Source organism: Vipera berus (genome assembly GCF_964194415.1).
Source record: "Vipera berus genome assembly, chromosome: 5".
Lineage (NCBI taxonomy): Eukaryota > Metazoa > Chordata > Lepidosauria > Squamata > Viperidae > Vipera > Vipera berus.
In genome coordinates, this window is record NC_138207.1 from 71,464,195 (window position 1) to 71,608,373 (window position 144,179).

Below are 144,179 nucleotides of genomic sequence, written 5' to 3' on the forward strand. Positions count from 1 at the left end.
TGATAAGTTGCTAACAAGGTTGTTATGTGAATCTGGCTTCCTCATTGACTTTGCTTCTCAGAAGGTTGCAAAAAGTGATCACATGACACCGGGACACTGCTACCATCATAAATATGAGTTAGTTGCCAAGTGTTTTAATTTTGATCGCGTGACCTTGGGGATGCTGCAATGGTCATAAGTGTGAAAAATGGTCATAAGTCACTCTCTTCAATCCCACTGTAATTTTGAATGGTCACTAAATGAACTGTTGTAAGTCGAGGACTACATATATTTAAAACAGCTGAGAATACAAACTGTTTAAATATCTCAGAGATCTCATGTATTTCAGTTTTTTAAGGACCATTTAAATAAAGGCCATCCATCAAGGATACTATAAAACTGAATTTTCTGCACTGACTGGGGATTGACTTTGTGAGTGTTAAAGTACCTTCTAACTCTACAATTTTACGCCCTACAAAAAATTAGCATCCTCTTTTTCGTAAAGTCTGCACCCTTGACTGCTATTTCATTTGCCAACAATGTTTGATAGTGATATGTGTTTAGATCTACACAATCCTCAGAGATGGTAAATATGAGAAGCAGAGATGGCTGTTACACTATCCAGTAAAAATGTATTATAAACAAATCCCAATGCATCCATGTAGATTTTATAGTTTTATAGATAAATCAGAAACCCATACTTGATTATTTTGAATATTGTGTGAATAGTATACAGTACCACATAAAGTTACTCTGCACTTGAATACATCTGGTTTTCAAATAGATATTACAAAAATTATTCCACACTTTGGAGAGCAGGCAATTTTTTCCCATAAATGTGCCAAATTAACACTATTAATTGATAAACTATTGGAACAAGTGTTTACAAAATACAAACAAGACTAATAATTATGCATTTATGAAGGGTGGCTCATACAATTTATACGATTAATCATCTAATCATAATTTATATGATTATATGATTACATAATTGATATGATGTCTAAGAATACAGCTTAAAATTCCTGAAATCTACTGGGTATAGTGGGTTACTTTAGAGCTTTCTTGCTTCAATTGGGAATATTAAAAGCTTAACACTTTTTTTTTAAACCTATGCGAATAATAACTGTGTTACTGATTACAAATATTCTACACGGAGGGACCCATAACATAACCAAAACTGTTTAAACTCACTTTTGGTATTTAAATGGCATATACTTTACAGTTATAATTTCACTGAATAAATAAAATGATATAATGGAACCACTAAGTCATCTTTTCTTCTAATATATAATTATCTTACAGTATGAAAAGTTCTAAAAATCAGTCCCACTGTCATGGAGCTGGATAGAAAAATAACAGCAGCCAACAAAACCTGTTAAGTAGAATAGTAACATTTCAGCTACACATTTTTAAAGCATCAGTTAAAGTGGTTTTCTGCAAAGCTTCTTTTGTTCATAAATCTGAATAAAAAGAGACAATGTAAGTGTAGTTCTGACATAACTCAACTAAGTTATGAGGTCAGGGGACTTTGAGCTGGTGCAAAGTTCATTCCGGCGGTTATTAAAAGCCAAAGTTAAGCCTATCTTTCTTGAGCACACTAACGCGTGCCTGGACTCTCTCACAAGGAGGAAAATAACCATCTTCTTATCAAAATGAATGCAACCCAGAATTTAACAGGAAGAACTTGAAAATAATTTATCTGAGGACCGTTTACCAGGAAACCCTTTTCTTCAAAATCCAAGAGTTATTAATGCCAGTCAAAAGAATGATTAATCATTCTATAAAACTTTTCATTGTGCTCTCTGAAGTAGGAGTAAAGTTGCTCTAAGACAGTACTATTGACCATAGGATGCGGGCGCCCTTTTGATTCATGCAAACATCTCTCTCTTCCATCGCTCCTAATGCAATAGAAGCCCTTGGTCTGGTTAAAGTAAAAATTTGAAGACAAAATTTTGGAAGGCAGATTAAGGAAACTTTCCACTTTTTGCAGTTCAGGAAGAGGGTCCCTGATCAAGGTATTCCCATCAACTATGTGAATCTGATCCAAGTGGAAATATTTAAGCCATCTCCCCATATGGATGTCATACAAGCTTCTCTGGATAGCCTTGTATTTGGTATTAAGGGCTCCGTTTTTTATAACAATGTCTTCAAAGGGCTGAACAGACTTGTGGTTTTCCAGTCTATTGTAATAGACTTGGGTGTAATCAGAGATAACTCTCTCTGTGGGGTCTCTTAGAATAAGCAGCAGTTTAATAGAGCTATTCATATCATGAATCCTTTCGGGAGCCTGTGGTGAGGTAAAATAGCCTGGTGTTTTCTCAATAGTTATTTGATTTTCATATGAAAATGGCATCAAGCTTCTATACCAGTCTATTCCTTTCACGTAATTTTCATCCCAGTCAAAAAAATGGACTTCGGTAGCTGCTACCACAATGTTTGGGTGAACATCCAACATTTCAAGTAAGGCCCTGGTCCCTCCTTTCCGCACGCCAATGATAATTGTCTGAGGTATTTGTCTGCTTGTGCCAGGAGGTCTTACTTGTGCTAAATAGTATTCACTCTTATTGCTGAGTAGGACTTGTGGCGTCAGCATCTCCACGAGAGCCCCATTCTCAACTGGAGCAGCCTGAGCAGGAGTCAGCAGAAGGTATGCTGACACTAGTAGAAAGGCCATGTGGAGAGGAAGGAGCAATCAGTGCAAAATGCTGTTGTGCTTGGCTGATGAAACATGGAACTCGTCCCCCGTGGAGGAAGCAGATGTTGGAGCTGGGACCAAAGCAGCGGTGGAATTCTCAGGCATCTGCAGGGTTGGGAAAAGCAGAAGGACAATAAAGCTATTAGTAGTAGTATCCATTTGCACCTCTTCCTCTTAGCCAAAGACTCAGATACAAAACCTCCTATATCTCTGAACAAAGTTAACAGGGGAAAACCGTAGAACTAATTAAGTTATTCATCTGCAAGGTTTCAAAGTAAATGAGATTTTAATTTTAATTCCGTTTCTAAACTGAGTCACTTAATGGAAAACAAGCCAATGCCTTATATTGTATCAGTCTGCCTCCTCTTCCCCCCACCTCACACCCTCAAGAAATAAGCACAACCAAATGCCAACAGATATTATCAATTATTTATTGGGAATATATATCATATATGAATACCCCTCATGTTATTCCTTTTTGGAGTAAACAGTTCTGCAAAGCATAGAAAGGATACAAGAAACATAAGAAAAAGAAAAACAAAGAGGAAAAAAAATCTTGTTAAACTTATTTACTGCAACACCATCAGCTGTTGTGACTCAGGGCCAGCCTGTGGGTCCGACAGCCGGGTCCGATGTATCGGAGGACTCAGATGTGGGGGAGGAGGGAAACGAACCGGCTGATGATGATTTGGAGGCTTTGCAGAGTCCTCAGCCGGGGACCTCTTCTCAGCTGTGTGAGCCCGAGAGTGCGGAGGATGATGACCCACAGCTGGCCCTGTTCAAGGACGCCCGACGTAGGAGGCAGACGAGCAGGGACAAACAAAGAAAGACTATGGGACTCCTCGGGAGGAGGCACAGGGAGACCACGCCCTGAGCTCTCTATAAAAGAAGTGTTTGGGGAGGGGCTGGTTGCTGAAAGCAACTTTTCCGCTTGAGAAGACAAGCTCTTGTGTTTTTGTTAACTGCGTAATTAAATCTTGGCAGAAGCCTTTTAGCCTTGGACGCTTTCCAGACTCTTCTCCTAATTAGGGGTTGCGAGAAGAGGGCTGGTTCAGAACATCAGCAATCCTTTTCTATCCTTGCAAACCATCATCCTTTCCACTAAGTTCATACACAATCTGAGCTAGCTTTCATGTTGTCAAAAGTGAACAACCTATTGTACACCAGACCGGTACCAAAGCCAGAAACAGATATGTAAAATACATATCCCAATCAAAAGATAATTGTAAGTATGTATCCGAACTACCAGCCTAAATGTTGGAGGTGTGGTGGTGAAGATGCAACGTACTTTCATATATGGTGGACCTGTACAAAGGTTAAAGCATTTTGGATTAAAATTTGGTGGAATATGCAGAAGATATTTAAGAAAAGGATAAAGTTTTGTCCGCAATTGTTTTTACTGGGCATTATTACTGATACTACTGTTGTGGACACTAAGTTGATGTTGAATTTAATTACGGCAGTAAGACTTTTAGTAGGGCAATACTGGAAGAAGGAAGAACTGCCGACTATAGAAGAATGGACTCTAAAAGTTTCTAACCTGGCGGAAATGGCAAAGATCTCCGGGTATTTGAAAGACCATTCGCAACAGAGATATATTGTGGAGTGGAAAAAATGGATTGATTACATCCAGAATAAATATGGGACTAAAAAGTTTCATTTAGCATTTGAATAAGTATTGATGTGATATTTATATTGCTTGTAGTCATTTTATAAGAGTTAAAGTGCGATAGACTTAATAGCTTATTGTTGTTTGCATATGGTAGATTATGATTGTTTTTACATTTATACCTTGTATTTAGCTCTGGGAAGTCGGGGAGGGGGGAAGGGGAGGGAGGGAGGTGTTGGGGTGGGTTGGGAAGAGGGGAGGGGGTTGGGAGGGGTTTTGTTTTGTTAAAGATAAAATGTACTGAAAAACTTTTCAATAAAAAAAAGATAATTGTTTGTTGCTGTTCAAATAAAACCAGTAAGATAAACACGTACAAGAAATCTAAACACACAAAGCTTGTACTTCAGACCCAGCAGTCACTCAAATTCTTGTAAGAATTCTTTAAAAAGCTCCTTAGCGCTTCTATAATAAAACTACCTTATAAAAAGTTCTTGGATCTTCTGTGCCTATTTAATTAGCCTGTTGGGAGAAGTCTGGCATAATACTTTGTTCTTTTTCTTCAAGCTTCCTACCTCTTTCTTACTGTGGGTCTTATCAACTTTATCCAACCACAGTTTATCTAACTTCCCCTTCCTTTCCCATTCAACTCACTTCCTTTATTTTTGCTATATTTGTTTTGCACTTTGATCCCCATTCAGTTATCTGATTCAAATACCACAATAGAATTCTTTCACACTGGTCTTTTTAGGCAAAAGCATATTCTTATATGTAGATATTTTCACATATTTTGAAGGAAAAAAAACCATTACCACAGGTCCCATTGTCTTTCTAACAGCATGTGTATGTCTTAAAATGTCTCCATTTTTAATAAATGTTCAGCTACTTGTTCTTGGTATTTAGGCATACATAATAATAAAACAAATTCTCACTTATTGAAAGATAGCTTGGCCTTCAATATATTAATTTCCAGATTCTTGCTCCTCAATCCATCATACAATCTATTTAACAGTCTCTACAAATCATTTGGGTTCTCTGCTCAACAACACAGCCTCCTCTGCATTAAACATACATAAACGCTTATATTCCTGAATGATACATCTCTAGTACAATCCTTATGCATCCTATCCCTATCTATCTATCTATCTATCTATCTATCTATCTATCTATCTATCTATCTATCTATCTATCTATCTATCATCTATCTATTTTTTATCACAACTAAACAGACATATATAGTTTGTTTAATTGTCATATTTAGTCTATAGTTGTCATATTCCTAATACGTGGAACATTTTACCAAGCATTCAATTTATTTCTACATATGCTTTTCTTTCATTCTACTGCCCTTTTCACATTCTACAATCAATGTAGAATGTGAAACTCCATATTGGTACAAAATAGTCAATACTAAGGCTATATCTTGTGATTCTTCTAAGTAAACAGATGCCCATTAAACTTTCTTTCTAGCAGTTATATATTTTCTAACAAGTCTTGAAGACAAAAACTCTTGAGTGCACCTTCTGCTCAGCATAAAGCCACAATATTTGTGGGTGGGAAATACATTTACTAAACAAACAAACAAATAATACGTATTGCCCATTATTCCTTTTGCACTATTATAAATTTCAACAGACATAATAAACTTAATAAACTAATGTCCTTATTTTCTTTTGCATTTAGTTTTGTGGTACCTTTCCACTTTTATAGGGGAACAATAATAGAATTCTTCCAATTATCAGGCAGTGGTACAGTCTTCACATGGTAAACAATTGTAGAATTGTGCAAGTATACCACATCTCAAGTTGTATGTTACACTTGCGGCTTTGCCATTTTTTTTCAAGAGCATGAGAGAAGTTATGATTTCAACATTTTTTCTTGTTTATTAATGTTGTAATAATGTCAGTCTACTTTTGACATACCACTGCTACTCCCAAACATCTCACACTTCCCATTAATATATGTGCAACATATCTCTGTGATATTTTGTATCATAATCCCTCTGTTCTGAGCAGCTTCCATATTCTATGGTGGTGGCGCAGTGGTTAGAATGCAGTACTGCAGGCTAATTCAATGCTCACTCCAGAAGTTTGATTCTAAACGGCTCACTCTTGACTCATCCTTCCAAGATCGATAAAATGAGGACCCAGATTGTTGGGGGCAATATGTTGATTCTGTAAATCGCTTAGAGAGGGCTGTAAAGCGGTATATAAATCTACATGCTATTGTTATTTCCTTGCATTGCCTTTCCGTTCATTCTATTGGAAAAATAGTTTATCTCCTGATACATATGCATACTGTACAGGATTTATATATTTGTATATTCTCTTTCTATGGTTCTTCTACTTGTATGCTTGTTTCTTTTTCTTTTTTCTTCTATGTCTATTTTGCCCCAAGATCTTGATACTACAAATAACAATACGTTGGTGATCCAGAAAATCTCATCCCCTTTGAATTTTACACTTACTTTCTGAATTTTGATCATTAAAATCAAATCAGTTATGCTTCTCAGTTCATTCTGCCACAGATAACCAGGTAAACTATGTACTTAAGCTACAGGCTTTTCCTAAGCAGATACTAGTCACCAAGATTCCTGGCACACAAGACATGATCAAGAATTCTCAGCTTAACAATGTAATACTTTTTAGGCACATAAAGAACTTGTATAATCTTCCTTTCTAATTAAAGGGCTTTTCACTTTTCAGAATGAATGTTTATCATGGTAGTTTTGAAAGCATTTATTGTGTGGCACGAGGGGATGACTGTTCTTCAAATTAAATGTTCTGTTGCAAAGAAACAACTTATGTTGTTCTTTGCATCCCACCAAGAATTTGCAAATGCATTATGTAATTGATCATAATCTTGGGGCATATGAATCGTTCATAGACTCATTTGTTTTCTAATTGTATCATTATTTTATTGTGCTGTCAATTGTAGGTCTATTTGACTGTGTTTTATGCATTTGCAGGTCTTGCTCATTGACTTGTAAAGTTAGGAACACCTTGAATGTCAAGACAACAGTCTTTTAAGTTATTTAGCTCTGCCTCTCTGTTCATTTCTCCTATTATTTTCAACCTCTGTGATCATTAAAGTTAACACTACAAGTGAAGATCAACGGATCTAAGCCCCCTGGGAGAATATAATTATTACTGGTATTGCACGTAGGTAGTTTGTAGAAGTTTCTTCATGTGTTAGGTCACAGGCTCAGAGAATAAGCCCTGTTCAAGATGTCAACCCAGAGAATCCCATATCTATTATTTGGGGAAGGTTGCCTTTTCAATTTCAAGTAGGTCGCGTTGAAATTGAAGCTCTGTTGATGGTGTGAAGCAAACTACAAAATAGCAATAGGTAAAAGTTAACTTCTTTTCAACCACCTGAACAATACTGTATAGATAATGTCAACTTGTCAAAAAGAGAACCTTTTGTCAGTGCAGCTTGAAAATGTGATTATTTATGGAAAAATAAAGGGCATATTTGAAATGAAACAGAAGTTGTGTACCTGTATATGTCTGAGCATTTTAAATGACAATTTTCTAAAGAAGGATGAAAATGTTCTTGAAAAAAATGTTCAGGCATTGACTTTAACTATAAATAAGAGCTAATATCTGGATGATTCACAAGTTTTAATTAAGAAAATATAGTTACATATAAGGAAAGTTCCTTTTCAACATATGGCATTAGGAAAACAACCAGAGTTATTCAAATCATTATTTTTTACTACAATAAAATATTTTAATTTCAGTAAATAGGAGTTAACTTGCCTTTTAGCAATTGAAAGAATTACATTACTATGAATGTTAATACAAAATGTCCAGTTATCATAAGTACAGAGAGTTGACTTGCAAACACTATATAAATATTCTTTAAAATAAGACTTGATTTTTACTAAAATTTCTCTTTACACGAACCCAAAGCTTTGATGTGATGAAGTCACAAAACTGTTGTTGCATACAAAGTGAACATAAAAAGAAATCATGAGACTAAAAATAATTTAAACAATATAAATGAGCAAATCTCCAAATTAAATCTACAACTAGAAAGTTCCCAGATAACGACTACAAATTATGAACAAATAAACCAGAAATCAGAAGACAAAACAGAGGAAATGGATTTAGAGATCAAAGAGATAAAAGAAGAGAAATATAAATGACTATATTCAAAGAAATATATGCAAGACTTAGCTATAACAGTGAAAATGCAAAAGACCCTTTACCCCTTAGGTCTGCAAAATATATCTGATGGCAAGGAAGAAGGTTTTAAAAAATGGAATATAGAGCTGTTAGGGGAAATGTCACAACTTGGGAGACAGAGAATGAAAAAAGAAATAGAGGAAGAAAGGAACTGGGAGTTGTTTAATGAATATAAATGGGTGGATTTCCCCCCCCCCCAATACCCTACCTAAATTGTCTTCCTCATGCCAAGCAATTTTCACAAAAATAGAAAGAAAATTCCTGGGCGATCTAATTGCCCTGGCTTGGAAAGCTACTTGGCAAAAAAAGAAAGCGAGAGTCAGATTTAAAAAACAGAAGATATGACTTTTAGAAGGGACATTACTGTATATGTTTAAATACTTGTTTGAATAAGATTAAAAGAACAGATGACCCTTAGATATAATTAGACTTTTATAATGAAAGAACTAAAGAAGTAGCATTTTTTTCTTTTTATATGGGAAATAAGAAAATAAGAGGATTGATATGAATAAAACTTTTAGCTATATAAATGTAATTAATATTTAGAAAATCATAACTGACAAAGTTATTTCAAATACCGATGGGAAATCAAGCCTTAACAAGAGCACGAAAAACAGGATATTGACTTATTAATTGACATTATTGATTTATGAATTGATATTATTATTTGTATATTAGTAAAATATCATGAAGATGCTTATATTTAACTCTGTATACATCAATAGTACCAAAAATTGTAACTGTGTAATGAGGGGAAAATGGAAAAATATGGGGAAGAAAGGAGGATTAGAGAAAAAATACTGGATTGTGTAGTATTGAACAGATTTACATTGAAAAAGTTAATATTAAATATCTGAACCCAGACAACATGTTGTTTACTAAGATTGTAATTCTTAAAAATAAAACCTTTAGGGGAAAAAAAGACTTATTGGCTTCAACTCCCATAATTCCTCAGCCAACATAGCCTGGCTGGGGAATTCTGGGAGTTGAAGTCCACAGGTCTTAAAGTTGCCAAGATTACTGTTGTGGAGATCTCAGGGAGATCTTAATGTATGCACTTTTGACCTCCATAAGAAAAAGGCAGGCAATAAACAACATTATAAATAAATAATAAAACACATTTTTATCCCTAAAGCTCTGCATATTGCATCTATGAATTAGGTTGAATTGCATTTTCCGTAGCGTAAGTCTGCCTTTTGACTCTTGCACTCACGATAATAGACTTCACATCAGACATGGCAGTAAATTTCAACTCTTCACTTAGCTGCATGTCCAGAATTTTATGTCTCAGAAGAAGTCTCACAGATTAGTTTTTTTTTATTGCAATGTAGGATGCAACCATATTCACACAGAGGTCCTGTCTATTTGATTATTTATTCCTTCGAAAAATTTATGTAGCTGCCTATATAAACAACCCTAGGCAACTAGTAAACTCACAAGTGATAAAAACACAAGCTTAAAACTCTAAAAGCATCAGCACTATGACAGTACCCTCTCAACCCCCACCCCCCAAACAACAAAAAAAATGCCATCTTGATCCAATGTCTTTGAGAAGAGTCAGATTTTAATGGCTTTCTAGAAGGCACAGGGGTTAAGGCCTGTATGTTTCAAGGGGGACTTTAGACACTTCTAGCCAAATTGATCTTTATCATGTTTAACTTTGTGCTATACAGTGATCAAACTGCATCGATATGTCCTCAAATGTTTAAATTTTATACTTTTTCCTTCTATGTTTCTAAGTCCATGGATAAAGGTAGTCCTTAAGTGACTGTTTGCACTTAAGACAGTGATGAAAAAGTAATTTTGCAACCAATGCCTGCATTTACTATCTTTGCAGGCCTGAAAAGCAAAAGAAAGCTGAATTGAGAGAGTAAGCACAATTGCAGTTTCATTCAGGGACTGCTTTGCTTAACAGTTGAATTGCCAGTCCCAACTGTAGTTACTAAATGAGAAATACCTGTATTTTTTTTTCAAGGCTGTGGAAAGTATCTTATTTGTATGCATATAACTACCCTGACTGCTCTTTAGAAGGCCAGATCCTGAAGCTAAAACTCAAATACTTTGGCCACTTAATGAGAAGGAAGGACTCACTGGAGAAGAGCCTAATGCTGGGAAAGATTGAGGGCAATAGAAGAAGGGGACGACAGAGAATGAGGTGGCTGGATGGAGTCACTGAAGCAGTAGGCGTGAGCTTAAATGGACCCCAGAAGATGGTAGAGGACAGGAAGGCCTGGAGGAACGTTGTCCATAGGGTTGCGATGGGTCGGACACGACTTCGCAACTAACAACAACAAACTACTCTTGATTCTAGTTACTGCCAGTTCTTGTTCTCCAGCCTCATTCCTGATATATTGCTTTCATTTTTTGTGTGCCACCTTGAAAATAATCAGTTTTTTAACAATTATATCCTGCTGTAAGCAGATACCGTATAGCACCATAAATATCTATGCTGCTCACAGTGTAGCATCCCTTCTTCCTAATGGTGTATCCACCTTTTCTTCATTCCATGAAAGCTTCTTTTAACTCTGCTTTAGCACTTTAGCACTTAATTGACACAGTGTTCCTTGGTTGGCCACTTATTTTTACTGGTCCCCCAAATATTCTGCACAAGCCTCTTCAAAATGAATAGGAGAAACTATAAAGGCCATTTTACTCCTAGTGATCACTGATGGGAGAAATGAAAATCTGCAGTTTGAATATCAACTGTTCAGACTAAGAACAAATGTATTAAACAGTCAAGTACTACAGCTGATTGTGCAACTATCAACATCTAGCATCTATACCAGGGGTGTCAAACTCAATTTCATTGAGGGCCGCATTAGCATTGCGGTTGCCCTCAGGGGCCGGGTGGGTATGGCCAGGGTGGGCGTGGCCTACTGGATGGGCGTGGCTAGAGTGCGTATGGCCTACTGGGTGGGCGTGGCCAGCTCTACATCGTTCGCATCAAGGGTGCCTATGGGGGCCCGGGCAGGAGTGGGACAGATCTGAGGGTCTCTGGCAGAAGGAGGGTCTCTGGGCCAGGGCCAAGGCAGTGGGGGCCGTTCCCTCACTGTTTTCAGGATGGCTTCATGGGCCGCATGAAACCACTTCGCGGGCCGGATCTGGCCCCCGGGCCTTGTTTGACATGTCTGATCTATACTGATAGCAGCAAGTGGCATTTTTACAAAATAACATAATACAACTGTAGGCTAAAGGGTAGGAACCCCTAATCAAATTGTATATTTTGATGAATCCCTAAATGAACTGAAGGTGAAATAACTGCTACACGGTATGAAGTTAAACATGAGAAAGATCAGTTTGGCTAGGGCTGGCTAAACTTTGTATGTAGCAATACAAAATGTTATTTTCAAAACACTAGATTTCTCCTACTCCACAACTCCATTATACTAGACTGCAGCTGAATGAACACACTAATCTTCATCCATTTTCATGGTTACTTATGCTTCTTCACTCTCCAGCTCATTCTGATTACATTTCTCTTCAAAGTTTCTAGAATCAATTGAAGGGTACCCCCTGACCGCCAAAATGTTCTACTTAGTTCTCTTCCCCACTCTGCTTTTTTGGAATTCACATTTTCAATATCCCTACAGACTGTGTATCAGTATCTTTAGTTTAAATAAAAAAGGTTCCTAATTCCTGCTTCTATGTGTTGACTATGAAAGAAAATGTGTGTGTATGAATATATTTATGTCTATGTATCTCTGTCTCTATCTCTCTGTTATACTTGTTGCTTTAGACCACAGGTCTGCAACCCGCGGCTCCGGAGCCGCATGCGGCTCTTTCAGCCGTCTTCTGCGGCTCCCAGTGTTCTGCCATGTGCAGTCCAAAAAAAAAAAAAAAGTGGGACTAAAAAAGTTCAACCAATCAATTCAAATATGCAGGGTAGGTGCATATCTCGCCTTGGCTCCACTCTTCAGTCAAACCCTGTTCTGCGCATGCACGCATGTACGCGCATGTGCACACAGTTTTTGCGGCTCCCAGTTTTTCCTTTTGTGAGGGAACCGGTTCTGAGTGGCTCTTTCACTGTTTCAGGTTGCTGACCCCTGCTTTAGACAGATCCAGTGCTTTTGCAGAATTGTTCTATATGGCAGAAGTTTCTACCAAAATAAAATGTTGCCCAGAAATACATTACAAAGGATAATCAGATTCAAAAGGCATTGTGAAACTGAAACCTAAATGTATCAAAATTGCTTTAGGGAGCAATTCCATTGGAGGAACATTCCAAGTTCACTCTAAGAAATTGATTGATTTTGATGAAACTTGGAGTGTTAGCGCATATGGTTATGCTATAATTGGTCAATAAACCTAAAGAGGGTTTAAACGATGCACAGAGCAGATCATTGGGAAATATTATCTAAATAATAACTGCATTTTGCTATCTTTGTGGAATTAAACGCACACATTTAGGAACATCACAAACAACTTTGCATAATGAAAACTATGGATTTGAAACTGCAACACTTCATTTTTTTCCTATCATATAGCGCATTTGCAATAGCTTCATGGTGCATAATTTAAAAATTAGTTCTGTTCTTTCTTCCTCAACTCCCCTGTACGGCATCAAAATTATAGCACCCTATACAAGTTATGTGTTTTATATTTGCCCATGTTGGTTGCTGGGTAACAAAATGATATGGCATGCATTAAGCAAAAAAACAAAACCAATAATAAAACCCCAGCAGCTTGTTAGGAAATTGAGGCTTCTGAATGAAGATTCTGAAGTTATTTTAAATAGCCAAATCTGAATCAAAATATTTATAAGAATAATCTAAGAAGTGATGTTAACTCATTTAATATTATAGACTAGATTTGTGTTTAAACATATTCTGGAAGACAGTTTGGAATATATTATAATTTTTACTGCTTCAGGTCAAAATTTGTTGACCTCTAAGTTATTGGTACTTTTTTTTTTGCTGATCAGCTGGCTCTCTAAATAAGGCCAAGAAGCACTGGTTATAAATTAGATAAATATGCCAATTTTAACAATATTATCCTGAATTTTCCTTTGAATGCATCCCTGATTACTGGAGACATAATGTTATAGATATTGGTGTCTTGTCTGCATTCATAATTAGTAATAATAATAATAATAATTTAATTTCTATACTGCCCTTCTCCCGAAGGACTCAGGGCGGTGTACAGGGCAATACAATAAATATAACATATAAAAATTAAAAAAATATTAAATATTACAGCCCAATTCATTACATTAATACAAAACATTAAAATACCCCTAAACCCATCAGACCAGGCCGGTACTCGTACATGATTCACAACACTGGATTTAACCAACCCTCCTAACTTTCTTTTCCCTTTTAGATACAACCCCCCACCTTGCAAAATTATAGTTCATGTTTACTTGTTTGTCCCAATCACCATTTTCACAAAGGGACACAGAAAACCTCAATCTGTATCTGAATTATCCATCCAACCATCCATCCACCCACAATATCCTGTTGGGATATATACAAGTTAGAATACAACAATAACAACAAAAACACAGAAGGCATTAAAAAAATTGTATACTAGTGAGATCCTAAACAAAGATGTAATTTCCTGAGTAAAGCAGTAGCAGCTAAAAGAAATTTCTCAGTACATAAAATAAAAGAACAAGATCAGCAAAAGTCTTCAGAATCTTCACAACGTACACAACGTACTCATAGCCAAGCAGTGGGAGGAGCACGGCCTAAAGAAGATAGTCCTATCAAAGCAGTGCTTCAAGAGCTTTGGGAGGATATGCATGGCAACTAAATTTTTGACTTGGAACGTTAATGGACTAAATTCACCACAGAAGAGAAAGAAGGTTTTTCAATATTTAAAACAATTTAAGATAGATGTTATATGTTTGCAAGAAACGCATATTAGGGCTATGGACCAAAAGTTTTTATTGAACTTAAGACTGGGTACGCATTTTGTTGCCTCTGCAATGAATAAGAAAAATGGAGTGGTTGTTTATATTAAAAGTGCCATAACAGCGGATTTAATTGAAGCAGATAAGCATGGAAGATACGTACTGATAGACTTGTTGCTAGAAGGCAAAAAGACGCTTCTAGTTGGACTGTATGCCCCTAATCAACAACAACAACAGGCTGACTTTTTTAGTTTACTTTATACAAAGCTTACCCAGTTGGATTATAAATCTTTTATTTTTATGGGGGACTGGAATGGTGTTATGGATGTACAGATGGATAAGGCTGGAGCTTTTAAGCGCATTCCAAGTCATGCTAGACTGCCTAAATCTTTTTTTGAAATGAAGGATGACTTGGAATTGCGAGATATCTGGCGCGAGAGACACCTGCAGGAAAAGGATTATACTTTTTATTCTGATAGACATAAATCTTTTTCGAGGATTGATTTTATTTTGGTGACTAATGACTTTTTTTTGAGGACTAAAAAGGTGAAGATTTGTGCAAGAACTATTTCTGATCATAGTCCAGTGTGGTTAGAGATTGATAAGGAGAAAAGAGACAGGCGCTCGTGGCGCGTAAATGAGAATTTGTTTAGAAATCAGAGAAATGTGGAAGAATGCAAACAGCGGATGAAGGATTTTTTTGAAACTAATATGAACAAAGGTACTTCTATGGACATGGTGTGGGATGCTAGCAAGGCATACATGAGAGGGGTGTTGATATATATGAACAACAAACATAGACGTGCTGTGGAAGCTAGGAGGAAAGAACTGGAGAATGAAATAAAGGAAAAAGAAAAGGCTTTGATTTTGAATTCAGAGGATGTGAAGACTAAGGAGGCTATTAAATTGTTAAGAGGACAATTTGATAAATTAATGGCTGACCAAGTGGCAACCAATCTGCGGTTTGCCAGGCATAACACTTTTTGTAACGCCAACAAACCAGGCAGATGGTTAGCTTATAGATTGAGGAAAAAACAAAGGGCTTCTAATATAGACAAGATTGAGCATAAAGGAAGGGTTGTGTTTCAACAGGATCTTATCAAGGACGCTTTTGTGGATTTTTATTCTAAATTATATGCTAAGGAGAAAATTAATGAAAAGGACATTGATATATATTTGGAAAATGCTAGCATCCCGGTTCTTACGCAAGTACAAAAAGAAGGGATTAATCAACTGATCACAGAAGAAGAAATTTTTATAGCAATTAAGGAATTGAAGGTGGATAAAGCACCAGGTACGGATGGCTTGACTGCGGCCTATTATAAAAATTTACAATTAGAAATGATAAAACCGTTAAAGGAACTGTTCCAGACAATCCAGAGGGGGGGGAAAGGTGCCACCGTCTTGGAGAACAGCTTTTATCTCTTTGATTCCAAAGGAAGACCAAGATGCTACTCAAGTTAAAAATTATAGACCGATATCGCTTTTAAACACAGATTACAAGATATTTGCTAAGGTTTTGGCTAATAGACTGATGAGGGTTCTGCAACAGGTGATTCATGGGGATCAAACAGGGTTTATTAGTGGTAGGCAAATGAAAAATAATGTGAGGCATATAGTTGATGTGTTAGAGTTTTTGGAAAGGAACAACCAGATTGCTGCGGTGCTAATTTTTTTAGATGCTGAAAAAGCTTTTGATCAATTGAATTGGAAATTTTTGTTGAAAGTTTTAGATAAAATGGATTTTGGGGAAAATTTTTTACAACCGATTAGGGCATTATATCAAAAACAAACTGCCCGAATTATAGTTAATAATAGCTTGACAGAAGCATGTAATATTGAGAAGGGCACAAGGCAAGGGTGTCCGTTATCGCCCTTGTTATTTGTGTTAACATTAGAGATATTATTGGTTAAAATTCGGAATTCGGAAAAAATTAAGGGGATTCAAATTGGAGATCAGGACTACAGATTGAGAGCATTCGCAGACGATCTGGTTGTTACAGTGACCCAGCCAGAGAACTCTGTTGTGGACCTGATGGAGATAATAACACAATATGGGAAGGTTTCTGGATTTAAGGTTAATGTACAAAAAACAAAAATTTTGGCCAAAAATATGACAACATCGCAAAAGGCCCTTTTAGAAGGATTAACTGGATTTGAGATTGTTAAAAGGGTTAAATATTTGGGGGTGATTTTGTCGCCCTCTAATACAAAGCTATATAAAAATAATTATGAAAAATTATGGGGGAAAATTCAAAAAGAATTGGAGAGTTGGAAAAAATTGCAATTGTCTTTGTTGGGACGGATTGCAGCAGTAAAAATGAATGTCCTGCCTAAATTTTTATTTTTATTTCAAATGATACCGATTCTTAAGAAAGATTCTAATCTGGAGGAATGGCAGCGAGGTATCAATAAATTTGTGTGGGCAGGGAAAAAAACACGAGTTAAACTTAAGATTATGCAGGATACTCGTGAGAGAGGTGGCCTTAAATTGCCTAATTTTAAATTATATTATGAAGCTGCTGCATTAGTAGGAATAAGTGACTGGATTAATTTGACGCAAGGGAGGTTATTAAATCTTGAGGGCCACGATTTGTTGTTTGGCTGGCATGCATATTTGTTGTATGATAAGAAGGTAGACAACGTGTTTAGGGTGCATATTTTAAGACAGGCATTGCTGAGAGTTTGGAAGAAGTACAGACATAAGATAAGTTGCAAGATACCATTGTGGGCAATTCCAAAACACGCAATAGAAAATATACATGCTGGCTTTAAACATGATTTGACTACGTACAAGGAGATTCTTAGTTTGGAAAGAAATGTTTGGTGTTTGAAATCATATAGCCTCTTGCTAGAAGAGAAGGTTGTTCAAAATTGGTTTCAATATACTCAGTTACGGGCCAGGTGGAAAGAAGACCAGAAAAATGGATTTATAATGACTGATGAAAATTTGATAAAGCAAATTAGGAATCAGGGACCAGCACATATCAAACGGATATATCTTGCATTGATAGAGATTGATTCAGAAACAGAGCTTGTTAAGGATTGTATGATAAAATGGGCCCAAAATATCCAGGAAGTCATCACAATGGACACGTGGGAAAAGATTTGGGTGAGGAACGTAAAATTTACACAAGCTCAAAATTTAAGAGAGAATTTTTACAAAATGTTTTATAGATGGCATTTAGATCCTAAAAAGCTTGCAAGTATGTATCCGAATTATCAGCCTAAATGTTGGAGGTGCGGTGATGAAGATGCAACATATTTTCACATATGGTGGACTTGTAAAAAGGTTAAGGCTTTTTGGATAAAAGTCTGGTGGAACATGCAGAAGATTTTTAAACAGAGGTTAAAGTTTTGTCCGCAATTTTTTTTGTTGGGAATAATTACAGATGCCACAGTTGTGGACACCAAGTTGATGTTGAATTTAATTACGGCGGCAAGACTTTTGATAGGCCAATACTGGAAGAAAGAGGAACTGCCGACCATAGAGGAGTGGACTTTAAAGGTTTCCGACCTGGCAGAGATGGCGAAGATTTCGGCCTATTTGAAAGATCATTTGCAAGAACGCTATATTATGGAATGGAGAAAATGGATTGATTTTATCCAGAACAAGTATAGGGTTAAGAAGTTTTATGTAGCATTTGAATAAGTCTTCTTTCGTTTTTTTTTCTCTTTTATTATCTTAGTTTCATTTTATACATATTCAATATTATTATTATTTGTTTTATCTTATATAAGCTAGAGAGTGATGGATTTTAGAGTTTATAATTGTTAGTATATGATTGTTTATGATTGCTTTTTATATATATACCTTGTATTTAGCTCTGGGAAGTCGGGGGGGGAGAGGGGGGGAGGGGGGAGGTAGGGAGGGGGGAGGAGGGAGGGGGAAGGGGGGATTCTTAAAGGAAAACTGTATTTTAAAACTCTTCAATAAAAAAAAAAAGAAATTTCTCAGTACAACCACAAGAACCAAATGAAGTCATGCTTAGAATAAGACGAATCTTTATTAACCAGCAGAGTTTTAGGCAGGTGAAGCAAAAGCCGCGTGGAAAGCAAAACAGAAGCTTCGGTAAAATGGCTGCTTTTTAAAGATGAAGTTTGGAAAGATGAGTTTTGGGGTCCCAAAAATGGATTTTGGGGTCCTAGGCCTTCACTTCCCCCTTTTTTTTGCATTTTTAAGACATTTCAATAAATGTCAAACCTCAATAATGGGTCACTTGAAAAACGTCATCCTAGGACATTCTCTCATTAGAATAGAATAGAATAGAATCTGGAAGGGACCTTGGAGGTCTTCTAGTTCAGCTCCATGCTTGAGCAGGAGAACCTATACCAGGGGTGTCAAACTCAATTTCATTGAGGGCTGCATCAGCATTGCGGTTGCCCTCAGGGGGCCGGGTGGGTATCGCCAGGGTGGGCGTGGCCTACTTGGTGGGCATGGCTAGAGTGCGTATGGCCTACTGGGTGGGCGTGGCCAGCTCTACATCGTTCGCATCAAGGGTGCCTATGGGGGCCTGGGCAGGAGTGGAACAAATCTGAGGGTCTCTGGCAGAAGGAGGGTCTCTGGGCCAGGGCCAAGGCAGTGGGGGCCGTTCCCTCACTGTTTCCAGGATGGCTTCGCGGGCCGCATGAAACCACTTCGCGGGCCGGATCTGGCCCCCGGGCCTTGTGTTTGACATGTCTGACCTATACCATTTCAGACAAGTGACTGTCTAGTCTCTTCTTGAAAACCTCCAGTGTTGGAGTGCCCACGACTTCTGGTGGCAAGCTGTTCCATTGGTTAATTGTCCTCCCTGTTAGGAAGTTTCTCCTTAATTTCAGCTTGCTTCTCTCTTTGGTCAGTTTCCAACCATTGTTTCTTGTCCTGCCCTCTTCTTTGTGGCAGTTCTTTGTAACATACATTCTACGGGAGACAGATCCAAGACTGCCTTTTCTATTCTGACTTTTCACTCCAGATAATGTCTCCTCCTCTTCCGCTTTGTCTTGGCCCAGAATGAGGCACATTTCTGCAAAACTGTGGCACTGCAGGAGCTTATCACAGGTTGGCTTGGATACAACTGCAGAGTATCATGAAAAATACAATAGCTATAAGTAGGATTTTCAGCTATTAAAGACTGGATAACCAAGAGGTAAGACTTTCTCATAAACTATGAAAAAATATGGAAGAGAAAGACTTGGCCAGTTCAGAGTCTGAGACTTGATCATTTGCTGGACATTCCAATTAATCCTAGGTGTGTGGTTGGCCTTGAGTTGAGCTTTGGTTAATTGCTGCAGGAAAAAAAAAGATACCACATGGTGTTGAAGGAAAAATCTTCATCAGGGTCCAGTCCAAGCCGGGAATAAACAACATGGCGACTGCTTTAGAAAGAAGTTTGTAGTTTATTGAAGAGGAGAGCCAGACAGAAAGATGGCTTTGGAAAAAAAGGAAGCACATGTAGTAGGGAGTGGGTTTTTATACCTTCTTGGGCTTTTATTTGGAGTTGTTCCTGTGTCATGAACTTTCACCTGAGTCTAAGTGTGCCTTTCTGTTATTCTGATGGTGATGTCCTGTCTTTGGGTGGGGTATGTAGATTTTAAGACTCTTTGTCTTCCTGATCTCTTCAGCTTCTAGCTGGGGCTCCAACCTTCCTGAATGGATTATTACATCTGCGCTGGTGTCTGCTGAGTTGTCTGGCTGGGTGTGTTTTTGTGTGGAGAAGTTTCTTCCTTTTTAACATTCCCCAAAATATTTTTCTCTGGATTGTTCCCACAGTGGTTTGAGATGGATCTGAGTAGCCAGCTCCAGTTAACTGAGTCATTTGTGGAGGCCCATCGCTCAGATTACTTCTGGGAGAAAAGTCTCTGTTTAGCAAATAATTCTCTATGGCTGTGACTTTACATGCACTGGGCAACTGGAAGGAAGTTAAATAGGTTTCTTGAGCTATTTTAACTAAGTGCTGTTTTAAATGGGCTCTTTAGCTTTTTTCTACTTGACTACGAACAAAAGTAACAAAACAAAAAACTCACACAATTTCAGCTACAAAATGTGAGCTGTCATTGGATCTGATTTTAGTTTGCAAAATTCCATACTTAAGAATGATTTCCTTAAATAGCACTTTTACTACTCGTTTTGTTGCGTTTCTTAGGTGTGTTACTTTAACAAACAAAATTGCTTGTTTATTCATTCTCACTCTATCAACACCATGGTCATTCAGTTGCTTTTCTGTTCAACATGTATAAACTACACAGTTGCTGGGCTAGCTAGGAAGAGCCCTTAAAAGGGACTGGGCACCAGCAATTCAAATACTATTTAATTTGCAGGCAGCCTATCCTCTCACAGACTTGGTTCTGATAGGTAAGTTTTTACTTACCCTGAAGATATCAACTAGAACCAACAATATTTAAACTTTTGTTGTTGTTGTTGTCTGTTTCCTTGGCACTTTCATAAAGTCAGTTTGTCAAAATTGACAAGGTTTTTTTTTAGGGGGGGAGTTGCTTCCATTTGCTTAGGCATTGAGTGGAGACTTTTTATTGACTTTTGCGTTCTCTTTTTCTCGATCTCTTTTTTTATACACGTTTTTATAGCCAATACAGTTTTTCTCTCTTGTATTTCTCACTATGACTTGGTACCTTTCTGTTATTCAGTTCAGGTCTCTCTCCCTTTTTAGTTCTTTTTGCCGTCTTCTTGTTGCATGTTTTATAGTGTCTCACAGCAACTTCTTTAGGAAGGAGTATAACTTTAAAGGGGACGCGGTGGCTCAGTGGGTTAGGACGCTGAGCTTGTCGATCAGAAGGTCGGCAGTTTGGCGGGTCAAATCCCGAGTACCGCGTAACAGAGTGAGTGCACCTGTTACTCGTCCCAGCTTCTGCCAACCTAGCAGTTCGAAAGCACGTAAAAATGCAAGTAGAAAAATAGGGACCACCACGGTGGGAAGGTAACAGCGCTCCGTGCGCCTTTGGTGTCTAGTCATGCCGGCCACATGACCATGGAGACATCCTCGGACAAGCGCTGGCTCTTCGGCTTTGAAATGGAGATGAACACCGGCCCCTAGAATTGGAAACGACTAGCACACATGTGTGGGGGAACCTTTACCTTTATAACTTTTAAAAGACTAGAAATTTATCACAGGAATTCTATACCTGTGGTTTGAGCTGTGATCATTTTCTATTTGATGTCTCTGTGTAGATGTTAGTTTTGCTGTCAATTTAAGACCAATTCAGTCTTTTACAGAGTGTGCATAGATTTTCTCTTGGATTTCTTCATTCTGATTGTAAATGTTAATTTTATTTTCTTAACACGAAATCTAAAACCTCACCGTTCTTCCGCAATGCCCCCCCTCCCTCTATTCTATTTTGCATAGCTTACATTGGAAACACAATTTTTTCATCTTCATTTATACATCTTTCATAAACAATTCTTAATAGCTGTGAGATGGGCATCCTGGCTTCTTTTGCATTTTTTAAAATCTCAGCATGCACATGTTCACCGATTCCTCTGTATCTAGATCACAAAATATTCTTGTCTAACAAGATTTATGTATTCAGCCAAGTTGTATTATAGGCATGGAAAATAAATACAAACAACTTGAATATTTTTCTTTAGGATTTTTTTTTCTTCCTGTCTGAATATGGTTTTTAAATTAACAAAAAATGGAGAATGATATAAACAGAAACCATTTTTCTAGCTAACTTTATACTCTAGTTTACTTTAAAGATACCGTATATACTTGAATATAAGCCGACTCGAATATAAGCCGAGACCCCTAATTTTACCCCCCAAAAATGGTAAAAGTTGGTGACTCGAGTATAAGCCGAGGCTGGGAAATGCAGCAGCTCACCTTATGCTCCTCTCCAGAGATCTTCCCTCAGCAGCGGCCGGCAAAGTAGCTCGCACGCGAAACAAGCCCGGCAGAGGAGCCGGAGCGGCGAGCAGAGGCGCCCGGCCCAGATCCTGCAAGGCCCGGCCGAGACGCGCCCCCAGCAGCGGAGCTGCTCCGGCTCCTCTGCCGGGCTTGTTTTGCATGTGAGCTACTTTGCCTGATGCTGAGAAGACCCGCTTGGGCACTCGGGTTGGTGTCAGTCTCCGCAGGCCCTTCTCGTTTCCAGGAACGTCAAGCGCGCTTGGCTCCCCACCCCCACGGCAGGGCAGGGCAGGGCAGAGACTTGCTCGCCCTTCTGACGGCCCTGAAGAGAAACGAAGGGCTTGCAAACTCCCCGCGAGAAGCTGGGCGAAGCGCGCGGCTGGGCGAGTGTGTGCCTGCGCGCGTATTTACGAAAGAAACGCTCCGAGAGTTCTTCTTTCTCCGCCCCCTTGGGGGGAACTCTAGCGACTACTGTAGCCGCGCTTCTCTTCTCGGCTCCGAAAATAGGGATTTCTACTCTCTCTCTCTCTCTCTCTCCCCTCCCCACCCCGCATTCTCCTGCCTCTTCGATTGCGACAATAAAAGGGCGAAGGGTGCGCTGGTTTCTTCCTCCTTCCTCCCCCCCTCCCCTCCCCTCCCCGATTGTCAGGTGAGGCAGCTGGAGGTCTGGCCGGGAGATTGTAGCCGTTTTGAAACGCCGCGTCTTGAAACGCCCGATCAGCTGATTTTCGGGTGGAAGAGCCGCGGCTTGAATCTGTTTGCATCTGCCTGAATTAGACCGAAACGGCCTGAATTTGACCAGAGTTGCTTTGTAATGGCTGGAGGAACTGCAGAGGAGGTCTTGCCGGGAGATTGTGGCCGTGCCGCGGCTTGAAACGCCCGATCAGCTGATTTTCGGGGCGGAAAGAGCCACGGCTTGAATCTGCTTGTATTTGTTTGAACTTAACCAGAAACGGCTCGTAATGGCTGGAGGAACTGCGGAGGGAGTGAATGCTCCAGCCTGGAATATTTGGAAAGGCTGGGGGAACCGGATGAACTGCAGCTTAAGCGACTGTTGCCGGAGGAGCCATGGCTTGAAACGCCCCAGTTTTGGGGCAGCGTTTGCTTGTTCCCTCCCTCCCTCCCCTTTCCCTCCTCTCTAAATCCTTCCTTCCTTCCTTCCTTCCTTCCTCCCTCCCTCCCTCCCTCCCTCCCCTTTCCCTCCTCTCTAAATCCTTCCTTCCTTCCTTCCTTCCTTCCTTCCTTCCTTCCTTCCAGCCCTAATCCGGAAAGTGGAAGGAAAGAAGAGTAAAGGCTGGGCGGAGGAGGAGGGGAAGTGCAACCCTGCACTATTCAGCTCAGTGAAGTCACGCTTGAAACGGCTTGAAACGCCCGATCAGCTGATTTTCGGGGCGGAAAGAGCCACGGCTTGAATCTGCTTGTATTTGTTTGAACTTAACCAGAAACGGCTCGTAATGGCTGGAGGAACTGCGGAGGGAGTGAATGCTCCAGCCTGGAATATTTGGAAAGGCTGGGGGAACCGGATGAACTGCAGCTTAAGCGACTGTTCCCGGAGGAGCCATGGCTTGAAACGCCCCAGTTTTGGGGCAGCGTTTGCTTGTTCCCTCCCTCCCTCCCTCCCTCCCTCCCCTTTCCCTCCTCTCTAAATCCTTCCTTCCTTCCTTCCTTCCTTCCTTCCTTCCTTCCTCCTCTCCCTCCCTCCCCTTTCCCTCCTCTCTAAATCCTTCCTTCCTTCCTTCCTTCCTTCCTCCCTCCCTCCCCTTTCCCTCCTCTCTAAATCCTTCCTTCCTTCCTTCCTTCCTTCCTTCCTTCCTTCCTTCCTTCCTTCCTTCCCCAGCCCTAATCCGGAAAGTGGAAGGAAAGAAGAGTAAAGGCTGGGCGGAGGAGGAGGGGAAGTGCAACCCTGCACTATTCAGCTCAGTGAAGTCACGCTTGAAACGGCTTGAAACGCCCGATCAGCTGATTTTCGGGGCGGAAAGAGCCACGGCTTGAATCTGCTTGTATTTGTTTGAACTTAACCAGAAACGGCTCGTAATGGCTGGAGGAACTGCGGAGGGAGTGAATGCTCCAGCCTGGAATATTTGGAAAGGCTGGGGGAACCGGATGAACTGCAGCTTAAGCGACTGTTCCCGGAGGAGCCATGGCTTGAAACGCCCCAGTTTTGGGGCAGCGTTTGCTTGTTCCCTCCCTCCCTCCCTCCCTCCCTCCCTCCCTCCCTCCCCTTTCCCTCCTCTCTAAATCCTTCCTTCCTTCCTTCCTTCCTTCCTTCCTCCCTCCCTCCCTCCCCTTTCCCTCCTCTCTAAATCCTTCCTTCCTTCCTTCCTTCCTTCCTCCCTCCCTCCCCTTTCCCTCCTCTCTAAATCCTTCCTTCCTTCCTTCCTTCCTTCCTTCCTTCCTTCCTTCCTTCCTTCCTTCCTTCCCCAGCCCTAATCCGGAAAGTGGAAGGAAAGAAGAGTAAAGGCTGGGCGGAGGAGGAGGGGAAGTGCAACCCTGCACTATTCAGCTCAGTGAAGTCACGCTTGAAACGGCTTGAAACGCCCGATCAGCTGATTTTCGGGGCGGAAAGAGCCACGGCTTGAATCTGCTTGTATTTGTTTGAACTTAACCAGAAACGGCTCGTAATGGCTGGAGGAACTGCGGAGGGAGTGAATGCTCCAGCCTGGAATATTTGGAAAGGCTGGGGGAACCGGATGAACTGCAGCTTAAGCGACTGTTCCCGGAGGAGCCATGGCTTGAAACGCCCCAGTTTTGGGGCAGCGTTTGCTTGTTCCCTCCCTCCCTCCCTCCCTCCCTCCCTCCCTCCCCTTTCCCTCCTCTCTAAATCCTTCCTTCCTTCCTTTCTTTCTTCCTTCCTTCCTTCCTTCCTTCCTCCCTCCCTCCCTCCCCTTTCCCTCCTCTCTAAATCCTTCCTTCCTTCCTTCCTTCCTTCCTTCCTTCCCCAGCCCTAATCCGGAAAGTGGAAGGAAAGAAGAGTAAAGGCTGGGCGGAGGAGGAGGGGAAGTGCAACCCTGCACTATTCAGCTCAGTGAGGTCACGCTTGAAACGGCTTGAAACGCCCGATCAGCTGATTTTCGGGGCGGAAAGCGTGCGGTGTTGTTGTGTTTTTTTTCCTCCCCCCGAAAGTGAACGGCAGCTTTCCGTACTAGTGTATTGGCATGTCAAGACACCAGCACAAAGACCAAGGTACAAGCAGCCCTCCTTCAGTCATTATTGAAACATTTGATCAGCCCAACTTCTTCTTCTTATTATTATTATTAAATCTGTTTTTTAACCAAGCGTGACTTCACTGAGCTGAATAGTGCAGGGTTGCACTTCCCCTCCTCCTCCGCCCAGCCTTTACTCTTCTTTCCTTCCACTTTCCGGATTAGGGCTGGGGAAGGAAGGAAGGAAGGAAGGAAGGAAGGAAGGAAGGAAGGAAGGAAGGAAGGAAGGAAGGAAGGATTTAGAGAGGAGGGAAAGGGGAGGGAGGGAGGAAGGAAGGAAGGAAGGAAGGAAGGATTTAGAGAGGAGGGAAAGGGGAGGGAGGGAGGGAGGAAGGAAGGAAGGAAGGAAGGAAGGAAGGAAGGATTTAGAGAGGAGGGAAAGGGGAGGGAGGGAGGGAGGGAGGGAGGGAACAAGCAAACGCTGCCCCAAAACTGGGGCGTTTCAAGCCATGGCTCCTCCGGGAACAGTCGCTTAAGCTGCAGTTCATCCGGTTCCCCCAGCCTTTCCAAATATTCCAGGCTGGAGCATTCACTCCCTCCGCAGTTCCTCCAGCCATTACGAGCCGTTTCTGGTTAAGTTCAAACAAATACAAGCAGATTCAAGCCGTGGCTCTTTCCGCCCCGAAAATCAGCTGATCGGGCGTTTCAAGCCGTTTCAAGCGTGACTTCACTGAGCTGAATAGTGCAGGGTTGCACTTCCCCTCCTCCTCCGCCCAGCCTTTACTCTTCTTTCCTTCCACTTTCCGGATTAGGGCTGGGGAAGGAAGGAAGGAAGGAAGGAAGGAAGGAAGGAAGGAAGGAAGGAAGGAAGGAAGGATTTAGAGAGGAGGGAAAGGGGAGGGAGGGAGGGAGGGAGGGAGGAAGGAAGGAAGGAAGGAAGGAAGGAAGGAAGGAAGGAAGGATTTAGAGAGGAGGGAAAGGGGAGGGAGGGAGGGAACAAGCAAACGCTGCCCCAAAACTGGGGCGTTTCAAGCCATGGCTCCTCCGGCAACAGTCGCTTAAGCTGCAGTTCATCCGGTTCCCCCAGCCTTTCCAAATATTCCAGGCTGGAGCATTCACTCCCTCCGCAGTTCCTCCAGCCATTACGAGCCGTTTCTGGTTAAGTTCAAACAAATACAAGCAGATTCAAGCCGTGGCTCTTTCCGCCCCGAAAATCAGCTGATCGGGCGTTTCAAGCCGCGGCGTTTCAAAACGGCCACAATCTCCCGGCAAGACCTCCTCTGCAGTTCCTCCAGCCATTACAAAGCAACTCTGGTCAAATTCAGGCCGTTTCGGTCTAATTCAGGCAGATGCAAACAGATTCAAGCCGCGGCTCTTCCACCCGAAAATCAGCTGATCGGGCGTTTCAAGACGCGGCGTTTCAAAACGGCTACAATCTCCCGGCCAGACCTCCAGCTGCCTCACCTGACAATCGGGGAGGGGAGGGGAGGGGGGGAGGAAGGAGGAAGAAACCAGCGCACCCTTCGCCCTTTTATTGTCGCAATCGAAGAGGCAGGAGAATGCGGGGTGGGGAGGGGAGAGAGAGAGAGAGAGAGAGAGAGTAGAAATCCCTATTTTCGGAGCTGAGAAGAGAAGCGCGGCTACAGTAGTCGCTAGAGTTCCCCCCAAGGGGGCGGAGAAAGAAGAACTCTCGGAGCGTTTCTTTCGTAAATACGCGCGCAGGCACACACTCGCCCAGCCGCGCGCTTCGCCCAGCTTCTCGCGGGGAGTTTGCAAGCCCTTCGTTTCTCTTCAGGGCCGTCAGAAGGGCGAGCAAGTCTCTGCCCTGCCCTGCCCTGCCGTGGGGGTGGGGAGCCAAGCGCGCTTGACGTTCCTGGAAACGAGAAGGGCCTGCGGAGACTGACACCAACCCGAGTGCCCAAGCGGGTCTTCTCAGCGTCAGGCAAAGTAGCTCACATGCAAAACAAGCCCGGCAGAGGAGCCGGAGCAGCTCCGCTGCTGGGGGCGCGTCTCGGCCGGGCCTTGCAGGATCTGGGCCGGGCGCCTCTGCTCGCCGCTCCGGCTCCTCTGCCGGGCTTGTTTCGCATGTGATTCTGGGCCAGGTGCTGCTGAGGGCGAGCAGAGGCGCCCGGGCGACCCCAGCAGCGTCAGGCAAAGTAGCTCGGCCGCGCGCAAGTCCTCGGTAAGTTCTTTTTTTTTTTGTTGACTGGAGTATAAGCCGAAGTGGATTTTTTCAGCCCAAAAAGTGGGCTGAAAAATTCAGCTTATACTCAAGTATATACGGTAAGTGATTCACTTTTTCCTCTTTTTAAAATCTACCCATGGTTAAGATTTGATGATAATGATGTTATTCATTCAGTTGAGTCCAACTCTCGGCAATTCTATGGGTCAGGTCTCTCCACATCTTCCAATCTTGCACTATTTCTTTGAGATTTTCTACACTCTGGCTGGTGTCAGCTTTGATGGTATCCAGCTACTGTGTTCTTTGATGGCCTGGTTTTCTTTTACCACTAACTCTTCCAAACATAATTGGTTTGTGGGCTATGCTCTCTCTCTCTTACCTGACTGTTCCCTAGGCAGCATTTCTTTGCCAGGTCACCCAAGGTCATTTCCACATACCATTATGCCCCTTCCTTAAAAAGTGTGACAGTAATAGAACAATTCCAGTCTTTAGGCAATTGGATGTGTCATTAGTATCTGTGAACAAAAGGGCAAAGGGGGACCCCACCAAATGTTAATGATTTGGCAGGGATTAGACCACCGTTGGAGGTGTTCCCATTTTTTAAACTGATTATTTTGACAATTTGCAAATGAGAAACTGATGACCAGGGAGGAATACTGTTTAAAATGTAAGTTGAGGCAAAAGGTTGGTGGAAGAGAGCCTGTACATTGAGGGAAATGTTTAGTAGAAGAGAGCCATAGTGGTGCAGTGGTTAGAATGCAGTATTGCAGGCTAATTCTGCTGACTGTCGACTGCCAGCAGTTCGGCAGTTCGAGTCTCACCAGCTCAAGGTTGACTCAGCCTTACATCCTTCTGCAGTTGGTAAAATGAGGACCCAGATTTTGGGGGGCAATATGCTGACTCTGTAAACCACTCACAGAAGGCTGTAAAGCACTGTGAAACAGTATATAAGTCTAAGTGCTATTACTATTATACAGCTTACTATAAAACTCTTCTTATCTCTTGGAAGGAATATTAGTGTCTGCAAGTCCCACCTATTGCTTTGGAAAATGCTTTCAGTTAATTTCCTACAGAGAAAGACTCTTCTATCCTTTGTGGCTTAAAACAACAATTCCTAATTGGTTAACATTTTTAACATTAATTTTATAATATAAAATAGCTAATTCTTAATAATGGAATAATTGCTAGATTTATAGCATTTGAAAGCTATCACTAAAGATGACCTGGTTTGCATACAATCCTTGTTGAACTAGGGTTTCTATCTGAAATGGGAGTCTTTGCTCATAGGAGGCTGATGAGTTGGAAGTTGTTTACCAAAGTATTATATGTGGCTAAAACTTCTGGAGGGCTAGAGTACTCAGTCTGGAGTTCATGAACCTTCAGAGACTTCTCTGGGGCAAGAAATAATTGCTTTGTTCTAGTGGCCTTTTCAGACCATTTAATTGTAGAAATAGATAAACCTATATTATTGACCCTAACTTAGGTTGCACTGTCCAAAGAGGTCAGCTGGTGAGTGGCTGTTATCCAACTTTAAATTCAGCTACCAGATTAAAAAGGCCATAGAAGGTTGAGACATAATAGCTTTTCAATGACTGCTCTATAAGTGAGTTTACTGTTAAAGTCACTGATTGCTCTTCCAATTAATACACAGAGTCTACATTTTCCAGTGCTGTGCATTAAGGTCCTTATGTTAACACCCTGATCCTTGCAGTAATGTGGGTAACCTTGAGGATGGTTTTTAAGAAGGGTAATATGACTGTTGAAATCAGAAGAGAAGGCCTTATTGCTAGTATCAAGTCTGATATTACAATTTCCAGCTGGTATAAGACCAGCATTTGGGATAGACAATCCTCCAATTTATCCCATCCAACACTAATTAAAGAAAGCAACCTGCAAAGTGGAAGGTAGACATTTATAATTAAAACGTTAGTCCAGCTAAATTAGTGCTTGCAAACTAATGCTGTGTGCTGACATGGCTTCAGCTGTGTGATTAGGAGCAGCAGACTATTTGATATGAATGGGCAAATGCCTCCTTAGGTGCCATTCCTAGTACTGCAAAGACAGCATAATGGGAGTGACATTTTTTATCTAATCCAGTGTTTCTCAACCTTGGCAGCTTTCAGAAGTGTGGAATTCAAATCCATGGTCTTGCCATGCTTCACTCTTGCAAGAGTTGTCTCTTAGTTATAACATCTGTCATAGGCTCCGTCTTTCTGCATGTGCATTCAACAAACAATTAACACAAGCCTAATGCCCAGGCATCATTAAAGCAATCCTGAGGACTAGCACCCTGAAGCAAATATTTGCAGCTGCAGTAGCCGGAAAGATAAAGAAAAAAGGATCCCTTTGGCTCCCAGAGGAGTTGCTGGTCTGGCACAGCTCCCATGGCTTTGTACGATTTCTTAAGCATTTCTAAATAATTTCGAGAGATGTGCAAAATGTTCCATTCCAGAGAAAATGGATGTAATGCCATTGACCAGGGTTTCTCAAGCGTGGCCGGCTAGGGAATTTTGGGAGTTGAACTTTACACATCTGAAAGTTGTCAAGGTTGAGAAACATCGATCTAACATGTTTCAGTGATGTGATTTCATGTTAGAGCTAATACTTCTCATACCAACCCAAAATACAATTGCAAATTCTAGCATCTGATATCGTAAACCGAATTATGTTGTTTTGAAAATAAAATGAATTCAGAGTCCTGGATCTGTTTCACCTAACAATCTGAAAATTTCAAAACAGAATTCTCAGAATTGAGAATATCAGGCTGTGAAAATAATTTAAACTAGGCTTTTTTATTACTCAGTTAAAGTGCTGAGAATGATTGTGAAATGGAGAACAAATCTAAAGGAGAAAGTAATAAATGATTTCAATTGTTTACATATAGATTACCTACGTTTCATGATAATATAGTAAAATCTTTACTTTTATGATTTAGGACAGTCATTTAAGTCATGGAACTGACCCAAGGAGAGTGACTACCAATTTAATCTTAGGTAGCAACTAAGATGTGTGTGCAGTTAACTCAATTAGAAATAAAATATCCCAAAATTGATGATGTACAGGACTAATGAAATGGAAGATAAAAGGAAAAATGGCCATGACACCAAAAAGATTTATTCTCCTTTATGACTAATAAACAGTGAAAAGAAAACTACTGGAGAACTGAGAACAAAATGCAGTGCAGTGAAACAATTAAAGATTTTGGTAGAATAATTAATAATAGTAAGAACAACATAAATAATTCTTTTATAAATACGTTTTAAATAAGAAACCTACCAGGAATGACAGGGCAATGAAAAAAACTCTTCTGTAGGTAAAGAGATTACAGAGAGGTAAATGAATTATTTGAATCCTGTCCCTGAAGAGAATTTTAAAGAGCTAAGATAAATAGAAAATAAAATAACTGGATCTAGATAATTCTTACTCAGATTTAACATAATCTAAACTCAGCCTCTCACTTCCAAAGGCCAATACAATGGCAAGAGATCTGGGATATAACAGATTAATTAGCTTAATTTTGGTAGTAGAAAATTGAAGGAAAGTCTTCCTAAATAAGATTCAAAGATATAGAAAGGCAAGGTAGCTGTATTAAAATAAATCTAGTAGGCAAATAAGGTAAGATGTTATATTAGGGCTGAGAAGACTCAAGTTCAAATCCATCCATAGCTATAGAATTTTATGGAAATCTCAAGCCTAACTAATGTTATAGCATTGCCTTGAGCTCCTGGAGAAAGGCAAGATGTAATTTTAACAAATCTAATTTACATTTTGGAACATTACAGGGAAAGTTTTGAGAGAGAAAAACAAGATCTGTATCACCTTAGACCATTGGTGTGGAACCCTGGCAACTTGAGGAGGTATGGACTTTAACTCCCAGAAGTCTACATCTCTTCAAGTTGAAAGGTTGAGAAACCCTACCTTAGGCTAATTTTATTATAACATAAACTTTTTGGATCACAGTCCATTTCACTGAATATATGGAATGCATCTTGAAGGAAGGATATATTTGTGTAAATACAAAGTTGTTAGAGGAGAATGGAAAAGCAGAATGTTCAACATCTTCATCAATGATTTGGATGAAGGGATAGATGGGGAACTCATCAAATTTGCAGATGACATCAAGCTGGCAGGAATAGCCAACACTCCAGAAGACAGGCTTAAGATACAGAAGGATCTTGAGAGACTCGAACACTGGGCGCTATCTAACAAAATGAAATTCAGTAGTGAAAAAAGTAAGAATCTACATTTAGACAAGAAAAACCAAATGTACAGGTATAGTATAGGTGGTACCTTGCTCAACAGTAGTAACTGTGAAGGGGATCTCGGAGTCCTAGTGGACAATCACTTAGATATGAGCCAGCAGTGTGCTGCAGCTGCCAAAAAAGCCAACACAGTGGTAGGCTGCATCAACTGAGGGATAGAATCAAGATCACGTGAAGTATTAATACCACTTTACAATGCCTTGGTATGGCCATACTTGGAATACTGCATCCAGTTTTGGTCACCAGGATGTAAAAAAGATGTTGAGACTCTAGAAAAACTACAGAGAAAAGCAACAAAGATGATTAGAGGACTGGAGGCTAAAACATACAAGGAACGGTTGCTGGAATTGGGTATGTTTAGTTTAAGGAAGAGAAGGACGAGGGGTGACATGATAGCAGTGTTCCGATATCTTAGGGGTTGCCACAAAGAAGAGGGAGTCAAGCTATTCTCTAAAGCAGCTGAGGGCAAGACAAGAAGCAATGGATGGAAACTAACCAAAGAGAAAAACAACCTAGAACTAAGGAGAAATTTCCTGACAGTTAGAACAATTAGCCAGTGGAACAACCTGCCTCCAGAACCGGTGAATGCTCCAACACTGGAAGTTTTTAAGAAGATACTGGACAGCCATTTGTCTGAAATGGTATAGGGTTTCCTGCCTAAGCAGGGGGTTGAACTAGAAGACCTCCAAGGTCCCTTCCATCATCATCATCATCATCATTATAAAACTTTTATTCATTAAACACGAAACTCAGTCAACTGAACTCTCAAATTGACTGGCTTTAATGGTTGACACGAGTTGCTGCCAGCATCGTAGGTATCAACCAGGTATCTCCTTAAAATGTAAAATGTTCTGAGTAGAGCAGTTTTTTGTAGCTTTGCTGGAGTTATTGCAGGAAGCAATAATTATTAATATTATTAATAATTTATTATTATTATTGTTGTTGTTAAAGTCAAAAGACACAATAACTTTAAAGATGGGAAATCTACTTGAATAGTGACCACAGATGAACAATAATAAAAATCTTGTTTTCTGGGAAATAGCCATGTCAGCCTATTGCAGCAAAACCAAGAACCCTATGGCATTTCAGAGACCGATAAATCTATTTTTACTTAAGCATATCATTCGGAGAAACAAGTAAATTTTTGTTGTGGCAGGAAAAGGAAATACAAAGGAAGAATGGAAATGGTAAAACGAAAAGCATAAACATCTGATGTTATATAGATGGTCTTCAATAATCTACAGGTGTAGTTTTAATAAGGAGCCTTCTTCTATGTCAAATCCATGAGAAACAATTTTGAAGCTTTTAATGAATGTCTGCTTAATCATTAAGTGAATTAATTATCTTTGTAATTTCCCAAATAATTCCATCTTATTTAATTGTTAAATTTCTATCCTGTCTTTCCCCTATTCCCCTGATTTTGCAGATGATGTTGAACATTTATGGAGACCGTTTAAAAAGATACAATAAATACACAGGAGCATATTCATCATTCCAGACATTACTTCATGGAACTTCAAGATATACAGGACAGAATACATAATGCCACAGGGAGTGGTAAACCTCAGCCGAAAATGTCTCCTGTGAAGTTACTAGGCTAATGCTCGTGTTAATGAAGAAGCAGTTTCATTTACATTAAGGAACTTGGAGTCATGAACTTCAAGAAACAAAAAGAAATTGGGGAGGAAAGGCACATCAGCTACTCGAGGTCTACAAACATGAGTAATAAAGCAATTGCTGTGGGCCTCAGGCTGTCTTCTTACCTGGTGCACAGAAAAGGATAGATTAAAAAGCAATGCTATGGAAGGTTAACATAAACTGTAAGTATATTAAATCGCTGGCAGGTGATATATCTAGATAGGCATTTTAAAAAAGATTATTTCCCCATGGCTAGAATTATTTTTTTCTAATTCCTATTTCTGAAAACTTTAGTAGAAAGTTCCCTGATGAAAATATGGCTTTGAGGTGTATTTCCTCATTCTTTCTGCCACCTCTCTCAAAAGGTATGTGTGTACCTAAAGTTATGCAGCCAGCTCCTTAAAACATGCACATATACAGTATATCGGCTTATTTCGCAAACGAATTGTAAAAACCAAACTACTGTTGTAATTGTTTAAACATGGAATTTCCTTTATACTAATAATGTTCTAATAAAGCCAAACCAGGAGATTAAGTCCTGTAAACGATATCAGTCCTCAGAGTTTTGGCTGTTACAATGTTCCCACAGTTACATGATCATGATTTCTAACAGTCCCTGCTGGCTTTCCATAAGAAAAGTCAGTGGGGAAGCTGGCAGGAAGTCAAAAGCTAATATCACGTGAGGTCCTCACTTAATGATCTATGTGGTCTTCATGTTAGGATGGCAATTGGGACTGCTGTAATTGTTATCACTATGTGTTGTGGTCCTGTGACATTGCACTTTATGATGTTGTTTAGCGATTGAAATTCCAGTCTCAACTGTAGTCATAACCTGAGGATACTGGTATCCTTTCCTTTCAGTTTTCATTTAACCTCTCATATGTAGGCGACAGTATAATTACAGTAGTCCTTGACTTACAACAGTTCATTCAACATTGTTCAAAGTTACAACAGCACTGAAAACAGGGACTTATGACCATTTTTCACATGACTGTGGCAGCATCCTCATGGTCACGTGATCAAAATTCAGACACTTGACAGCTTATTCATCTTTATGATGATTACAGTGTCCAGGGATTAAGTGGTGCTTTTTTGTGACCTTCTGACAAGCAAAGTCAATGGGGAAGCCAGATAAACTTAACAACCATGTGAGTGACTTAACAAGTGCAGTGATTCACTTAACACTTGTGGCAAGCAAGCTTGTAAATTGGGGCAAAATTCACTTAACAAATATCTCACTTCGCAACAGAAATTTTGGGCTCAGCTGTGGTCGTATGTCGAGGACTACCAATTTGAGTTCATTGAGATGTCATTGCCTACAATTCCAGACAGTATACCGGTAATTAGTGGCCAGGGGTGGTACTTAGGTAATTTTTAGATCTCTCTAAACTGGGGAAAACAAAATTGGCATCCATTTTCCCAGGAAGAAATTGCCCAATTCAGCATATCCTCAAATGAAGTCCTTGAATTCTCAGAGGTATATAAATTTTTTACTTGGATGACCTGCTGACCATCTAGTTAAACATATTTGCTTTCACAATTATAACGTTTAGAAATGGCTTTTTGTCTAGCAAAGAGGGATAAAATGTCTAGACAAAATCAGGCTGAATATTAATTTGAAAATTAGTCATAGATATTTTGATCCATTTATTTTTGTACATATTTCCAGTCTAATAAGCCAAATGAACAGATGGATAAGAGGATGTATAAAACAAAATAAAATTTATATCTGGTGTAATTATGTGGGTGCATTTTTCTCTTTGACAGCAAGGTGCTTTACCCTGAAATAATATAAAGCTGCTCATTTTAGTTTACAGATTCCATTCAGCATCCAATTTTCTGCTTACTATCTATTGTCTACTACAATTAAAATGAACAGATGTGTACATATGATAGAAAGATTATTTTTATAACCACTGCGGTATCAAAATGTTGGCAGAGTTTATTTTAATCATTAATATGGCTGCAGGTTTTAGTAACATGATATACACCATTCAATTTGGAATACTTTAAGCACAGAAAGTACTTAAGATGCATTAAAAAATATTCCAGAACTCAGCATCTTGAAAGCAGTGAAAAGAAGCTTTTTCTTAATCATGTTTTCAAAAGAATAAAAAATGGAGGATCCATTGGAGACAAGTTCTAAATTATTAGCAATGATTGAAGAATTTGGAGAAGTAGCAAGACTGAAAATAAATAGAGAAAAGACTAAAGTTGTGACCTACAACTTGGATGGCACGTCTTTGTATGGCATGGGAAGAACAAAATTCATAAATACTTTCAAAACCACTATATAAGAAATGCATTGCTTTTGACATGGGGAAAGATAAAATTGAGAATTTCCATGAAAATACCAGGACGGATTTCGACAATGGAGGCGTTTGTACACCCACATTTAATTAATTATGGGAAACTTGTAACTTATAAAGATATTTTGAATACTGATGGGAAACTACAAAATAAACAACAATTGGAAGAACAGGGCATAGAGCTATCATGGTGACCACACTTGCAAATGCAAATAAAATATGAGAAAGATGCAAAAATATATGGTTTTTACGAAGATCTGACAGTGTTTAACCATATACTATTCTTATCAGATGACAAATTGATTAAGAAATTGTACAGTTTTCTGCTAAATCTAAAGATGGAAGATGAACAAGTTAAAGAAACAATGATAACTTGGGCAAAATATTCTGGGCACAATGTAAGAAAAATGGCAAAACTTATGGGAAACTATAAAATAACAAGGGCAGCTACTTATAAAGAAAATTTATATAAAATGTTCTATAGATGGCGCTTACCACCTGCAAGACTGGCAAAAGTGTTTAAAAATATGTCTAGCAATTGTTGGAAATGTAGACAAAATCCAGGCATGTATTACCATCTTTGGTGGACATGCCCTAAAGCAAAGAACTTTTGGTCAAAAATACATATGTGGCTAGAGAAGATGACAGGAACACATGTAGACTATAAAACCGGAACTATTTCTTTTAGGTATAATTTCAGAAAACTATGATAAAGAATGTGTATACTTAATATTACAGTATTAACAGCAGCGAGAATTACATTTGCTCAATATTGGAAAAACGAAGAAATACATTGAAAATGAAAAGGAAACAAGATTCACAATACTTTCAAACATGGCAAAACTTTTACAAATGGTTAGAAAAATGGAAAAAATGGTAGGAATGGAAGCTGTATTACTATTAATGTTAAATATGTAAACCCAGACAATACGTTGCTTACTAAATACTAAAGATTGTTATTGTAAAAAACTTATAATTATTATATTTAATTTTATTAAACTTCAGAAACATTTTAAAAAATTGTACGCACTATATCTTTATAATTATTTGCAGACTTGACTATAGGTCATCCTGGACTTATGACCAGAATTGAACTTGGCAATTCTGGTCATAAGTCATGCTGATAGTAAAATGGACCGCTCATGTGACCGACCTGATTTTATGACCTTTTTTATGGTGGTGGCTAAGTGAACCCACTGTTTGCTATGAGGCATTTTTGCTGGAAATCAGAAGTAAGCAGGCATATACATAGAATGAAGGCTACTGCTAAGCTTGTAAGCCGCCCTGAGTCTTCGGAGAAGGGCGGGATATAAATGGAATTAAAATAAATAAATAAAAATAATAAATGCAGGTTTGCAGCAAAAACAACCCTAATTTGTGGTCATGTGACTGCAGAATGCAGCAAATAGCTGTAAAAATGCGGGCCAGTTGCTGAACATCTGAAATGTAGCCATGTGGCTGCAGGGAAGAGTCCTGTTGTCACAACTTCAGGCCCAGGTTATACGTAGCTATGCTTGCAGATGTTCTGTTACTGTTACCACAGAAAATGGGTTTGTTATAACTTCAAATGGTTGCTAAGTGAATAGCTGTAAGTTGAGGACTATCTGTATAGTGGCCTGTTCTGGCAAATTGAGATGACAGATACCATAGTTCAGCAAAACTAATCATAATGATGATGATGATGTGACTTCAAAGATAGAGGGGAAAATAGTATTGGTTCTCAGTTACTTTAGTTTTCAACACGATTCCTACAATCCAGATTTCTTTAAGCCCAAAGATGAAGCCGCCATAATACTGTTGTCTTGACCCATCTTTATTACTTGGTGATTGATGGACACCTCACTCCTTTCTCTAATGAGATCCATGGACTATTGGCAAACCTTTACATTTATGCTCCATGAAATTGCTTGGAATAACATTTCTTCCTTAAACTAGACTTGATGTTTCCACAGAGATTTTGCCTATTAGATTTTTTTCTCTGAAGAGAACTCTTGTCTATCAGTCAACTGTCAGCTTTAACTGACTAAGATTAAGTAGTCGCTGGGCGGCTGATACATACCACTTAGAGTGCAACTGAATGGACAAGAGGGTACAGGGGGCTTTAAAAATAACATCCAAATATTTTTGATACAGTACCATTGCCCATAAATCTCTCTACTGGAGGAAAATAAGAAGGAAGGACTAGGAGTTTTGTGTTGAGTTGCTTTAAGTAGCATATGGCCCAATCCATCATTAGAATATTTAATTATTTTTTAAAGTGTGCAAACAGTGAAAACACTGTGAATCATATCTATAGCTTATATTGTACACGGTTATGAAAATGAGATGCATGATATTGAGGAAGTAGTTTTTAACACATTTTTATTGCCTTGGTTCATATATTGTGCAGCAACAGTGTAGTTCTTCGACTTAGATCTGTTTTAGTTTAATGTGTAAATTAGGCCAACATGATTTCTTGAACAGATCACAATTAAAACCTAGTAACAATAGAAGAGAATATACAGTATATAGGCCCTGAGTTGAATTGCAGAGTCTTTGGAGCTCTCTGAGCTTGGTTGTTTCTCTGCAGACATTTTATTACCAGACTAGGTGTCATCGCAGTGATGATGATGATTTATTTATTTATTTAATGTATGTCATATCATACATGGACTAGCAATATAAATTAACTTTAACTAGATTAGTAGAACCCAATAAAATATAGATGTCAAAAAGATCTATGTTCAAATGTTAATGTCTAGGTCATCTTACCACTGAAGTGCAGCATGTTTTATGTTAAAAAAATCAGATACTGGACCAGTATATGGTCCTAAGCTTATAGTTGGTCACAATGTGATCTACAGCAGGGGTCCCCAACCTGTGGGCCATGGCCCTCTAGTGGACTGTGAGGGGATTGCAACCAGCCCACTGAAACTGCCAGTGAGCGTGTGCATCCTCACTTGCATGAGCAGTGGGTGAGTGTGTGGACTCCATTTGTGTGAGTGGCAGGCATGCATGCAGGAAGGCCGCTCGCACAAATGGAGCTGCGTGTATGGCCGCGTGCTTGCCGGCTGCTCGCGCAGAACCATCCCCTTTCCCCCACACTGGTCCACAAAGTCAGAAACATTAGGGAACTCTGATCTACAATTTGATGTAGGATCCTGAAGTCACACTGAGGTCACACTGTCCCATTTATATAGAGCAGGGGTGTCAAACTCAATTTCATTGAGGGCCACATCAACATTGCGGTTGCCCTCAAGGGGCCGGGTGGGTATGGCCAGGGTGGGCATGGCCTACTGGGTGGGCGTGGCTAGAGAGCGTGTGGCCTACTGGGTGGGCGTGGCCAGCTCTACATCGTTCGCATCAAGGGTGCCTATGGGGCCCTGGGCAGGAGTGGGACAGATCTGAGGGTCTCTGGCAGAAGGAGGGTCTCTGGGCCAGGGCCAAGACAGTGGGGGCCGTTCCCTCACTGTTTCCAGGATGGTTTCGCGGGCCACATGAAACCACTTCGCGGGCCGGATCCGGCCCCCGGGCCTTGTGTTTGACATGTCTGATATAGAGAGTCCTGGCAGATGCTTTGTGAGCTGCGAATCCTATTCATGGTAATGGATGATAACAAATGTATACAAGCAAACAACTAAGTTCAGAGAGCACCAAGAATTCCGCAAAATGTGTTATGGGTTAGAATATTAATTTTAAATTTAAGCATTTTATAATTTTTGTTTTTGAATGCCATTAAAAACTATGGTCATATTTATATGCCCTTTAAATGTGAGACATCAAATGCTTAATTTCTCAGAATATTCATGTTAAATGCAAAACTGGTTCTGAGAGAAATGAAGTATGATGTCAAGCTTTCAAACTAATGCTAAAAAGCAGTTCCTCTAATGTGGCACATTCCACGTGTGTTGATCTACAAGTTCTATCTAAAACCTACATGATCAATGCCTGGGGATGATATGAATTGGAATCCAACATATTTGGAAGGTGCTACACTAGTAAAACATATGCTAAGGGAAAAAAAATCATCCTGTAATTATTTACATAAGAATTTATAGACATTGTAGGAAGAGAACAAATTCTATTAAAAGGCATAGGCTTTTATGAATTGCAACCCCCTTCATTAGTTGCTTAAAGAAAATGTAATCAGTCTAACTACTTTAGGCACTGCATGAAGCTTATGAAAGTGTAGGCCTTTTAATAAAATGTGTTAGTTGGAAAAGGTGTTACCAGATTCTGTATGATTTATACTAGAATAGTATGTCTTATACTTTCTTACATCTTAAATCTCATTTGTATACAGAGATGGCATAAGCCAAAAGAGCAGCTAGTTTTTTTTAAAAAAGCAGGCAATACTATAAATGAACAATAATTAATGCATCTAGGAAATGATGTGCAGTAACATAAGGTATTTTATATATTCTGCAATCTGCCAGGCACTGGGCCATCCTAGATCAACCTTTTCAATGAGGGAGAAATGTATACAATAATAATTTTAGAATGGTTGCATTGGGGCATCCCATGGAACTATTGAGCAAAAGCTCTTCTAGCCACAACTGTCATCTGATCTTCAAGCAGGTTCTCTGGGTCTAGGACCAGGATAGGCAACCTTGGCTCTTTTATGACTTGTGGACTTCAACTCCCAGCATTCCTGAGCCAGCCATCCTGGCTCAGGAATTCTGGGAGTTGAAGTCCACGTGTCATAAAAGAGCCAAGGTTGGCTACCCCTGGTCTAGAAGAACTCCCATCCCATCTCTGAGTGGGGGAATATAACCCCATTCCAAACCAAGGATGATATTTTCCTGGAATTGACAAGCCCACAAGCCCTTTTCACTCTGTCCTGGAGCAATTCTGTCAAGTCTGCTCATCCCCATCCAGATCCTGATAGCCTCTAAGCATGGAGTAAAAATTTTTCATTGCCTGGGCAGCCTGAGGCTGAGTTATACAGTTGAATATCGCTGATGATATCAGATTCTGTGCTGAAATATAGTGTCTCCTATTTAGATGGTAAAAAGAAATAGTGACAGGAGGGATCCCTGAGGCTCAATGCAAATCAGAGAACTGGGTAAATCTTCTACCAATGCCAAAAGATATCATCAGGGAGGAGGAGAACCATCATAAAACAGTCTAGGAAGATATCATGATGGATAGTATCAAAAAAGAATCAAGAGATTAGAAATGATGACAATGGTTGGACTTCCCTGAGCCCGGTCTTTCCAAAGATCATCAATAAGCATTAAAGTTTCCTGCATCAACCTTCTATAGAGCAGAGGTCCCCAACTTTTTGGGCACCAGGGACCGGTTCCATGGAGAGAAGTTTTTCCGCGAACTGGAGGGTGCATGGTTTTGTGTGCTGCCTGCATCCTATGGATGGGGCTTTGCTTGTTTGTGCGGCCCAGTTGCTGGTATGCCACGGCCCGGTACTGGTCCACAGACCGGGGGTTGGAGACCCCTGCTACAGAGAACTCTGGAAAAAGTCAGAGACCTGTGGTGGCGCTGTGGTTAGAATGCAGCATTGTAGGCTAATTCTGCTGACAGCCAGGAGTTTGATCCTGATCTGCTCAAGGTTGCTTCAGCCTTTCATCCTTCCAAGATGGGTAAAATGAGGACCCAGATTGTTGGGGGCCATATGCTGAATCTGTAAACCGCTTAGGGAGGGCTGTAAAGCACTGTGAAGAAGCTCATAAGTCTAAGTGCTATAGATATTGCTAGTTCCCCCAACTAGTGCACTGTATTGGAATTGGAAATGCTGAACAAGATTTATTTCTTGCACTTTTCAATTGAATGGGACATCAGATTTTTTTCTCTCCTCAAATTAAAACCAAGTGCTTGCATGAGATAATGAGATAGAGAGTCTGCTTTTGTCTACAGCAATCTTACAAATTATTCTACAGATGTCATCATCCATCAAAAACTGGTTATGAATTGATGCCCACCACCTGGAGATAGTTCATATTTGCTATGGAAGAACAATGCATGGCTGTTTATGACACACCACAGATATAGCACGTCCTTGTTTCTCAGGAAGTTATTTGTATCTATTTTAGGATAATAAACAGCTGAAGGATGAAAACTTGCTAGTTCCCCCTCTGCTGTTTTTATCCTCCCACCTTTAAATCTGTTGCGCATGAACAAACTAATACACAGACACTGCTCCTTCCTGCAGGGAATCATTTATCTCAAGTGACTTACCATGACATTTCCTCTTGTCACTGCCACCTCCATTTGGATTATATTATCCATTAAACCTTTTTAGGATGTAAGGGTCTTTACAAAGTTTCACATTCATATTCCCAAAATCCTGCCTTCTCAGTATTTTTTAAAAAAAAAACAATTGCAAGGGTTCATAACGTAAGAAAGGTTTTTAAGCACGTAAAAAGGATAGCTGTAGTTTTATTTGCCATACCTCCCTCTCCAAAGAAAGAATAATTCATGAGAAACAGGCCCTTCCTGTCTGAAATCCTTTAGTGACTTTTGTGTTAAAAAGACAGATTCAGGCATCTTTCTACTGTGAATACAAAAAAATGTCACAATGATCTTTATCCAGGTATATATTGAACGTTGCATTTGCATTTAAATGTTTGATTTCTTTAAAGATACATTAAGCTCTGACCTCTCTTGGGAGTTAAGGCAGATTAGCTTGGAATAATTTTGAATTAAAGCGCATCTCCCTTGAGAGATTTGTGTTTTCAAAATAATCTGGCGCAGGAGAACAATCATAAAAACATCTCTCTCTCTCTCTCTCTCTCTCTCTCTCTCTCTCTCTCTCTCACATATAGTAACACTGAACTGCCCCATATCCAGCTGTGCTGCCTTAAGTGTGTGCCAAGACTATATAATACCATTCTGGTTTCTGCTCAGTTAAAGAAAGCAGGTACCTATATTGGTCGGCAAGATATTGAACGACGACAATCAGCAGAAGCATCATTTCATTCTAGATGGTAAATCAGTCTTGTACTGATACGACTATATAATATGGTCAACAATATAATGCCAGGTCAAAAGTTGGATAACATTCAACATCCTTCTGAGAAAGAGCTGAGGCTCTTTTGGAGTGCTAGTGGTGTTTCTGATGTGTCTAGATTGAACTAGGTGTTTAGTTCAATCGGATGTTGCTGTGTAGGAAACACTAAAGCTTGCAGACAGAATTACAGTGGGAATAGAGAGTATAAAAAATATGGACTAGAAGACCTCCACGGTCCCTTCCAACTCTTATGATTCTATGAACATTTCATTGCAGATGAAATGAATAAAGTATACATTGACATTTTAGGCATCAGCGAATTGAAATGGATTAGAATTTGAAAACATGTGCAGGGTGGATTAAAAATGATACAATCCAGGCACCTGATGTACATTATATGGAATATTTTCTGAATTCTTGGAAACTCCATAAACTATACAGGTAGTTTTCAGCTTACAACAGAAATTGGGACCAGAATTGCCATTGCTAAGTGACATAGTCAAAAATAGTGCTATCAAATGACCACGCTACTTAGCAATGGCAATTCCAGCGAATGCTGTTGTTAAGCAAGGACTGCACGGATTGTTAAGCAGCACTTCATGTGATCACAACTTCTGACTTCCTGCTGGCTTCCCCATTGATTTTGCTTGTGGGAAGCTTACCATGAATGAGTGATTATTAGAGTAATTTTACTCTGCTCTTGATGAAGCGGGAAAACCAGTTACCTTACTCTGGGAAAGTCAAATTATGAGAGAGAGAGAATAGTTCCGCTTTGACCTTGTTGTCCTTAAAATGGCAATTGAAGAATTTGGGCAGGCTTTCAAAATTCTGTTCATGTACTCTAAATCAATAAAATAGCATTTTTGGAATACCTGGGATGTCTGTTTCTTGACTTGGCCTAGTATGAACCTTGGCTCAGGCAGAGCAGCATTTTACTATTAACTGCAACTGTGCAAGGGTATTTCTTGAGCTGCCACTATAGTAAATACAATGACAGCTGGATGTCAAGGAGCGCTCCCAAACTGCAAATATGCTTCTTCTTATTGAAACATAACCCCACCAAAACAGGCTTTACTGTTTATTTTTACGCTCTTGAATGTTGGATGAAATAGAAAGGAAGCGTATACATTCACTAATGAATAAAATGCACTCCACTCTCTGCTTTTCTCTATTTGCTTTTCTTTTTCACAATCTGCCTTATGCCCCATTTTATAGCTTTTGATTCCTGCCCCTTCCCTCAATCCTTCCTCTTTTTTCAATTTCTGGATAGTCATTTTGGTGACATGAGAAATAACTGATTTTTTATTTTTTATTTTTTTATTTTAATTCCATTTATATCCCGCCCTTCTCCGAAGACTCAGGGCGGCTTACAAGCTTAGCAGTAGCCTTCATTCTATGTATATGCCTGCTTATTAGGGCTTTCGCCCCCCCCCCAAGCGGCATTAATACAAAGTCAGCTTAATTGCCCCCAACAATCTGGCTCCTCATTTTACCTACCTCGGAAGGATGGAAGGCTGAGTCAACCTTGAGCCTGGTGGGATGCGAACCTGCACTAATTGCAGGCAGCTGGTGTTACTTAACAGATGCTCCGAAATATCTTTAGTAGGAACCCTCCATAGAGGAATCTTTTGGGCCAGTAGGAGACTAAGCTAGAGAAAAGACTACAGGACAAATTAAGATGTAATACAAGCCTCACCTGGCCTTTGGCTGGTACCTTTTATCATTATTTGGACACATCTATATGTAAAACATGCACTGTATCCTCTGGGCTATAACCTTTCCTCATTTTTCTCGTTTTTCCCTCTGCTATTCAAGTCATTCCAGCCATCTTACTTTCATTTTGCTAAAGGGGTTAAAATATTTTGATTCATTTACTGAAATGGATATAATGAACATTTTTTTTTCTAAAGTGCTCTTATTGGTAAAAGATTACTTGTTGGTTTCTAGTTTAGTTTTAACCCAGCAGCCTCCCACTCAATAACAGTGCCCAGATCAGTGCAAGCACACACAAGGCTAGTTTAGCATGTAGTAATATCACTTGATGCTTATTTCTTAAACATCATCAAATATGGGGAAAAAATAACCTGCAAAATGGGACAAAAATCAGGCATAAACAGGGAGGAAGGTAGAACAGGAAAAGACAAAAAGGGCGGAGGGCTTAAATAATCCATCAAAAGGCAGAGAACAGAATTGAATCACTGGAAAGGATACTGTGGATAATTAGCACAGATAGTCCCCAAGAGAGCAGCCTTTGGTTATTCCACCCCTAACCCCTTTTTATACATAATGATGGCAGCACAGAGGCAGAAATTAGGACACCAACTGATCCCGCCTCTATTCTGCACCACGAAGTAAACAAATTGGTATCCAACACTTATTTCATATTTTAGTCCACATACTAGACATCAAATCTTGATGTACCATAGGACGGCATTTAATTTCACTAGACAGGAAGAAAACCTCTTAAGGCAACCCATCTGATAGAATCTATATGTGCCCCTTTGGTAAAACAAAATAATGAATCGGTGGGTAGACTGTTTCATCTAGCTTTTTAGTGTAATCTTGATGTACAGACACCCCCCCCCCCTTAAAATCCAAACACCAAGAAGGACAACAATAAAACCAATGAAAACCAAACAATGCAACTTAATTCTTAATAAGACATCAAAACTAAAAATCTTCATCTTTGGATTCTATCTGCAACACCTCACGGTTTGGGTACATCCTGAATTAGAGGCTATATAAAATTAGCCAGGTCAGACAAAAAAAATGTGTTTTCATCGCTTCTCATCCAAGAAGCTTCTTCAGTTTAGAGCTGATGAGATGATGAGAAGAGAAACGTCTTTTTGGACGAGAAGAGAAACATCTTCAAGGGAAACCACAAAGAAAGTCCAGTTGCCTTTTGAAAAGTACCTTTGGGGCAACCATAACCTGGATGAGAATCTCCATAGACACTCTTGACCCATGCTACCCACCTGTGCACCCTATCTGATCTGCACAGCATCTCTTGTGTGCCCCTAGACCAGGGATCTTCCCCTATGCCACTCATCCACATAATCTTCTTGACCTGTGCAGCATCTCTGGTGCAAACCTGCACCCGTTTCCCAACTCAGTACCTCCACATACCATTCCTGACCTGCACCCCTGTGCATCCCCTTGCTTCTTCCCCCACCTGGCATCAACCTAACCTGCCTGCTGGCCTTGGTGTTTCAATAAACTTAGAGAGACCTTGGGAAGAATTCTATGGATGAGAATCCTAAAGGGGAAAACAACTCAAGAAGCTTGGGAAATTTTGAAAAGTGAGATAATAAAGGCCCAGTCTAGCACAAAACCAACAAAGAAGAAAAATAACAGCTTTCAAAAGAAACCAGCATGGCTGCATAAAGAACTCTCTGATAAATTGAAAGATAAAAAGGACAAGTATAAGAATTGGAAAGAGGGGCACATAACTAAGGCAGAATATCAGCAAACAGCCCGTTCCTGCAAAGATGAAGTGAGGGAAGCTAAGGCTCAAAATGAACTAAGGCTTGCGACCAAAGTCAAAAATAACAAAAAAAGCTTCTTTCAACATATAAGAAACAAGAAAAAAAGTTAAGGAAATGATTGGTCCATTAGTGGGGGAAAGTGGCAAGAAGGTGACAAGCAACAGGGAGAAAGCAGAACTATTTAACTCGTTTTTTGCATCTGTCTTTACACAAAGGGAAAAAAACAAAGATGATTATGGGACTGGAGGCTGAAATATATAAGGAACGGCTGCTGGAATTGGGTATGTGTAGTTTAATGAAGAGAAGGATGAGGGGGGACATGATAGCAGTTTTCCAATATCTCAGGGGCTGCCACAGAGAAGGGGGAGCCAAGCTATTCTCCAAAGCACCTGAAGGCAAGACAAGAAGCAATGGATGGAAACTAATCAAGGAGAGAAGCAACCTAGAACTAAGTAAAACTTCCTGACAGTTAGAACAATTAACCAGTGGAACAACCTGCCTCCAGAAGTGGTGAATGCTCCAACACTAGGAGTTTTTAAGAAGAGACTGGACAGCCATTTGTCTGAAATGTATAGGGTTTCCTGCCTGAGCAGGGGGTTGGACTAGATGACCTCCAAGGTCCCTTCCAACATTATTGTTGTTGTTGTTGTTATACCGTGAGATTTCGCGTTACTGATCTCACATGATCTTGTGGTACTTTAGGCCTCCATTCTTTGAATGCACGGAAGGCCTGAAGCACCAAAACAGGCCAAGAAACCAAAGGCACTCTAGATGTTCACAAGGTGAATATCTACAGGCCTAGTACCTATGGAGACCCAGCCCGAGGGGGGGGGATAGGCAGGGTGGATGTTGCAGTGCCTCTGCGGTCATTTGTAAAGGTGAACCACATCTGTAACTTCGGGACTGTTGTAAATACTTGGGGGGGTTATGTTGCAACTTCGAACATTTGCTAAGTGAACTGATATAACTCAGGGATTACGTTTAGAGGTATATTTTTAATACAGCCAATTTGGTGTAGTGGTTACTGGCCTGGAAATCAGGAAACTGTGACTTCTAATCTTCTCTTAAGCATGAAAGCCAGCTGGGTAACTTTGGACCAGTCTTTCAGCCCAATCTACCTCACAGGATTGTTGTGGGGAAAATAGGAGTAGGAAAGAGTATTAGGTATGTTTGCCACTTTAGTTACTTATAATGATTGGGTTTCATGCAGAAAGTTAATCTGGAAGGTATAGAAAAATCATACTTGTAATAAAGGCAGAACAGAAAATTTAATTAATAAGTAATATTAGCTGCTTTTAAAAGACCAAAGAGAAAGAAATACTGCTGAATAAAATTTGAAGCACTATAAGTAGTCCTTGACTTAACACCATAATTGGGACTGAAACATCCATTGCTAAACAACATGGTTATTAAATGAGTCCTGCCCGATTTTCCAACTTTTTTTCTGTAATCATTAAATGAACCACATGGTTCATAAGCAAATTTGGCTTTACCCATTGACTTTGTTTGTCAGACACAATCTGGGAAAGCTAGGAATAGCGATCATGTGACCTCAGAACACTGCAACCATCATAAACACATGCCAGTTGCAAGTACCCAAATTTTGATTATGTGATAATGGGGACACTGTGACGTAAGTATGAGGGCCAGCTGTAAGTCACCTTTTTCAGTGCCATTCTAATTTTGAATAATCACTAAATAAATGGTTATAAGTTGAGGGCTATCTGTGTTTAAGAATTTTATATTTATATTGAAGTCCACAAGTCTTAAAAGTTGCCAAGGTTGGAGACCCCTGGACTAGAAGACCTCCAAGGTCCCTTCCAACTCTGTTATTCTGTTAAGATTGGTGCTTACATGAAAGAAAACAAAACTTTATTCAGGAAATAAGGAAATGGCATGCTGGTGAGAGAATTATTTAAATCAACTTCTTGCTTGAGAAAGATTAAAAGAGGTTTTCGTTTTAGGATTGGATAATAAGATTTCTTATGATTATAGAAATATTGTGTATTATTACTAAATACATATATTGTATACAGTTAATGTTTAAGTTTAATCTTAGAATAAGTGGTCATCTGTTTATGTATTGAATTTATTTGCCACCCATGTCATAAAAAAATGACCCTGGGAGATTTACAGCATTGAAACATTAAAATCCTAAGAAATAAATATCTTTAAAAGGGTAAACATAGAAATCCCAAGATATAGTTAACAGATGAGAAGGGGGGAACAGGATGCACAAGGGGAGAGGGGGGTTGCCCCTTAATTCAACAAACACCTCCAATGTGATGTTCCCCCATTGGTGCCTCCAAGCCATGTGGCAGAACCAGGTCCTGGCAGCCAGTCTCACCTGGGATAAAATCTTCCATTTTGTTATATAGTTTTAGGATTTTTTTTTGGCATGTTTAGTTTGTATATTGTTTATGCAATCTTTTTATTTTTAATTTAGCACAATTTCATTACATTTTTGTATCTGCATTGAAGAAAGTCGGAAGTCCATTCTTTTTGTATTCTCTTTTCTTTTTCTCTCTTTTTTCTTGACACTTTTCCCCTTTTGATCCTCTCCCTGTTTAATCTTTTATGTTTTTGTTACTTTGTATTTTATCTTTCTTTCAAACTTAATAATGTTGATAAAAAAGAAGAAAAGAAAACTATTTATCTACAGAAAAGGTCCTGTGTTGTGTTTTACATTACAGAAAGATACCAAATCAGGCATTTAAACTACAGAGATTAGAGAATTTAACAGAGGAGGAAGAGATGGCAGCTTGAGAATATCTAACAAGTGAGAAGCATAGTATATAGAGATGTGTAATATAAGTCTTGTTGAGAAAAAAGGAATTTAAAGTGTATTTAATTGCTAACTATCTACAACAGGGGTCCGCAACCCCCAGGCCAAGCTGTGGCCTGTTCGCAACTGGGCCACGGGATGGCACACAGCCATAATATACCGGTATTTAATTGCCTTTGTGTCTGTAGAGAACTCTAATCATACAAGTATTATTTCTTCATTCACAGTTTGATATGATGCATGATATAATTTATGCGCTCATCCTAAATAGAGGCTCAATGCTGCAATGGCCTCTTTATAGTTGGTATTCAAAGTACAGTAATTACTTACTAAATAAAGTACATATGGATGCTGTTGCCTCCACAACCCCGTAGAAGCGTACATTGTAATTCATAAATACCCAACTGTAATTGAAATAATTATTTGTGTTAAAATCCTATAATTACAGTTCCTTATGCAGTCTTATTAATATGTCTTGGTAGAAACTCAACCAAAATGGATTTTAACCAACTAAGAAGAGAAAATCTGCTTTAATATTTTTAATCTTCACATTTTTACATTCAAAAACATAAGAACAAGTAGTCTTCATGTAATGGCTGTCCTGTTTAGCAACTATTCAAAGTTATAATGAAACTGAAAAAACTAACCGTGCAACCGGTATTCAGAGTTAACAATTGTTGCAGGATTTTTGCTGTCACGTGGTCAAGATTAGGGCACTTTTCAAGTGGCCAGCACTGACAACTCTTTCAGTGTCCTGCAATAAAGTGATTGCCTTTTAGATGTTTCACAACTGGCTTTCAATAAGAAGAATCAACGGAAAAGCTGGCAGTAAAGTTGTGGTCATATGATATCTCACTTAAAAACTCCAGATGATGTGCTTAATGACCATAGCAGAAATGAGGCAATCCATCACAGTCACTTGTTATCTTATTTGACTACCACATTATTTAGTGACAAAGCTGCCAGTCCTAACTGTGGTCATTAGGCAAGAAACAAAGTATTTTGCTTAGAGAAAATACTACAGCAAATAAAAAAATGAATTGATTTAAAACCAAGATTAAAATGTTGATCAATATGGGAAGGGGGAAGATATATCATCTTCTTGGAAAAAGCCCCCAACCAAGCCAATTTAAAGCCATTAGTTCATCATTTTAAAAATATTTCATACTACTGACCTGTAGTGATCACCAATTTGCTTGGCTGAATTAAAAATAATAACTAAATCAAGCAATTGAAGACTGTTAATCAAGAAAACCAAAGAAATTGTTGCATTTGAACTGACTTAAAATTTTAGCCAATATCTGTACACAGGTAGTTTTTGACGTGCAACCACAACTGAGCTCAAAATTTTTGTTGCTTTCCCTCTAATTCGTTTATCTAGCCATTGATAAAATTTATTCCAAGTTCTATAGTAAACTAAATGCTCTTTCTCTTTAATCTCTAAAGTTAATCTATCCATTTCTGCACAATCTAATATTTTCTTAATTAATACTTCTTCAGTCAGTAAGTTCTCATTTTTCCAATATTAGTAAAGGTAAAGGTTCCCCCGCACATGCGTGCTAGTCGTTTCCAACTCTAGGGGCTGGTGCTCATCTCCGTTTCAAAGCCGAAGAGCCAACGCTTGTCCGAGGACGTCTCCGTGGTCATGTGGCCGGCATGACTAGACACCAAAGGCGCATGGAACGCTGTTACCTTCCCACCATAGTGATCCCTATTTTTCTACTTGCATTTTTACATGCTTTCGAACTGCTAGGTTGGCAGAAGCTGGGACAAGTAACAGGTGGGCATAGATAATTCTTGCAGCTGTTAGTACATGTAATATTAGATACTCACTCTCCTTGTCATAATTGGGACCTATCATTCCTAACAAAAACAATTCTGGTTTAAATTCTATTTGTTTTTTAACCATCTTCTCCAACCATAAGTGTATCTTGAGCCAGAACGTTTTAGCTTTACAACATGTCCACCAGATATGATAATAAGTACCTGGTCTTTGGCTGCATTTCCAACAAACATTTGAAGTATTTTTAAACATTTTCGCTAGTCTCACTGGTGTCATGTGCCATCTATAAAACATTTTATACAAATTTACTTTATATGATACAGCTTTAGTTAATCTAATATTTCTATCCCATAACTTTTCCCATTCTTCAAGCTCTATAGTATGACCAACATTTTTTGCCCAGGTTATCACTGTTTCTTTGGCTTGTTCTTCCATTTCTTATAGTGTGGTTCTGAAAGTATCTTTGCACTTTACTCTTCCCATACCACAGAAACGCATGCCAGCCAATCTCTAGGTCATGCCCCTCTAGGTATAATAGTCTTTTATCTCTGAGTGTTATCCATTCTTTAATCCACTTTAAAATAGCTGCTTGGTAGTATAACTTCCAATCTGGGAATCCGAATCCTCCCCTTTCTCTAACATCCTGTAGTATTTTGACTTTGATTCATGCTTTCTTCCCTTGACAAATAAATTTCAATATTATGGTATTCAGTTCATCAAAGAAAGCTTTTTCTAATTTTACCGGAATGGTTTGAAATAAAAAGAGTATTTTCGGCAAAATATTTATTTTAATTGTAGCTATTCTACCCAGCATTGACAGTTGAAGGTTTTTCCATTTTTCTAAGTCCAATTTTATTTGTTTTAATAATTTTATATAGTTATCCTCTTTATACATCTTGCGGTTAAGTAAATTCCCAGATACTTAACTTTTTTAACTATTTGAGGATTTGTTTTTCTTGCAAGTTGCATTTTCTGTTTTTCTGTTAAGTTTCTGTGGTATGTATTTTTGACTTTATTTTAGTAAGAAAAATATTATGGATTGAAAACTTAATATTGCTTATTATAATTTACTTGGTAGAGGACAGGAAGGCCTGGAGGAACATTGTCCATAGGGTCGCGATGGGTCGGACACGACTTCGCAACTAACAACAACAACAACAACAATTTACTATTCTTATTATTATCAATTATTATTTTTACCATTTCTATTTATACATATTTACCCAGACAATATGCTGTTTGCCAAATATTGAATGTTATTGGGGGAAACCCCCAACCCTCATCCCAACCTTCTCTGTACCCCAACCCTAAAACCTACCCTTTTATCCCCCTCCCCAGACCTATAAAAACCAATAAAATCTTTTTTTAAAAAAATTTGTTGCTAAGCAAGGCAGTTGTTAAGTAAGTTGCACCTCGTTTCACGACCTTTTTGCCACAGTTAAGCAAATCACTGTAGCTATTAAGTGCATTATGTGGTCATTAAACAAATCCGGCTTCCCCCATTGACTTTGCTTCTCAGAAACAGCTGAGAAGGCTACAGATGCTAATCACATGATCCCGGCACTGTGCAACTGTCATAATTACATGCCAGTTGCCAAGCATTTGGATTTTGATCACATGACCCTGAGGATGCTGCAACGGTTGTAAAAGTGTGAAAACTGGTCAAAAGTCATTTTTTTTCAGTGCTGTTGTAACTTCAAATGTTCACTAAATGAATGGTTATAAGTTGAGGACTACCTGTACACTGCTAATATTGGGAAGAAATGTGAGAGAAAAGGAACCATGGGGAATGCTCTTGTATCTTTTTAGCAAAAGGAACGATACTTTGCCATCACACTCTGCTCGTATTACCTGAGGATTAGAGAAGATCAAACAGGAATTGGTATCACTAGTCATAGTTAGAATTTCTTTGAAGAGTTGCTTAAGAAAAAAATGTTCATTGATATTTCTGTATTAGAAACAGTAAAGGGTATTCTGATACGTGTCCTCATGTTAAACACATGTATCCGTTCTGATCAGAAAGTAGAAGTAAACTATTGTAGTTTTATAGCAATCAGCAACATTGTAGGTTAACATTAGATGACAATTAAATTTGAAGTCAATAGAAATCAAATTTGATAGCATGCCTAACACTTTCAGGCATGCAATATCCCTGCCAGTGCTCAATTTCTGTTTTTATTTCATCTTGTCGTTCTGTTTGACTTTGAGCCAACAAATGCTCTGCATACCATCTCTGATTAACTTGCTTATTTTGTGGTTTTTATTTGATCTTTATTTATTACACCATCATCTGGGTCCGGGCTATTTGAGGGAACACCTGCTGCCGGCATCAAACGCCCTTCGCCCAGTGCGCTCCCACAGGGAGGGTCTGCTCAGGGTGCCGCCGGTGAGAGATTGCCGGCGGGTGACACCCAGGGATAGGGCCTTCTCGGTGGGAGCGCCTGCCCTCTGGAACCAGCTGCCGGTGGAGCTGAGGACTGCCCCCGACCTCCGATCATTCCGCCGGGGCCTGAAGACCTGGCTCTTTGAGCTCTCAGGCCCAGGCTGAGGAGAAATTTTTAATTGGGGTTTTAATGTATACAGGGTAATTTAATATTTTTTTTTAATTGGTTTTTTTTAACTTTTGTATGGTGGATTTTAATTCCCTGTAAACCGCCCTGAGTCCTCAGGGAATAGGGCGGTATATAAATGTAACTATAAATAAATAAATAAATAAATAAATCTAAGCAATGCAGCCACGTTGGTATAAGTGTTGAGTTGCCCACTTCAAGGGAGACATTAAATCATTTTGACTTGCTGTGTTGCATTGGATGGTTATTATAGTTTGTTCATTTACAGAGGGTTCATTTTGCTAATTAAAATTTGATATGCATAAACAAGTAGCTGCGAGCAGATCGTTAAAGTTGCTTTTTAGGGCATCAATCTTTACTTAGTAAAAAATTCAAACTTCTTGAAATGCAGAAAAGCCTTCTGACCTTTGACCCATTCTTAATTAACACTAGACAACCCATGCCCTGTTAGGTCATAACTCAGATTTCTTGATCTTTGAGAAACAGGATGACCACAAGTGGGCAAAATAGCAGTAAGAACGACTTCTGAATTCCTGGCTTCCCCATGGAATTTCCTTTTGGGAAGTTGGCAGGGAGCATCAGAAATCTCCCTCCCTCAAATTCCTGCCACTTTCCCCATTTACTTTGCTTCTGAAAAGCTTGCAGGGAGAAAGTCAGTGGGGATATTAGCAGGAAGAAGAAGAAGGAGGAGGAGGAGGAGGAGGAGGAGGAGGAGGAAGGGACCTTGGAGGTCATCTAGTCCAACCCCCTGCTAAGGCAGGAAACCCTATACCATTTCAGACAAATGGCTGTCCAGTCTCTTCTTAAAAACTTCCAGTGTTGGAGCATTCACCGCTTCTGGAGGCAGGTTGTTCCACTGGTTAGTTGTTCTAACTGTCAGGAAGTTTTATTTTATTTTTATTTTTTATTTTAATTCCATTTATATCCCGCCCTTCTCCGAAGACTCAGGGCGGCTTACAAGCTTAGCAGTAGCCTTCATTCTATGTATATGCCTGCTTATTAGGGCTTTCACCCCCCCCCCCAAGCGGCATTATTACAAAGTCAGTTTATTGCCCCCAACAATCTGGGTCCTCATTTTACCTACCTCGGAAGGATGGAAGGCTGAGTCAACCTTGAGCCTGGTGGGATGCGAACCTGCACTAATTGCAGGCAGCTGGTGTTACTTAAGGAGGCATTAGCCCACTGCTCCACCAAGGCTCTAGGTTTTACTTAGTTCTAGGTTGCTTCTCTCCTTGACTAGTTTCCATCCATTGCTTCTTGTCCTGCTTTCAGGTGCTTTGGAGAATAGCTTGGCTCCCTCTTCTTTGTGGCAGCCCCTGAGATATTGGAACACTGCTATCATGTCACCCCTCACCCTTCTCTTCATTAAACTACACACATACCCAATTCCAGCAACCGTTCCCTATATGTTTTAGCCTCCAGTCCCCCAATCATCTTTGTTGCTCTTCTCTGTACTCTTTCTAGAGTCTCGACATCTTTTTTACATCGTAGTGACCAAAACTGGATGCAGTATTCCAGGTGTGGCCTTACCAAGGCATTGTAAAGTGGTATTAGTACTTCACATGATCTTGATTCTATCCCTCTGTTAATGCAGCCAAGCACTGTGTTGGTTTTTTTGGCAGCTGCAGCACACTGCTGGCTCATATTTAAGTGATTGTCCACTAGGACTCCAAGATCTCTCACACAGTTACTACTATCAAGCAAGGTACCACCTATACCAGGGGTCAGCAACCTGAAACAGTGAAAGAGCCACTCGGAACCGGTTCCCTCACAAAAGGAAAAACTGGGAGCCGCAAAAAATGTTTGTGCATGTGCGTACATGCGCGCATGCGCAGAACAGGGTTTGACTGAAGAGTGGAGCCAAGGCAAGATATGCACCTACCCTGCATATTTGAATTGATTGGTTGAACTTTTTTAGTCCCACTTTTTTTTTTTGGACTGCACATGGCAGAGGACTGGGAGCCGCAGGAGACGGCTGAAAGAGCCGCATGTGGCTCCGGAGCCGCGGGTTGCAGACCTGTGACCTATACTATACCTGTGCATTTGATTTTTCCTGCCTAAATGTAGAACCTTACTATTTTCACAATTGAATTTCATTTTGTTAGATAGCGCCCAGTGTTCAAGTCTGTCCAGATCCTCCTGTATCTTAAGCTTGTCTTCTGGAGTGTTGGCTATTCCTGCCAGCTTGGTGTCATCTGCAAATTTGATGAATTCCCCATCTATCCCCTCATCCAAATCGTTAATGAAGATGTTGAAGAGCACTGGGCCCAGAACAGAGTCCTGGGACATCCCACTACACACTTCCCTCCATGTAGATGCAGTTCCATTGAGGACCACACGCTGAGTACGGCTGGTTAGCCAGCTACGAATCCATCTCGTGGTGATGCTAACCCACATTTTTCTATCTTATCAAGTAGTAGGTTGTGATCTGCTTTAGCAAATGCCTTACTGAAGTCCAAGTAAATTATATCTACAGCATTCCTCTGGTCCACTAGTTTTGTCACTTGGTCAAAGAATGCAATAAGATTTGTCTGGCATGATCTGTTTTTGACAAGTCCATGTTGGCTTTCAGTGATGACTTTGTTTGCCTCTAGGTGTTCGCTGATTTGTTGTTTGATTGTCTTTTCCAGAATCTTCCCAGGTATTGAGGTCAGGCTGATAGGTCTGTAGTTTCCTGGATCTATTTTTTTCCCTTTTTTGAATATGGGAACTACATCAGCTCTTTTCCAGTCCTCTGGTAGTTCCCCAGTGCTCCAGGGTCTTTGAAAAATATAGTTCAGTGGTTCTGAGATCACATCTGCCAGTTCTTTGCGAACCTTGGGGTGTAATCCATCTGTCCCTGGTGATTTGAACTCATCTAGGCTGGACAGGTGCTCACTTACCATTTTCTTGCCTATCTTAACTTGCGTTTCTATTCTGCTTTTTATGGCACTGCTTTTGATAGGTTGGACTGTTTTTTCCCTTTGTGTCAGACAGACGCAAAAAACCCAGTTAAATAGTTCTGCTTTCTCCCTGTTGCTTGTTACCTTCTTGTCACTTTCCCCCACTAATGGACCAATCGTTTCCTTAACTCTTTTCTTGTTTTTTACATGTTGAAATAAGCTTTCTTTGTTATTGTTGTTTTAGGCCTCTGTTATCTGCAAACGGAGGCCTGGTCTGGGGCAAAAGGCTTTGTAAATGGAGGGAAGGCCTGAAACATCAAAGTCTTCCTTCCATTTGCAAAGCCTTTTGCTATCTTTGCAAATAGCCTTTGCTGCTGAGAACGTAGGCAAGGAAGGATGCACACACACACACACACACACACACACACCGGGCCTCTTTTTTTGTCAGCAAAGGCCTCGTCAAGCACTTTGCTGATGAAAATGAATCCCAGAGGGGAGCGTGCGTACCTCTGGGCCTCTGTTCTCATTGGCAAAGGCCTCCTCAAGCCCTGTGAGGCTCTTTGAAGAGGCAACCCATAGGTGTATAAACACTTTTCGGCTAGAGGCCGAAGCTTCTGGGGGCCAGGATCTCGTGCAACTTCAGGCACCCATCCTCATTTGCAGAGAATGGGTGCTTGAAGTCCCGTGAGATCAGGGCACCCAGAAGCTTCCAGTCTGTACATAAAAAGTGTTTGCATGCCAACAGGAGGCTTGAAGCAACACAATTTTTCTGCCCCAAACTCTCTTCGCCATGCAAACGCTTTTCCGCACTGAGCCTGGAAGCCTTTGGAGGAGATTCATTGAGGCTGCCTGGCGTTCCAGAAGTGGCAGGCAACCTCGATGAGTCAGAGACGCCGAGCAGAGCGCACTTGTCCTGCTCTCCCCGCTTGCTGGGAGCAGGCAAAGAAACAAAGAGGCTGGAGAGGAGACAGATCTTCACATGGTAAGTGACCTGGCCTGGCAGGATGAGGGGGGGGAGAGCAATTGTGGGGACCCCAGGGAAGGGAGAATGAGGTATCTCAGTGGGTCGGGGTTGGCCTTGGATGGTCTGAAGCAGGAGGCCTGTTCCATCACTAGGCCCCATGGTCTTCCCCACCCGGAGATACCTCATGTGCACTTAACAACCTGCACATTCAATTAGCGAATGCACGGGTGAAAGGAGGGAGTAATCGCGGTCAAGTTAAGTGATTCACTCCTACGAATCTTCAGGTTAGTAATAGGCAGGCTCCATTACATTCGTAACTCAAGGACTACCTGTATTAAAAAATACTTTACACAGAGAATGCACACCAATAATTATCAGGGTTCATTTTTAGCCACAGCATGTTCCCAGCTGGAGCTCTGCAGATGTATTGAACTTCAATAAATACAATTTCCAGCCAATATTGCCACGTGAAAAGCAGCAATGCAGAAAGAAGGCTGTATTTTAGTTCAAGGTATTTTTTTACTACTAATCTTCCATAAACAATAAAACAATTATTAGCACCTCACTGGAGTTTATTCTATTTTTTTCAGTTTCATCAAGTGACCTCAACCAAATGCACAATAAGCAACCAGTATTCTGAAAAATATATATTGAGCTTTTCTTTATTAAATTAAGTCAGAATGAAGCAAGCTTGACAGAGTTGCTGATAACATGAACATTTTGGGTATCAGCATTATTAATGCAAATTTACTTAAATAACTACTTTTCAGCAAAAATGTCAACTGGAGTTTTACCCTTTCCCAAATGCCAGCAATGCATTTTGTAGAAAAGCAGTAATGTAACCACATGTGCAGTGGGTACACATGTAAATTACATTACTCTAGAATAAAACCCCAAATATAAGCCAAATGAGATGAATTCAGTTTCCAAATATACTATTCAAAATGTAACAAAGCTGTATATTAGTATTCAACAGTAGACACAAACATTAGATCAGAGTTGAGTTTCAGAATATATTAATATGTAATTGTGCCAATGGGTTCATGCAGATGGCTTTTAATTCAAGAAATAGAACCGATTTATCAAGCATATTGAATAAATATTCTAGTTATTTCTCTTTCAAATACCAGAGGATTTTTCTCCCCAATTACACTGGTATAATTGTTTTGATTTTTCTATCACATTTGGATTAACTTTCTGCATGAAACCCAATCATTCTGCTTCAAATATAGAATTTTACTGTTTGAAAAATCAGAACAGTATCCTAATTCTAATAGTGTTTTAATTATGTGTTGCCAGTATGCAAGAAAACAGTTTATATTTACCATTCAGGCTGAAGAAAACAGGTCATGTGAAACACTTGTACAGCTGAAAATATTTATTTTGTTCCTAAGTAATTATAAATGTTCAAAGAATATAGAACAAATAATGTTCAATTACTGAAATTAAATTGTAATCATAAGCCAGATGTCTCTCAGCACTAGTTACAGACTTATCAACCACCCAGCACCCATATATGCTTTCCTCTTTGCAAAAATAGTAACTGCTATAATGTACAGATGAATATTAGAAGGGAATTGTTTATTCTAATTTATTTATTGAATTTATACCCTATCATTTCTTCTGTAATATGAGAAGCAGTAATAATAAAAATAAAAAATAAGAAAAAACAGCCACACCAAATTATATCCATTCTCTGCAGCCAAATCAGTTTACATATCAAAATTGTGCCTGACTTGTGATTGAAGGATAACTTGCTGTAAAAGGTTAGCCCAGGGGTAGGCAACCTCGGCTCTTTTATGACTCATGGACTTCAACTCCCAGAATTCCTGAGTCAGCTGACTCAGGAATTCTGGGAGTTGAAGTCCATGAGTCATAAATTGCCCACCCCTGGGTTAGCCAAACATCTCTTGCTGCAGGGAACATTGGCTCAGCAAAACAGTTTCAGTATGGAACATTTTTTTTAAAAAAAAACTTTTTATTTGCTACTTTTCTTCAGCACATTTTTTTTCTCATTTAAGATGTATTCTTAGCTTCTATTTTACATCCAGAGTGATTTACTTACTGTTAAAAGGCTCCAAACAATAGAAGGAACCAGATGTACAAACCCAAGTTTGATAAAAGAATTTAACTGAAACAACAAATACAGTCTAAGTGGAATTATCAGGCCAAATACTGTTAATAATTTTAACACCATATTTTTAGGTAGATCTTTTTCTGAAACTATCCTATATTTAATATAATATCCTATATTAAAAACATAAGTTGTACATGAAAATGTTCAAATATGGGACATATCATCCTCGGACAAGCAAATCTTTTTCTACCAAGATGGATTTAAATATAAAATGGATTTAAAATATATTAAGTCCTTGGTTGCCCAGATGTATGGCAACACGCTTGCCCAACAAGAAAAAATGTTCTTTTTGCAACATTTATAAAGATTCTAAAGGCTCTACTTCCTTCCATGCTTAGCAGTTTCACAACATTTGGAGTACAAGCCTGGAGAAACAGTAGTATATTAAATCAAAGACCCAATGGGAATTCCCTGTTGTAAACAAAGAGGGGTCATGCCCTTATTTCCAATTTGCTCCTGCAGCAGTCAGTTATGTTCAACAAATCTTATTACATGTTATGATAATGTTCCACATTAAAAACAAAACAAAACAAACTTTGAGTTTTAATGAGAGTAAAAGATGCTTGTAATTTTAACTCATGCTCCAAAACTCACAGGAAACTGCACTTATTAAATATCTGCCTGCACAGTTCTTATAATATCTGGAATATGGGAAAATACAAGAGTAGGCCTGGCGTACAGGTTTTTTTTTCTTTTATAAGGCTTGTGAAACAAGAATGATCTTTGGTAAACAATAAGAGTAAAGGGGAATGGCGGCAGTGGGGGGGGGACTGGTGGTAAGGTAATGGTGGGCAGTGACAGTGAGGGGGCGGCAGCAGTAGTAAGAACAGTTGGTGGCCCTGTTGGTTTGGCCTTCCACAACATTCCCAGTTTTGCATATGGTCCCTTGGGAAAAATAATTGCCCAGCCCTGTTCTAACACTACTGTCAATGCTGCTAACATCGGATGTTTTTGCTTTGACAATATATGAAGATGCAGCCATTTTCTCTTTAACCTGTGTGTTACTTTTAGAGTTAGAATTGGGGATGATGCTGGGGGGAGGAAGAATGTGTATGGGGATTAGTTAGACATAATAATAACATAGGAGTTGAGCATTTTTCAAGGCTGTTTTGGAATAAGAGATGGTAAGAAATGGCCGGGTTGGAAAAGGGAGGGAAAGCTTGCATTTCAAACTAATTGGAGAATGTGATTTATGATTTATGACTGTTAATAAGAGGAGGGAATTGTGCTTTGATACTATGTGTTTAGGGGAGGGGAATTCAGATTTCAGCTTTGACCATGTATGTGCCGAAGCTATGCCACTCTAAGAAAGATTCTTTAAGGTAAACAATGCCTTTAAAATTGGCTTTTTGTTCTGATCAGTTTAAGCACAATCATGATTTCAGTAGGTTTTATGAAATTTCTTATAATACAGGCCTTAGCAACAGCTTCTGAATTTTCAAAACTAGTTCCAACTTCAAAAATATAAAAAGCAAATAAAATAAAAGCAATTCTTGTAAAAAGGGTTGTCAACCTATGATTTCTGAAACTGAAGTGGGAAAATGCTTGGAAACATAGTTTAGAGAACTATATGAGAATGAAAGTGATAAGCTGAATAATAAAATGGAAATGAATAGTCTAAATGTTATCATCCAAGAAAAACAAATCATGAAAAGTATGTCATATGGTAGGGATGGGCAGTAAGATGATGGAAAAGATGGAATATTGAATTCCTGTGGACAGCCAGGAAAATAAAAGCAATGGAACAAATCAACCCAGAGTTCTCACTCAAGGCACAAATTATCCTACTTTGGACACATTATACAAATACTGAAGTCCCTTGGAAAAATTCTGATTTTGGAAAAAGTGGAAGAAGAGACTAAGAGGACGACCAGTAGCAAGGTGGATGGACTTAGTTACAATGTAGATGAGTATACCATTGGAAAAACTGAAAGAACATTCTAGAAAACACCAAATTTCTACTGTTTGGGTTTATACTTGATCATCAATTTAGTATTTCAAGTGCTCAACATGGTACTTAAACTAATAACTTGCCTGTAAAATAGCTCAACGCCATCTAACAATATGGAGGGAAGAACTTTGAGATTCTGATTTCTCACCCAAGAAGCATTCCAGTTCACTCTTTTACTAGAATAAATGATCCACAGATTACTAAAAAATTGGTCAAAAAATGTGTCTCAATATATTCATTAGATTTTATTTTATCCCACCTATATTACTTTTTATTGATTTATTTTATTTTTATTTATTTAAACCCCACCTTTATTATTTTATAAATAACTCAAGATTGCAAATACCTAATACTCCTTTCTCTTCCTGTTTTCCTTACAACAATAACCCTGTGAGGAAGGAAGGAATGGCCCAAAGTCACCCAACTGGCTTCCATGCCTAATAAGGCAGGACTAGAACTCACTGTCTCCAGGTTCATATCCTGGTGCCTTAAACATTAGACCAAACTGGCTCTACCTCAAAGTGACAAACAAATATAATACTCCTTTCTCCTCTTTTCCCCCACAACAGTAATCATATGGTTATTGCAAATACAGCACTTCCAATGCCAGAAACTGCCAAACAACACTGCATATCATGGTCACGTTGTAAATGTGAGCAGGTTGAAAAGCACCCAAAATATGATCACATGACTTGGGTGTGTGTGCAGAAGTCATAATCTCAAGAACAAGTCATAAGTAGCTTTTTAAAAGTGTTGTTACTAATATTAAGCAACTAATTGTATGTTTAGGACTAACTGTCCAACAAAAAGGACTTGACAACTTCTAAGTCTTAACTGTGCTAACCAACACACAGCATTGAAAGGATTTTAAAACACGTTGAAGTGTTTAATCTTGAATTTTAATAGGTGTCCTGTTTTTTGCATTTATTTAAATTATACGGTATATTTTAACTAGTATTACCTGAATTGTATCCTTATTCTGCTTGTAATAAATTTAGGAATGTTATGATATTGTTAGGCAAACAAATATTCTTTTCAAGCCTTTGATGTTTGCTTTGGATACACAAAGTGTTTCAAAAGCTGCTGTTAATATTAAGTTTCCTTCAGAGATCAAAGTTAGAAGAAAATGTAAAAAGCATAAGAGCGTCCTGTGATTGCATTTTAATACTTGTATACATTATTCATAGAACTACATATTCTAAGAAATGTTATTTTCTTTTAGATATTCACAATGCTGTGTTACTGCATATTATTAATAAGTTAAATTTATATTTCACAGATATAAAGGCAGCAGATTGCCATAGAAAATTAGTTCATTAAGGTTAAGGCATATAAAGTGATAAATGATCTTCCTTCCTTCCCTCCTTTTATTAAGAACAGTTAAGGCATATAACGGCACGAAGTATACATGATTCCTTCCTTCCTTCCTTCCTTCCTTCCTTCCTTCCTTCCTTCCTTCCTTCCTTCCTTCCCTCCCTCCTCCAGTTCTTTCTCTCTTCCCAAATTGAAGGCTGACAAATCTTCCATTGCCAAAATTCTTCCTTTTTGTGATTCATTATTTACATATAAAGCACCATCCAACTCTATGAATCCAATTCCTAGTTCCAACTCTTCAAATATGGTGGAAGATTCTTAATTTTGAAGTTGCTGCCAGTAAGCTAATGCATCTGAGAAGTTTTTCATATGCTTCCATAGAGAACGTTATTCCAAATTTCTTTATTTCTAAGCATTAAAAAAGATAACAAGTGGTAAAAAGATCAATGGAACATTTCTGAAGCAGATATTATCATTTGCTAATGGCTAATCTTTATCTCTTCTGGGCATATGGACACAATAAGGCAAGATTTGCTTTCCAAATACCTGAAATCCAGGTATCTATAAGCTTTTTTGCCATGATTGAGTCACTGCATTTGTTAAGTGAATTATGCAGTCACTGTCAGAACCTAGTTGGGAGGTCACAAATGGTGATTACATGATGCTGGTTACCAAGTGCACCAATTTTGATCATGTGACCCATGGGGATGCTGTCAGAATCATAAGTGTGAGGACTGGTTATAAGTCACTTTTTTCAATGCTGTAACTTTGAACCATTACTACATGAATGGATATAAGTTGAATACTACCTGTAAGATGGCATGCACATCTTCTGAACCCATTTAAGAGATTCCTTCTAAATTCAATTAGATGAATTAAATTATTGTCCTAGAGTGTTCAAATGTTTTAATGCCATTGCCAGAGTAGATAACAGACATAAAACCAGGATCAGAATTTTTCCTTTGCCCTCCATAGTTCCAATCTGCAACCAGTCACACTGGTTATAATTGTAATAAAAATCACTACCAGTGATTTTCACTTTCTAGCAGTTCAAGAAAAGCCACATATAATGGGGAAGGGTGGCAGGTATGGCATCCTGGGTTTGCTCTGGGTCCAAATGGTATCTACGTAAAGGCTTCTCTGTCCAGTTGTGTCTGACTTAGGACATGATGCTCATCTCCACTTCTTGGCTGAGGGAGCCAGAGTTGCGTGAAGACATTTTCTGTGGTCACGTGGCCAGCACAGCTATATGCCAAAGGCTCACAGAACACTATTATTTTCCCACTGAAGTGGTACCTATTAATCTACTTGCATTTGCATGCTTTTAAACTGTTAGGTGGGCAGGAGCTGGGGCAGGAATGGGAACTTACCCCATTGCAAGGCGCCCGGGTCTCGAACCCAGGCTGTCCAGCTGATAACTTAAATGTCTTTTAACCACTGAGCCATTGTGCTCCCTCTAAATGATATAACCAACTGCAATTTTATGTATATTTTCCCTTGAGATTATAAACCTAAATGTATTGTACACATGCCCTTATAATCATAGCAAAGGAAACTATTATATTCAGAATTCAGTTCTCTAATGAAATATTCATATCCTTAAAAGAGACTGGGCTGTTATTACTGCTTTAGCTAAAGAGGTGGCTGAGTAGTAGATACCAAATTTCATGGTTCTGGTTCCCCTAAAGGAAAATGAAAGGTCAGAGGTAGCATAATTCTTAATGGTGGCAACAGATTAACTGTCTGCAGCCTTGCCAGCCAACTAATCAAACATTAGTAGTGTCTTTTCTAAAGGAGAATTTTGCCTCTTTCATAATTTGCCCACTATCCAAGTAAGACTATTGCAGGCGTCAGTTCTTGAAGTAGGAACTGAAAATTAGCTTTAAAAATCCTGTAGCTTCAAATGAACCCTTGGCAGCTGGTACATAATTATTAGGAAGTTTTGTTTTGTGCCGTTTAGATCAAAAGTGCATCTTTTTTGTCTTCAAATGTGAACGGAAGACCTACATATCCTGAATATAGCAAAGAAATACCACGTTTAAAATGTTTGTGTTTCATTCGTTATTCTGTAAGCCAAAGAGGAGATACATTGCAATTAACAATACTCATTAACTCTGCATAATAAGAACTTCACTTTTTCAAGGGGTAGCTTGTTCCATGAAATTGTTCTTGAGAATTTTCATTGTGTTTCAGGATGAGCTGAGAGATCATTGCTTTTCTTGAATATATATTTATCAGCAACCATTTCAATTTGTTGTATATATAAAGCAGTAACGATCTCTCTTTGGAGCTGTAGCTCATATCTGAAAGATTTGCAGAGACAGAACTGAAAGAGGGATTAAATAGGAGATGCACAATACAAAGTGTGCTGTTGAAAAGAAAATGTTGTGATTCAGGGTCAGCCTGTGGGTTCGGTAGTTGGGTCGGACGACTCAGAGGAGGAGGAGGGGGGTGTTGAAGAGCTTGCTGATGATGGCTTTGAGGCTCCGCAGAGCCCTCAGCCAGGCCCCTCCCACCTGGTGGAGACCCAGCTGTGTGAGCCTGACAGCGTGGATGAAGATAACCCACAGCTGGCCCTGTTCAAGGACGCCTGATGCAGGAGGCAGTCAATCAGGAGTAAACAGAGGAAGGCAATGGGGCACCTCAGAAGGAGGCAGAGAGAGGCCACGCCCTGAGCTGTATTTAAGGGGAATGTGTGGGAGGGCTGGTTTGCTGAAGGCAACCGCTTGGATAGTTCCTGTTTCATAGCTCCTGTTTCATGGTTGGTGTCTGTTTTATGTTAATAAATTTGGCAGGCTTTATTCCAGCCTCTTGCCGTTTGTAAAGGGGTTGTCCCTGCCTTTTCTGCAGGGCCGGTTGCAGGCTGGTACAGAACAGAAAAGCCTTAAAGAGGTTTTTTTTAAGGGACAAAAAAACACTAATTTCAACAGATATGCTTGACCCAATCAAATGTTAGATGGAAGACACAGAAAAAGTGAGAATGTATATCAGTAATCAAGGTCAAAAAGAAGATCTGGCAGTTACCATAAAGATGATAGAATATACTGCGGAACATACTACTTACATACTACTTTATGAAGTGGAAATCACACCAACAGTAAGCAAATAAGATTTACATGCCAATAAGAAAGCTGTGATATACAAACTGCAGCTGCAATCAGTTTACAATAAGAGAAGATCAATTTGTACGAACAGAAAATCACAATAATACAAAGTGAAGTTTAATATTATTTCATATTTGTAGTTGAAAAGATCTTCAGAGTAAGGTTTTAATGCAAGTTCTTATTTCTGGAAGCCTCACTTTATTCCATTATTCCCTCTTCCCAATGGGTCAAAAAGGTATAATCTAAGTTTACAATAAATTAAACCCTTTAAAAATTGCTAGCTCATTTGGTGAATATTTTGAATCGCTGCTGTTTATTTTACCAGTTGTACTACCCGACTGAAACCTTTTTCATGTTTAACACACTTTTTCCCCACACGTGCCTCATTTTAACTACTTAATCCTTGCTTAAATAGAGGCTTTTTGTGGGCCAGAACTGATAGAACAATTTAAGACTGAATCCTTGCTCCTTATGGATTGCAGGCAGCAAAGTGTAAATGAGAGCTAATGGAAGATGCAGCTGACTAACCTGGAATTTGGATGAGAAAAAATGAAGGTCATGTAGATGAATGTGATTGCCGTGTAGTTGTGATGGCTCAAACAGGTCTAATGCTTTTATTAAAAAGAATTAGCACTATGCCAGGCTTATGACAGCTGGTAGTGGTAAATCGAAAGAGATGGAAATCTTAACACGCTCGTAAATCAGGAACTATCAAGAATTTGATAATTTCTTATGTTTCAATGATTTATAGTGGAAGCTAGGAAAGAGGCATTTCGAGAATGCTAAATAGACGGTGCTATAGCAACTATGGTAATTTTTAGGGGCAGATACTTGATCATGCTGTTGTACTGTAAACAGCTGAAAAGATTTGCATTAACGTTATCCTGAGATCACTGTGGGCAAAGGCTTGATATGAAATCCTGCACTTAGAATAAGCACCTATATTTGCCTTCATTCGTGAGAATTAGCACCTTTCTGGTATCACTGAGGTTGGAAATATCCAGGAAGGGCCTTTCTCGGATGCTAAGAAAGCTGGAGATTGATTAAATTTGAGCATGGTCCATCAAAATAAGCCTATTTCCCCTCATTTATTTTAATTATCATAGATTTCCACACAAATTGTATTGCCTGTTTTTACTGCAACATCTTTTTGATCAATAGTTGTCAGGCACCTTGGTTGTGAAACCAGACTGACTTAATGGGACTGGATTTGATTTTTTAAAAAACTTTTATTTATTTATTTATTTTTCTTTTTTAAAAAAAAACAAAACAATTTCATTAAGATTTGGGGGCAGGTTTATTTGTTTTTCTGTTCTATTCTGTAGTTTTTTGTTTGTTTTTTTACTGAAACTGTTTTCAGCTATGTTTTTGGTATCTCCTTTTAGGAAACGTTTTCCAACTTGACTCCTTTGAAAATTGGCTTCTTCAGCCATAGAATTTTATTAATAATTGTTCTGAAATAAACAAAATACACTTTCTTCAACTCCAAAGCATTCCCTCAACAATGCTCAGCTTCAGTTTTCTTTCAAGTGAACAAAACCAACACCGTATACAACACATTCCACTTTGATTCGACTGGTTTCTCTCACTGTTGTGGATATTTGATAGCCAGGAATTCCTAAAAGGACTATGCTTAGAGGAGTCTGCTCTTACAGATGTTGGGATAATTAAAGTTCTCCATCATTACTACTTTATGAACTATCTGTAATTTACTTCTGAACAACATAATCCACCCCTTCCTTTTCCTGAGCAACATAATGCTTTTATTATTTCCTTCCCTTATTTTAGCACAAATCTTGTCTATAACATTGTCAGGATAATTCACTTGGATTTCTGAGCAAGTGTGATATCGTTTAACAGCGAATGCAATTCCCCTTTTCCTATTGCTTTCTGCTGCTTTTGAACTGATTGCTACACTTGAATCATCTCACATGGACAAGCAAGAAGGGATACAGCTTTAAAGTTGTTATAGTTTGTATTTTTATTTCTTATAGTTCCGTGTTAGATATTGACTAAACGACATCATCCAGAGTGGATGACAAATAAAATGTTGATGGCCTTAACTAGTGTTGAAGAAATTCTATCAAATCCCTTGTCCATGTCCCTAGGAAGCAGCATAAATCAAAATCTGAGGGCCTGCCAGCACATATCTGTTTCTGTTATTTATATTAGTAAGACAGTAAACTGCCAACTATCATAGCTCTTCTTCCAGGGCACATATCACTTATTTTTGATTCTGCAGGATTTACCTTATCTGTTGTTTTAGCATTGTCTCTTTTTCCTTCCGTGAAGCTTAGACGCTGATATTTCTGAAGGGACATCTAACATATTCTGAGTTCCAACAGTGACGAATATGTTTTATAGTTATTGATGGTCACTCTCCTCCACTTGGTTTGCTCTTTGTCTTCATATTGTTATAGTTTCCCTGTCATCTCCAGTTTTAACACCTCCTTTATTTGGTTTAATAAAGATGCCCTTTTTTATCAGCTGAAGTATGGCCAGTTGCTATTCCATTCTTCACTCGCTGTCTTCAAGCACTAGTGAAAGCGATTCCATTTGCTGCACAGTGATGTTTAAGAGTTTCTGAACACTTTTGAATTTTCACCATTTCTGAATAAGTATGAACTAAAACGTGATCTGTCCTCACACCCCAGAATGAGACAACCTAATTAAACACATTGAATCAAAAACATTATACTTGTTCATTGACTTGGGAAAAATGATCCAAAGCTACATATTTGTGTATACCTCTAGGATTATTAATTCATTTGAAGAGGAAATGAGAATCAGCTGTTTCAATCAGTGGGATGATAATCAGGAGTGAGTGTGGGAGGCCCTGCTTTATTTAAAGAACAGAATTCTGGGTATGCTGTCAAGTGCCAGGGACGTCAGGAGATCCAGGCAGTTCAAATGGGTATAGAGGTTTATTAAGCTCTCTGCAAGAATCTGAACTATTAATAGTCCAAGCAAATTGGCAGTAGACAAGAGTTCCAGGAATTCAAGGTGGGCTGGACGTAGATCTTTTGTGGGCAAGAAGTGATTCATGACTAATGATGCGTTTGACCCCTCCCTCTGGCTCAGCCTGGTCATCTCCTACATATGCACTTCTTCACAAAACAGGTATGTGGAAATGGATCAGGGCTCAAACAAAGGAGATTTCTGAAACTTCTGAAAAATACAGGGAGTCCTTGATTTACAACCATTTGTTTAGTGACCGTCTGAAGTCACAAAGGTACTGAAAAAAGTGAGTCACGACTGTTTTTCACACTGTTGCAGCATTCCCCCAGGGTCATGTGACCAAATTTTCTATGCACGGCAACTAGCTCATATTCATGATGGTTGCAGTGTCCCGGGGTCATGTGATTAGCTCTTGTGCCCTTCTGACAATCAAAGTCAATGAGGAAGCCAGATTCACTTTACAACCGTGTTACTAACTTAACAATTGGAGTGATTCATTTTCCTTAATAACTCATGAGCAAATATAATTTTGACTCATTTGCTTAATTGGTTCTTTATCTATTTTTAGGACTTCTGTAGAGAACAGATCGTGTTTTAGGTCATATTTATGCAAAAGTATTGAAAATTCAAAAGTCTTACAAACTTTTAAGTACCACTGTAAATAGATGGAGGGCTCTTTTTTAGGCAGGAATACAATCACACCATAAAAAAGGTGCCGCCAGTGGATAACTTTTATTCTTCTCACATTAGCTGAATACATATTGTCAACTTAAAACAAAAATTGTAAGGGCTACCCTTTGAAGTCCCCAACTGAGCTTCAGTGCCAAACTCCTTTTTAGCTATCCATAAATACACACTGTAGCTCAGGATTGCTTAGTTGTTTTCTTGCAGATGTTTCATTACCAAACTAGGTAACATTATCAATGGATGTTAGTTAGTTTGATAATGAAGCATCTGCAAGAAGACAACCAAGCTCTGAGTGCAGCAATAGAAACAGTACTTAGATTTATATACCAGTTCACAGTGCTTTATAGCCCTCTCTAAGCGGTTTACAGAGTCAGCATATTGGCCCCGAACAATCTGGGTCCTCATTCTACCAACCTCAAAAGGATGGAAGGCTGAGTCAACCTTGAGCCGGTGAGGATTGAAGGAATCAAACTCCTGGCAGTGTGAGCAGAGTTAGCCTGCAATACTGCATTCTTAGCACTATGCCACCATGGCTCCTGATGGTGTACCAAGGACTCGACACAATTTTTAAATTATCTGTAATATCTACATATAGGTGCCCTTCTTTTAACAACTCTGGGTGGCTTGCCTGCAATAAAACAATAAAAAATAGTATAAATGATATAGAAAGTAACAGCAATCTATATAACTACTTAAAACTCTGTTTGTAACATTTAACCTGGTGAAGGGCTGCATCACAGGATAGTTTTTTTTTAACCAAGGTACTACAAATGAGCTAATTTACAGGATGCATCTGTAAAATCTGGGAGCCATAACTCCTACAGAATTAAAATTTGTCAAATTTTATAAAATGTTTTATGACATAAAAATTATCATATCATAAACATTATCATAAAGCATTTTATGACAGAACATTTCCTGTGGTCAACTCTTGATGTTTGATGGTGCTATAGAGTCCAACACGGGCTGTTTTCAAGACAGATACACCCATGAATTTATAATTTGTGATTCGGTAGGTATCATCACTTCATAGTTACATTTTAAACCTATTTTGTTTTTATCTAATTTTACCTAATTCTTTTCTCCAGTTATGTCCAATTATTACAGCAATGCAAGGTTGAAGTGTTAATCCTCTAGAGGTGTTAATTTGTTGTTTTACTTTATTTTTAATATAGCAAAATATCAAGGTCTCCATAAACATTCATGGAGTTTTAAAGATGGAAACAGTCTGTTTGACAGACAAGTATGTACAGGATTTTTATTTTTTAATTATTGTTTGCAATTCCTGTTAAAGATTGACACCACTCTGACTGCCATTTATTCAGTCCAAATGTGATTTTTTTTTCATGGCTAGCCTAATTTATCCAGAGTTTTCCCTACTGAAACTCTAGATATTCTTGTACATTAAATTACCATTCTACATCTGTCTGAATTGGCTAGATATACATTCAGATAACATACAGCCTTCCTAGACATTAGAAAGGGCAAGCACAGCTGAAAGAGTCTGGCTATATTAAATAGAGAAAAAGAAGAATACCACAAATGGCCTGATAGGATAAGAGCTTTTAATGACTTCTGGGGCTTCTGCCAATTCTACTTTGTCCCTGCCTGCACTTGGCATACTGTGCTTCCATCCCTAAACCTGTATAATTTTTACATGAGTATCATAGGTCATTTCTGCTTCATCTTTCCAGAGAAAATATTATCTGAATAAGCTGCTTTATTACATCATTTATCTGAGAACTGAAGAGCTTGTGACAGATTTCTGCCAGACCGGTTCCTCTGGAGATGTAGATGCCTTAGTAATGTACGCTTAAAATACTGAAGTTCAACAGGTGAAGGAACCAGGTGATGCTAATCTTGAAACATAAGTTTAGAAAAGTAACTCATTCAGAATCCTGCTATTTGCTAACTCCAAAACACAAGGGGCATCCTTAATAAGCTGTATGGATATAAAAGTGACAACTTACCGGTATATGTCATGATACCATTGTGCAAAGGATATAACATGGAATTTACATCATGGTATCTGATGCAATGTATTTAGACCATGTCATGATGTCATTTGACCCTTTGCTTCGCCCACAGATGCCCTTCAACATAACTCATTTTGATCAAGGTTTAAACTCTAAACCTTTTAGCTTCCTGATGGATGTTCAACCGTCCCTTTTGGATTCCACAATTCCTTATTTCTTCAAGCACCCAGAACATCCATCAGGAAGAAGTGACATTGTTGGGGATATTGATGGCACTATTGGTGTAAATGTGGGGGGAAAGCAGATCTGGTTCTCATGTTAATGTCACTGTCCTATTTGTTCTTGCTGTTTGTCAGAATCTGCCCAGATTGGGAGGATGTTTGTATGCAAGTATGGGGTGCCACCAAGTGCCTGAAAAAATGCACTGCTATTGTCCAGTATGGGCTGCAGTTTATCCATAAAGTGTTTGGTGGGCTGGAGCTATAAGCTGTAGGTCACGACCCGTTCTGTTTGCGTGGTCTGCCTAACAAATCATTCAAATGTGAAAGTAGCCACTGAAGGTAACATTCAACAGGATATTTAGCTCCTGAAGTGTACAAAATAAAGAGAGATGCATTTTTGTAATCAATATGAATTATATTTATCCAAATCCTGTCCTGGTTTATTATCTAAAACTGTTATATCAAAATCACCAGATCCTTCATTAATGCCATTTTGTAGAGTGGCTTTGTGCTACTTGTTTTTTGTTTCTACTCTGCCTAACTCAGGGTTGGGGGTGCGAGACGATATTCTAGGGAGTGCAAAAACTTGGGTTTTCAAAATTATAGTGTATATGCATAATTTGTTGCCGTTATTTCGAACTTTTGTAAGGGGTGCGAGAATATATCAGAAGTGTTCTAAGGGTGCAGGGTATAGAAAAGGTTGGGAACCATTGGTTTAACTTTTTGATTACTACGAGCACAGATTCCAGATTGAGGTTGCTAGAGATTTGCCTGGGTGTGCAGGCAAATTAGCTCCTGACTGGACTGTGATTTAATCAAGTTGCAAATATGCGGGGGAAATTAGTAGTCTGTAAAATATAAAACAAAAACTACAGAAACCTTGATCCAAATGAAGTGCACTCTCACCCAAAAAAGTAAAATTTTAGCATACCACATTATTGGGAAAAATTAGTTGAAGAGAATTTTATAGACACCCCTAACTTTATATACTCAAAAAGTTATAGCTTACAAGTCAGTTGCTTATTGTAATAAAGTAGTTATGGCTATTTTATTACTTGTAGCTACACATGCTTATGGAATTTGTATTTTGTGATTTCCAATGTAAATTGAAATCGTGTACATCTCTGAACATAATTATCCCTTGGATTTTCTGTCCAGATTTCCTTTAAAATTGATATTTTTAGAAAAAAAACACATTTAGAAATATGCATTCAAAAATATCCTTTTTAAAATGAATTTTCCTAGAACAAATTTAGAAGTATACATACAAACCTGACTTGATCTAAACTAATGATACACACTGTAAAAGAAAGTTTCATACAGGTAAATCTTAATTATGCATTAGACATCCATGACATATGCAACCTAAGAAGACATTAATGACATGCAACTTAATACATTATTAAATGTGTCAACTTTATCATAATATAACCAGAATATATTATAAGATTATGGTGCAATCTTATACAGTATATGCCTAATCAAAATAAACTGTAACAAATTCAATGCAACTTAATCCCACGTCTGAAGCCTTTGAAAAGGAGTATAATTCTGACAGGAGACAAATCTGCTTAACTTTATTGCTAGTTTGTTGTACTTCAATATGTTTTCCCTTCAGCATGGAAGCCAGTTTGGTGACTCTGGCCTAGCTACTCTCTGTAACTGCAACCCAGTTCCCATGTTGTGTTGCTGTGGGGAAAACAGGTGGTGGGAATGCTATCACCTTGAGTAGTGGGGGGGAAAAAGGCAGGATTTAAATAAATATTCAATCTGTTCTACCTCTTTTGGTTGTTACATTGATGATTCCCGATTTTATAGATTGTGTTTACACAAACTACTTTGAAAATAATACTGAACAAAAACAAATGGTCTATATATATAAAGGTAAAGGTAAAGGTTCCCCCGCACATGCGTGCTAGTCGTTTCCAACTCTAGGGGCCGGTGCTCATCTCCGTTTCAAAGCCAAAGAGCCAGCGGTTGTCCGAGGACGTCTCCGTGGTCATGTGGCTGGCATGACTAGACGCCAAAGGCGCATGGAACGCTGTTACCTTCTGTTGTGATTCAGGGTCAGCCTGTGGGTTCGGCAGTTGGGTCGGACGATTCAGAGGAGGAGGAGGGGGGTGTTGGAGAGGTTGCTGAGGGTGTTGGAGAGCTTGCTGATGAGAGCCCTCAGCCAGGCCCCTCCCATCTGGTTACAACGCAGACCCAGTTGTGTGAGCCTGACAGCGTGGATGAAGATGACCCACAGCTGGCCCTGTTCAAGGACGCCCGACGCAGGAGGCAGTCAATCAGGAATAAACAGAGGAAGGCAATGGGGCACCTCGGAAGGAGGCAGAGAGAAGCCACGCCCTGAACTGTTTAAAAGGGGAATGCGTGGGAGGGCTGGTTTGCTGAAGGCAACCGTTTGAATAGCTCCTGTTTCATGGTTCGTGTCATATTTTGCTCTGTTTTATGTTAATAAATTTGGCAGGCTTAGTTCCAGCCTCTTGCCGTTTGTAAAGGGGTTGTCCCTGGCTTTTCTGCAGGGTCAGTAGTAGGCTGGTACAGAACACCTTCCCACCGTAGTGGTCCCTATTTTTCTACTTGCATTTTTACATGCTTTCGAACTGCTAGGTTGGCAGAAGCTGGGATGAGTAACAGGCGCTCACTCTGTTACACGGCACTCGGGATTCGACCCGCCAAACTGCTGACCATCTGATTGACAAGCTCAGTGTCCTAACCCACTGAGCCACCACGTCCCTGACTCTACATATATAGATGTTCTTAATATTTTTAAGAGCTTTTCTTAAGTTAGCCCACTCTTGGCAGACCATGTCAGAGGTGATAATTATCTATTATCCTATTTCTCATAAGGGCCAACCAGTTCCCTATGGGAACAGATAAGGAAGACAATTTCTTCCTCTGTCACCCACCTATTTGTATTCAGAGATAGGCAGGTGTGGTTTTAGAAAAAAAAATGAAACCATCATAATTATTAAACAAAGATACTCTCATCCTCTTTCCTGGATTCAGTCAAATTAGTCAACAAGATGAAAGGCACAGGAACCAGGCATAATAAGTGTTCAGTAAAGTCAACTGTCAGCTAATTAAAATAAATCGCTCTTAACAGCACTGTTCATCCCGCTCTATGAATAAGAGACTGAATGTTTATCCTCACTGTCATTAAGTTATTGTGTTTTTCTTTTATCAAGCTCTAAATAGATTTCTCCTAGTCATTTCTAATACCTTTCAATTAAGTATGCATTTCATATTTAATCTTTAGCCCAAACATGTCAGCTCTTTGCCTGAACCTAAGTTCTTTAACTCAAAACGTGACTGCATCATTCTTTCTAATTTAGTACAATTTGCAATCAGGAATTTTTAATACTCATCTAAGTTTCAGAGTCCGCAGACTTAAATACTGAAAAAATCTATGGGGATCTCAAACCTGCTGTGCATAAAAGGAGAGTTAAAGATAGTTTTCAGCTAGAAGGGTTCTATAAGGAAAAGTAGTAAAAAAAGATTAGTTACAAGAGATATTTGGAAGTTATTTTTTGCCAAAGATACTATGACAGAGAGCTGAATGAAATGATGTTCAAACTTCAGCACTTGCTACATTTCAGGTTTCTTATTTTGAAGTGATGTACTGCACATCAGTAGTGTGTATGGACAGCGCTGACTCCCTTGGCTAGGAAATGGAGATGAGCACTAGAGTCGGATACGGCAGGGCAAACCTTTACCTTTTTATTTTATTTATTTATTTATTTATTTATTTATTTATTTATTTATTTATTTATTTATTTTATTACATTTATATACCGCCCTTTCCCGGAGGACTCAGGGCGGTTTACAGGGTAATTAAAAACCAAAATACAAAAGTTAAAAAACCAAGTTTAAAAAAAATTAAATTTATCCGTGTATAAGTAAAAACCCCAGTTAAAATAAAATTAATCCTCAGCCTGGGCCAGAGAGCTCGAAGAGCCAGGTCCTCAGGCCCCGGCGGAATGAATGAGGTCGGGGGCAGTCCTCAGCTCCACTGGCAGCTGGTTCCAAAGGGCAGGTGCCCCCACTGAGAAGGCCCTATCCCTGGGTGTCGTCCGCCGGCAATCTCTTACCGGTGGCACCCTGAGAAGACCCTCCCTGTGGGAGCGCACTGGACGAAGGGAACTTGATGCCGGCAGCAGGTGTTCCCTCAGATATCCCGGACCCAAGCCATTTAGGGCTTCATAGGTCATCACCAGCACCTTGAATTTCACCCGGAGGGCAACCGGAAGCCAATGCAGCTCGCGGAGTAGAGGTGTTACATGGGAGTATCGGGAGACCCCCATCACAACTCTCGCGGCCGCATTCAAATTTAAAATTCAAATTTGCAGAAATATGTCATATTTAACTTTGTTCCTGGTTAGATCAGATTTAATTCTCTACCTGGTTGTGCTAGTTCCATTTCAGAGATTCACTAAAACATACTGTGTTACCAGGGCTGTAAAATACCAACATCTTTTACACTTCTTGAACCCTCAGATTAGGTGCTTGAAGAAATAAGGAACAGAAAAGCAGATTTGTATCTGGGAGTGATATCCACAAGGTGCCGCAGCAAGTCAGAGCAATAACTGGAAATCCTGGTAAAAATGACGAGTCAATTAAAAAGAACATCTTGATAATCATCGATAAGACAGGAGCAGAGTATGCGGAAGAGGGGAGCAGTACCCAATTTAGGATTCAAACATGGAACAAAACAGACTGCTAGGTACAACTAAAATCCAGAGTAGGCCAATGGATTACCTGCTACAATGTATTTATTATGGCTTAGGCCCGGGATATCTGCAGGACCGTCTGCTGCCGGGGACGACTTCCCATCGCCCAGTGCGCTCACACAGAGAGGGTCTCCTCAGGGTGCCGTCGGCCAGACAATGTTGGCTGGCGACCCCCAGGGGGAGGGCCTTCTCTGTGGGAGCGCCAGCCCTCTGGAATCAACTCCCCCTTGAGCTTCGGATGGCCCCGGACCTCCGGTCCTTTCGCCGCGACATCAAGACGTTCCTTTTCCATCAGGCTGACCTGGATTGATGATGGGTTTTTAAAAGTTTTAATTTTTAACTGTGTAATTAATATTTGGGGCTGTTATTTAAGTTTTTCTTAACTTTTGTACTGTTGGTTTTTTATTGTTGTTAGCCGCCCTGAGTCCTTTGGGAGATAGGGCGGCATATAAGTCCCATAATAAAATAAATAATAAATTATAGGAAGTCCTCAACTTACACCATTAATTTGGTGACCATTTGAAGTTACAATGGTGATGAAAAAAATTCACTTACAATTGGTCCTCACGCTTAACGATGTTGCAGCTTCCCCACAGTGACAAGGTCAAAATTCAAGTACTTGAGTGACCTTCCCAGCTGGCTTCCAACAAGCAAAGTCAATGGGGGAAGCTGGATTCAGGGAATGACTGTGGCAAAAAAAGACCAGAAAACTGGGTACAACTCACTTAATGACTGACTCCCTGTACTGGATTGCAGCCCAAATAAAATAAATACAGCTCTTAGACCTAAGCAAGGCATGATAGAAGGAAGAGGGAAAATTATGATATGAAACAAAATTATGAGTTATGACCATCACCACCAGCTTCATAATTCCAGAAGCAAAATATAACTTTACAGGGGGGGAAATATAACTAATCTATAAATCCTCTGTGGAAAAAACTCTTATTGTCACAGAGAATAAACCTGCACTGTCCCAGAATGTATGGAATAGCCCCAGGGAAACATGGGACTTGGTTTTTCCTCACAGTCACATTTGCTTCTTTACTTCTTCTCATTCCAGAAAAAAAAGGGGAGCTCCTGTCAACCTAAATCTTGCTGTGCCCAAAGTATACTCTTACTATAGTGGCAGAGCACAGCCATTCTGTCAGTACACAGTGCTGTAAATGCAGGGGTAGATGGTGTTTCCTGCCTGAAATTTTAATACAGAAAATGCTGTCACCAAATACCATATACACTTTCAATACATTTATTATATGTGAGCCTTGGTGGAGCTAATGCCTCCTTAAGTAACACCAGCTGCCTGCAATTAGTGCAGGTTCGCGTCCCACCAGGCTCAAGGTTAACTCGGCCTTCCATCCTTCTGAGGTAGGTCAAATGAGGACCCAGATTGTTGGGGGCAATTAAGCTGACTTTGTAATAATGCCGCTGGGGTGTGTGTGAAAGCCCTAATAAGCAGGCATATACATAGAATGAAGGCTACTGCTAAGCTTGTAAGCCGCCCTGAGTCTTTGGAGAAGGGCGGGATATAAATGGAATTAAAATAAAATAAAAATGGCCACCAGATGGCAGCAGAGAGTCTCTCTCTCTCTTTCTCCCCCCCCCTCCCTCCCCCCCCTGATTGCAGTGTAGTAATTTTGATTTGTGCTGCCAAACTACAGTTCCTGTATTGCTGTAGGTGGGAGATGAGTAAAGCTGTGGGGTTCTCCCAGATATCAGCGTCATACACTCTTCCTGGACAATTCCTTTTGTTAATCAGAGCGGAGCATAAAGAGGTATCGATGACTCATCTGCTTACCTTGGAATGTCTTTGTTAAGTACATGTTGAGAAATGGTCTGTTCTTGTTTGCTTGGCCCCAGTACTTCCAAGATAGGTTTCTCTTGGCTTCAGGACCAAATGGCTAGGAAATCCTAGCCTTCTTTGGTTATTTTTTTTTTACTAGTTTGGTTAATTTCAGAATAACCTTGCGCTTGCTAAGCTTGCTTGTTATTTCTATCTCTACTCGGAGCTGAAGTTTTAACTGAAGTCATTCAAAAGAAATGCTGATTTTCCTTCCAATTGTAAGAGGAACAATCGAACACCAGTCTTTTAGGATCAGAAATCTTTGCACAAGGTGCAAAGGAAATATTGATAACCCTAGCCCACCGTACCTTTTTTCCTCTGCGTTATCCAGAAATATTTATTTCTCCTGAAAAGATATTTCTGCATAACATGTGCCCACTTAACTTATGTAGGTTTGTGAATGATACTTCTTTTAAATCTCTCGCTCTGTTTATAGCAGGAAACTTCCAAAATCCTTCACTGCACCAAGAATCTCCATGTTTCTTTCTTTCTTTTTAATTCTACAATTGGACACTGTATACACTGTATAAAGTAAACATCTGAATTTTCCCTATTTCATGCTTCTTTCTTTGAAAATCCAATGCCTTTCTCCCAGTTACTTCTCTTTTTTTGCCATTAAATAAAATGTTACTCTAAAAACTTTCTGCTCCCACCCCCATTGAAACAACTCTTTGAACTAGTTCTAATGTTCTAATCCTAATCCTAGTTCTAGTCCCACTTGACACATGAAAGTTATCTGGGTCACTTTGGGTCAATCACTTACTCTCAATCCAATCAACCTCACAGGATTGTTGTGGGGAAAATAGGAGTAAAAAGGAATATTGGTATGTTTGCCATCTTGTTTATGAAAAAAAGAATAAAAATCTAACCTTCCCTTTGTCTTTCAATGAACAATGTCCTTAATTCTTATACAGTATTACAGCTTCTTGTTTGATAGGCACTGCATCTTGAGTAATTAAGTTTATCCTTAATAATTATTTGTGTTCTATTCCCTCCAAATTGCTAATTATTATTACATTTCCAATTTTCAAGAATGCCATGACTGTGGCAGGATAGAAATTTGATAAATTTGATTGGCTTTACATTCTTAGTCTTAAATATAAACTGTTTTACATTTTTGGACCTCTGGACACATAAACCTCTTTAAATAACTCACAGTGTAACGATTCCTACAGAAATGGCACTCTGGCAAGCTTCAGTGTGAAAATATCTAGCTATTGGATAGGATGCTAGTATGACTTGAGTTTGTAATTAATTCATTGCATTTCAGCAATTAAAAGTAGTAAAGTAAAAATAAAGCTACACGCTTTCAAAATTCACAATTGTCCTACTGATACAACAGAATTATGAAATATTTACATAGCTTTAGATAAATCGAATGAATCTGTTATTCACTTATGATGTACGGCATGTTCATACCACTGTAGTTTATAAATATGTGACAAGACTGCAAAAGAATAGAGAAGGATTCCAAATTTGATTTACATTTTTATTCTCCTTAATATAAAAGTATTTCTTTCCCCTTCACCCCTGAGGTATATATATTTGAGTGCTGCTAGATAAGTCCATTAGACTGCCTTGAGTTTACCATTCCTATAGCAAAGTTGTACTTTTATAACTTAGCAATAGCAAGAATATGTTAACCTTAACCTCTTATTACCATACGTTACTTTTAAAAAATAAATAACTATACTTGAATTTCTGGAAGGGATTCAGTGAAGTCTTTATAATATATTATATAGTTTTTAATCAAATATTTTATTAGATTTCCTAGCACCACATGATAGAGATAATACAAAACGTATTCATCTCCCTGGACAAAATAAAACTGTGCTAGATACTTCCAAACCCCTACTGACTTTCATTTGATTAAAGGAAACAGCTTTATTAGAGGAACAAAGTAGATTAATTCCCTGCAGATCAGAAAGTTTCCCATGTGTATCACTATGTAGGTATGAGGAAAATGCAATATCATTTTATAACTGTCCAGAAACCAAAGTTGTAATATACTTATCTTCTGATGAGATTTAAAATTGTTAGCTCATCAAGAAAAAGTCAGAAACAAATAAAAAACAAGTTTCTGCATTTATTTTTTTTAAGTTTATTGTTTTATCATAGTTTCTGCATTTGGATCATTTCTTCACTCTCTTTTTCTTAAGTCAAGAGTATTCAACCTTGATGTTTTCTTATGCTATCAATGGCATATCATTAAATTATTTCTATTGAAGATATGCTAAACACACACGAATATAGCAAGCAAGAATCAAATATCTGTATTAGATTCTTTGAGTGATTTGACTGTATTGGATGCCAGATTGCTAAAATGACATTCAGGGACCATGGAGTGTTTTCCTAACACAACATCCGAAAATAGGATTAGAACAGAAATAGAAAAAAAACAACCTTTTTTCCTCACTGCATATTAAATTGTTTAGATATTCATGGAATTGTGCATTATATACATATTTAAATCTGTAATAAAATGTAAGTACACTTGCCAATATTTTCTGAAATACAGTGAATAATAAGATTTATTCCAATGGGGGAAAAAAAAAGAAATACACATTCATACTCATCAGACTATTTCCTTTGGGGGAAAGGACTAGAATAGAGAGCACATTAAACAAGAAATAGTGAAACAAAGACATAAAGAACTGAGATATGAGAAAGGAAAGGAAACACACCTAAAAGTGCTCCATAACTTCCTATCCTTAGAAAATATCCTTGCCACCACACCCATACACTGCTTTAGATACAGCTTCTAGTCCAGTGATGGCAAACCTTTTAGAGACCGAGTGCCCAAACTGCAACCCAAAACCCACTTATGTACCGTCGGGTGCTGGGTGGGTCTGGCCCATTGGGTGGGCGTGGCCCATTGGGTGGGTGTGGCTGCGGTGGTAACAACAGAGTGGGTGGAACTCAAAAAGTTCAATCAATCAATTCCAACTTTGTGAGATCTTTTTTTTCCCCCGCGAGAAGTTGTAATTGATTTTTTAAAAAAAATTCCATTTATATCCCGCCCTTCTCCGAAGACTCAGGGCGGCTTACAAGCTTAGCAATAGCCTTCATTCTATGTATATGCCTACTTATTAGGGCTTTCACACACACCCCAAGCGGCATTATTACAAAGTCAGCTTAATTGCCCCCAACAATCTGGGTCCTCATTTTACCTACCTCGGAAGGATGGAAGGCTGAGTCAACCTTGAGCCTGGTGGGATGCGAACCTGCACTAATTGCAGGCAGCTGGTGTTACTTAAGGAGGCATCAGCCCACTGCTCCACCAAGGCTCTTCTTGATTGAACCCTTTTTATTTTTGTACACGGCGGCGGAGGCCTAAAGTGAAAAGGTTTTATAAAACCCAGCTGAAGCCCTAGGACTAGGGCGACAGCATGCGTGCCCACAGAGAGGGCTCTGTGTGCCACCTGTGGCACACGTGCCATAGGTTTGCCACCACAGTTCTAGTCTCTCACCTTACGCTTTCTGAGGATCTCATTAAGTCCCTCCAATCACCACTTTCCTGTTCCTTCCCTTTCTCATTACCTATTCACTCTTTCTTTATATTTTGTTTTGAAATCTGACCTCCGTTTATTGTGTGTTATCTGACCAACCCAGTTCAGCAGTCTATGCTGGAAGCTTATTTCTGTATTTAATGCCCCATTCTAACTTTATTTTATATTTACCAGAAACTGTCAATTTCACTTAACAAGGTGGACAGGGGCAAATCCTTACATATAGCCATTTTCATTCATTTTAGATTCTTGGTCTACTGCTTCAGGTACTGGCCTAGGAACCAGTAGACTATGAGTTTTAGCCTTGAAAGTCAGCTGGGTGACTTTGAGCCAGTCACTCTCTCTCAGCCCAACCTACCTCACAGGGTTATTGTTGTGGGGAAAATAGGAAGAGGAAGGAGTATTAGGTATTTTTGTTGCCTTGAGTTATTTATAAATAATAATAAAGGCAGGATAAAAATCAAATAAATTTTCAGATCCATACTCTTTATTGCATCATATAACGTATCTAACATCACTGCAAATCATTTGGGTTTTCCACCAAGAAAGTGGCATTAGTGCATAGAAAAATGCAACATTTGCCACTAAAATGCTCTTAACATCCACACAAGCACTCTGGAAGAAGCAGGGAGCCATCATAGAACAGCTCAGTGCACCCATTCTGGACAGAAAACTTCCCTGAGGATGGGCTCCAGCACCAGTCCGAAAGCTTAGAAGACCAAACCTCTGATCCCGGTGACTGACTCAGATTGGATCCTGCAAAGTCACCCAACTGGCTTTCATGGCTAAGGTGGGACTTAAACTCATGGCGTCCAGTTTCTAGCCTTAATCACTAGACCAGGAGTAGGCAACCTTGGCTCTTTTATAACTCATGGACTTCAACTCCCAGAATTCCTGAGCCAGCTGGCTCAGGAATTCTGGGAGTTGAAGTCCATGAGTCATAAAAGAGCCAAGGTTGCCTACCTCTGCACTAGACAAAACTTGCTCCATTTTTCTGCCTCTTTTAGTTTTAACCATTCTTTATTCTTTGGTAATATTCTTTTTTTCTTCTTGGTTTAGTGGTTAAGGTGCATATATATTTTTCTTATCCTCATTTTTTTTGCATAAATCATGCTTTTTAATACCTTTTCATACTTCCATAGTCTTTTATCATTCTGCCATTTTCCATTACTTTTTTTTTGTAACTCCACACATTTCTGTGACATTCTGATTTATATCTTTCTGTTTGAAGCAGCTTCCATATCCTTTCCCTTATGTCTATTCATTCTGTTGAGAGATTATTCTACATTCTAGTACTGTTTATACAGTATTTGGACCTTTTCACTTTTTTTATAATAATTCTAATTTTACTTTTTTTTACTTTTTCTTCCATGTTAATGTTTTCCCAAGAAGAAATGGTTTTCTGCATATTCAGAAATTATCCTCATCACTAACTTCTCATTAATTTTTAACTAATTATCTCAATATTTCATCATAAACAATAAAATCAGTCATGTTTTTAAATTTATATCCATTCTTTTAAAGATTAAATATGAGTATATTTTTACCTAAAACACGCATTTGAAATACAGAGGTTTTTTGTAAGAGATATTCTAATAAATAATAATAATAATAATAATAATAATAATAATAATAATAATAATAATAATAATAAACCTTTATTGTCAAAGTACAACATGTGTACATTGAGATTAGCTGAGCCTCCCCCCGTGCTCTCTCCCCCCAACACACAGTGACAACAAACCCTCCATCCCACCACACTATGTGAACCAACTATACCACACACCGGCCTCCCAAGTCAATTCTGCATAAGATTATGTCCCATTTAAAAGCCTAACAGCCCACGGATAAAAGCTATTTTTCAGCCTGTTGGTACGGCTGGCTATATTCCTATATCTCCTACCGGATGGTAGGAGAGTAAAGAGATACCGTCCAGGGTGTGAGTCATCCCTGAGAATCTTCCTCACTCTTCCAAGGCAACGAGCCCTGGCGATGTCATCCAGTGGTGTCAGGGAACAGCCCACAATGTCTTGTGCTGTGCTCACTACCCTCTGTAATACTTTCCTATCCGCGGCTGTCAGACCAGCATACCAAACCACAATACCATACGAGAGGACGCTCTCTATAGTAGACCGATAAAAGAGGGTCATTAGCTGTTGTTCTACCCTGTTCTTCTGCAAGACCCAAAGAAAGTGAAGCCTCTGTTGGGCCTTTCTAGCCACCTGAGTTGTGTTAACTTTCCAGGTCAGATCTTCACAGAGGTAGACTCCCAGAAATTTAAAGGAGGAAACTCTCTCTACACATTCTCTAGTCATCCTATTTTTAAATGTGTGAATGACCTACACACTTTTTTTTGTAATATCTCATCACCATCCATCAGTTCATGTCACCTAGCAGAATAATTTTTTCCTGGGATAACTTTATTCAGAATCATGCATAATTTTTCTAAAAACTCATTGCTAGTTCTTCCATTATCACCATTCAATCAAGCATATCATGTACCTATCACTACCCTATGAATTCTTACTTTTGTACGTACCCATAGCAATCACGATTATGGTAATTCATATTTTTTTGACATATTTTAGCCTTTCATTCATAATTAAATTTACTCCTTCAATTCCCCAACCACAAGATCAAGCCATTTTCATTTAGATCTAATAGAAGAAAAAATATATATAGCTCAGGGCTGAACTGTGGAGTCCTTGGTGCTCTCTGAGCTTGGCTGTTTGCTTGTAGATGTTTCATTACTCATTAGATCACTCCTAGTGAGTGTGTGGTTTGCTCTCTATTTATACAAAGAAGCTTGTCATGCCAGAGTTGGGGAGGGTGTGATTTTTCTCCTTGGTATTGTTTCCTGCTTGACTGATTGTTTAATTTTCATTCCTGCTTATCTGGGCGCTGGTTGCTGGAAAGGAAATGTTCTGGTCTTTTTTCTTTCCTCCTTAGCTAACGGCACACTCATTTAGATCTACTACATTATTTCCCTTTCTCATAACTTTCACAAAAATTGTATTACACATTGTGTTTAATTTATTATTTTATATTCTCTTACATTCCTAACAGCAACCTTTGTTGTGCCATGCTTATCACTAGATGGGGCCATATCTATTAAGCTCCAGTGCCCATCATACTTTGGGTTGTTTTGAGTTTTTCATATTAAATTTTTGAGCAAAATGTAGAACTTGCAGGTTACGTATCAACTTGTATGTGATATTAACAGCCTTAGTTGTATCTGAATCACACACAGCATTCCCTACTAATGAAAAGGTCATTTGAGGCAATTTGACTCCAAGAATGCTCATATAAGATATCATCCCTAATCTAGGGATTCCTTTGCAAGCCAACATGATGTTCATGTTCCATAACTTAGGAGATATAAGCTCTTTATTGATACAAACTCAGAATATCAACTCAGGAAAAGAAAAATATTTACGCAGTACAGCATAATAATAGATTTGATATGAATAGGTGAAATAAGGTTTTGTCTTCCAAACTGTGGAAAATCTGCTGGCTGCATAGAAATCTGGAAAATTGATATCCCATTAGAATAGTGCTGCATAAAATTAAGTCAGCTGTCCCCAAAATGTCAGTATCCTTGTTTGTACTTTTACTCATCATGTTTATAATGTAATGTCTATTACATACATATGAATAATAGGTCAACAAAGACAGAAGATTCATATTTTATTTCATTAAAATTATAAATCATTTGTCCACATACTAGATACTTGTAAAAATATACAATTCATAGATAATAACAACTCATCCATCATAAAGTTGCATGAACAAAAACAGTGTAACAAAAATAATAAACTGCAAGTTGCATTGAAATGAGAAGGCAGAGATTATTTAGTACTATTAGAATCTCAAATATTCCATTATTTCTAAAGTAAAAGAGAAAATTAATCTGATCTCTTTGGGTTGTCGTTTCTTAACTGGGGTGCCACTAGAGAAAAGCTCCTGTGAATTTCTACCTTACTAGCCTTTCTCATTCTTCCTGGTTATTCCCTCTGACTGCTGATGGGTTTTTTTTTTCTTCTCATTTGTATGAAAACTGGAAAACAGGACTGGAAAACAAGTGAATTATGGAAGTAAAAAGCAGATAGAACGGCTTCCTGCACCCCAATTTTCCCTGGAAAAGGTATGTGCTGTGGTGAAAAAGCAACCAGCTAAGAAAGTAGTTTTAAGAATGGTTTGCTAAAAATGGGAGAAAACAAAATTCTTGTCCGAAAGATTCATGAAGGTCAGACTTCCTTTTATTTGTTTCTCCCCTCTTTCTGAGCTATCTCATTTTGTTAAAAAAAACCCTAACTTTTTATGTTCTTCTATTTATGGGCCAGAATGCTAGGTACTGAATGTCCAACTCAGTGAGTTTCTGTATAATTCTGAACAAGATTCATGAGAATATTTGTAAAAGCTTCCATTTGATTCCTTCTCCTTTCAAATATCAAAACCTGGCTTTGTTGCACCACTAGATCTCACTGCTTCACTTGCCAGGAATACAGACAGTAGTTCTCATAAATATGTCTGCATCTCAATGAGAAATAAATCTTTCCTTAAGCCTTCAAAATATGCCTGGGGGCCCCAAGATGGAAATTTCAAATGAGGCTGAGCTGAGCATCATTGATCTTTTACTTTTCCAGACACAGCAGGAATGTAAGAATTGACCAACCGATTCAATTCCCCATGCCAACAATGTTGTAAGCCTGCCATTGTTGCCTGCAATGAAAAGTTTTCATACTCAAAGGCAAATGTGTTGCCTGCTTCATATACAACATATGAAAATGCCACATAACATTACTTACACAATGACCAGGCACAGAACAGAAATACAAGCCACTTCCTTTAATTTACTAGGTTAAGCACTTGTTCAAATGATATATTTACTTATGTAACACATTCAAACATCCTGCTGTTGCAAAAGGTAACAAAAGTAAGTCCTGCTTCAGAGGATTTGACAGTTTGGTTCACACAACCAAAGGAAGTTCTATTTCAATGCACATATATCTCTACATCAGTATGAGCCAACATTCTGGGCTTTCCTACAATAAGCAAACTATTACAATGGATCAGAATGCAATATGTACAATGGCTGTGATCAGTAAACTTCTGTCCTCTGATGTAAGCAAAAGTTGATACTCTGTGAGTCAGTATGGTATAATGGTTGGCGTTTTGAACTGAGAGTAAATGGCCTGGGTTCAAGTCTCCCTTGGGCATGGAAGCATAATGGCCACGTTGCTTTCTTTCAGACCAACTTCTTCCATAATAGGGGAAAACTGACTGGGCTGATACAGGCAAAAAGATTTGGCCTGTATTTGGGCCGACAAGGTGTTCAAAATACTCAAGACATATCTCCCCTGTCTCTTCCCTCCCCGATGCAGCTGACAAACTGAGAAAGAGCCTGTGGCCTAGAGGTTAAAACAACAACTGCCTAAAGTGCAATCAGCCCAGGTTCGAATCTCAGAAGGGTGTGGTTGACTGATGAGAACAAATAAGTTTTAAATAGCTATATCAGTCTCCCTTTAATTCTTCGTTAGCAATCCAAAAAATTTACACACACACACGTATACATACATATATATATATATATATATATATATATATATATATATATATATATATATATGTATATGTATATGTATATGTATATGTATATGTATATGTATATGTATATGTATATGTATATATAATATCATATACCACTGTTCTTCCCAAAGGAAGCCTACTTCCAAGAAAAGAAGAATACAGATTATTTACGAGTAACAAAGCAAAGCCTGTATTCCTATTTGCATTTCTTTATTTATTTGATTCAGGTACTCCTTGACTTATGACCAGTTGCTTAGCGACCATTTGAAGTTATGGTGGGCCTACCTGGAGGCTAATTACAACCTGGATTTGAAGTTACAATAGTCAGAATCCCTCCAAGGTTGCACGGCTGAACTTCAGAAGCTCAGCAACCGGGCCACATTTATGACACTTTGCAGGGTCCCATGGTCATGTGAGCATGTTTTATGATGGTTTTGCAAAACACTGGCATTTACTTTTGTTTCTTGGAAAACTGCACCAAAAGTGAACCACTGGTTTGCTTAACAACTGTAATGGCCGCTTTACAACCACAGTGTTTGCTTAATAACTGCTGCAGAAAAAGTTGGAAAAACAGGTCACTCATGCGACTGATCCATTTACAACTATCATGACTTATGACCATGATGAGAAGGCTCCATTACTACTATAAGCTGAGGACTACCTGACCACAGCAGTTCTTCCTATTTTTTCCAAAACAGTAAGCAGAAACTCTGTGAGGTAAATTCGACTGGGGGAGGGGGACGGGCCCAAATTACCTGAGAGCAGAAAACAAAGGTACAGAAAAGTTTTTTCTTGCTTGAACTATATGTGGTTTGTGAAAATAGTGTTAAAATATCTCATAATTCCTCACTGGCTTTCTCTATGTTTTTTTTCCTCATAGGCTTAACTTTTGGGAATGCCTAGCTGTTCAAAGATATTCTCCTCTGCATCTGATTTTTCTTATGGTAAATTCTGGCAAAAGAGCAGGCTGAGAAGGCCCAACCAAATCTGTGCCAAGGACTTGGAACCAATAATCTCAGCCAAGGTAACTGTTCTATATATATAACCAGATACCTCTGTTCAATAAACAGAATGAAAAAAGATATTGTTCTTTTATCAAAAGAAGCATTGTCAAGATGCCTTCAAATGATTTTTTAAAGATTACATTTTTCTAGTTTGGCAAAATAAAGATAAAGATCAAAAACTAGCAATTACTTTGTTCTAAACTGTTAGGGATATTTCTATTCAGCCTTGATTGTCACTATTGACAACCGCACAGCTATTTTCCCAAAATTCTATGTTTCAAGGTTCCAAAGAGGCTTGTCTGCTACACAGAACAAACATTCAGAGGTTATTTGTTCTTCCCCTTGGCATTTCAACATCATGATTTTGATATGAAGAATATAGGGATGTGCAAAATGTTCTTGGCCAAACTATTCCATGCACAGAATAGCAGATGCCTAAACTCAAACCCAGCAGAACAAAGTAAGTTGGATTTGCTCCATGCACAGAATGAAATGGGGCTATTTGTCATAGGCAGAATAAGTGGAGGAAGTGAACAAAATCCAAGTTTAGTAGCTAAAGGAGGGGGGGAAATGGGCTGGGAAGTCGGTTAGCGATGGGATGAAATGGTAGGAGATGTTTTTCCCCACTGGGTAAAGTGGCTGAGTGTAGAAAGGGAAGGAATGGGTGGCTAAAAGAAGGGAAAGAGGTGTTCTGTGGTAGAAGCTGTGAAAAGGAAATGGAGCATTTTGACTTACTTTCTCCATCTCTATTTTCTTTCATCATTCTGGGTTTTGTAACTGGCCCCAAACAGTTTGTCAGAACCTCTTAAATGCAGTGCTTTCTTTTGGAATTGGAAAGAAAATACAGTGATAGAAAAATCCAATATCTACTTTAAATTTATTAAAAGTTTCATATAATTTCATATAATTTTTATTTTAAATTGTTTTTGCTAGATTTAGCTAGATCTTGCTACTATTCCTCCAGGAATCCATACTGCAACATGCATAATGCCCCTTTCCTCAGTTTCTCCCAAAACAGCATCCCAAAAAACACTTAATAAACTTCAGTGGATGATGACAGACTTGAACACGGGTTTTCCTGATGTCTGTCCAATATTGCAACCACAAATGGGCCTTATTTTTCTTCTAGGATTTTGGGATACTACAATTATATATTACTTTTTTAAAAATAGCATATTTGAGGAAGTAAGAACCCATTGGAGGGGTAAATTACATACATCTGTTTATCTGAACACATCTGAATGGAATCTTAAGCTTCCTTTTCAACCAGATATTCTTAGATGATTTTGTCAGAACCGTAAGGACTTCCAATTTACAAAAAAACCCAGCCATGATGATCACAGCAATCTTCCATCTTCAGAGTACATCTGGACTCTTGAAATTGTTAGGAAATATCAAAGGTAAAAGGTAAAGGAGTCCCTGTGGATTTTACTAATTGTTGCCAACTACAGGGTGGTGGTACTCATCTCTGTTTCAAGGCTATTGACCCAGTGCTGTTTGAAGATATTTCTGTGGCCATGTGGCCAGCATGACGTCACAGAGCGCTGTTACCTTCCCACCGAAGTGATGCCTATTTATCTACTTGCATTTGCATGCTTTCAAACTGCTAGGTTAGCAGGAACTGGGATGAGGATGGGAGCTCACCCTGTTACATGGAACCCAGGCCTTGAACCTGGGTTGCCAGCTTTTCAGCCGAGAAGCCCAGCATCTTAACCGCTGAGCCACTGCGCCACCTTAGGAAATGTCAAGGCCCACACATAACCCTTGAACAACTAGGGGTTTCCCAAAAAATATTCATCAAGTGTGTGCCACTGATACTCAGCAGCATTTTTCCTCCATGCAATTTATTTTACATAAAAGATAATATAAAGTAAGTATGTTAAGCTTCCACTAGGGCAGGGGTCCCCAACCCCTGGTCCGTGGACCAGTACCGGGCTGCAGCATGCCAGCAACCGGTCCGCACAAACAAGCAAAGCCCCATCTGCGGGATGTAGGAAACACACAAAATCATCCACCCTCTGGTCCGCAGAAAAACCTCTCTCCATGGAACTGGTCCCTGGTGCCCAAAAGGTTGTGGACCTCTGCAGTAGGGTAAACATACCTACTTTGTCTTTAACCCAACCAAATGCCAAAAAGCATAACCACACTATTAACTATAAATTCACTATTGCATCTTTACAGGTTTTAGAAATCCGAACTTTGTACTATCCAGCCACAAAAACATTGCCAAGAAAGACAAGAAATCATTTTGGATTATCCTTCAAGGCCTGGAAACAAATGGATCAATTGATGCACTAGCTCATTTTTTTAATCAGACTGAAAGAGATTTAATTTATCTAATGCCTCCTGGAATGCAAAAGTCAACAACCCTCAAAATTTTCAGCCAGGATTTTAACAATCAAGAGTGTACCATGCTGGGAAAGGCTTTTCAAGAAAACCTACTCTTTAGGCTTTCTTTTTGAATAATCTGTTGGTTTTTCTTCTGCATAAATCTGTTGTTATAACAGATTAATATAAAGATTTTTTTAAAATAGTAAAGAAACTCAAACAGATAGAAAAAAGGTTAGGAAAACATTCCTCATGTTCAGTTATGAGATCACAATTGTAGTTCAGTAAAAGACAAACTGAAATATGTTAGAAAAGCCTTAATTTCTACAACTCACATGAATTTTTTTAAAATTTTAAATTTAAAAAAGTTTTTATATTACAGAGAAGGCAAGTGAAAAGTTTATAAAAATACACTGATAGAGGTGAAAGTAGTGACAACTCTAGCAAACATCTGCAAATGACATTTTCAGTATTTGTTTTTTAAAAAATAATCTGGGGCAGTGTTTTAAATGAAAAGTTTTTAATTCACTAGTATGAAAATTTTACTAAATACTGCAATTGTTTTTTTTTTAAAAAGTTATGTATAAAACAATCCATAAACTGTTTGACATTTTAGGGGAACTTAAAGGCAATAGATACCCCCCTCTCTATCACCATTATGTTTCTTTCTACAGATTGCAGGCCATTATTCAGAATTTAAAGTTTACTGATTTCCTATAATGATACTACAATATCCATCCCTTTTTTTCTAAGGACTCAAAACAAAAATTCATATAAGTTATTGTATTGCACCAATATTTGTTCACAAGTCTATCAAAGTCATAACATGACTCCATGAAGACAAGATAATAAACAGATGCAGTAAGTATATTTTTGAAAACAGCTATTAAAAGAGCAGTAGCAAACTCCTGCTAGCAAGCAGTCCTGCTAATTATTTTCATGGAACTAAGAAACTTGAGAAATATTGTGGAATATTTCCACAATAATCTTTATCAATTTTATAACAGTAAAAATGGCAAAAAGGAGAATATTCCAAGATTCGGAATAATTTACTTCTGCCTTTTCATCCTCCATTTTTCAGTGTTGTCTCTTAAACCTTAACTTCATTACAGATCTCTCCTTATACACCTAACAAATATTTCTATGATACAATTTCCAATTTTCCTTCTTAACTTCATTTGCTTTCATCCCACAAAAATAGGTTTCAAAGGACCAATTGAACAAAAACTTCGAGGGACCAGAGGATATCTGAACCACAAGGTGAAATCAATCCACTACTTTAGTGCTATTTTTCAATTTGCTCCTTTATTAATATTAATATTACAAGCAGTCTTTGATTTATGACTAGCAACTGTTCAAGCTTATGATGGACTTCCCTGGGGGTATTTATGACTAATTCTAAAGTTCTGACACTGACACCCCCCCCCCGCAGTTATGTGACTGTATGTTGAGTAACCAGCCCACTGTTATAGCAGTTTGAAGTGTCTGATGGTCACATGATCAATTTTATAATGCTTTTTTCTAAACACCAAAATTTACTTCGTTTTTTTATAAAAGTTCACTTAACAACAGCAATGTTCACTTAACAACCATAATAGCTGCTTTAAGTCCACATTTGCTTAACAACAGCTGCCAAAGAGGTTGTAAAATTGGGCTGGTCATGTGAAAGTCCCAATTTATGACCTTCACAGTTTATAGCTGTGATGGGCAGGTTCCATTAGTCATAAGTTGAGGACTACCTATAATGATTTCCCCCCCCCCACTTTCCTGATTCTCAAGATAGTATGCAGAGTTGCTGAAATCAGCATGACAAATTGTTTCAGTATTTGATTATTCTTAACAAAACATAAAAATAGGAAAAATAGCTATGTAAAACTTGTATTACTGAAAATCAACAAATTCTACTTCAAAAAGTGGATAAATGTTTACAAACATTCTTTAATCAGTAATAAACCCAGAAAGTAACCGATTCAAGTCTCCAAAGATACAGGATCATACAGGAAACCACAACAGTGAAGGCATATTTTGGTCACTATGTCCTCAAAAGATGGCAGAATGAAATAAAGTTATGACAACTTTTGTCTTCTGCTGTAACATACTGGAATCAATATACCGTCCAGAGAACGAGCCTAAAAATTCTGAAGCTGTGTCTTATATATTGCATTATTAGTACTGATTATAGTTTTATACTGTTCTCCTTCCAATACCATACACGTGTTTGTCTCCTCCCAGTTTGATGCTACTTTTTCTATCAAATATTTATAAAAATGATTTTATATTAACAGGTGCCTATATATTGTATTCTGTGTTGTTAATTCACTAGATTGCAAGTTTCGTGCTTTCCCTATTCTATGTACAAGGCCTACAAATAAACACTTTGTAAAAGTAACATGGTCACAGATTTAATATATTTTGAAGGAAATGTCTGCCACTGCAACAAATTCACTTTGTTTCGTGAGTTAAATCTCAGAGAAGAAGGTCATTAAAGAGCAAATAGCTCAGCTTAGCAAACATGAACTGTCAGGTTTGCAGTCTGAAGATTGATGATGCCACCTAATAAGATTCTGTGCACACAATTCTTTAAAAATGTACAGTTGCATTGAACCCTGCAAAAATATATTTCTGACATCTTAATCTCTAAACACAGTATTGTATAATTTATTGTATCAAGTATTGGTGAATAATATTCAATTGAATAAGAAAGGAAGAGTATATACATTCAGAATCACTAATATGGACTAGTAGTCATCAAAAGAAAAACATCTAATTTTTAATATATTATGCAATATTGAAGACACTTATGCCTGGCTCAGCTCCTTTTAAACCATGTGTCAGTAGGAATCATATAACACTGTGCTTTTAAGATTTACAGAGACAAACAATTTCATCCTGTTACAAGAGCTAAAAAACCAGATGGGACTGTCTTGACTCACCTCATTAAGCACTGGGCACATTGAGTTACAGCAAAGTATTGGTACAGATTGAGCAATAAAATAAAAGGAATATATGTATCCAGAAACCCGACTAGCACAGTGAGAAAGCAGAAAGGAAGAAAAGAAGAATAAAAATCCACAAACACCTAAATTCGACAGCTTCATTTATGACACAGTAATGTAGGACATTAACTAATTAGGGTAGCAAAATAAAATCATATAAGCTACCAGAATGATAATTCTAATAGGAATATGCACAGACCACAGAAATTTAGTTTGGGACCCAATTAGATAGTTTGCATAGTTGCCAACTTGAGTGGTCTGTGGGCAGAAAAAGAGGATATAAATTAGAATAATAAATGTCCAATTTCAACTTGGATAGTTATTACCCACTTTAACCAAGATTCAAGCTTCCCCTTAATGCGAATGGGAAAATCATGAACAGTTGAAATTTCAAAAAATAGAATCATATTTTAAGATACAATAAATATGTCTGAGGCAATGAAAACCATCAAACTGACAGAAACAAATGCAGGATTTTTGGAATCAAGCTTCTATGGGTTTTGCTTTTTATTTTAGAAAAATGTCTGCACTGTTGCTTTGTTTGGAAAATAATTACATGAAATGTCCATGAATAGCTGTCTCACTTGTGGAGATAAGCCCTACTATGTTTTATACAAATTCTGATATAAAGCTAGTATTTGAAAGGCCAAAAAGATTTAATTAAATCACTTTCTCTTCCACAAACGCTGTTTAACAGAATACTTCAATGAAAATTGCACAAATTGGTTCATTTGGATAAGAAGTCTGTAAATTACAAAACAGGAGCAGAGATGTTGAGATTCTTTTTAAGACAATTACATTATAGTTGTTAGGAGACCAATGGTTTAAGAAAGCATTTTGATTTGAGCATGGTTCTTAACAACATAATACAGTGTTCATCTTGGCAATTATTATGATTTAGTGAAAATCTTCTAGTGGTTTTCTATAGCCATTTGAAATAGGTCTCTATGATTCAGAATGCACCTGAAAAAATATTGCCAGTGATGAGAAGGTCAACCTGTCAATCAACTGGCTCCATTTCTCTATGAAAATTTGGAAAGAATATTGTAGTTTTTGCAGTGAGCCAACCCTTTGAAGCTCTCATCAATTTCTCACTTCAGTTCGGGGCATTTGATGTACCATTAGATATTCCAAATTCAGTCCAAATTTCCTCCATTTTGAAGTTTTAGCATAACTTCATATACTGTTTTCTGCGTTGATATGAGTGACAGAATAATCAAAGAACATTCCAATTTGTAGCAAATTTCTGTAACTTGAAAGGTCTGAAGTTCTGTCACTCTATGTTTCCCTAAAAGGCAAGAAATGAATGACTTCTGATCTTTAAAAAAAACGACAAAGCAAACTTTACTGAACATATTGTATTCCAGATGCTAGGGCAGGGAGTTCAGCAAAGAAAGGGAAGGTGTTATAAAGCATAGGAAGAAAGGTACAATGTGATATATTCCAAGTGCAATTCAACTTGTTCCAAGAACTTTCAATATATAACATATATTATAAATATAAATAGGAATCTCAGAGGGTCTTACATTCGTTAGAATATGTTGCATTTTGTTTTTTGATCAATTCATAAAAAAACAAAAAGTTGAGCAGAGGCAAAATGAAAACTGTGCCCTTGATGAGGGATCTGTCTCATTTATGAACATAAAGGATGTGCCTTTGCAATAAATTTCTGACTCATTAAAAGTGTGAAATGCAATAATGCCAAACAAGACACATCATTAAAACTGACAAACCATAAATCTCACGCCTATTATATCTCATGTGCTCTGAATTATTGTGAGATGAAGTTGAGTGTTTATTAACAGCACCCAACAAACTTTACAACAAAAATGTTTCCCTGGAAATACACCGATTGGCATATTTAGAAGTTGGACTAAAAACTTTAGACCAATTGTTAGGTCATTCCTTATACCAACTATAGAGCATGAGTGTCAAACTTGCTGTGTCCTGTGACATGACGCGACGTAGCGTGACTTTTTTTGCATTGCTGGAGCTGGGCGGGCGCAACCTCCACATGATGCAACCGGCCCACAGGCCAGCAGTTTGACACCCCTAATATAGCGGGTTTAACAGAAGTCAAAACCAGGTTTCTTAGTTTTAACTCAAAGTGTGTTATCTGGGTTATATTAATGCTAATATTCTAGAATCCAAAAGCAAATAACAAAACCATAGTAACCAACTGTTACTAATATCACCTTAGAATGTTAGTAAAGAAGTCATTAATACTGTTACAGGCTCCAGTTCTGGAGAAAGTCTATCTTCAAAACTTCCTTTCCAGTAGTAAAATTAAACACATAAATATGAAGTTAATAACCCTCATTTCCTATGAGGTTTTTATGGGCGTGAATCATAGCAAAGTACATAGAAACCTGGAGTAAACCAATATTCTAATGACATAATTGTTCAAATCTTGGAATCAGGGGAATTTTATTAGATGGATTAATTGTAAAGTAACCTACAAACTGGGAAATCAGTAAAAGTACACAGAACCAAATTAGAAGTTTTCTTACTGCTAGACTTAATATTAGTTATAGCAGATCCTTATTTTCGTAATTCCTATCCTGACATAAGAGTCCTGGAAGAAAATGTAAGAGTGTCAAACTGTTTGGATTAAATTAAAAGGCAATCAGGAATTCAGTAGTGCTTCTGGAGAGCAAGAGTCACAACCATAAATTAACATGTAAGAATTGAAATAAGAATAAAATAAATAATGGAGATGGTGGGGGGAGTGGGGTAGGGAGAAGAACAGAGTTGCCATTTGTCCCTTTGAAATAAATCTCAGGTGAATTTTAATTCAGAACAAAACAGAATAACAGAGTTGGAAGGGAGCTTGGAGGTCATCTAGTCCAACCCCCTGCTCAAGCAGGAGACCCTTTACCATTTCTGACAAGCGGCTGTCCAGTCTCAATTCAATTGACAACACAAAAACTACAAGCAGAGTACTTTATAGGCTCTGAGATTTTTTTAATGGGAAATGGTAGGTTAGGCATATATTTTGCTATTATCATCAATGGCAACATAGGAACTATCAGCAAACTGTACATGCCTTTGTAGTTGGAGCTAACTAAAAGACAGTCAAGTTTGACTCACCAAGTTCATGTGTAGTTTCCTTGTCAACAAGATTTAAGTGGTTTGCTATTGCCTTATTACAAAATGTTTTCTTCGACTTTCCAGTTTAGCCCACAACCTTCAGATGCAACTATTAATCTCCCATGAAAGTACTAATCAGATCTGGCCCTATTTAGCTGCTTAAGACCAGTTAAGGTTGGTTAGATGCTTCTGCTAGGCAGCCACGAATTAAATAGAGGGTTTGTCACAGCACAGTAAACACCGAACCCATTTCAATCCTTTCTATGTTTACTAATGATATGGTTCACAGAATTAAAAAAAGCGAGTGCAATTGGTTATAGTACTAGTCTTCTAAATGTGAACAGCCTCCTGAAATTAGGAACAATTACACAAGCATATTCTGGTAAATTTTTAATAGATGAACACTTTATGGTTCTCTTTCAAGAATGATAAATGACTGCAACATAAAGTAATATATCAGAATTTTTTTTTAACTTAACCTGACAGGATGGTTTCTCTGTCCCACAAAGAACTGCTGCCTTTGTTTCACAGCCATAGTTGATTTCATAAACAAGGAGAAAACTTTCAGTCACCGAATAAATAGCAGTTATTAAGACAAATAACTTGAACCATATGCATTTAAGACAATTTTAAACAAGATTATTTAAAGGCATTGCATTACTTTTGAGGCATTTCAGATTTTGTGGGATCTATTTTCCTGGATTCTAAAATCCAAGAATTAGTTGCAGAACGATAGTTCTGACTGGGGATTTTCACCCAAGCATTCTTCACTGCAACAGGTTCATTCAGACTAAGAGGGAACTATTGTGCGGCTCCTGTTCAGGATTCCAAGTACCCTCACCGAGCGATTAAAAAAAGCACTTCCAAATCTATCAGATCCTATCCAGTGCTGGCATTCAGCATGGTTTGCACCACTTTGGCAGAACCGGTAGCTAAATTTTTGTTGCCCAGGCCTAGAATGGACTTCCAGAAGCGGCATCCACACAGAGAACCGGTTGCTCACATATTTGAATCCCAGCACTGATCCTATCTATGGTTCACCCATACTACTATGCAGATTGCTCAGTTAAATAGATTATTCTTTGAAAATGTATCTTAGCTGGTTTTCAGTTCCATTCATTCCTCCCTTTCTCAATATTTGCACATTACAAAATCAGATTTTCACAAACAATGAAGTCAGAAAGCTAGATTTAAAAAGTTTAGCTACTCTGTGTGTCCACACAAAGAAGATGAACTCAATTGCAGTAATTTTAGCCCCACTACAAACTAAATTACCAAAAATGATTTTAAACACGCATTAAGGGATATGACCTACTACTGTATTCCTAGGACTGAAGTATTAGGTCAAACCACAGGATAGCTTTATTAAATTGATCCCAAAGTTGTTAGTCATTATACTTTCCAGACAGGTTATGTGGCTATAATTCCTAGTGGGGGGCAAAAAATCACAAGTAAACTAAATAATGGTGGCCACTCTTTATTTTAAGGTTAAACAAATTTTGCTCTAAGCATTTATGCAATATTAGCTAGTGTAATGAGCATTAGGGGTTCATATGGACCTTGCTCAGTTACAGAATCTGTATAACGATGGACTCAGCCCTGGAACAATTTGAAGCAACAAGCAGAGTACATCTAAGCACATGCAGAGTTTCTTTCTCTCAGTAATCAGTGATATCAGCCAATCTTCCAGATCAGGACATGTGACTACTAGTCAACCCAGGGGCAGTTGACTTGTAAAAAATGATGCAACAGAAGTGAATTACCTCTGGATTTCAAAAGGCAGCCCCCTCCCATGCAATAAATAGCTGCCACTTATTGTAAATTAGTGATCTTCCAGCTGATGGCAACTTAAGTGACTCAAGTCTTTCTCTAAGGCAAATTTAAATGCAGTGCATCGGGGAAGGGGGGAAAATGAATTTGGCACCTCTCTCTCTCTCTCTCTTCAAAGGTAATGTTAAGTACGCAAATTAATCTGCAAGTGTTCATTTTTGGGTAAGAAAAAATGAAATCAATGCATTAGCTGCTTTTAATATTTCATAGCTCTCCCTCCCGGGGCTTGCCAACGGCCTCTTAGTTTTATTTTATTTTTTAAGTCAGAAATGTTTTCCTGAAGCATCCGCTGAGAGGAGTTCCAACTCAGCACGTAGATCTTAGGCAGGAGGCGAGGAGAGCTTTGAGGCGCTGCAGCGCGTCGCTGAGGAACTTCAGTGACATAACATTCAGACGCACACCAGATTACACGTGGACTTCACTTCCCAAGACTAACGGCGTTCAAAGCTCTGTGGGAAAAACACCCAGCCCCGATACCAGCCCGAGGAAAAGTATTCTTAACCCCAGCTCCCTAATTTTAACATCCGAGCTTCTCTCTCTCTCTCTCTTTGCTTTCTCCCGGAAGAGAGAAGCGGCTCGCTAGCCAAAACAAACCCACTTCGCGTTTTTTGGGGTTACCTCCTCAGGAGCCATGGAAAACCGCGGTTCTTCTGCTGCAGGACCCGAGGGGCTGGCGGGCAAAGCTGGCAAAGCTGGGGTCGGCGGCAGGTCCCGGAGCTGGCCAGGAAAAGCAGGTCGCGCTCTCCCGCCCGCTTCACCCCCACCGTGGGAAGGCAGAAAAGGCTGCGCTGCCGTCTGCCCCAGATCAATAATGCCTTACCAGCAGCCACCTCATGATTCATTCGTCAGTCCCAGGGACCAGAACCAGCCAAAGCCAAGCGGAGGGGAGCTTGGAGGAACGCCAGCCGGGCCCCCCCGCTGCAACAACTCCCGCGCGCAGAGTTCACGAATGGAGGCATGACTTCGCGCGCAAGTCCTTCTTCGCTTCGGCGCGCGGCGGGAAGGACGGAGCGGAGCCGAATGCCGGGCTGCCCGGCTCGAGCCAGTAGGAGCGTCCGTCTATGCCAGAGGGCGACTCGCCGCTCCTGTCTCCTTTGCCCCCCCCCCACCCCGCAGGGCCGGGCTGCCAAAGGGGGAGGAGCTTGGGGAGCAGGTGACTTCCTCGACAGCCCGCGCTCGAGCTGAAAGGCGGGCAGGTAGGCGCCGGCTCCTGGCCCTCCTCGCTCAGTTTCGGGAAGCGTCCCCGGACGACGCCTGAGGGAGGGAGGAAAGGGAGGAAGAGGAGGGCGGGATGGCGACGCAGCCTTCTCGCACGCGAGGCCGCCGCTTTTGCACGCGGCGGCGGCGGCGGCGGGGTCCAAGCTTCACCCCAAACGGGGAAAGCGGGAGGGGAAGAAAGAAAGAAAATAAAAATAAAAGGGTGGTTGCAATCCCCGAGCTGAGTCTGCAAAGGCGTCCTGGCCGGCGGGGAAAAGCTGACGAATCGCAAGGGGAGCGTAAGGAGCTGGGAAAGCGCCGCGCCCGGAGAAAAGGGTAGAAAAACTCAGGGGGGGAAAAAAAAAACTAGTTCTTACGTCAGGGGTCTTCAAACTTGGCCCTTTTATGACTTGTGGACTTCAACTCCCAGAATTCCTCAGCCAGCTTTGCTGGCTGAGGAATTCTGGGAGTTGAAGTCCACAAGTCATAAAAGGGCCAAGTTTGAAGACCCCTGTCTTACGTGCAGCCTTTTTTAAAAAAAAAAACAAACAAAACGCGAGAGCAACTCGCGTCGTGGCGCCGGCGTCAGAAGTCGGGGACCCGCTGTGTGTTGTTCCTGTGTAGACCAAAGGGGTTTAGCTCCTGGGTGGTGACGGGCTAAAAAAAATAAAATAAAAATCAAAGAGAACCTTTCGGGGTGGTGCGGCTGCCTAACCGACCCTTGCAATGTGCGGGGGGGTCTTTCACAGCCTTCTGATATTTTTTTTTTGATATTTTTTTTTGCAATTTAACTCGGAAAGAAATGCCCATCCGTTCAACGGTTCCGGGCCGGCAAGCGAATATTCAAGCCCGACGCAGTAGTCGCGATCGAGCCGTCTCGTTGCTATTCCAACCGAAGCAGCGTTTGACTTAAACGCATTTGGAAAATCAGTACGCCAGAAGTTACTGCACCTCCAAAAGAAGATTTATTTATTTTTTATTGAGATCCCACTTCCTTGTTCCGAGAAGAAGCTGGTAGGTGGATAAAAGTTAAGCCTCCTTTCAGCCCTGCTAAGCTGCCAGTGGCCTCATGACACACAAGCAGTAGTTTGCTTGGCCGAGATATATTCTAGGATTTTTTCTTCTCCTTCAGCCAATAGCTCAGGTTTGATTCTGCTTAACTCCCTCCCCGCTCCCAGATCACACAAGATCTCAAAGTGGGCTGTCATCCAGCTTAGGGCTGTTAAACAACGGTGGACGAAAACTGGAAGGACAGCTTTACTGGACAGTCCTTGGCTTGGTTTGTAGGTAGGGAATTAGGTAGGTAATGAACGCTTGTGATGCTGCCAAGTTCAGGTGGCAAATTTGTTTCTTCCAGGTAGGTGGAATTCTCTGACCTTAAGCTGGGCTTCAGAAGTATAGGCAAAGGGCCCTGCTACTTTCAGAAATGGCCCTAAAACTGAGGTTATGAGAGGGGGAAAAAGGAACACCCACTTGGTATTTCTACCATTTGTCCTAAGAATTTCAGAAGGCCGTTTGTTGCGTCTCATCCATATTTTGTTTACCTGAGAAAGAAGGTGCTGTTACCTTTCAGTCCAGCCATGATCCCTTGGGGAAACTGAGTATGGCTTTTTTTTTTTTTTTTAGTCTTCTGTAAATTCTTAGCTTTCGGATGTGGCATTAAAAGGGTAATCTCTTGGTCTTCAAAACCTCTTTGATAGTTAAATCAGCATCCTGTACAAGACAACCTCTCTCAATACACAAGTGCTAGACTAAACATATGGGAGAGATGGTACAAATACTACAGTACTGCAAAGTGGGTGAAACCGTGTACCATTTTTGAAGGGGTGAGTTTGGGTAATGGATTTTGGAGGAGTTTCCTTGGTATTACGTTGTGATGCTTAAGCTTTTTAAAAATTGGTTTCCAACTCAGAACAGTGAGAAATAATGCCTTCAGTTGCAACAGTGTACAGAAACAGGTTGTGGATGCCGGCAGCTCTGGCATTCCTTCTTCCCTTTCCTCCAACTACATGTTGGAAGACACCAGATCATAACAATGTGAGACCAGCTGAAAAACACGGACTATTTGTCAACGACATACATTCTTTCTAATTCAAAGTTACACGCTAGTTCCAATCGTACATTCTAAGCCAGGGGTATCAAAACTGCTGGCCCACGGGCTGGATGCATCATGCCGAAACCGTGCCCAGCCCATTGCCGGCAATGGAAAAAAAGTCGTGATACGTCGCGACACGTCACGTGACGTTGCGAGTTTGACACACACGTTCTAAGCTACATTTTGTGTGACATCATAATGGAGACAGGAAAGGGCCTGAGCAGACTCTTGAGGATTCCTGGATCCATTGGCTTTGATACTGTCAAGATAGTGCCATGTTAGCCACAGAGAAGACTACTATATACTATGTCATCTTGGCCCTACCTGGATTCAGTATGAGCATCTTCTATTCTATACTTGGGCAACTTCTTTATTCCTATGCTCTTCTAATATACTCCAGTGAATGCAAGGACAGTATAATACTCGCGACGGGACAGTGACAACCTTTTTTTATAATTCAGCATATAATGACACGTAAGGATTGATTATTAATAAACTTGAATTTTATTTGAAGGGGGTAAGAAATGAAATGCCTCTAGTGTTGAAGCAAGCCTATGATTTAAGAAATTTAAATGAGAGCCGTAGAGTAAGACATTCATAAACATCTTACCCGCTATAAAATACAAAACATTTTTCACCCAAATCTTTAGAGATGATTAAAAATGCATGAGATTGGAATGATCTCATAGAAAATGTATTTATGTAGGTTTACTGATCCCCTGGTGACATGTTCACATTCTGGTGTAAGCTTTTAGTAATTGTATATGGGACCATAAGATTTCATTTACTTTAGGGAAGAGGGACATGCAGACATGAAGTTAGATTATGCAAGAACAGATTGCTTGTCTCCTGTCTAAACATACATTTCTCTTCTTTGAGAAGTAAACTCTATGTAGAATAGTAATTTCACCATCTTTCATGGCCAGGTTATAATAAACCTTTATTGTCAAAGTACAACATGTGTACATTGAGATTAGCTGAGCCTCCCCCCGTGCTCTCTCCCCCCAACACACAGTGACAACAAACCCTCCATCCCACCACACCATGTGAACCAACTATACCACACACCGGCCTCCCAAGTCAATTCTGCATAAGATTATGTCCCATTTAAAAGCCTAACAGCCCACGGATAAAAGCTATTTTTCAGCCTGTTGGTACGGCTGGCTATATTCCTATATCTCCTACCGGATGGTAGGAGAGTAAAGAGATACCGTCCAGGGTGTGAGTCATCCCTGAGAATCTTCCTCACTCTTCCAAGGCAGCGAGCCCTGGCGATGTCATCCAGTGGTGTCAGGGAACAGCCCACAATGTCTTGTGCTGTGCTCACTACCCTCTGTAATACTTTCCTATCCGCGGCTGTCAGACCAGCATACCAAACCACAATACCATACGAGAGAACGCTCTCTATGGTAGACCGGTAAAAGAGGGTCATTAGCTGTTGTTCTACCCTGTTCTTCCGCAAGATCCTAAGAAAGTGAAGCCTCTGTTGGGCCTTTCTAGCCACCTGGGTTGTGTTAACTTTCCAGGTCAGATCTTCACAGAGGTAGACTCCCAGAAATTTAAAGGAGGAAACTCTCTCTACACAGTCCTCCCCGATGTAAAGTGGGGCAGGTTCCTCCCTTATCTGCACTTAATGGGACTTAAGACATTAAAGCAGAGGTCCCCAACCATTTCAGCACCAGAGATTGGTTCCGTGGAGAGAGGGTTTTCTGTGGACCAGAGCGGGCGTGGTTGCATATGCTGCCTGTATCACAAAGGTGGGGCTTTGCTTATTTGTGCGGACCGGTTTCTAGCATGCCGCAGCCCGGTACTGGTGCACAGACCGGGGATTAGGGACCCCTGCAATAAAGAGTAAAAGGCCCCCTGTTTCTGCAAATTTGGATTTTTTTAAAGAAAACCCAGCTTTATCTCAGCATAAAAGTGCATTTCTTTGGTAACCTCTTTTATTATAAAGAATCTTATCTCTACTCATTTCGATGAGAACAAATCAAAATTAAAACAAATTTTAAGTTTCCCCCTTTGGGGAACTTGAGGTTTTTGCCTAGTAGATCACATTCAAAAGCTATTTATACAGCTATGGAAAAAGTCTAAAAAAGGAGACACAGAACCAGGAAAATAACTTCAGGAAATTTGCCGTATGCTGCTTGAATGAACTGAAATAAAAGTGGTAGATTTTTCCCATGTCTGTTCAGAAATAAATAACACTTCAGTTTATTGGGAACTTCCTTTCAAAAAGTGGACTTAGAACTTCTGTTTTTCAAATGATGGAAATAAGATATTTGAATAAATAAAACCTTCCTGGTTGATAATTACAGATTAAGAATGTTTTGCTGGCAGACTTTTGATTTAATACCTTATAAGGAATGTTATCCATTACTTACGAACAAATTAGATGAAAGCTATCTCCTCCGACTACAAATTTCACCATGAAAGAAATTTCCTATCAGAACAATGGCAGGATGCCACCAATTACATTTAGTTATTATCAGCAAAGAGGTCATTGGCAAAAATTACTTTCTCCACAATGCCATGATATTAGATAAAATATAGGTAGCCCAAGGGTTGTTTCTTCATCCATCACTACCCTAACAGATGAGACATAGCTGGCAAAGAAAATGGTGATTTTTCCACTCTCCCCTCTCCCCGATCCTTTGTAGCCTTAATTCTGCCACAAATGTTACGTATAATTGGACTCTGTTGCTTGTCCCAGAATGTGATTTGTTCTGGTAAGCATGGATAATGGTGATCAATTACTCCATATCACTCCATTTTTATTTGGGCTTGAGTTGTTCTTATTTTCTGACACACACACCCCCTAGTAAATAATTGTATTTCTGCCTGGTTTTGAGGATGCACTGTTGAAATGTTGTTAATGAGAGTTACAAAGATTGCCACTTTGGGGGATTCAGCACCTTTCCCACAATCTAGAAGTTTAATCTAATCTATCTACTGTTCTATTCCTCCTAGGCTGTATTAACAGAGGGATAGAATTAAGGTCATGTGAAATGTTAATACCACTTTATAATGCTTTGGTAAAACCACACTTGGAATATTGCATCCAGTTTTGGTCACCCCAATGTAAAAATGATGTTGAGACTCTAGAAAGAGAATACAGAAGAGCAACAAAGATGACTAGAGAACTGAAGGCTAAAACATAAAGAATGGTTGTTGGAATTGGGTATGTCTCGTTTAATGAAAAGAAGGACTATTGCTGACATAATAGCAGTATTCCAATGTCTAAGGGGCTGCCACAAAGAAGAGGGGCATCAAACTATTCTCCAAAGCATTCAAAGGTAGAACAAGACACAATGGATGAAAACTAATCAAGGAGAGAAGCAACTTAGAATTAAGGAGAAATTTCCTGACAGAATAATTAATCAGTGGAACAACTTGCCTCCAGAAGTTATGGGTACTTCACCATTGGAAGTTTTTAAGAAGAGACTGGACAACTATTTGTCTGAAATGGAATAGCATTTCCTGCCCGAGCAGGGAGTTGGGCTAGAAGACCTCTAAGATCCCTTCCAACTGTTATTCTATTCTGTTGTTCTGTTAATCTCTGAGATGAACTGGATGTCTTTTGTCTCCAGTGCATATGCTTATAAAATGCTCTGCAGACGCTGATCTGTCATTTCATTTGCTATTATTTTGAGTCTCTATGGCTGTCAGTGGGACATTACATTTTTTTAAAAATGCTAATAACCTGGGGAAGGACGCTCTATAGATCTTACTTGCAATATTCCCAGAAAGCCAAGTGTTGCAAGCTTTACCTTGCTAGGAGACCTAAGCCATAATAATTGTCTGCAAGATTCCACAGACTAGTCTCTGATAAACTGTGAAATTCTCTGGCCTCAGAACTGATTTGTAGTTTTAATAACTTGTCACTGTAGTTCAAATTAGCAGGATCAGCCCTGTAGTTGCTGGTATTGCTTTGCACCACTGTTTTGAATCTTTGATCCAGCAGTGAATATTGCAGCTCTTCCTGCCTTGGGATTACTGCCTTGACCATAACCATCTGTAAGAAAAAAACGGACAAATCTCAGGTGATGCCAAATGCATTTCTGACAAACTAGATTTTTTGTGACTTTAGCTATGCTAATCAAATGCAATTTTTTAAAATGGCACTCGACCTTTATCACATCACAGAAGAACTTAAAGACATAATTTTAATGACTGCCTGTCACGTGAGTATGCACACTCCTTTTATAAGAGGCACAAAAGCAAAATGAAGTGTGATCTACAGGAACAAATGCTCTGAGGATTTTTAACCTTTTTTTAAAAAGCATTTCTAATATAAAGGAAATGCATAAGTAGGTATCTTACAGCTCAGTGTTTTCATTTATTTAGTTTTTAAATTATTCAGTTTTACAATTTTAATCTATTTTGCTTATTTGTCTCTTATTTCCTTTGAGTATTAACAATCGATATAACACAACACTCTGGTTTGTGCCATCCTGCTACAGAGAAGCCTAGCTACAGCTATTAAACAATGACCAGCTGTGTCATAAATAAAACCTTGATTTGTAAATCTGGAATTTTAGCAAAACTGATTTCCCAGAAATATAAATGAATGCATGCCTCTTATACCCGTGTCCTGAAAATAAACCCATTTAATTTAATAGGGCTTAGTTCCAAGACCTTAACTTTAAACCACATTAATTTCAAAAGGAACACTCACCTGAGCATACTCTATATTACGCATCTTATGCACCTTATATGTTTACACCAAAGAATGATTCACCTAGGTTAGAAATGCATATTTTAAAGAGAGTTTGGGTTTCAGTAAGGACTTGAGGGATGCGGTGGCTCAGTGGGTTAGGACTCTGAGCTTGTCGATCAGAAGATCGGCAGTTTGGCGGGTCGAATCCCGAGTGCCGCATAACAGAGTGAGCGCCTGTTACTCGTCCCAGCTTCTGCTAACCTAGCAGTTCAAAAGCACGTAAAAATGCAAGTAGAAAAATAGGGACCACTACGGTGGGAAGGTAACAGTGTTCCGTGCGCCTTTGGCGTCTAGTCATGCCGGCCACATGACCACAGAGACGTCCTCGGACAAGCGCTGGCTCTTCGGCTTTGAAATGGAAATGAGCACCGGCCCCTAGAGTCGGAAACGACTAGCACGCATGTGCGGGGGAACCTTTACCTAAGGACTTGAGAAGCAATAAAAGGAAGGTTTCAGAATGCTGGAAGTAATAAGGAATATTTGGAACAGAATGAAAAATTCAGAAAGTCAGTGCTTATTCTTAGGCTCCCTATTGATTATGCCTGGAGATCAGTCCAACTCTATCACAGGGAGAGAACTAGAATGTGCATTGGGTTCAAATTAAGCTCAGATGTGGAGCAGGATGATTTGGGACAAATATTCACTCCCTCCAGATGTGTGCCAATTGACTTATTTTCCAAGGCACCAGAAGGCAAGAAACAATGGGTGGAAACTAATCAAGGAGAGAAGCAACCCGGAATTAAGGAGAAACTTCCTAATAGTGAGAACAATTAACCTGTGGAACAGCTTGCCTTCAGAAGTTGTGGGAGCTTCATCACTGGAGGCTTTTAAGAAGAGAAGGGACGGTCACTTGTCTGAAATGATATAGAGTCTCCTGCCTGAACAGGGGTTGGACTAAAAGACCTCTAAGGATCCATCCAGCTCTAATCAATTGATCCTTGTTCCACAAAACCCTGTCCTGACTGATTCAGAGATTTTCCAAAGTAATACTTCTGAAACCGTCCTAGAGCAAGGGAGATGAATATAGATTTCCCTTGTCCAGTCATATCCATTTCCCCCACATAAAAACACCATAGTGGAATACCAGGAAAATGGAGTATCTGCTTTATCCTAGCAATCAGCAGAACTACTATATCTCCATGATGTTTTAAGCTGTAAGCTATCTGCAGGTCTTTGTTCTGTCCTTAATGCATTTTATCATCACTAAGTGAGCTCATCTGGGAATCTGAAGTGAGTAGTGACACCCAGCTGCGTTTGTCTTTCTCATACTTTCGGCTGAAGTGCAGGCAGAACAGTTCTTTAAAATACTGCTTCCAGCATCCTCTCACTTCAGCTGTATCCCAAATACTTGCATCAGTTTTATTTTTAACCCCATTCCCTCTGTTGGAAGCCTCTTCACCCCCTACCTAAAACATTTTTTTTAATCCATCAAATGACACTGCATTTTTTCGCTTCTTTTAATCTTAACTGTTCCTTGCTCTTTTTGCACTTTGTTTCTTGAAGCTATCTTTCTTTTTTTTACATCTTTAACAGCAATATTTCTTATATACCTTTTTTCTCTGTCTCATCCCAGGCCAGCCCCCCACCCCCACTTTCTACCATTAGCATAACTCCATCCACTTTTCACTCTGTTCCAATCAGTTCCTCCCTAGTAGAATCATTTCATTGATTCTGTTGGGGGATTAACCCGTCTTCTAATGTTTTTGATTCTTTCCACCCCAAGCAGAATATTGGAAAGATTATGAGAAGGAGTTGAGAATCAGCAAGCTAGCTGAAAATAGAAGACAATGGAACCAACTTTCATACAGCAGGAGAAACCCTCAAAAGAATGATTGAGTTAAAAAAAAATGGGCCAGAGATTCTCATAATCACACTTATTCACACACATACACAAACAGATCACATGCAGAGGCAACATGTCTACAAATATCCTGGTTAGACACTTCGGAGAAAGTACACATACATGCAGACACCTGCAGTTAAAATATTGTATTTCACTAAAAAACAACCCATCCTCTTTGCTTATTTTTTCATGAGTCACTCTGAAATTCTATCCTGCGTTGGTTGCTCTAGTTTCTGGTTTATTCTTTAGATGTATATTTCAACCTTTGTTTAGGAGCTTGGGTGATATAGATAGTGGTCCTTCCTCCCATTTTGACTCACACAGTTACCTTCTGAGTCAAGTTGGGCCAATCAAAAGTAACTGGCTCAATGGCATCCTTCCATAGCTGAGGGCAGACTTGAACTTCAATCTCTCTGCTGTGAATCCTACACCTTAACCCCTACACACTGGCTCTCAGGATTTCAAGGTATGCAGGTCCAAAACTATTCTAAGCATATAAGTGAACATTGGTATAATTTCTAATAGTACTCTAGCTTATCTGTAAATTTAATTTCATTTTACTGATTTACAAAAAACAACATCCCTACTTTATCAATCATTTTGTGTTTTCCCATGCTGTTTTTCTATCATTTTTGAGAGGCTGAAACTCCAGTTTAAACAAATTTGTTTCTGATATGGGCAAGAAATAAGATCAGATAACCCAGCTCAATTCAGAACAAATCAGGCTTATTTCTGCTGAGACAAAATGTTGGCTAACTAAGGATCTGGCCAAACACACACATACCAAGATAATGCTCAAATGTGGCTAAAGAACATTCATTGCTAGAAAGTTACAGTAAAGTTTTATTTCTAAGTAAGCACGTATAGGATAATGTTATACTATAATTCACATCTGAAGGAGATATGACACTGTTGGTACCTTTGCTTCGTTCACATGTATTTTTCAAAGTCTGAATTATTTCAAATAAATCAATCTGCAAATTTAGCTGAATAATAAACCATAAAGGAATTGAACAAAAGGACTAAATTGACAAGGACAAACTTTTCCCAACACAATATTATGTTGTATTTGGGTGTCATATGACTGTTGAACTGGAGGGACCTATTTGGAGGAGGAAAAAAAAAGACAGTACTAATTCAGCCATATCAATATTATTGAATACAGTACACCAAACCTGGATTTTCAAAAAAGCATCATGTCATTTGTTTGGTTGAATATCAAACAAATTCAGTTATTGTAAGACATGTCAATTTACTGTTAATTTTAGAGCAATGTGCTGCTTGGGGAATTTTGGGAGCTGGAATGCACACATCTTGAAGTTGTCAAGTCTGAAAAACACTGATTTGGAGCCTTTGCATAATATGTAAATAGAATCAAAGCCTTCTCCCACTCAATTTTCCCTTCTCCCACATTAAGAGTTTTGTAAGTCTTAATTCTTTTTCTCATGCCCACTTACCAAGAAATTTGACTATTGCAAATTTGTATTAAAAACAGAACTCATTGAATTTTTTTTCTGTTCCTACATCGAAGTAAAATTAATAAACATTCACAGCCAGGCATGGAATTTGATGACAAAAAAAATCTACTCCAAATATATATCCTTCTAGAATTCTAAAATTAAGTTCTGATGTAATCTAGATAAAACTAATACATTTAGATAATATTTGCTCATCTTTCTTATAATACAGCTGACACCCACATACAGAATATACCTGCCCAGTCTGTTGGTTACCATCCCAGGAAGGTTGTGTTAAATTTTAGGAATTCTAGTCCTCAACAGCTGGGTAGGATTCATATACTATAAAGTATATAAGGTAGGGAGCTAAAGACACAGACCCATGTCAATTCTGGCTTCCTGTTTGCGGGATACCCTTCCCAGAGAAACAATTTTGAATTTAGGTACCTACATTACAGTAGGATTATGACTTTGATGTATTCTCTTTTTTGTTCTATTTATTAATTTATATGGATGTTTGGGTCATTTAGTTGATTTGATTTGTAAGGCTTTCTAAATGCAAGTGGTACAAGGCAGGAAACCATATGATTAAAAAACATCGTATAAGAACCAGTAAAATAATAATAGTTCACTGTGGAACACAAAATTAGAAATAACATTAGTATGGGGTCCAAATCACTCCAGCTCAGGACTTATTTTTATTTATTATTTTATTTTATTTTAATTCCATTTATATCCCGCCCTTCTCCGAAGACTCAGGGCGGCTTACAAGCTTAGCAGTAGCCTTCATTCTATGTATATGCCTGCTTATTAGGGCTTTCACACCCCTCACAAGCGGCATTATTACAAAGTCAGCTTATTGCCCCCAACAATCTGGGTCCTCATTTTACCTACCTCGGAAGGATGGAAGGCTGAGTCAACCTTGACTTGTTGCTAGGACAACCAAATTTTTAAAGCTTTCTTGAAAGCCAGCAGGCTGAAGGCCAAACACATCTTGAGGGCAATGCTTTTTCCAAGAAAAGGAGCATCAGCAGAGAAGGCACACTTCCAGTGTCCAATAATGTGGGCATGGTTTTTTAATGGAAATCCAGATTATGTGCAGTCAGTATTATTGGTAGGGCAAAATTATTTGGTAAGAGTTGAGCCTGTACAGATGCAAGCCCAGAACCATGAAGGATTTACAGTTGACCACCAGGATCTTGCATTATATTTGAAAACCAACTGATTGTTAGTGCAGCTTGGAAGTAGAGATATCCCAAAAGCAGATCAAGGAGTAGCCATGATTATTTATCCCGCTGTGTTCTGGACCATCAATAGTTTCTGGGAGTTGACTAAGGCATGAATGATTATGAGAAGGATGTGTTGATCCAGGAAAGGGTGAAATTGGCCCACAAAATGAATCCATGCAAAATATTGTCAGTGTCAGTTAGTTCTGCTTATTGTGCACATTGAAAGTAAAAAAGTTAAGAATGTTATAATTGTAGAATCCTGACATGATTTATATTTCTATTTGTATGTACATAAATTCAATATTTGAAAGATCATTCAGTGGGTTTGTAGAATTGGGGGATGGGACTATGGTCCTATTTAAAAGTCCAAATGCCACTTGTGTTATTTAATATAACAGATGATGGGTAGCTTTGCAGATAGCAATATTTTAGCATGATGCTTAAAATGCTATAAAACTGTCTCTGTAGTAATTGTAAGAACTATTATCCCTGACCTCTGATTTATAAAGAAATGCTTTTCACCAAACAACTGCAGCCAGTTAGAAAACTTATTAATATTAAAATGACAGACTGGAATAACTGGGAGTGTGCCAGTGCAAACACATTTTCTGAAATGATCTATGCTTGTCTCAAATGGTTAATGTTAATGATAAATAATCTGACATTCCCTGTCAAATCAGGAGCTGTTTTAGAAATGTCACATCATTTTTCAATTAGTCTGTTCCTATTTTGAAAACAATTGTTTGTAAGGCCACCTCTGTCTTATAAATAAAGTAATATGTCGAGCTTGTGTTTCTGTGGATCCTAGCCCAGTCTAGCATTCAACAGATAAAAGGACATACCATTGTTTTAGTGAGTGTGAAGGTTGCAACACAATTTACAATGCATATTTAATGCATTAGCCCATTTTGTACAACACGTTGGTTTTTGAAAGTATTGGGGATTAGCTGCTACCTTTTTCTAACTACAGTTGGCTCAGGAGGGTAGGAATTGGGGTCCAGCATATCTGGCAATGATCAGGAAAGCAGGTATAGATATAGTGGCTAAAGTGCTGATCTAGAAACCAGACTATGAATTTTGGTCCCACTGTAGGCATGAAAGCCAACTCCCTCTTAGCTCTACCCACCTCACAGCATTGTTGTTGGTGATAATGGGAGGAGGAAGGAGCATTATGTAAGCTCTTTACCTTGAGTTATTTATAAAACTAATAAAAGTGGGATAAACATCTAATTAATTAATTAATTAAAAATAGATTTACCTGAAAAATACCCTGACTTACTTTGCAAATTGGCACAGTCCTACTGATGTTCACTATTAAACATGTCAATGTAGAAAACAAGATTCCAAAATACTAACACTGCTTAGTTTCCCTCTGAATTATAGTTTATAATAATAATAATAATAATAATAATAATAATAATAATAATAATAATAATAATAATAGTAGTAGTAGTAGTAGTAGTAGTAGTAGTAATCTGTTTCACATGCCCTGGTTCTCACAGGGCACCACAGAGAGGCAAATTCATGAGAATATTGTTCCATCAAAAAAGCAAAGCAAAATTAAGTTGTGAAGAGATTTGAAAATGTTGAAATTATGCAGCATGATTACTGTGGGACTGGAGGCATTCAGGATTAACAAATGAAAATAGTCTCAGCACCTTTATACATTGACCACAGCATATTCACAATATTTCCATTTCCCTGTGCAACCTGTTCCAAGCTGCTGAATGAATCTGAAAATTAGCAGAATTCTTGAGTTATATTTCTTGTTTCCTCTGCTGCAACTGTTGAAGCCACCTTGGCATTCCCTGCTGATGGTAATTAACCTTATAACTTTATATCATAATTCTTCCTTTAATAATATCACATGTTCGTGTTTAATCCACTAATCCCCCCAAATACTGTACACATTAACATATAAATAACAATTGTGCAGCTTTTCTCCTGGAAGAATCACTCATTCAAGAGTGATGCTGTTGTACGGCTTGAATATGACTCCTCTGCTATACTAGTAATGACAAGGAAAGGACTTGTTTAAAGGATCAGATGAAGTGGTGCTGAATAGAACATTTGACAGTCAGCTATGTAGATAGCAATACTTTTAATGTGGTTAAAAGGTAAAGGTAAAGGTTCCCCCGCACATGCGTGCTAGTCATTTCCAACTCTAGGGGCCGGTGCTCATCTCCGTTTCAAAGCCGAAGAGCCAGCGTTTGTCCGAGGACGTCTCCGTGGTCATGTGGCCGGCATGACTAGATGCCAAAGGCGCACGGAACGCTGTTACCTTCCCACCGTAGTGGTCCCTATTTTTCTACTTGCATTTTTACGTGCTTTCGAACTGCTAGGTTGGCAGAAGCTGAGACAAGTAACAGGCGCTCACTCTGCTACGCGGCACTCGGGATTAGACCCGCCAAACTGCTGACCTTCTGATCAACAAGCTCAGTGTCCTAACCCACTGAGCCACCGCGTCCCTTTTAATGTGGTTACACTATTAAAATTGCTACACAATTTTTCCTATCCAGCACTTTCAGAGATGTTGGTCTACTGCTACCTTACTTCTCTGCCTGCATTATCAACTGGAATTAGGAGCAGCAGACAAACATATCTGGAATGTCCTATGTCAGGTGTAGGCAACCTTGGCTCTTTTATGACTCGTGGACTTCAACTCCCAGAATTCCTGAGCCAGCTCAAGAATTCTGAGAGTCCACAAGTCATAAAAGAGCCAAGGTTGCCTACCCCTGTCCTATGTTATCAATTAAACTGTGATAGGGCAGCTGGTAATTCACCTGGGAGGGAGGGGGAAACCTTTGCTCCTCACATTCTAAGTGCTTTCAGCTATTTATTTAAAAAATTTCTTTATCATATTTCTATGCAATATCAAAATATTGATATGGTCACCCATCATACAATATAATCCCAGGCAATTCATGACAGCATCATACCAAAATACAAGAAAAATAAACATCATTTCACACAAGGTGCAATAATAAGGTGCAATAATAATCCTCTGTTTCACAGTTGCTTTGTATTGGCTCTTCACTAAGTCCTAAAATTGGTGCACAAACCAACATGGCATGATATGCTAGGCCAGAATTAGCCAAATCATATTATGGCCTTAATAGAATGACAACATTTAATAGTCATCATTCTAATAGTGCCTCGCTAACGTTCTTTATTCCAAATATGTACAATCCCTTAGGATGAAATTTTATGCACCTGGGAATAGCTTTTGTACGATGCTTGTAAAGCTCAGGATTGCAGTAAATATTGTGATATCCAATACTACAAAGAACTAAAACATTTTGTATTATGAACGAATACAAATACATTTTGTATTTAGGTAGGTTCCACTAAGGTATTTTTATAGATTGACTAACATTTAACATTTCAAAGACTGAGATTTAGTTTAAAAACACACCAAATGTATATGTATTTTCCTCATGTTTTTGTGGGCAGCTACTGTATTTCCCCTTCATATACTGTGTGTAATTTTCACTAGCTTACATATCACAACGTCCACTTTCCCTTAATATATGTATTTTTGCATTACAACATTTGGGAAAGTGCCATTTTTTAATTACCACTGTGTTTCAGTTCACATATCGGTTTCAAAAGTGAAAATTAGGTAAGTTGCTAATAATATAACAGAAACCAAAGTGTTTCCCCCCCCTCTTTTCTATTTCGAGCACGTAATATTGTTCCTCCCCCCCACCCCCATAGTCTATATCTGACTTCAGACTTTAAAGAGTGGGCTTTCCTTCCTACCTGTTTTTAATTGGAAGTCACAGAGATTGTAACTTGTATACTTATGCATATTTATATGAAGTATGCTTTTATTTATTTTAGTCCCTTTGAATTGGTCTTGAATCTTGGCAATTACATGGACAAGTCCCTGCATTTTCTTAGTAAGGTTTTTCAGAAGTATTTGCTCTTGCTTCCTTCTTAGCGCTGAGAGAGAATGACCGGCCCAAGGTCACCCAGCTGTTTTTTTGCCTCAGCCAGGACTAGAATTCATCGGCTCCTGGTTTCTAATCTGATGCCTTAAAGCAGAGTTGTCAAACTGGCGGCCTGCGGTCTAGATGTGTCATGTGCAGGCCATGCCCACCCTGGCTCCACAAAGGCAAGCAATGTTGCGATACGTCGCAATATATCACATGATGTGATTGAGTTTGACGCCCATGCTTTAAACACTGTTAAAAGAAAAAAAAAATCATCAGGTCCAGTGTTATGTACTGGGCTTTTGGGTACCACACCACGTGCGTTGCTGGAGAGCTAACGGCTCTCCAGCAATCCAGACAGGCTGTCTCCAGTCCTGCAATTGGTCAGCCCCAGGCGGCAAGCACGGGTTCAATCCTATTGGCTGCTACCATAGGGTTTGGCTATATATTGTGGCTGGGAGTGGCCCAAACTCAAGTACAGTTCCAGCAAGAAGAAAAGAATGAGTTTCTATGTACTCAGCCTTGTGTCTTCATTCCTGCTCACCAGAGCCCATGACATAACAGTGGCGATGAGGATGGGATCCTGCTTCACTGTTTAAAAGGGCTGAAGTTAACGAGGGGTCGGCAATACGCGCTGGAGGGAAGAGGCATTTCCCTCCCCTCTAGGCCGGCTAGTAAAGCCACATTAGCGGCCGCATGCTCAGTGGACGCATTCCCTGAGCCTAAGAAGCAGGATCTAAGAACGCAGGAATCGAAGGAAGATGCCGAAGGTCAGCAACCTCAAAGAGTTCGATGTAAATTTCGCTTGGCCACGTGTAGAGCTTGCAGAAGGACCGGCCGCCTTGTGTCTTCATTCCTGCTCACCAGAGCCCACAAGCCCACGACATAACATCCAGTCCAGGTTGGGAGTAAATAAAATGGAGACTAAGAGGCTGGAAATAAAATGGAGGCTGCTTAGGAAAGAAGGTTCTAGTTTATTTAGTTGCCAAAAACGTCAGTGACACGCATGTTTCTGGGGTGGCTGACAATATAGAGTTGTCCTTATACCTTCTTGGATTTTGTACTTGAAATGTCTGTTCCTGTCTGAGCACTTTGACCTGAGTTTCAGTGTGCCCTTTTGGTATTCTAATGGTGGTGGGTTAATCCTATTATGTCCTAAAGGTTATGTCCTGCCCTTGGAATTTTTGCTTTTCTAATCCCCTCAGCTCCAGCCTTCTGTGGGGGCAGTGGCTGAAGGCATTTTGCTTGTGAATAGATGGCCCAGTCTTTCTGAACAGGATTATCAAATCTGTATTTCTAAAAGCTGGCCTGCTCAGTTTCTGCCTAAGATTTTTCTCCATTATTCCTTTGGGAAAAGATAATATTCTGTCTTTTTTAATATCCCCCAAAATATTTCCTTCTCTCTCTCTCTCTCTCTCTCTCTCTCTCTCTCTCTCTCTCTCTCTCTCTCTCTCTCTCTCTCTCTCTCTCTGTGTGTGTGTGTGTGTGTGTGTGTGTGCGTGCACTGACTTCCTACAACACTACACCAGACTCTTAATACTATTATCCTTCCTGGTTCATAACTGAAGTATGATTCTAGTTTTGAACTTCTGACTGACAGTCCTTGTATCAATTACATGTTACTACTAGCCAGTATGAATCTTCAGCTCTAGCCACATTATACAAAGTTCCTGTTTTTGTGGATGACTTTCTATCCAATTACTTAGCTTAACCTTTGTTATTTACAGGCTTTGAAAAGTTCATCAGGAAGAGGAAGAAAAACAAAGTCCAGTTGCCTTTTGAAAAAAGTGCCTTTGGGACAACCATGACCTGGATGACTGAGAATCTCCATAGACAAGGAAGGAAGGAAGGACTTGAAGGAAGCAGGACTTGCCAGGACTTAAACATGTACCCACAATTAAAGTTAAATTTTTGTTGTGCTGCTTTTCTCCTGACAATTAAAAATAACAAAAGCAAAACAAAGATTAATAGTGAAACTTGACAGCCGGCAAATTTAAATTATAGGGAAGCTCCAGTGCTCCTATTAGCACTTCAAAAGAAAAATGCTATTTAAAAATCTAACTGCCTAACCGATGCAGCAAACAGAGAATAAAATGAAAGGCATAACAGGAAGAGTAGAAAAGTTAAGAAGGAAGAGAAAGTTAGATTAAAAAATAACTTAATAAAATTACTCAGCTTACTGGTTTTAATCTGCCCTGTTTACCAGAACTGCTATTTAATAGATGAAAGAGTTCAAAGGCAGTTTTGAATAAGGATGCATGTAAATAAATGCATTCCCATCTCTAACTGAGCTCTAACTGGGTTTTCTGTTCTATATGAGAAAAAGGAGCAACATATTTCTTACCTTGGTAACCATTTCTTAAGAATCAGGGAAAAAAATGGATTAGACTCTATAAAGGAATATCAGACTAGATGGTGTTTAGTGCAAAAATATACAGTTTAATTAAATGGCAAGGAATAACAATATAATTATTAATTTATTATGTAAAGCAGACTATAGAAAAAATAATGAAGCAGTGGAAGAATTGGTGGTTGGAAATGAAAAATCTGGGCTTGTCTTTATTAGGAGAGGCATCTTCCAGGGCGATTCATTATCACCATTGTTATTTGATACAGCTATGATTCCACTTGCAGTGATTTTGAAGAGAATAAATCTTGGCTATCAAACAGCAAAAAAAATGTTAACAAAATCTCACATTTACATGGACAATCTGTACCTTTTTGGAAGCTTTGTGGACCAAAGCCTTTCTGTCCTCCACTGTCTCCCAGAGCTTCCCCAAATTATGAATGCCAATACTCAGTGCTTTTTTTGTAAAAGAAAAAGGTGCTGGAACTCACACATGTCATACAACCTGCCTTGCCTACCCTATAAGGTTCCATCCCAAAAAGGTGCCGGAACTCCATTCTGAGCGTTCTATGAGAAAAAAAGCCCTGCCAATACTACTTTTGCTGTAAAGTTACAATAATAGAATCTTGCAAGTCTGAATGTGCTTCCTCTTTTTACCTTTTTTGAACTAGGGAGAGTTTTCTCCAAGATGCTTACTCAGAATACTCAAATTGTCAAATACATATATACACATATATAGATATATTAGAAAGCTAGATTAACTAGTAGGATTGATGTAAATCTATTGATATTAAAAACAATGAGATCCCATGGATGACAATTCAATGCTAAGATAAGCAGCCCTATTAAAATGTCATCCATTGCTAAGAAACACTGTGGTTCAGGAGAAAATTACAATAGATTTCAAACATCTGTACTCATTTTCTGCTCGCTTATGATGTGACTCCTAGTAATACACAGATGGAATGCAATGATAGGTGTTTTAAAAATATTTGAAAGTAATTAATGACTACACCAACTTTAAAACACCATCTTCTATAAAAAATCAAAGTAAAAAATGTATTCCCTACCTTTTAGAATATTTTTGATACAGATTTTGGCACCTGGACTGAAACAGTTATGTGCTCTGCCTTATAGAGGTGGGTTAGGAAAAATAAATTAAATGTTAGGCACCCAAAGGCATGAGAATTTGGAAGGAGGAGGAGAGAAAGACACACACAGAGAGAGAATAGGTAGGGAGAGGGGGGAACTCTGGATAAAGTAAAGGTTTGTAAAGTAGTAGGGGTCGCAAGATATCTAGCAAGTAAAGGACATCTTATTTATTTATTTAAATGTATCGGTCTAACTCCAGTGGACTTGGGAAAGACACACAGCCAAAGAAGACATCAAAACAGCTAAAAAGATTATATCAACACCCAGCCCAGATTAAAATTCTCTAATAATAAAATCCATAAAACAAAACAGGTGCCATTAAATAAAAAACAAACATTAAACGCCAGGCTTAGGACCATTGCACACTGCCCCAAAGGGGCAGAGCTCATGGAACAACTTTGCAAGGCTGTTCTCATCCTGACCAAAGCCACAAGAAAGGACAACTGTATTCCTGTAGGAAATCTGCCCGTGGCCCTTGTAGTTTTTTTAAAAAAATCCCATTTATATCCCGCCCTTCTCCGAAGACTCAGGGCGGCTTACAATCTAAAGCACAAATCAATGTGCTTAGCAATAGACTTCATTCTATGTATATGCCTGCTTATTAGGGCTTTTGCCCCCCCCCCCCAGCCACATTATTACAAAGTCAGCTTATTGCCCCCAACAATCTGGGTCCTCATTTTACCTACCTCGGAAGGATGGAAGGCTGAGTCAACCTTGAGCCTGGTGGGACTCGAACCTGCACTAATTGCAGGCAGCTGGTGTTACGTAAGGAGGCATTAGCCCACTGCTCCACCAAGGCTCAAGTTGTTGCTGAGTTTCAACACCTAGCTTTGTTTCCTGGTGGCCTTCTTGGATGTGTATTTCAACATTTGGCAGAGTAGATTTGGTAATTCCTGCTCTAGGGATCCCTCAGCAAGCGGCCTGTCAGGGATTTGGGGAATGAGAATACTGTATTACAGCTTGATGTTGAAAGATTGGTCTCAATTACTTTTAAGGTCACCAGGAGTTGTGCAGTTCCAAGGTGTCCCACAAGAGCCAATTTACAGCCAAGGTTGCTTTTATGCATAATTACACTGAGGTGACTCTCTTTGCTCTCCACATCCCATCCCATCTAATAGCACGCTTATGCTATTCTGTAATGTGCGGCTACTCTCTCTATGTTCATCTTGGTGCTGGGAATTTTATTTATTGGGCATTGGGGAATGATCATTATCCTTTTTATCAAGTAAAACATTCATTATGGTTTAAAAGATGACAGGAATAGATAAAGAAGAGAGAAACAGAGAGAACAAGGCACTGGGCTCATCAGTTGCATGATGTTAAAAATGAAATTGTTGAGTTCCATCAATCAGTTTAATGAAACTGAGTTTCTCTGATAAACTGTTAGATTTTGAGTAAGTGGATATTCTCTACCTTTAACTTTCTCTTTTAAATTTCTTTGTTTTTAGGTTTGCATACTATGCAAGTGCAGTACTGTGTATATTTCTCATTTTATATTTCAATTTTACACTAGATCTATTCAATTCTTTAGGTCTAAGTTTCTTCATGAGTTCACATGGAGTCAAAAGTTAATCCTAGCCGTAGATTTAGGTGGCAAGAAATGGATTTTGAATGAAATTACTGAGATATTTAAAAGATAACTAAACTAAAATTTATCCATGTATAGGATAATCTCCTAAAAGGGAGAAAAAGAAAACTTGACTCTGTTTTGTGCCTGAGCTGATATAGTCACTGTAGTTTAAATGGGGAGAAAATCTGAAGCATTTTATGACGGAAAAAATAATGCCAATGGATGAGTTAGCAATACTCCTTTGGAACACACAACAATGGGGCTATGTTCTGGAGAACACCTTAAATCTTATTCTATTTTTTTTTCTGATCACCAATGGCTAATAAAAATATCATATGAATTTAAATGGTGGCCAAGCACCCCTAATAAAACAGAAACCTAACATAAACTCCTCTCCTGTTTTTTTTTCTTAAATGAATTTGCCATCCTTTGAGAACATCCCCTGCTCAAATTCTCCCTATCTTTAAATTAATAGGACTTTTTCATATTGCTGCTTGGTGACCTTCTCCAGAGCAATCTGCTTGACACAAGCTTTTAACAAATAATTGCATTTGCTGCTCTTTCCTGTTGATAGATGAACAATGGAAACTCAAAGCTGTCAGGCCCTTAGCTAGGTCTGAGAAATAAACTGCAGAAGTGGAACTATATTATATTGCAGTGTTTCTCAACCTGGGCAATTTTAAGATGTGTGGACTTCAGTTCCCAGAATTCCATAGTTAACATGTTGACTGTGGAATTCTGGGAGTTACTCAATACAAGTTAAAGTTGCCCAGGTTGGGTAACATTGCTCTAGTGAGATAGGCTACAGGTAGTCCTCAACTTGTGAACACAATTGACCCCTAAATTTCTATTGTTAAGCCATACAGTTGTTAAATGAGTTTTGCCCCATTTTACGATTTTTCTTGCCACAGTTTTTAAGTGAATCATTGCATTTGTTAAGTTAGTAACATGATTGTTAAGTGAATCTGGCTTCCCCATTGACTTTGCTTGTCAGAAGGTTGCCAAAGGTGATCACATGATGCCAGGACACTGCAACTGTCATAAATATGAATTTTATTTTTATTTTATTTTTATTTTAATTCCATTTATATCCCGCCCTTCTCCGAAGACTCAGGGCAGCTTACAAGCTTAGCAGTAGCCTTCATTCTATGTATATGCCTGCTTATTAGGGCTTTCATACACACCCCAAGCGGCATTATTACAAAGTCAGCTTAATTGCCCCCAACAATCTGGGTCCTCATTTTACCTACCTCGGAAGGATGGAAGGCTGAGTCAACCTTGAGCCTGGTGGGACTCGAACCTGCACTAATTGCAGGCAGCTGGTGTTACTTAAGGAGGCATTAGCCCGCTTTTGCACCAAGCGTCTGAATTTTGATCACGTGACATGGGGATGCTGCAACTGTTGTGTGAGAAACAGTCATAAGCCACTTTTTTCAGTGCCGTTGTAACTTGGAACAGTCACTAAAAAAACTGTTGTAAGTTGAGGACTAACTCTATAGCAAAACTACCTTGAAATGTTGACTGCTTTTCCCTTCTCTCCCTCTTCTACCCTAGAGAATTAGGGGGAAGCCAGTTTGATCTTCTTTCTTACACCTTCTCTGTTTTTTTTTGGGGGGGGGGGGAGGGCTCCAGCTTGTTTCTGTTTATTTAACTGTATGCACAGATTCTCCCCAAGGCCACTTCTGTGGCTCTCTACACATGGGGAAAATCGCTTGTCCATGTTATAATCTTTTTTTTTAAACTCTAATTTTTAATTTATTTTAATTTTAATTTTAATTTATTGTACAGGGGCCTTTAATTTTAATTTTATCTTAACTTCTGTATTTATTGTATGTTATTGTTGTTAGCCGCCCTGAGTCCTTCGGGAGATAGGGCGGCATATAAGTCCCAATAATAAATAAAATAAATAAAAAAAAATAATCTTACAGCTCAAGGTATGTTTCTACTGCTGAAGCCCACCCTCCATAAAATTTAAAGGGGTTCATTTCTGACTAAGCACCTACTTGGAAGACAGTGTTAAAAGTGAAATGCACAGTGGCATCGGTGGAATCAGATAGCTCAATTTCAAATAGTGGTTACTGTTTTGGATGCTATTTATCTTTTCAATGGCCTTTTAGAATGAAGAGTTTCTCTGTTTCAGAGGCAAGGCAGGTTTGAAAAGAAGTGTGCCTTAACTCTTTCACCACCATACTCAACTTTAGTCAATTTTTTTTTGTCCTTAGTTGCCATGCCAGACTTTCATCCTTATCACTAAAAATATTTTTGGTTTTTGTTTTGTTTTTGGCTACAGAGAATGGCTATAGTTTAGAAGTGTGAGTTGAAAGTCTTGTCAGAGATCTTATTTGTTTCATAGTATGAGAGTTTTGCTTGTGTTGAGGGGCATCATTGTTGGACTGTGCTTAGGACATCAGTTGGCTTTAACCAGCCCTGATGGTACCCCTACTTAAAGCTTATTAGGTGTGAAGGATATATAACTATTACTTATGCTTTGTCTACTTGGATGGTCATTTCCAGGACGTGTTCTTCTCAAAATAGGCATTAAACTTAGTGAATTTTGTCAAAGGCCAATGGACATGCAAGCAAATTATTTTATATAACACACTAGATTTCTTCCTGGTGCAGTGGTTAGAATGCAGTGTTGTTGTTAGTTGCGAAGTCATGTCCGACCCATTGTGACCCTATGGACAACGTTCCTCCAGGCCTTCCTGTCCTCTACCATCTTCTGGAGTCCATTTGGCTCACGCCTACTGCTTCAGTAACTCCATCCAGCCACCTCATTCTCTGTCGTCCCCTTCTTCTCTTGCCCTCAATCTTTCCCAGCATTAGGCTCTTCTCCAGTGAGTCCTTCCTTCTCATTAGGTGGCCAAAGTATTTGAGTTTCAACTTCAGGATCTGGTCTTCTAAAGAGCAGTCAGGGTTGATCTCCTCTAGGACTGACTGGTTTGATCGTCTTGCAGTCCAAGGGACTTGCAGGAGTCTTCTCCAGCACCATAGTTCAAAGGCTTCAATTGTTTGGCGCTCAGCCTTTCTTATGGTCCAACTTTCACTGCCATACATTGCAACTGGGAAGACCATAGCCTTGACTATATGCACTTTTGTTGGCAGGGTGATGTCTCTGCTTTTTAGTGTGCTGTCTAGATTTGCCATGGCTTTCCTCCCCAGGAGCAAGCGTCTTTTAATTTCTTGGCTGCAGTCCCCATCTGTGGTGATCTTGGAGCCCAGGAAAATAAAATCTGTCACTACCTCCATTTCTTCCCCATCTATTTGCCAGGAATTGAGAGGGCCGGATGCCATGATCTTGGCTTTCTTAATGTTTAGTTTCAAATGCAGTATTTAGAATGCAGTATTGCAGGCTAATTCTGCTGATTCCCGGCAGTTCGACTCGCTCAAGGTTGACTCAGCCTCCCATGCTTCCAAGGTTGGTAAAATGAGGGCCCAGATTGTTGGGGGGCAATAGGCTGACTCTATAAACCACTTAGAGAGGGCTGTAAAGCACTGTGGAGCAGTATATAAGTCTAAGTGCGATTGCTATTAACCATATAGATGTCTCAATTCTTCATTGAGCCTTGCTGCACCTTCCTTCATGGAAAAGGAACACAGCATGTTCCTTGCATGCATTACTGTATATCACAGGCAACATGCAGCAAAGTGTAAAAGCCAACAATAATTATGGAAAGTGATTAGGGTTACTATTTGATTAGTCTTCATATAGTCTTGAGAATCACCACTGACCAGTTGACTAGAATAGGCTGATGGTTGTGACCAAGATGGCACAAGCACCTTTATAGGTCCATGTGATTCTGTTTCTGAATCTGAGCTGCATTGCAAAAAGCTGCAATCCCAAAGGTGCTTTTTCAAAAGGCAACTGGACATCGTTTTTTTCCTTGAAGCTATTTCGCTTCTCATCCAAGAAGCTTCTTCAGTTCTGACCGAATGGTGGAGGATGGAAGGATTTATATTCCTTGCAGCCATCTGGTCATTAGCACTCATTCTGAGAGTCGTTGAGGCCACTTGGAGGTTTACCTGTGTCCTCAGAGTCACCTCAATAGTTCAAATGGGTGTGGAACCTTCTTGGAACTGCTGAAAATCCTTCCATCCTCCACCATTCAGTCAGAACTGAAGAAGCTTCTTGGATGAGGAGCAAAGCATCTTCAAGGAAAAAAAAAGTCCGGTTGAAAAAGCATCTTTGGGACAACCATGACCTGGGTGACTGAGAATCTCCATCGACAAAATGCTGCGATGTGAAATTCTGATGTTGATCCTCTTCTTTTCCTGAGCGTTTGGGTTCCAGTGAGCCTTTCCAGTCCTTATTGGAATGCCCCACCCTTTTCTTTCTCTAAATATTTTTTTCTATTTTTGCAAACCTTGCCTGCTAATCTTCCACTCATCTATAGAGTCTGCAGATCAGAATAAATGGAATTTCAAAACTGAATCTGACTTGCTCTGACCTGATCTGCCAGCAATTTTTATCTACATTATGATTTCCCTGTTGTTTAATTTATATAAACTAATATATATATATATATATATATATATATATATATATATATATATATATATATATATATATATATATATATATATTGCTCAAAAAAATAAAGGGAACACTTAAACAACACAATGTACTGTATTTAATAGTAGGATGTCTTATCTTGTGTTCCCTTTATTTTTTTTGAGCAATATATATAATATATAATATATATAAATTATAGGGACGCGGTGGCTCAGTGGGTTAGGACGCTGAGCTTGTTGATCAGAAGGTCGGCAGTTTGGTGGGTCGAATCCCGAGTGCTGCGTAACAGAGTGAGCGCCTGTTACTCGTCCCAGCTTCTGCCAACCTAGCAGTTCAAAAGCATGTAGAAATGCAAGTAGAAAAATAGGGACCACTACGGTGGGAAGGTAACAGTGTTCCGTGCGCCTTTGGCGTCTAGTCATGCCGGCCACATGACCATGGAAATGTCCTCGGACAAGCGCTGGCTCTTCGGCTTTGAAACGGAGATGAGCACCGGCCCCTAGAGTCGGAAACGACTAGCACGCATGTGCGGGGGAACCTTTACCTTTACCTTATATATATTAGTTTGGGAGGCCTGTATTATGGATACTTTTCTATAACTTTTAATCTTTAATATTTAGTTGCCATTATCAGTTAACCTATATTTTTGAGCATTTATGTTCAAATCCTGGAAAATGGTTGCTTATTTGGGGCATGTTTTTAATATTTAAGCACTTTCAGCAAATCTTCGAGACAACTATCTCATAATGAGCAGACTATATACTAGCAAGAGACTACATATTTTCACAAATGCATGATATTAACCTTAATAAAGGGTGGTAAGGGAAGGTAGTATCTCATAGCCATCAATTCATCCATAGCACTTACAGTGCCTAAATATATTATATGTCCAGAAAGTGCTGTATCTATACTGAAGGAAGCTGGGACCACAATATAACTATTCCGGGGAAATGGTGTGATACTATAGATTGCTGTGCAAAAGGGATATGTGTGTGTGTGAGTGTTTGCATGTATGCATGTGAGAGAGAGAGAGAAAGAGAGAAAGGGAGGGAGGGAGGGAGGGAGGAAGGAATAAGCTAAACATATACCTCAGATATCATACTAAGGCATAGACCAATATTGTGCTTATCTATCTATCTATCTATCTATCTATCTATCTATCTATCTATCTATCTATCTATCTATCTATCTATCTATCTATCTATCTATCTATCTATCTATCTATCTATCTACTATTGAGGAAAATAGATTTCAGGTGTTTTTCATGGTGATTTTTTTTTCCTGGATGGAATGTAAAGTTCTTGCTCTTAATTCAAGTGGCCAACATTGTGCCTTAGTGTTTAGTCAATCATTCATTGAGCACTTCTAGTGTTTTAATTTCCCTTGTTTTAAGGAAATTTGGGGTGGGGTGGGGATTTAAATGAGAATTTTTCCAATGGGAGACGAATTCAGATCAGAATGCAAGGACATCCAGACAAACGCTAAAATCATAGAAAGATGAATAAGGTGAATTTCCTCCTTCATTTCTTAACAATAAGGTAAGCTTAAAAACATTGAAATTCCACAGAAATTATAAAGCACAATGAGAATAAATTAGAAAAGAAGAATGCTTTTTTTATAATGAATAACGTATTTCAGCATAATATTAATAAAGCAAATGTAGTTCATTGACTATCTTGTTCCAGACTGCTAGAGTAGTGAAACAGGAAATGCCCTGTAAAGCTGCACAGGCGTTTCAGAAGAGAGGCTTTGCAATGCAGATTCATTAAAACAGCCATGTCTTTTTCTGACTGCTTTCTACATTGTTCCCTGCTGCCTCCCAGCTCCTTCTTTTGAAGGATTTGCACAGTCCTATTTCACGCTAAGCTACTTTGCTATTGGTTGCAGTTGTATTCTTATCTTTTAAGTCTAGCAATCCAGGCCATATTAATTCTTTGGATGGATCCATGGCTGCAATGAAAAATGCAGGCATACAAATGACAGTGAATGGACCTTGAAATTCAAGAAACAACATTATCATTTATTGTAATTATAAGTATATATAGATATGCCATGATGGGGCAATTTCAGCCTCTTTTAATATCTAGGTCAGTGGACCCCCAACCTTTTGGGCACAAGGGATCAGTTCTGTGGAGAGATGTTTTTCTGCGGACCACAGAGGACATAGTTTTGCATGCTGCCTGCATCCCATGGATGGGGCTTCGCTTGTTTGCATGGCCCGGTTTCTGGCATGCAGTGGCTCAGTGACAGTCCACAGACTGGATGTTGGGGACCCCTGATCTAGGTGACATAACATTTTATACATGCTGAAGAGCTCATTTAGGAACAGGAGTACTTCTAGACCTTGTTGTGAAATTTCTAGCATACAGAACTGTTCTCGATGTGAAACATTTGACGGAAGGAGGCATAAGTAGACATCATGCACATAAATCAGAAGTATCTTCAGGTAATCCACACTGTCTTTTCCTGGTTCAACACCATCAATTTTTCAGTGATATAAGTGGCCAATTCTTAGATTTTAAATCGTAATGCAGGTGTTTGTTATTCTGTATAACGAAGAAGCTCAGCTAGAGAGGGAGAGAAAAAGCGATGGATTTCATGTCACTGACATAAAAGCTGAGTGTTATTGTTGACAGATTCATAGGCAAGGGCTACTTTGAACTAATATATAGACAGATACAGCTGTGATCTGATAAATCTGATCCTTTAATCTGGAAATCTGGGAATAAAGCCCATAGGAAGAACTCTCAAATAGTAAAAGTTCTCGAGAATAAACATAGTTTGGCTTTAGACTATAAACATAACTTTAAGAAAACTGCAAATTATCCAAGAAGTTGTGGATGATTTCAAACTCATGCAAGATAGCACCCTTTGAGGTCCTCTCATTTTGACTGTTGCCTGGAAATATTCTCTTAATCCAATCAGAGTGGGTCATTGGGACCAGCAGTTTTCTGAAGTTTTCAGACTCATGCTAGAGCCCATCCTCAAGGAACTTCGCTCTAGCAGAGTGTGTGCTTTGGGCTATTGTTGTGACTCAGGGCCAGCCTGTGGGTCCGGCAGCCGGCTCAGATGTATCGGATGACTCAGATGAGGGGGAGGAGGAGTGTGTGGGAGACGAACCGGCTGATGATGGCTTGCAGGCTTGGCAGAGCTCCCAGCCGGGGCCCTCTTCTCAGCTGCGTGAGCCCGATAGTGCGGAGGATGATGACCCACAGCTGGCCCTGTTCAAGGACGCCCAACGCAGGAGGCAGTCGAGCAGGACCAAGCAGAGAAAGGCTGCGGGTCTCCTCGGGAGGAGGCAGAGGGAGGCCACGCCCTGAACTCTAAATAAAAGGAGTGTTTGGGGAAGGGCTGGTTGCTGAAAGCAACCCTTCCGCTTGAGGATTCAAGTTCCAGTGTTTTTGTTTCTTGTTTTGTTAATTGAGTAATAAATCTTGGCAGACGCTTTTCAGCCTTGGACGCTCTCCAGTCTCTACTGTTTGAATAGGGGTTTGCCTTATTACAAGGCCGGTAGTTGGCTGGTTCAGAACAGCTATTCTCTGTGTGGTATTTATATGATACCTGGTTGTGTGTGGCTTTTCAGTTGTTGATTGGGGTGTGGATGGCTAGCTATTAAGTTGTTGTTTTTTTTAAATCCCATTTATATCCCGCCCTTCTCCGAAGACTCAGGGTGGCTTACAATTTAAAGCACAAATCAATGTGCTTAGCAATAGCCTTCATTCTATGTATATGCCTGCTTATTAGGGCTTTCCCCCCCCCCCAAGCGGCATTTTTACAAAGTCAGCTTATTGCCCCCAACAATCTGGGTCCTCATTTTACCTACCTCGGAAGGATGGAAGGCTGAGTCAACCTTGAGCCTGGTGGGATGCAAACCTGCACTAATTGCAGGCAGCTGGTGTTACTTAAGGAGGCATTAGCCCACTGCTCCACCAAGGCTCTTTTTTGGCTGTGGTTTCCTTATGCTGCCAAGCCCTTGCCTCCTAAATACTTGATAATGGTATAGGGTTTCCTGCCTGAGCAGGGGGTTGGACTAGAACAGGGCTTTTCAACTGGTGGTACGCGTACCACTTGTGGTACTTTGCCACATGGCAGGGGGTATGTGATTGCTAGCCAAGTGTAGCAGGGGAGGGCCATAGTCCAGTATGGTTAGAGATTAATAAGGACAATAGGGATAGGCGCTCGTGGCGCGTAAATGAGAATTTGTTTAGAAATCAGAGAAATGTGGAAGAATGTAAACAGCAGATGAAGGATTTCTTTGAAATTAATATGAATAAGGATACCTCTATGGACATGGTTTGGGATGCTAGCAAGGCCTACATGAGAGGGGTGTTGATATATATGAATAATAAATGCAGACGTACTTTGGAAGCTAGAAGGAAAGAACTGGAGAATGAAATTAGGGAAAAAGAAAAGGCCCTAATCGTGAATCCATTGGATGTGAAGACTAAGGAGGTTATTAATCTATTAAGAGGACAATTTGATAAGTTGATGGCTGATCAAGTGGCAACCAATTTGCAGTTTGCTAGGCATAATACTTTTTGCAATGCTAACAAGCCAGGTAGATGGCTAGCTTACAGATTAAGGAAAAAGCAAAGGGCTTCTAATATAGATAAAATTGAATATAAGGGAAAGGTTGTGTTTCAACAGGATCTTATTAAGGAAGCTTTTGTGGACTTTTATTCTAAATTATATGCTAAGGAGAAGATTAATGAAAAAGACATTGATGAATATTTGGAGAATGCTAGCATCCTGGTTCTCACGCAAGCACAAAAGGAGGAGATTAATCAATTGATAACAGAAGAAGAAATTCTTATAGCAATTAAGGAATTGAAGGTGGATAAAGCGCCAGGTACGGATGGTTTGACTGCGGCTTACTACAAAAATTTACAATTGGAGTTGATAAAGCCGTTAAAGGAACTGTTCCAGACAATTCAGAGAGGGGGAAAGGTGCCTCCGTCTTGGAGAACTGCTTTTATCTCTTTGATTCCGAAGGAAGATCAAGATGCTACTCAAGTAAAAAAACTATAGACCGATATCACTTTTAAATACAGATTACAAGATATTTGCTAAGGTGTTGGCTAACAGATTGATGAGGGTTCTGCAACAGGTGATTCATGGGGATCAAACTGGGTTTATTAGTGGTAGGCAAATGAAAAACAATGTGAGGCATATAGTTGATGTAATAGAGTTTTTGGAGAGGAACAACCAGATCCCTGCGGCGCTAATTTTCTTAGATGCTGAAAAAGCTTTTGATCAATTGAATTGGCAATTTTTGATGAAAGTTTTAGATAAAATGAATTTTGGGGATAAATTTTTGCAACCAATTAGGGCATTATATCAAAAACAAACTGCCCGAATAATAGTTAACAATAGTTTGACTGAAGCATGTAATATTGAGAAGGGCACAAGGCAAGGGTGTCCGTTATCGCCTTTATTATTTGTGTTAACATTGGAGATATTACTGGCAAAAATACGGAATTCGGAAAGAATTAAGGGTATACAAATTAGAGATCAGGACTATAGATTGAGGGTGTTCGCAGATGATCTGGTTGTTACGGTGACCCAGCCGGAGAACTCTGTTGTGGACCTGATGGAGATAATAATGCAATATGGGAAGGTTTCTGGATTTAAAGTTAATGCACAAAAAACTAAAATTCTGGCCAAAAATATGACAGTATCGCAAAAGGCTCTTTTAGAAGGATTAACTGGATTTGAGATTGTTAAAAGGGTCAAATATTTGGGGGTGATTTTGTCACCCTCTAATACAAAGTTATATAAACATAACTATGAAAAGCTATGGGGGAAAATTCAAAAAGAAATGGAGAGCTGGGAAAAATTGCAATTGTCTTTGTTGGGAAGAATTGCAGCAGTGAAAATGAATGTCCTGCCTAAATTTCTATTTTTATTTCAAATGATACTGGTCCTTAAAAAAGATTCTAATCTGGAAGAATGGCAACGGGGTATCAATAAATTTGTTTGGGCAGGGAAAAGGCCACGAGTTAAACTTAAGATTATGCAGGATACTCGTGAAAGAGGTGGTCTTAAAATGCCTAATCTTAAATTATATTATGAAGCTGCTGCGTTATCAGGAATAAGTGATTGGATTAATTTGACACAAGAGAGATTATTAAATCTTGAGGGCCATGACTTGTTATTTGGCTGGCATGCATATTTGTTGTATGATAAGAAGGTAGATAATGTCTTTAAAGTGCATATTTTAAGACAGGCATTGTTGAGAGTCTGGAAGAAATATAGACATAAGCTAGACTACAAGATGCCGTTGTGGGCAATCCCAAAACATGCAATAGAAAACATACATGCAGGCTTCAAACATGATGTGACTACCTATAAGGAGATTTTAAGCCTGGAAAGAAATGTCTGGTGTTTAAAGCCGTATAACTTCTTGCGAGATGAGAAGATTGTTCAAACTTGGTTTCAATATACTCAGTTACGGGCCAGGTGGAAAGAAGATCAGAAAACTGGTTTTGCAATGACTGACGAAAATTTGATAAAGCAAATTAGAAATCAGGGTCCAGCACATATTAAACGGATATATCTTGCATTGATAGAAATTGATTCAGAAACAGAACTTGTTAAGGATTGTATGATAAAATGGGCCCAGAATATCCAAGAAGTTATTACAATGGACACGTGGGAAAAGATCTGGGTGAGGAACGTTAAATTTACACAAGCTCAAAACCTAAGAGAGAACTTTTATAAAATGTTTTATAGATGGCATTTAGATCCTAAAAAGCTTGCAAGTATGTATCCGAACTATCAGCCAAAATGTTGGAGGTGTGGTGGTGAAGATGCAACATATTTTCACATATGGTGGACCTGCAAAAAGGTTAAGGCTTTTTGGATAAAAATTTGGTGGAATATGCAGAAGATCTTCAAGCAAAGGATAAAGTTTTGCCCGCAATTGTTTTTGTTGGGCATAATTACAGATGCTACTGTTGTGGACACTAAGTTGATGTTGAACTTAATTACAGCAGCAAGACTTTTAATAGGTCAATATTGGAAGAAGGAGGAATTGCCAACCATAGAAGAATGGACTTTAAAGGTTTCTGACCTGGCGGAAATGGCAAAGATCTCGGCCTATTTGAAAGATCACTCGCAAGAACGTTATATTATGGAGTGGAAAAATGGATTGAATATATTCAGAACAAATATGGGACTAAAAAGTTTCATTTAGCGTTTGAATAAGTCTTCCTTTCTATTTTTTTTTGTTTTTTTATATGTAATACTAGTATTGTTTGTAGTTATCTTATATGAGCTAGAGAGTGATAGATTTAAGAATTTATTGATGGTAGCATATGGATGTTTATGATTGTTCTTTGTTTTTATACCTTGTACTTAGCTCTGGGAAGTTGGGGGGGAGGGGGAAGGGGGGAGAGGTAGGGAGGGATAGGTGGGGGGGAGGAGGGGGGATTGTTAAAGATAAAATGTATTTTAAAACTTTTCAATAAAAAAAAAGTGTAGCAGGGGAGGGGAATGAGCCTAAACTAGCCAAGCCAGAGGGAGAGGGAGAGGCAGCTGCAGCTTTAAGTGAGTCTGTCTGTGGCTTTTAGAAAGTTTTCTTTGAAGGTAAACTGGCTTAATTTAAAGCTAAAGCTTTTCGCAATTGCTGGAGCCTTTCAGTCACGGATTGCAACATTGTGACACGTGACACGCCTGAGGCAGCTTAAAGAGAGAAAAAAACCTGAGTTTGTTTCTTTATTTTCTTGCTTTGCACTTGATTACTGTGTCTTTAAGGCTACAGGGAAGGGATTGGGGGGAGGGTGTCCATTCTTACTACACTGTGGAAGAGCTCAGAAGGGCCAACCAGTTAGCTCAGGAGTCTACAAACTTAGAAATTTTAAGAACAGCTATAGCTGTTATTTGCTGCTTTATTATTTCCAATGTTTCCATGATCTTCCTTGTTTCTAAGTGGTATTTTTTGATTAGGTATTCTTTGGTCTTCTTGTTTTTCAGCTTTTTTTCTTTCATCTGTTCTAGCTTGCTTGCATGTGATCTTAACTTGCTGATCTTATTTTCTAGTCTAACTTTCCATTTTTGTGGTGTGCTCTTTGTTTGTTTTTCTTCTTTGTTGATTTTGCATCCCAGGTATTCAATTATAACTGCATATATTATATATTAGTTGGTCTGTTTCTTGCATTGAATTGGTGCTTATACTTGATATTGCAGTATTTGCATCTTTTAATGCTTGTGCTAGCTGTTTCTTTGGAACAAGCTTCAATGCAGGCAGCCTTATTCTGTTGTTTTTATGCTGTTCTAGGTGCTCAATTATTCTTTGTTTCAATTCTTTTATTTCTTTCATTAGAGGGCTTTGCTCTTCCTTCAGGAAGAGGTGCCTGGTTTCCAAATGAGAACAGTTGTATATCTCTGCTGGATTCCTTCACTGCCAACTCCCCCTGGCTTGCCTCTACATTCTGAATTACTTCTGGCAAGTCTTTGATTTATTTGCCCTGGGTAAACCTTTGCAGTTCGTCCAATTCTGTTTCTGTGAATACTTTATTTCGTATTATAAATTGGCATTGACCTGCTAGTCTCTGTTCTGTTATTTCTGATTCTGGATGTTGTTCTTTCCAGAACTGGTGCATTCATTTTAGATATCCTCTTCTTGTTGGACTTGATCTGTAATAACAGATCATTACTTCTTTGTTTTCAATCACTGTGTATTTGCGACGGGTAAACACCTTTTCTTCCATAGTTCTGCAGCTGCTGGCCCTGGTTGCTTAGCCAACAGTCCTGAGTCCTGTAACCCATTTTTCACCAGATATCCAGGAACTCCAACATGTAGTGTGGACCTTGTTAACCCGGGCGACATCCGAGCTGGTATGGCATTCTGAAATTTACGTCTCACCATATTTTTTATGGGAGAGACACTCTTTGTCTGACTCCTCTGATGAGACCTGTCCAGTATGGTTGAACTTCTGGCATAGCTCTCATCTTCCTCAGAGTACACAAGCCCCACAACCACTTATTATTATTATTATTATTATTATTATTATTATTATTATTATTAATAATAATAATAATAATAATAATAATAATAATAATAATAATAATAATAATAATAATAATAATAATAATAATAATAATATCATCATCTGGGGGTAAGTCAACATTCCTGTTGATTGATGAGGGGCTTGTTTCCCAGGATTCAATCACTTCCCTGGCTGTTTTTGTGCCTGCTCATCCAACAATCTTAGTAGCTGCAAAATTGAATGTATGTCCTTGTTTATTGCAATGTGAGAGTACCAATGAGTTTGGGTCTCCTCGTCTGACCATTCACTTAAGTTATTGCAATCTGGTACTAGCTTCCTGTCCTACATACTCACAGGGTCATTTTCTTAATCCATAATATTTGGTATCTATTCTCCACATAATATAGAGGGAATAGGGAATGGCCTTGAAGCACAGGAGGAAAAGTCACTATGAAGACAACCATCAGATAAAAGAGGCCTGAGCCTCTCTGTTTTTTCTAAAACTGAATCATCTTGCCATGCTTAAAAAATATTCAAAGAAACATTTATATGGATACAAGTAGTCTTCCTTTAGCAACTACTTCGTACAGTGACCCTTTGCAGTTTTGACAAAATTAGGACGCTTGGCAACAAGTACTGATGAAAAAGTAACTTTGAGACCATTCCTTTCATTTTGGATCTTTGCAGGTCTGTAAAGCAAAGGAAAGCTGAAGTAAAATCATAAACACAGCGACAATCATTTCCCATTGTGGTCAGTAAACGAGGACTATCTGTACTAGGCATAAAGCCAAGAATTAGGAAAGAATGATTTATAGGGGGAAAGTCTGGCATTTAAAAAACTTGTAACTGTTCAAGTTGCTTTTGCTTCTAGATGAATCTGGTCAGGCACACAATAGTCTTGCTGAAATAGAAATATTTCTTTCATTGATCTTAATTACTGTACGAGGTAGTTGCTCAAAACAGTAGACCAGATTAAGAAACCATGCCACAGAAGCCAGGAGCTGCTTTTTTGCAGCAGTCAAAGAACCTTGTTAAGTCTGAATGTGGTCTGCCTTCCTTCCTTCCATCACAGTTAGTTCTCAAACTTATAACCACAGTTGGGACCACAGTTGTGAAGCAAGGCGGTTGTTAAGGAAGTCATGCCTGATTTTAGGATCTTCTTGGCAGGGTTGTTAAGTGAATCATTGCAACTGTTAAGTTAATCATACAGTCATTAAGCAAATCCAGCTTCCCCCATTGATGTTGCTGACTGGAAGGTTGCAGATGGCAATCACATGATCTTGGGATGCTGCGCCCATCCTTAATACACGATGGAAGGGGCCAGGGGCCCAAATTTTGATTGTGTGACCCTGGGGACACAGCAACAGTTGTAATTACCGGTATGGGTACCTGTTGTAAATCATTTTTTCAGTGCTGTTATAACTTCAAATGGTTACTAAATAAATGGGTGTAAGTCGAGGACTGTTTGTATTGTGGAATCTTCTCAGGGTAACACTGAGGGCAAGATAGAACATGCATAAGAAAACCACACCCCAGAAGATTTACAATGATGTAGGGAGAAGCTTTTCTGAGATGTTTACTCAAACTAATTTCTTGGCCCCGGCTCAATCACCTCTTATTGGACAGCTGCCTTAGTAGTAGTGGCTGATCCTTCTGTCTTCTAGGCTATTCCTCAGCATTATGTGGCCGAATGGATGCCAAATATTATGAATTGATAAAATACTTCCAGTCAACAATTAAGATGAGAGGACAACAAAGGCACATAAATTTGTCCATTGTTTTCTCCATCAGCATCTGTCCTAATATAAACCTAATAATGCTATACAAAATTAAGACAATAGTTCGTTTTTCTTTCCAAATGGATGAGTTTCCGCAGCTTAATATAAAATAACAATTCTAATTCATTTTTCATTCAACATTATGAATTAAATTTAGTATACATTATGATCCTGCAAATATACTTTCAGGCGCAATCTCTCATTTAAAGTTTGTATTATAACTCCCTTGTCAGCAGTTATTCTTTTTTGGTTTTTTGTTCACCAGCTGTTAGATCTCTGAGTGTGTATGTGTTTTTAGATGGAATTGAACAGATAGACTCTATCTGTGTAATTTGTGCAATTTTTTCCCCTGGAGCAATAACCATCTATATGCCTTACTAGGCTGACAATGTTAGATATATCTGACAAATGAAAACAAAGTTTCAGGTAAAATCCAATTTCAGAATGAGTTAAAGCTGCTTTGGGACTTGTATCCAAGTTCCTAAAAACTGTGGGCTCATGGATTATCACCCAGAGAAGGATAGGTGAAAGGAATAGTGCATGATCCAGTCTGGGTTAGTCACTGGAACCAGAGGTTTAGTCTTCTGAGTTTTCAGCCTCATGCTGTAGCCTATCCTCAGGGAATTTCTCTCTAGCAGAGTGTGTGCTTTGGGCTATTTGTGTGTGTGGTATTTATAGGATGCCTGGTTGACTTTTGTGGCTTTTCAACTGTTGATTGGGGTGTTGACTGTTTATTAAGTCATTGGATGTTATTCCCTTGTGCCTTCTGCCAAGCCCTCACCTCCTAAATACTTGATAAGCTGGTGGTAAAACAGCATTGACTGTTGTTCCCAGGCTTCAATCACTTCCCTGGCTGTTTTTGTGCCTGCTCATCCCACAATCTTAATAGCTGCAAAATTGAATGTATGTCCTTGTTTATTGCATTGTGAGGTAACCAATGAATTTGGGTCTCCTTGTCTGACCACTTGCTTGTGTTCTTGCAATCTTGTGCTTAGCTTCCTCCCAATCTGTCCTACATAGTCACAGGGGCAATCCATGCAGGGGATCCGGTGGATTACAGTGGAAGTATCTCTCACCTCCAAGTGATCTTTCCAATATATAATATGTCCTGGTACACCTTCATTCGTGAGAGAAAGGAATAGTGGCAGATAGGCACATCATCAATTCTAGAATGACCTATCTGGTCATTACAGCACAGAAGAGTTAAAGGAAACCAGTAATGCTGCACATGTCATGATGTCATTGTGTAAATATAATGAATTATGTAATTTGTGGAATGACATGATGAAGTATGTGACATGATTATGGTTTTTACCAGATGCCTACACCACAGCATTCTTTCTTTCTTGCTTGCATGCCTTTCATCCTCTTGGTTGCAAATGTTTTATAATTTTTAAATAATCATGCTCTTCTGCAAGAAAATGGTACTCATTCCAGAGGAAACGTGTTTATTGTGAGGGCAATAAAATCAATTTTATTTCTATAAATATGATGGTCCAATGTATTACTTAAGATAGGAAAATATACATGCTATAGTTCATCAAAGTATTTATTATTTTATTAATCAGATTTATATAACTGCCCATCTCATGGAAAGTGACTCTGGGCAGTAAACCACAATTCAGTAAAACAGTAAAATAAAACAATCATTACCTAAAGCCATTATATAATAATTATTAAAAGAGCATTAAAAATGATAAAACATCTCTTCTTTTATGCAGATCGGCAAACACACTTCTTTTTCTTTAATGAATCAGAAATGTTAGAAGCATTTTTAGAAATGCAGCATTACAACCCCCTCCAGAATCATTAATCAAGGATCTAAAATTATATAGCTGCATCACTGCATGGTAGTTTATTATTCATTAACACTCTACTCACATAATTAGACCTTTTATATTACATGGTACAAATATTTGACTATAGTCTGTACTGCAAAAAATCCACAATTATGGGATGCCTTCTACAAAGTACACATATGTGTTTGTCCAACAGGCATGCTGGCTGAGCAATTCTGGGAGTTGAAGTCCACAAGTCATAAAAGGGCCAAGTTTGAAGATCCCTGCACAATATAGATAATGCTCAATTTAGAACCATTCACTTAGTAACCTTTTGAAATTAGAACAACAATGAAAACAGTGACTTATGACCAGCCCTTGCACTTATGACCATCACAGCATCCTCATGGTTACGTGATCAAAATTTGGGTGCTTGGCAACCAGGAGATATTTATAATAGTTGCAGCATCTGACAGTCATGTTATCACCATTTGTGACCTTCCCAGCTGGCTTCTGATGAACAAAATCAATAGGGAAAGCTAGATCCACTTAATGACATTTGATTCACTTAACAACTGCAGTGACAAAAAGGTGATAAAGTTGGGTATGACTCATTTAAAACCACCTTGCTTAGCAACAGAAATTCTGGTCCCAACTGTTGTTGCAATTCGAGGACTATCTTATTCCAATAACATTTGCATATATGCTCAGACAATAAGGTTGAGTCTGACACACACATACACATTGTTAGGTGGCCCCTAGCATCCTGATCTCATTGAACTACTTCTGAGTCACTTTTATCATCAATCACAATCAGCAGTTATTGATCAGCTGTCCCAAAGGTGCTTTTTCTACTAGGCAATTGGACTTCCTTGGTTTATTCTTTGAGGACATTTTGCTTCTCATCCAAGGAGCTTCTGAAGAGTCTAAAAAGAGAAGTCAACACCTTTTCTTTCTTTTTTCCCTTGTATCTCACTTTTTTCTTTTCCCCTCTTTTTTCCTTTCCTTAATTTCTTATTTATATTTTTCTTTGTATTTTATATATTAAATAAATATAACAATAAAAAGAAAGAAAATAAAAACAAAATAAAGAATAAAGGATAAAACCAAGGAACTCCAGTTGCCTTTTGGAAGAAGCACCTTTGGGATAGCCAACACCCCAGAAGACAAACTTAAGATCGAAAAAGATTTTGATAGGCTTCGATATACTTGGATAGGGGCCCTTATCTGACAAAATGAAATTCAGTGCAGAGAAAAGTAAGGTTTTACACCTAGGCAAGAAAAACCAACTACTTAGGTACAGACTAGGTGAAGCTTGGCTTAATGTCAGTAACTGTGAGAAGGATCTTGGAGTCCTAGTAGACAATTAATTATGAGCCAATAGTGTGCAGCAGCAACCGGCAAAAAAAAAAGCCATTACAATCCTAGGCTGCATTAATAGAGGGATAGAATCAAAAGGAGCCTTGGTGGAGCAGTGGGCTAATGCCTCCTTACGTAACACCAGCTGCCTGCAATTAGTGCAGGTTCGCATCCCACCAGGCTCAAGGTTGACTCAGCCTTCCATCCTTCCGAGGTAGGTAAAATGAGGACCCAGATTGTTGGGGGCAATAAGCTGACTTTGTAATAATGCCGCTTTGGGGGGGGGGGAAAGCCCTAATAAGCAGGCATATACATAGAATGAAGGCTATTGCTAAGCACATTGGTTTGTGCTTAAATTGTAAGCCGCCCTGAGTCTTCGGAGAAGGGCGGGATATAAATGGGATTAAAATAAAAATAAATAAATAAATAAAATCACATGAAATTCTAATACCGCTTTACAGAGCCTTAGTAAGGCCACACTTGGAATACTGCATGCAGTTCTGCTCACCACAATATAAAAAAAGATGTTGAGACTCTGGAAAGAATGCAGAGAATAACAGCAAGAATGAAGGGGGGGGGGGCTGGAGGCTAAAACATAGAAAGAATGGTTACAGGAATTGGGTATGTTTAGTCTAATGAAAAGAAGGACTAGGTGAGACATGATAGCACTGTTCCAATATTTGAAGGGCTCCTATAAAAATGAAGGGGTCAAACTATTTTCCAAAGCACCAAAAGGCAAGACAAGAAACAGTGGATGGAAACTAACCAAGGAGAGAAGCAACTTAGTAGGACTAAGGAGAACATTTCCTAACAGTGAGAGCAATCAACCAATGGAACAACTTCCCTTCAGAAGTTGTGAGTGCTCCATCACTGGAGGCTTTCAAAAAGAGATTGGACATGCATTTGTGTGAAATGCTATAGGGCTCTACCGCTTGAGCAGGGGTTGGACTAGATGACCTCCAAGCTCGCTTCCAACTCTATTATTCTATGTTCTAAAACCATGATCTGGATGGCTGAGAAGCTCCATGGATGTTTATTGATCAGCTGCTTCAAATTAAAGGTAAAGGTAAAGGTAAAGGTTCCCCCGCACATGCGTGCTAGTCGTTTCCGACTCTAGGGGCCGGTGCTCATCTCCGTTTCAAAGCCGAAGAGCCAGTGCTTGTCCGAGGACGTCTCCGTGGTCATGTGGCCGGCATGACTAGACGCCAAAGGCGCACGGAACGCTGTTACCTTCCCACCGGAGTGGTCCCTATTTTTCTACTTGCATTTTTACGTGCTTTCGAACTGCTAGGTTGGCAGAAGCTGGGACGAGTAACAGGCGCTCACTCTGCTACGCGGCACTTGGGATTCGACCCGCCAAACTGCCGACCTTCTGATCGACAAGCTCAGCGTCCTAACCCACTGAGCCACCGCGTCCCTTCAAATTAGCATCCGCAAAAAACATCCATAGGACCTTCCCTCAGAAAACATTCTCTAGACCCCTCAGAAGGTCACAAAAGCTATAGCTATGGCCACACGAAACCAGTGAGTTTGCTCTACAACCAGCTTAGTTCAGATTCTTGTTCTTCAATTCCCCTTTCACACATCAGTTGACTGCTTTGTTCCAGGATCTCCCACCAATCTGTAAATACAACCTTGACACATTTCACATTATTACTTTTGGCGGAGTTTGACGTGCTGTATGAGCATTATATTGGTATGTCATTGTTCTTGGGCTCATGTTATGCACCAAACACTGTTGTTTTTTATATCTTCTTTTTAATTACTGCAAATTTCACATATATTTACTTTCTGTGCATGTTCTATCCTGTCATTTTGCTTAATTAGCCAGTTCCATCAGCTTGAACTGCCACAAAGGAGGGGAGTGGTTGTGTCTTGATTTTCCCTGGTCTGTACCTCACAATCGGCTGAGTTATGCATGCCATTAATACTCAGCACCGGGCCAGTGGGGATCAGATGGAAAATTTGACAGAGGAATATATTAAAGTTTCATCCATTTGCTTTAAAATAGCTGCCGACTAATAGCAAAAGATGCAGTGTAGAAATGACAGCCTCCAGTGTGAGAATATGTGTTGTGGCATTCATTAGCACATCATTAAGCAGGATTCATATAAGTTAGAATACAAATGGGCAATGCATGAGAATTTCTGTTTCCCTCCCACCTCCGAGCTAGTTTGCATTTATATAAACTGTTTTTATTTGTTTGTTTTATACAGAAAAAGGTGAATTTAATTTGCTCGGAGAAAGATTTTGTGTCCCCAACTCGGAAGCTAATTTCGGAAAAAATCAAACTTTGAGAATAATCTGCCTTGTTTACTTGGCTTTAACCCTAGTATATGCTAGTAACAGAGCTGTGGTTTAGCTTCTACACAGTTCCTCAATGATTTGCAGTTTGCCAGGGGCCTCAGTGGGTTAGGACGCTCAGTGGGTTAGGACGCTGAGCTTGTCGATCAGAAGGTCGGCAGTTTGGCGGGTCGAATCCCGAGTGCCGCGTAACAGAGTGAGCGCCTGTTACTTCGTCCCAGTTCGAAAGCACGTAAAAATGCAAGTAGAAAAATAGGGACCGCTACGGTGGGAAGGTAACAGCGTTCCGTGCGCCTTTGGCGTCTAGTCATGCCGGCCACATGACCACGGAGACGTCCTCGGACAAGCGCTGGCTCTTCGGCTTTGAAACGGAGATGAGCACCGGCCCCTAGAGTCGGAAACGACTAGCACGCATGTGCGGGGGAACCTTTACCTTTACCTTTACCTTTTAGGGGCCTGAACCAAGAGAGATGTCTGTTTTCCTCCCACCTCCAAGCTAGTTTGCATTTATATAAACTGTTGTTGTTTGTTTTATACAGAAAAGGGTGATTTTAATTTGCCAAGGGAGAAAGATTTTGTTTCCCCAACCCAGATGCTAATTTTGAAACAAATCACACTTTTCGAACAATCTGTTTACTTGACTTTAACCATATTATATGTTAGTTACAGAGCTGTGGCTTAGCTTCACATTTCCTCAATGATCTGGTGATTTCCAGTCATTTGAACCAAGAGATATTTTCAGTGTAACAAGTATGATTGGGTTTGGTCTGCTATGTCAAAGCACATCTCAGTTAATGGAGGTCAAGGGCACTGATTTGTACCAGGTTAGTATAATTTTTCAGTTGCTTTGTGAGACAATGTTCATTTCAATTCAAAGGATAGAACCAATTACGTTAGGGATATTGGGAAAACCTAAGAGTCAATTATGAGTCCTTCGGGAGAAGGGCGGTATAAAAATTTAATTTAATTTAATATTAATCTTTAGTTTGAAAATACAAGAAGCCTGATACAAAACGCTTTCTTTGTTTTAGCAGTTAGCAAAATATCACCAGCTTTTTTGACCTGCATGTAGTTGACCCACATTAACACCTTTAACAACAATGATGTGGAATCCTTAATTTTACTGGCTAATAGAATTGCTGTAATTTTGTAACTTCACGTTGGTTAATACTGAATTCTAGTATACATACTGTAGATAGAAATGCACAAATACCATTGTTTCAGCCATCACACAAGAACTTTGATATTATATGCTAGCAAAATTTGGTTTATTATTTATGGTTTATTTAGTTAATACAGTTCTTATGACTACCCATAAACCAAGAAAATCTGGGTAGCAAACAAAATAAAATCAAAGAATTCAATTCCATTTAATTCAACTAAACCTCCCCCCACCTCCCCAAATCCCCAAATAAAATAGCAATAGCACTTAGACTTATATACTGTTTTATGGAGTTTTACAGCTCTCTCTGAGCGGTTTATAGAGTCAGCATATTGCCCCCAACAATCTGGGTCCTCATTTTACTGACCTCAGAAAGATGGAAGGCTGAGTCAACCTTGAGCTGGTGAGGCAGTGAGCTGGATTAATTTACAATACTGCATTCTAACCACTGAACCACCACAGCTTCATATTAAAATAAAAACCACATTAAGGTTTGGTAAAATTAAAGGTAAAGGTAAAGGTTCCCCCGCACATGCGTGCTAGTTGTTTCCAACTCTAGGGGCCGGTGCTCATCTCCATTTCAAAGCCGAAGAGCCAGCGCTTGTCCGAGGACGTCTCCATGGTCATGTGGCCGGCATGACTAGACGCCAAAGGCGCACGGAACGCTGTTACCTTCCCACCGGAGTGGTCCCTATTTTTCTACTTGCATTTTTACGTGCTTTCGAACTGCTAGGTTGGCAGAAGCTGGGACGAGTAACAGGCGCTCACTCTGTTACGCGGCACTCGGGATTCGACCCGCCAAACTGCCGACCTTCCGATCGACAAGCTCAGCGTCCTATCACATACCTCCAAATCAGATGCACTACAATTGACATCATTGTCCCTATACTGGAAAACATAGAGTACAACGGTAGAAGCCAATCACGGAAAGAGAACTGCCCAAGATGCAAGATAGTTTTAAAAGAGAAAGAGGTACTTATAATCACATTGCAAATGTTTAATGGGTCATGGATATGAATTTCAAAAGAATATATATTTATATTTCATCAGCTGTTGCAAAACCTTTGCTTGTGTTGAACATAAAAAATCATGGTAGTATGTAAAAGAAACGAGTGTTCCAAAACATTGTTTCAAGTCATAAAACCATTGTACAACAAGCAAGAATCCACTGTCAGAACAATTTATGGAGGAACAGACTGATTCAAGATTTTAAAAAAGCTATGGCAGGACGGTATGCTATCTCATTCCTATTTAGTTTATATACAAAGGCAGCTTTGAGGAACTTTAACTTAAATCAGCTTGAAATTGAACAAAAAAACAGTGGCAGAAAAGTTAACAATCATGAGATATATAGATGGCACCACTCTACTGGTAGAAAATAAAGAAGGTATCAAACCATATATCCTAACTCAAGGCAGAAAATGAAAAAGTTGGATGCATCCAAACATCAGGAAGACTAAAGTAATGACGACATCTGGAAATGGCAATTTCAAGATAAAAATCAACAATGAAAAATTGTCTCAGTCCAGGATCTTATTTTCTGTGGTTCCAAAAGTCACTGAACAAGTCTCATTGGACCTGAAATTAAACGCAGACGATCATTTGAGTGCACTGCAGTGGCTAAAATGAAGATCTGGAAAAACAAGGAGATCAGTCTTTCTGCCAAATGCAAAATAATAAATGCTATTGCGTTTCCTGTAACTATCTCTGGTTGTGAAGGTTGAAAATATAAGAAGAGATTTCTTTGAAATATGGATTTGGAGACTGCTACTGTGCTTCCTTTGGACAGCAAAAATAATGAACAAGAAGATTTTGGATCACATTAAGCTACCGGTAGATAGATTACTGGAAGCTAAGTTCATCAAACTAAACTTGCGTTATTTTGGCCACAGTATGCATTCAATTTTTTTTTTTAAAAAAAACCAAAACAGTAGCGCAAATAATGATTGGAGATACTACAAAACAAGGCCAGCAGTGAGCATGCTGAATAGATACTATTAAGCAAGACCCTGGTTTAAAATTACAAGCAATAAACAAAGTTGTGAAACATTGAGAAGAATGGGGAGAACTAATCCATAAAGACTCTGAAAATAGGGTGGATCAGACAAATGAAAGAGAAAAGTTCTCCCAGCTGTTACGAAGATTTTTCATTTTCTACTATATTTGGAATGGTTAGGGCAGAGGTAGGCAACCTTGGCTCTTTTATGACTTGCCACGAGTCATAAAAGAGCCAAGGTTGCTTACCCCTGGGTTAGGGGAAGATCATGATTTAAGGACATGATCATCAGTTTTTGATTTAATCGTATTGTTACTATTTGCTGTTTGCCTCCCGGCATGTTCTGGAAGTAGGGCAGTGGTGGGATTCAAATATGTGA

General features: G+C 39.1%; 1 protein-coding gene across 2 annotated transcripts; it reads right to left on the reverse strand.

Moving 5' to 3' along the window:
* Window positions 1-397: 397 nt before the first annotated feature.
* HS3ST1 (heparan sulfate-glucosamine 3-sulfotransferase 1) lies at window positions 398-99,429 on the reverse strand. 2 transcript variants are annotated; one of them, XM_081329605.1, is made up of 2 exons: window positions 99,199-99,429; window positions 398-2,782 (listed from the first exon to the last, which is right to left on the reverse strand). In XM_081329605.1, exon 2 carries the CDS (start codon window positions 2,654-2,656, stop codon window positions 1,730-1,732), a length of 927 nt encoding a protein of 308 aa, XP_081185731.1. In that variant the 5' UTR covers window positions 2,657-2,782; window positions 99,199-99,429; the 3' UTR covers window positions 398-1,729. The 2 variants fall into 2 exon arrangements, with proteins under 2 accessions (XP_081185731.1, XP_081185732.1); XM_081329606.1 differs by lacking the exon at window positions 99,199-99,429 and adding an exon at window positions 98,997-99,188.
* Between the last annotated feature and the right edge of the window lie 44,750 nt (window positions 99,430-144,179).

Excerpts from the sequence above, each read along its gene's own strand:
- HS3ST1 (XM_081329605.1), bottom strand. The coding sequence starts at position 2,656 with ATGGCCTTTCTACTAGTGTCAGCATACCTTCTGCTGACTCCTGCTCAG.